The sequence below is a fragment of the Ictidomys tridecemlineatus genome, chromosome 14 (assembly GCF_052094955.1).
Source record: "Ictidomys tridecemlineatus isolate mIctTri1 chromosome 14, mIctTri1.hap1, whole genome shotgun sequence".
In the NCBI taxonomy this organism is placed as follows: domain Eukaryota; kingdom Metazoa; phylum Chordata; class Mammalia; order Rodentia; family Sciuridae; genus Ictidomys; species Ictidomys tridecemlineatus.
Genome location: NC_135490.1, coordinates 48,627,134 through 48,771,312, shown reverse-complemented (window position 1 = coordinate 48,771,312; position 144,179 = coordinate 48,627,134). Strand labels below are relative to the sequence as shown.

At 45.0% G+C, this 144,179-nt stretch overlaps 2 long non-coding RNA genes and 2 pseudogenes across 2 annotated transcripts in view; 2 read left to right on the top strand and 2 right to left on the bottom strand.

Moving 5' to 3' along the window:
- Window positions 1-34,402: 34,402 nt before the first annotated feature.
- LOC144370372 (uncharacterized) lies at window positions 34,403-38,384 on the bottom strand. Its single transcript, XR_013430356.1, has 2 exons — window positions 37,870-38,384; window positions 34,403-35,041 (listed from the first exon to the last, which is right to left on the bottom strand). It is a non-coding gene; the product is annotated as an uncharacterized LOC144370372 (long non-coding RNA).
- Window positions 38,385-51,469: 13,085 nt separating this feature from the next.
- On the bottom strand, window positions 51,470-86,426 carry LOC144370371 (chromodomain-helicase-DNA-binding protein 1-like; annotated as a pseudogene).
- An 8-nt stretch (window positions 86,427-86,434) lies between these two features.
- Window positions 86,435-124,060, top strand: LOC144370523 (endothelin-converting enzyme 1-like; annotated as a pseudogene).
- A 10,128-nt stretch (window positions 124,061-134,188) lies between these two features.
- Window positions 134,189-144,179, top strand: part of LOC144370370 (uncharacterized) — a 25,642-nt gene continuing 15,651 nt past the window's right edge. Inside the window, exon 1 of the long non-coding RNA XR_013430354.1 lies at window positions 134,189-134,366. This is a non-coding gene — a long non-coding RNA (uncharacterized LOC144370370). The remainder of the gene's footprint in view (window positions 134,367-144,179) is intronic.

Below are 144,179 nucleotides of genomic sequence, written 5' to 3'. Positions count from 1 at the left end.
GCATGGGAGAAATAGATAAACTCTAGACAGGAAAGAGGGGTTGGAGGGGGCAGAGAGTTAGCAAGATTGGTGGAATGTGATAGACATCATTACCCAAAGTACATGTATGAAGACACGAATTGAAGACACATATTTATATACAACCAGAGATATGAAAGACTGCTGTATATGTGTAATAAGAATTGTAATGTCTTCTAGTGTCATTTATTTTTTAAAAAAATCACTGTCCTTTCTTCTGTACACAGGTGTAGGATCTGTATACTCATTGAAAACCAAAGGTTAAAAAACTGCTATCAGTTCTTGGGCACTCTTGACTCTCATCTGCCTACACTGTAATGAGAAACAGGCAGTAGTGCTCCCAAAGACAGGTACCTGACCTTGCTGATACTTCTTAAGTGGGCATATATAAGTTGGCTGAGAATAAAATTTCACTAATAAAGTTTATGCTTTGAGATGGAGGAAGGGAAGAAGAAACAAAACACAAGACTAGAAAAAATAGTGAAGAAGGAAAAAATGATAACAACTCATATGAGTATATGTGTGTTTCCTAGGAGATGGTTAATTTCTAGAAGGGAAAAAAAAACTTGTAATTCTATATGAAGTGTGCTCTGAAGGCTCTTACCTTTCCTATTATACAAAAAGGACGAGGAGGGAGAGTAAGAAGAGATTCTGTTATTGATATCTGAACATGATATGGTTGCTGATGCTTTGCTGAATTGTAATGAAGAAATACTGACAACCTTTTCTAACTACACATGGATGACATGTCTGTTGTAGGAAGTCAAAAAATATTAGTTGAGTGGATAGCTTATGCTTATTTAGGACAGTAGTACAATTGTATTGAATTGGCTGGAAAATATATATATTGCTTAGGTGACAAAAAGAAATTCCATTAATTTTCTGTAATAGTTTTTTCAGCTTGTCTTCTGTATGCTCAGTACCTTGAGGTTAATGTGGAGTGAAGAAGACCTTTTTTAACCATTAACAATTTATTTGTGTCCTATTGTCTATTTTGGATATCTAGGTGTCTTTTATATATTTATTGCCTTTTATATTTGCTGCATCTTCTCCTGTTGCTTAGAATGAAGTCTGGCTATTAATTTAGAAGCAGGAAAGAGTTTATATATGCTCATAGATATGAAGTAGATGGAAATCTTGGAACCAGGCCTAAGTATAATGAATGGGGCTCTTTGCTGCCCTAGGTATCACATCTGTTGTGGTCTTTAGACTGATGATCACAGAACAATTCTAGTCCTGCATGGCTTTTGGGGATGATATGCTTGTAGAAAGTGAATACTGGACTTGAATCATTCCATCTGCCTGTTTATTTCACTTCTGGGTCTCTAGTAATTTACCTGCTTTCTCAGAACCTCCATTTTAGCTCAAGAGAAGTCACAAAAGTGTCTGGACCCCTCACATGCTACATACAAGAACATAGACATACAGAGCATAGCAGATCTGAGTCCAGATAATCTTTCTAGTCCATCTTTGTCAGAACAGCATTGTCTTCCAAGTAAACACTGCAGATTAGGAGGAGAAATTGTACTGGGGCTCCATTTCTCTGAAATTTTACTAACACATCAATGTCAGAAGCCTTTTTTTTTTTTTAACCTTGCCTACATCCTTTCACAGTCTGTCAGCTTAGAAAGACTATTTTCTTTTCCTCTCTAAAAGTACCTTCCACAAATGTTATATTCCCATTTCCAAGGAACAAGAAGTGCCATGACTCAGCTGTAGATGGGAAGCAAGAGGAGAAAGCTGCTTTCACGTGACAGCACACAACAAAGGGATATTTTCAAATTATTATATTTACAAAAATCATTACATTTATACCCTATCATGGATATGATATAAAATTTAATGCTGTTGTTATTATTGGAATCCTAAAGTCAAATGTGCTATTTGATGAAGAAATATATATCCATTTAATAAAAACTTTTGAAATAGCAAGCTAACAAAATTCTGATGGTTTTGAATAAGGCAAAATATTCTTTTACTAGATGAAAGTAGCACAAAAATCAAATACTGAAAACAGATTTAAAAACTAATGACAGTATATTTTTAGCTTCTGAATAGTAGTGTTGCATGTCATCCCAGAGGGTTTTTTGCAGCAGAGCATTATTTGACTGTAATTCAGGCACTTCACATGCACACCACACAACACACACACACACACACACACACACAGAGAGAGAGAGAGAGAGAGAGAGAGAGAGAGAGAGAGAGAGAGAGAGACGTAGTTCTAAGTAATCATTCTCTGTGACTTTAACACTTGACTTTTCTTAGAGCAGCCCCATTTTATTCAGCTGAATAGAGGCTGAAAGTTTTATCTGAGTTCTATGTGTGTGAATCATTAAAAAAAATTTTGTTAAGGATGTAGCTCTATAGTAGAATGCTTGTCTAGCATACATGGAGTCCTGGGTTCAATTGCCAGCACTGCAAGGGAGAAAGAAAAGGCTGATAAAATAACTTTTTGTACTTTTTATACATTTACTGAAGTAATTAACTACATACTGACCAATAAAATAATCCTAAGGATTTATCTACTGACTATCCCTTAAGTTTAAGACTTGACAATAATAGGGAAAAAAGAATTAATACCTCCCAAGTCTTACATAATAAATGCAGCGCTGCTGCATCAGTCAATAGACACTTAGGTTTTTTCCATTTTTATCTGTCATGAATAGTGCTCCAATGGAATATGGGCCTACAAATGTGTCTTGGATATACTGATTTTATTTGCTTTGTATTTGAATTCAGTACTAGAAATGCTGGATCATATATATAGGTTCATTTTTTAAAAATATATTTTTAAAATATTTATTTTTAGTTGTAGTTGAATATAATACCTTTATTTTATTTATTTTTATAAAGTGCTGAGGGTACATTCAGGGCCTTACACATGCTAGGTGAGCACTCTACCCTCTGAGCCACAACCCTAGCCCATGATTTTCAATTTTTTGAGGAATTCCCATACTGTTTTCCACAATGACCATATCAATTTACATTTCTGTCAGCAAAATGCAAGGGTCCCCTTTTCCCCACATCTTTCCCAGCATTTGTTATCTTTAAACATGTTGACAATAACCATTGAAGCTAGAATGAAGTGAGATCTCATTGTGGCTTTGATTTTCATTTACCTAATAATTAGTAATATTGATCATGTTTCCTGTACCTCTGAACCCTATGTATGTCTTTAGAAGAATTTCTACTTAGATCTATTGCACATTTTTAAATCAGGTTATTTGTTCTTTGCTATTGCACTGTTTGCATTCTTTATATATTCTGGATGTTAATCAATTATCAGATAATATAGTTTACAAATATGCCCTCCCATTCTGTAGGTTGTCTCTTCATTCTCCCAATTTTTATCAATCTTGTGTAGGAGGTTTTCAGTTTGTCTTCTTTTTTTTTCCCCTGTGTCGTTGGGTTTTTTCCATAATATCCTAGACCATTCTAAGGTTCTGGAGCATTTCCTATGTTTTGGGGGACTCAATTTTAACTATAATCTGAGTAAATATGTCTTCAAAATGTCTCTTTAAACTTTCTCTCCGTTTATTTAGGCAATACTGCCCTATGTCTGTATATACCAGTATTATTTAAATAGTATATTGTACTAGTTTGTTTTGTATATGTCATTAGAAATATACAATGAACACAAATAAACACATTTAACAGTATTTTGTATTTATGTTTTGATACTGGTAAGGAATTTGAAATTCTTCCTTCTTGAATGAAGCTTTTGATTGTTTTTTTAAAAAATCCCTTAATGGTTTTTATTGCAGATCTAACATTCTGTAAGTTCTTCTCTCAATTTTATATATTGTTTGCCTCATCCTTGTGCACTTTTAAATGAAAACAAAGAGCCAGTCAAAGAAAGAAATCCTTACAAAGTGAAATTCCAGTGCAGCTGCCTTCTACTATTCTTCAACCTAATGTTTTGTTATGAATTAATAATTTATAGAGATTAAAAATTCTCACAAGGCATCACCTCCCAAAGCATATTCTGCTGGCTTAGTAGGTTAAATATGATAATAAATGGGAGACAGAAGGAAGAAGTTGAAAAATGATAGCCATAGAAAACAAAAGGGAAATGAGGAAAATGTAGTATTGAATTCCTTCAATGTCTTAAGAATCCATGACTCAGGCAGAACCCTGAACAGAAATCTAATTCTCCAAGTGCTGGACAAAGTTAATTAATTTGCAAATATATTTTATCTTGTAGTGATAGCCATGTGTACTCTGGGAAATTAGGAAAAAGGAGGCTGAAAAAGGAGGCTCCAACATGAAGAAATGGCAGGCTCACATGACATGACTCTAACCCTAAAAAAATGAGGTGACACCAGCTCATTACATCTCCTCCAAATGAAATCCTAATAGTAGGAAGCTAAGGTAGTGAAGGGGGAACTTGGCAATGCACTCAATATACTGTTTCTAGTTTCTCTGCTGTGTACTTAAGTTTTTTTTTTTCCAAATGAATTGTGTCTGCAGGAAGAAAGGCCCTTCTGGCTTTTGTCATCAGCCCCAAAGTAGGATGGCAGATTGTTTGCTTTTCTTTCTTAAGTCCTCTGGTCACTGTGTTCCTTGCCTTCATCTCTAGTATTTTATGTTGAATTCACTCACAATGAGGATGACTCTTAATTCACTTCATTCAGTGACTTGCACTGCCAAGATTCTAGCACAAGGGTTCTTGCTTGGGCCATTTCTATATACAGATATCTAGCAATAAAGATACTTTCCTTTTATTCAAATTACTTCACATGACTATATACTTTTACATCACTGGCAGAATAATTATGAAGTCAAAACTGTAGTAACAGGGAGAAGAAGAATAAAAGCCTACATTCAAAGTGGAGTCAGACCATGCTTTATTGTCAACTTCTCCAATTATCTTCCTTTTGCAAGAGTAAATTTTTTGGTCTAATTTTTTGAGTTAGCAACTTCTCATCTTGTATAACACAAAAGAGAAAGTGGTTATTAGCATAGTGAGCAATAAGGAAATAACTAAAGATAACTTGGAGATAAAGTTGGATATTTATAACAAGAAAAGTGTATGAGTGCCTTTGTAGACCATATGATAAAGTCTGACATGTAGTCTATGTATAATGGGAAGGCATTGAAAGTGTTTACAGAAAAGAATTAAATGACTTATATTTTTAAAATAATATTATAGCTACCATGCACACATTGGATGGAGGAAAAGAAATGGTAGAATTATGGTTGGTGTTTTAGGTGTGAAAAAATAGGGTGTATTGAAAAGTTTGGCTGTTGGAAGATTTTTACTGTAGGTAGAAAGATTAGACCTTGATAAGAAACCAATAATATAGAAAATTACTTTAAAAATAGGAGCATATCAGAATATATTCCAGGCTTATTTTGAACAACTGAGTGGTCATAGGCACCAAATTATTCATCCATCTGTGAACTTGACTCATACGTGCTATTAATAGTTTATATTTAACATATGAGTGAGATTACCTCCACACAGTTTTCATTTGGTGGTATGAAAAAATAGGCAGCTTGGGAGGCTGAGACAGGGGGATCATGAGTTCAAAGTTGCCTCATCAACTGTGAGGTGCTAAGCAACTCAGTGAGACCCTGTCTCTACATAAAATACAAAATACTACTGGGGATGTTACTCAGTGGTTGAGTGTTTCTGAGTTCAATCCCAGCTATCAGTCCTCCTTGCCCAAAAAAGGAGACTATCAACAAAAACAATATTATCCAAAGAATGTCTTTAGTAAAATGGAGCCAGAAAGTCATTAAGGAAAAATGACTATTAATACACTTCTCACACTGATACCTGGAAATGTGCAAAATTTTGTGCACCTGTATTTTTTCACTACCGGCATCTGAAATAGCCAGAAAATTACATTGTGTATAGAGGAGGAGGCTGGGGATTGAACCCAGAGGTACTCAAACACGGAGCCACATCCCCACAGCCAGTTTTCAATTTTATTTAGAGACAGGGTCGCACTGTGTTTCTTAGGGACTATCTAAGTTGCTAAGTTTTGTCTTGACTTGAAGTCTTCCTGCCTCAGTTTCTTGAGTCACTGGGATTACAGGCTTGTGCCACCATACCCATATTTATTTGATTCTTTAAGAAAATACTCACAGCTATAAACAGGGTTGAGACTGGCTGATGTGCTGTAAAAATATTGAATGCACTAGAGTGGTGTTTTGTGTTCTTTTTTGCACCTCAGTGTGGGTAGAAACTAATTCTTGTACATTATTCCAGAGTCAACAGATGATACGCCCACCCCTGAAGACTACTTAAAAGTGGCCCCTGTTTAAAAATGTTCAACCCAGCCTCCCCAGACATGTAGCACCACTGAGACCTGCTTAAAGTGGCATGGATAAAGAGTTCTCAGACTGATAGGATGTCTGTCTGATCTCAGTTTTAGAAGAAGGCCACGGTGAATGATCAATGAAAGAATAATTAGGCAAAGAGTGAGGACTTATTGTTTTCTTTTTTGTACTGTTGCATATGTTTGATGACACTTTGGATACACCAAGACCCTTACCAGGTGTGTGTGTGTGTGTGTGTGTGTGTGTGTGTGTGTGTGTGTGTGTGTGTGTCCCATATCCCCTGAGTATATGGAGGAAAAATCATTTGTTCAGTTTTCACATGAAATGTAGAGCAGTGAGTCACTAGGCAGATGGCTACTGCTTCCATGTTGATATATCAATCTTTAATATCTCATCCTAAAAAAGAAAATAACCAATATCCTTCAATAAACATGTCTTGTGTAGTGGAAATATTCCTGGCACTCAGACTGCAAATTTATGAATGGACAGCTGCTTGCCTATAGAAGGGGAGCACCTCCTATGTCCATGACTTTTTGTATTCCTCCTGAAATTTCACCAGTATCTAGAAGGTGCAGATGGTTTTGTGTAAAAGTTGTATACCACCTCCAAGCCCTATGAAATGGTCATCTATTGGCTAGGTGAAGGGAATACTGAGCATCACTCTGAAACTTATAAATCACTGTGGAAGGTAAGGCTTTCAGAGTAGAACCCTGCCTGGATGGTTAGAAATCCAAATAGGATGAGCAGTAGGAGTCTACCATAGCTTTGGTCCTGTGGAGAAGTTTATGAGGGGCTATGGTCTTCCCTATGTTTCTGGCCCCATGGGCCTCTTTTCTTATAAAAACCCAAGAAAAAGTTTCAAAATTTGAATGGAGTATGTAGATTGCATCTGGTAAGGTTCCTGACCTTCATGTAGCAAGAACAGGGACACTTTGAGTGCAATAAGTTTGTTTTGTACCTGAGGGAGCTAGGATATAGGTTGTTGAGTTTATTTTTGAGTCAAATACACATAAAGAACTTACCATTGGCAGACACTTGGCCTATAATTTGGGAATTAGCACAGTCATAACTCTAAGTCCACCTTAGTTTCCATTGTTCTCAAGAAGTGAGTCAGGAGCACCATGTCTTTAAACAGGTGAGGGGAACAGGATGTTTCACTTGACACAATCCTGGATTTCTCTAAGTATGGAACCCTCCAACTAAATGTTGAAAAGAAGTACATACAAGGAAGAAAATGAGTGGACTTTATGCCATAAGGGAGGACTCCTGTTTTAAGTGTGGGTGTTTGTGTGATTGTTGTAATGGATGTCTGAATAAACCACAGGCTCCACCCTTGTGTGAATCTGATCAGTGGCCTGAGTTCGGGGCTTACTTCATAGAAGGATCACAGTGATTTGTGTTGAGATTTTGGGTATCCAAGCATCAGAAGTGTCTTTGGGAACTTAGACCTAGGCCCAGTGTGGATTTCTTCACAACATTAGAAATCTCAGACAGGATTTCACACAATTTTCTCTGTAGAGCCTTGTCAGCCAAAGTTAAGAGCCTGAAACACACATGTACCTCACATTTTAGAATCATTTTCCCTGCTGCTGCACTCTTTGGAAAGCCCACCTGCATGAGGTCTCAGATGAAATATGGCTATATCTCTATCCAGAAAATTTTTAAATTTGTAGGACAATGAACAACTGGAGCTCTTTAGGAACTCCTTGTTTCTATCCACGACTGAATCAGAGATAAACTTCAGTGGCCAGAACTAATTAAAATACTGGAGAATACAGATACCAGTGAGTCTGAGCCTTCTGATAGTGGGGCCTAGGGAAGATGACTGTAGGTGTGTGCAGAGAAATCATTGCCAATATCACCAGAATCTGTTTTTTTTTTATTCCAAATCACATGGTACTGACATCATGCACCCGGTGGACCCTGGTATGGGAACGCATCCTCTAATGGAGAGTGGGGTGGGAATATGCTCAGAGTCAGGTTTCAACTCAGAATTTTGGAGAGGCTAAATGAGTTTTCTCCTGAGGCCTTGAATCACCATCCAGGATAGAACTGCCTCCAGCACTACGTCCTAGTTTACCTCTTGTATTTCTTGCAGCATAATACCAAATTCCCTGTGATAGAGCAATAACAGCCATAAAACCTGGAGGATGGCTCAATGGCTTTACAACCCTCACAGGAAGACATTTGGCCACCAGTGGCCACATTTCACCTCCAAGAAGAGGATTCAGCATTGCTTCTGCAAGCATGTCCAAGGGTATTAAACAATGTCTTCCAGTTCACATAGATGGACATCCACTGCAATTGTCTCACTCCAAAGAGAGCCAACATTCTTGGAAGCCGCAAAAATTCCAGGCACCAAAAATTTAGAGGCATTGGTGAAGAAACTAATAGGTCAGCATGCTTCCATGACTACTAGAACATTTTTACCTTGGTTCTAATTTTATAGTCCTCTATGCCACCTGCAACATTGTGAGCTCCTGATCATTACCAATGCCAGATAGCCCATCAGATATTCTTCCTCTTCTCTCTATAATTGTCTTTTTTATTTTTTGTGATGGGAATTATATCATATTGGTCATGATGGTATTTGTAAGTATTTTGGGGCAACATATATTTGCAGGTACATTCTGTGAATTTTCATATTTCTTGATCTACATATTTAATCTAACTGTAAATCAAACCTTACTCAATATTTACTACTATCCCTAATATTAATGCTAAATCTAAATCTAATATAAAGTAAATGCAATTAGAATAGTCTGTGGTTTTATGTGTATTTTGACTTACATTTTCAATTATCAATGGTATATGCTATATGACTTGTCATATATATATTATCATACATATCCATGAATCCCCAACTTTTAGAAAGGTATAATTACATGAATCACATTGCAATCAACCCTGTTTCAGAACATGTATTTTTAAATGCATATATAATGCTGTATAGACTGTTACATGTATGTTCTTATGAATACTTGGATTTTAGAATATAAAAATTAATTCCCTAAACAGAACACTAACCCTAAATGATATCTGAACTGAAAATTCAACTTAAAGTGACCTCTTTAGATAAACAAAGTTTTACATAAAGTAGGTACATTTAAATGAATATTTGTGTGTATTGTGAATTATATGTTTTATTATCAATTTCATATTTGCACATATATTACTAAATATCATGTATGTGGTATATTCTTACATCCCCAAATTATAAAATATTTAATACATGAGTCACATTATACTTTTAACTAAGTCTGTACATTTACATTTATATGGATTTTCATACAATGTTCACAAGTACATTTTCAGGAATTCATATTTTCAGATGTATGTATTGATTGCCTCAACCTACATTAACTCCATACAATATAGAATACTAACCCTAAAATTAGCACTTAACTATACCTAATTTAAGATAAATGACTCTATATTCCTATGAGATGTCATGTGTATATTCATTTATATTTTCAATAATCAATGGTGTATTGAGGTATAACTTAGTTCATATTCATTACATGTCATATCCATTCATCCTCTAATTAAAAAACTTTTATTCATATGATCCACATTATATCATTTCCATTTCAGAACATATTTATTCATATCTGTTTTCAAACACATTTTCAAATGACCTTTCTAATAAACATACATACTTTTCAATGTACATATTCATTCCCTAAGCCTGACCCTAATCATCTCAATATATAATACTAACTCAAATGTTACTGCTATACCTATACCAAGTTTGACATAACTGTATGCATATGAATGTTAGTTTCCATGTGTATTTTAAAATATAATTTCAAACCTCAAAATAATACTTAGTATAAATATCCTTAAAAACATCAAAAAACAACACTGATGCATCCAAAGACTTTTTAAAAAAATTTCTGGCATAAATTGTGTTATTGTTCTTATATCCAGTCATTCATATTTCCACAAGAGACTTTACCTCTCCCCTCTGTACCGTGTTATAGCAAATGTAAGAGCACATGGCTGGTTCACTCTCCCAGCACTGAAATTAAAAGTTAGTGACTGCCCTCTTCGATTTCTCACCATTTTTGCTGTGTTTTCTGTGCTGATCTGTGCACTTGGAGTTTGCCTGGATGGAGGGAGAAAATCTTCAGTTTTCTAATGTGGTGACCACATTTGTGTCCTGGGGAGCCTTGCCTACCCGGAAGCTGTCTCATCTGCTGCTGAGGATTAGGAGGGGTTCTAGGTCTCGGTCAGTGTCCAGGTGTTCTCAGTTGTTGGCAGGTCACTTTTAATTTCCTCCTTTCCCCCCTGAGAATCCTGATGTCATCTTAAGTCTTTGTACCAATCACACTGGGCTTTAAAGTGGCATCTGGTGGACTGTAAATTTCATTGTGTGTCTGTTTTATTTCTGTTAAATGGGTGAAGAAAACCAAAACCAAAATAAGAAACACCTCAACCAACCAGACAACCCCCCTCCCCACAAACATTCTCAGAAGAGAAAAAAAAAAGACTTTTAGAAAATGAATTTTCTGTTGTGTTTTGTGGAGTGAGGGCTTGTTTAGGAGTTGGACATCTGAGTTGGAGTCCAGGGCAGAAGTCATGCTAATGTTGGCTGCCCTGCCTCACGGAATCTGCATGCACTGTCCATAGTAGATATTCCTGGCTTAGAGAGCAGTTACCTTCCGAAGCTGTTTACTTCAAGAGACTCTCTGACTTAAAGTGTCAGCTGTATTAGTCAGACCCATCTAGAACATGTCACTTGCTCTGAGTTCTCACTCCCTGTACAGAGTTATTGACACCGTTGGATGGATGTACCTAGAAGAATACAAGCCTTAACAGATTTTTGTTTAGGAAAAGATTATTAAAAGTTGAAATACTTTGTGACTTGATATTGCCAAGGAATATGTAATTATGTACATTTCTGAGTGGAGAAACCTTGACTGTGGATGTGTCAAGGACCTGTGCTTGAGCTAATGCAGAATCTTTAGATTTATTTTGCAATACAATAAATGCTGCACAGTTAAAGCTCTAAGTCTGACATTGGCATGAAACTCTATCAATTAATCAATAAATATCTGGGCATGGTGGTGCATGCCTGTAATCCCAGCAGCTCAAGAGGCTGAGGCTGGAGAATCACAAGTTCAAAGCCAGCCTCAGAAAAAGCATGGTGTTAAGCAACTCAATGAGATCCTATTGCTAAATAAAATACAAAATAGGGCTGGGTATGGGGCTCAGTGGTTGAGTTCCTTGAGTTTGATCCCCAGTTACCCCTGCCCCCAAAAGAATAAATAGCCAAGATATTAAGATAAACTCTAGGAACATTCACAGGTTCTTGACAGTGTGTAAGTAAGTCAGCAGCATATTACTCTCTATAAACAGGTCTCTAATATCAGGTGTAGTCTGAGAAAAGTTTCTAAAAGGAATTGGCAGTTCTTCTGTAAAGTTTCATTCAATGTACAATGTAAACAAATATTGTCATTAGTAAAAAGGAAACTGGAAATGAAATACAGTACTCTTATTTAGAGACAGCAGCACCTGGAGCAATGTTTGAAGCTCTGATTCATCACCATCATAGGAAATGGAATAAACAAAGAAAAAGAAAGACGATCAGGGAGAGAGAAATAGACAACTGAAACTATTCAAAAGACTAAGAAAGAGACATGACTAAAGCTACTGAATCATGAAGGGAATGTGCGGATAAGGCAATTATAAATTCATCTAAGATTGGTGGCCTGCAGAAGCCCTGTACAGAAGACAGACTAGGCATTATTTGTCACAATTTACAAATAAGGAAACTGCGGTATAAAGAAGTTAAATTAATGGGTCTTAAGAGCATCAAATAACAGAGCCACATCTTCTGCTCAACCTCTGGACTTAGTGTAGCCAACTGTACTCTTGTCACCCCCAACCAAGCAATATTTAAAGGAAGTGGAGGCGGACAGAATTAAATGGAGCAGACAGCTTGATGAAGAGTTCAACCATGAATGCTTTCTTGCAAAAACCAAGGTACACCAACTGAATAAGTATAAATGAAATAGAACAAAAAGAAAGTCCAGGATCATCAGGCTCCCGAGCCAGATGCTGAGAATAAAGGTCAGGTGCCGTCAAGATGAAGGGTCAAAGAAGGAAAATGGGGCACCAAAGGGCCCGTTTTGCAGTGTTACTTGGAGCCGACCATCCGTATTTGAAAGATGCAGAAGACACCTTAGGAAGTTACATATCAAGTGCAACAGTGATCAAAATAAGTCTGAATTTCTTCTTTTGGAGGTTTTTAGAGACTACAATGTTTTGCTGAAATATTGGGAAAATATGATTTTTATTCATGGATGGTTTTTGTAAATATCCCAAAGTTATCTGAAATAAGTTGGTTTTGTGACCCCTTTAGTGAAGCCCCTGGGCAATAAAGTTGGGTGAGGTCATGTGGCGTATTGGGTCTGAGACTTGGGCCATTCTGTAGCTAGACAGAGGCTTGGGGGGAGGAGGCCAAAGCTAGGCTTCTCCTTAGGATCTTCTGCTAGGAATGGTGGTCCCACTTCACACCAGCGTCTGCCCACAGCCACCCCGCTGCTGGGTGGGCTTCTGTAAGGGGTGGATATTTCATGATTCCCTTCGTTGGAGTGAATAATTGAAAGTGGAGAGGGATATGTGAGTGCTTCTTTGAAGGATGTAATTAGGTAATATCATGCAAGAAGGAAACTGTCATAAAGCTAATAAAATGCAAATGAGAAGGAACTGCAGCACTGCTCATCTGTGTCACCTCATTTGCAGACTTTATGATGAAACAATAGTGATGAGCCAAGGAGTCACTCACGTCCATCAGAGTCGTGGCAGAGTCCTGACCGATGGCCTCAGTCAAAGGGAAGCCTACCACCACTGGAAGTTGGTCTTTACTGAACTTGGATTTGAAGTCGAGAGAAGGGTGGAAACTGGTGTGCCGTATGGATCAGAGGCAATATTTTGATCACATGTATACTTCTGGAACTTTTCTGACTCATGAGCTATTTGCCAACACTTACATATGTTCATCCAAATCCAAATTCTTCTGCTCACAACATGTCAAAAAATATTTCTATTGCCCCTTCTGAAGCCATCTTAATTATAGGAGCTGAATAGATTTCAAAGTCATCAATGACGCTATCAGTCATAATTTGCCCAAATGCTTCAGAATGCATTTGGTCATTTCTTGTCACACTTACCTTTTCAGCTATTGAATTTATTTTATGAGTTTCAGAGTTGTCACCTCCCCCGTCCCAAGACTTGGGGATTGGTAAATAAGCAAATCTTGGTTAGTTATTCATGCTACTTTGACTCTGGAGATTTAATGACTGCTAGATTTTCTCATTTACACACTGAGTGCAAATCTAATTCTAAACTAAAAAAAAAAAACTCTATTTGAAAACTTCCAGAATCTACAATGATTTTTGGCTCATCTCTAGAACTTTTCAAGTTATGAAAAACTTGCTTTTGAGGCATAGCAGCAAGAACTACATAAATCCTTTCAAGCAGAGAAATCCGTTCCAAGCTTTGTCAGCAGTGTGGTGTCTAATGGTTTTCTCCATTTCTCAGGCCTCCTGGGATGGTGCTGATTATTTGGTAGATATTCTAGGATCAAATTGTAATGACTGTGTCTTTTTCTTTAGTAGAAACTGAGAATGGATAGTCCTTCATTTTAAAAGTATACTTTAGACCATTTATTCCTAAATCTTCAGTTCATTATCAGGCTCATGATCACATCTCTCAGGCTCCTCCCACTGATGTGGACACAGATTGACTGTCTTCTCCCGTCCTCTGTGGTGTGCTCCGCTCCCTGGAGAGGTCTGTGTCTCCTGGAGAAGAGACTTCACAGTGCAACCCTTTTCATCATCATTTAAAACCTGTCAACACACTGCCCTTGTGTTTGAGCAATCTTGAATGATTACACAAGTATCCACAGACATGGGTTTCAGGAGAGAAAAGTTGTGGGTGTGGGTAGCAACTCATGCTCTCTGAATCCTCATATGACCCAAACCTGTGTCTTGCGATCTGGAGGGAGTATCAGAAGGCTCTAGTGGACCTAGGGGACTGCCGACACTGTCTCTCCAGGTGGGAAACCCGAGGCGTTCATATCCACTGGTTTTGCCTTCCTCTATTGTTTATTTATCCATTCAAAGAATTCAGGAACAACGTTGCAGGGTAGAAATAAATCACTTTTGTTCAGTCTTGAAACACTTGACTTTTGCTCAACTTGCTCTGTGTGTGTGTGGGGGAGGACTCACCAAATTGTCCTTTATTTAGACCATTTGTAAGTAAGACTCGCATCTCTAATTCTTTGACCTCGGTCCAGAATTCCATTTTCATCTTTGGAGTTTAGTGGAATTTATAAATGCACAGATGGGATGTCATTTATTCTCAGAGAAGGATCTTAATCTGCTTTGCCAATTTGACTGTGGAAAAGATCAAGTTGTGGGGGGAGAGATTTTTTAATTGTTGAGGAATTCTAGAAGACTAAAAGGAATATTTTTTGTCTGTCTACTATCAGGATTCCTTGAGTCGTTTATTGAGTGCACAGGTTGCTGGGCACAGAAATGATCACATTATCTCCAGGAAATTCTGAACCTAGGGCCAAATACAGGTAAGAAAATGTGACAGCAGGATTAATGTCAATGGGAAGAGGAGTGCACAGGGCTGAAACAGTCAGCCGTGGGGCTGGAGCCCTGGACGGAGGGGACCGGCTCAGCTGAGTGGATGAGCCCCACAACCCACTGGCCCTCCATCACTCTCTGGGGACTTTCCAGCCTGAGGCTTTGGTCCTGCTGGGTTTTAGAGATTACTAGTAAATCCACACCCAACAACTTGCTCTCCTGAAACCTTAACATGTCTTTACCTCTTCATCACCTTCTTCTGCACTGTACCAGAAACTAGAACCTCTGAGTGAGTCTTAAACACCAGCCTGTTCCAGCTCTTTAGGAGTGAATTATTCCATGAGGTGGCTGCAGTCCTATTCTGGGTTGCCCCCAAGGGTCAAGATTTTTCCTCACATACATGGAAGCATGACTCTTCCAAGAACTGTTGAAAAGCAACAGTGCAAATCTTTCTGGATCCTGACCTCATGTTAAAACCCAACAAGCCCTGGCCATGCCTGGAGCCTGGGGAGCGCCACGTCACATCACCCAACATGAAACATGCTAAACACACACCACACCTTTTTCTTTTTAGTAGCACCATGACATCTGGGTAGCAATTCATCTGCAGAAGTGATTAATCTGGGCATTGGCTGATACTTACTGAGGACAAAGAAAACCATCATCACTAAGTAAGATCTGTAGGTATCAACTTAAGTAAGAAATAGAGATTCTCCAAAGATTACTAAGTGCATTCAGGAGTACAACAGGGCTATGCACGCCAGAGTGAACTATGTGTGTACCCAAGGGGAGTGCAAAATGAAGGTTACAGATGTTTTTTTGTACTAGGGATTGAACCCAGCAGTGCCTTGTCATGCTAAGTTGGCTGTGCTGTGTTCAAACTTGTGGTCCTACTGCCTTGGTCTTCCAGGGATTACAGGTGCACACCGCTGTGCCTGGCTACATAAGTTATTTTAAAACCATGAAATTTGGCTACAAGGATCGATAGACAAGGACAATGTCAGTCTGAGATTAATTGACAGTAGGTGGCAGACATCCTTGCAGGCCTATCTTCTGTGTCAGGTTGCTGTGGCCTTTGTGCTTGGTCGTGCTTCTTGCAAGGTTGTGTGATGATTTTGTTATCAGGCACAAGCAGGAGTTCTATTTCTTCATAGACCTTCAGCCTCATTTATTTAATTTGATGTTGTTGGTAGGACTTGGCCCAGTGACTTGATTTTGACTCTAAAAATTTTCACACAGGGAACATTGATTCATAGTAAGCAAGATCTTTGCACCGTGTACTATTATAAGTCCATATTACTGACATTAGAAACCACTACCCGTTCTTAAAAGAAAAATTCTGAAATGTCCTACAAGGGCCAGGGTCTAGGGGTGGAGTTCAGTGTTGGGGCACATGTCTACTCTGCATGGGGCCCTGGGGTCCCCAGCACTTAAAAGAGCAATATATATGTATATATTTCTCAAGCTCTATCCACTTTCCTGCAAATGACATGATTTCAATCTTGATGGCTGAATAAAACTTCATTATGTATAAATATACCACATTTTCTTTATCCCTTCATCCACTGATGGACACCTAGGCTGGTTCCATAGTTCGGCTATTGTGAATTGTGCTGCTATAAACGTGGGTGTGCCTACATTACAGTAGTGTGATGAATTTAATTCTTTAGGATGAATATTGAGGAGAAGTATAACTGAGTCATATGGTGGTTCCATTTCTAGTCTTTTGAGGACCTCCATCCGGATTTCCATAGTGTTTGTACTAATTTATAATCCTACCAACAGTGCTCCTTTTTCTCAACATCCTCTCTAGTATTTATTATTGTTTGTATTCTTTTTAAAATTTTTTGTTGTAGTTGACAGCATGCTTTTATTTTATTTTCTTATTTTTGTATACAGTGCTAAGCATCGAGCCCAGTGCCTCACCCACACTAGGCAAGCGCTCTGCTCCCAAGCCCTAGCCCCGGCCCTCATTGTTTGTATTCTTGATGGCCGATATTCCGACTGGAGGGAGGTGAAATCTCAGTGTAGTTTGGATTTGCATTTCCCTAATTGCTAAGGACATTAAATGTTTTTTAATGTATTAGTTGGCCATTTATATTTCTTCATTTGAGAAGTATCTGTGTAGTTTATTTTCCCATTTGTTAATTGGGTTATTTTATTTTATTTTTTGGTGTTAATTGTTTTTTGAGTTCTTTGTGTTTTCTGGATATTAATCCTCTGTCAGGAGGGTAGGTAGCAAAGATTTTCTCCCATTCTTTAGGTCCTCTCTTCATGCTCTTCATTGTTTTTTTGGCTGTGCAGACACTTTTTAATTCGATGCCATCCCAATTATTACCTCTTGGCATCATTACTTGAGATTTAATGGTCCTGTTGACAAAGTTGTTGCCTGTTCTCATACGTTGCAGTGTTGACTCTGTTTCCTTGTAGGAATGAATGATTTCTGGTCTAGTGCCTAGGTCTTTATTCCATTTTGAGTTGATTTTTGTGCAGGGTGAGTGATAGGGTCTAGTTTCATTCTTCTGCATATGATAACCAGTTGTCCCAGCACCTTTTGTATAAAGGCTGTGTTTCTGCAATGTATGCTTTTGGCATCTTTGTCAAAGATCAGCTTGCATATGGAGTGTGTGTCTGTGCCTTTGCTCTCTGTATCAGTTTTGATGCCAGGGTGTGAAGTCAGGGATGGTGGTGCCTTCAGCATTGAGTTTTTGGCTTAGAATTGTTGTGACCATTCTGGGTTCTTTATTCTTCTAAATGAATTTCAAAACTGTTCTTTCTAATTCTGTGAAGAATGTCATGGGTATTTTGATGGCGATGGCATTGAATCTGTGTACTGCTTTTGGTAGTATGGCCTTTTAACAATATCATTCTACCTCTCCATGACCATGGGGGACTTTCAACTTGTGCCTTCTTGATTTCTCTCTTCAGTGTCCCATAGTTTTTTTATGGTAGATGTCTTTTACCTCCTTGGTTAGACTGATTCCTAGGGGTTGATTTATTTATTTATTTATGTCGTGGCTATTATAAATGGGATTGTTTCCCCCAATTTCTTTCTCAGCAGATTCATTGTTGGTATAGGAAAGCTATTTAGTTTCGTATGTTGATTTTGTAACCTGCTACTGTTGAAAATATCGGGGGGTCCTGGGCACCCCAGGAGTCAAAATAAACACTTGAAGATGAATTAGTCAGCCAGCAGGCAAGAGCTTACTTCTGTGAAGAAGGGCACACAGCAATCAAAACCAAAAGCACGTGCTACAGCAGGCGGTCGGCTTGGCTGGTAACCCTGAGGCCAGGGTGCCGGTCCTGCCCATTGGTTGGGCTGACCACACAACAGCTATGAAGAACAGAGGGTGTCTGATGGCTCGTCTGGGTCCAGGCTAACTTTACTCCCTCCTGTTGGTTACTTAAAGAGACATGCCTCTGGTTGTCCTCCATGCCCTTCGTGTTCTTGTGGTGGGAAGGTCTCCCTGAGGTGAGTCCTGTCTGGCACACACACAATACTGAGCAAGGAAGGGAGGAGGTACAGATACAGGAAGATGGGCAGTCATTGTAAGGAGATAACTGTCAGGAAACGGGAGGGTTTAAAGCCCGTTTTCTCTGGTGTGACAGAAAAGACAGATGAACTTGTTTTCCTCAGTAGTTTCTTTTCAGATCTCCTAAGTGTAGAATCATCTAATCTGCAAACATTGATAATTTGATTTCTTCTTTTTCTAATTTTTCTCCTTTATTTCCATCTCTGTCTAATGCTCTGGCTATAATTTCTAGTACTATATTAAACAGGAGATGTTCTGATATAGATATTAGATGTTCCCCCCAAAACCTAATATGTAAGAGAATTCAAAGTTCAGGAGAGAAATGGTCTAGTTATGTCAACCTCAACCTAATCCCTGATATGGACCAATTGGGTGGTAACTACGGGAAGGCAGGGTATAGCTGGAGGCTGTGGGTGCCTTGGGGCGTGCCTTTGGGGTACATCTTGTCCTTTCTAAGCAGAGCATGCTCTCTCTCTGCTTCCTGATAACCATGCCCTGAGCTGCCTCCCTCCCATTCTCTTCCACCATGATGTTCTGCCGTAGGCCCCAAGGAATGAAACTGGCCACCTATGGGCTGAGATCTCTGAAACTGGGAGCCCCAAATAAACTTTTACTCCTTAAAATTGTTCTTCTGGGGTCTTTTGGTTACAGCAGTGAACATGACTGAAACAGGAGTGGTGAGAGTTGATGTTCCGTCTTGTCCTTCTTGGGTCGTGACTGAGGTGCTCTGAATACTCTCTAGACCCCCATGCTCCCTTCGATCTGGGAGGGCCTTCTTTTGCATGTTACTCCAGGGCTCTCCTAACTTGCTTTAATAAATCTGTTCCCATTTTTTCTTCTAGTCATGCTTATTGGCTTCCCACTCACCAAAAAGTGAATTCTTTGCACCCATCTGGGGACACTGCTTTATCTCTAATGTACATAGGCAAGAAAACTGAGGATCAAAATATTTACAGAACTTCCTAAGATCACAAGACCCAGAGTTGGCATCCTAACTCTGTATTGCCCATCTTTTAAGTCCAGGACCTTGCCCAGTTGCATCAGGTGAAGGAATAAAAAAAAAACCTGATTATGATTAGAAAAAGAAAAGAGCACGTTTGGATCAAAATGAATCAATTTATTCAGAATGTAAAAAGTTAATGACTTGTGAAGAAACAACCATCTCTCTTGTAGCTAGGGTACCACTAGATCTAAAGTTTTCCTGAGCTGCATCTTCTAAATAATGTTCTATATTTAAGTTTGTGACCAACATGGCTGTGGTGTAAGAAATGTATTTGGATTTTGTCCTCGGACACTGACTAAAAACACTTGGGACTTCCTGAGTGATATCTGGTATTCATAATGAGCCTGTTTTGATCACACCTGAATTTATACTAGTGAAATAATTTAGGATGGGATCCCTAGTTAGTCATAGGGTAGGAACAGTAACCGTAAAGAGTAATAGACTAGCAGGTCGGAACTTTTGGTGCCTTTGCCTGGATTCTGGAAAGGAGGAAGGTAAGGTTGGACATCGAGTTCTGTAAAAACTCTTCTGTGATGATATTGAATGAACCCGTGGATTGGTGAGCACATCAGGACATTGGGAGGGTCGCTCACCCGAAAGGACATGGTAACTCCACACTCCAAAGCCTTGTTCTATGCATTTCCATCTACTATTGCTGAGTCACATCCTAAGTGACAAACTGGTTGACATGAGCAGTGCTTCTTTGAGCTCTCTTAGAATTCCAGCAAATTATCAAAGTTGAGGAAGGGGCTGTGGGAATTCCAGAAGTATGAGAAGCCCAGGCTTGTGACTGCCATTTGAAGTGGTAGCTAACTCCAGGTGGATGGTGTCAGAGTTGGGTTGTAGGACACTCCGAATGTGGCAGAGAATCGATCTATGTGGGAAAGACCTACTGCATCTGCTGTTGGACATGTTTTGTGTGAGAGTGTAGAGAAATGGTGTGTCTTCCAGAATGGTGTACTTACAAAGCTGTACAATCAGAAAAGTTCTCAAAGCCTGGGTTGTTTCATTTATATTATCATGTGAACAAATAGGGCTGGCTGTTTTGACCCAGAGTTATTCTTTAGTGCCCTGATATCCTTGTACAGACTGCCTGAGAGATTTTCCCAGGTGAGATGAAGAACACTAAATGACATTCACCTATATATTCCTCTTCTTTCACTCTGCCATTCTTAACTGGGAGTCCCCGTGACACCTTCTCCCCGTTGGGAACTCATGATGGCAGAATATTCATTCCAAACACTTGGGTCACAGTAGTTAAACAGAAAGGACTGTTCTGATGAAAAGAGATGTGTGAAAAGAGACATTAAAAGTGATTAGCTGCTCTGTGTTAATTTGATGGTGAATCATCTGGAAGCAAGCCTCTAGAATTCACAGTCAGTGAGTTGGTTAGACTTCACGTTAACGCACCTTCTCAGTGGGAACCGCGAGTGAGGGAAAGCAGAATTCTATGCCTAACAGCTACATGGCGAGATCATTGCTCTGAGGCTCACTAGCAGGAGCATAAAATGGGGTTTGCTTTTGTTTGCTTGCTTTCTCCTGCTTTTTTCTGACCCAGGCTTCAAGCCAAGTGGGTGCGATGTCTTGCCCCTGGTTAGGTCACCCACACTGATGTAGCTCTGTGCTGACCTCATCCACAGTTCCTGCAGAAGAGCCTTGGCCACTCTCTGCCTCTCAGGAAGACAAGCGTGTGTCTGGGCCCCAGAGGGGATGGAACCTCTCTGTGAAGAGAACACTCAGCCTAGGGGTCGCGCCTGGGTTGGAACACCATCTTGTCTCCACTGTTGCTGTATCATTTATGTAAAAATTAGAGAACTCCCTGTTTCTAATCGGCCTCTGGCTGGAGGTTTGCTGCCTGGCATGTGGCAGCCCCTGCAGCTTCCTCTCTGTTAGGAGACACATCTGGGCCTGCTCCTGTGTCTGGAGGTTGCCGGGAACTGGAAATCGGTGGAAACTCCCACTGCACGCCACCGCTCCCCTCCTCTGAGAGCTGAGTCCCGTCCTCCCCACTTAGTACCAAGACACAGAGGCACAACAGCACCTGTGACGTGTGCGAGGCTGTCCCACAGCTGGCTGCTCCCACCACTCTGCCTGGGATAAAGGAGAGTAGAAATATTACATATTACTTCTCTGGGAATTAGTTACTTGACAATCTCACACTTTCATAACATAATTGAAAAACCAAAGTATTTTTTAAAAGATCATGAAAATACCCCACCACAACTCCTACCCCTGTCCCCCAACAAGGGAAAAGCTGGCGAGAAATGTAGAACTGCTCGTTTCAAATGCACTGACAGAAAAAAAAAATGGGTGGTTATCTTGCAAACAAAGAGCCACAAAAGTAAAAAAAAATAAGTAAACGAAATGGAAACACAGGACAACCATTTTAAAAAGTGGAGCAGAGCTGGGCACAGTAGCACACACCTGTAATCCCAGTGACTCGGGAGGCTGAGGCAGGAGGATCTCAAATTCAAGGCCAGCCTCAGCAGTTTAGTAAGGCCCTAGGCAACTCAGTGAGACCCTGTGTCAAAGTCAAAAACAAAAAGGGTTGGGGATGTGGCTCAGTGGTAGAGAGGCATCTCTGTCTTTGATAAGCTCCATCAAAGGATCTCACAACAGTTTTTAGACTTTAAAGTTCTATCATTTGTATTTTATTTTTGAATCACAGGTATTAATATGTATTAGTTGTAAAAATCAGTGTGACTCTCTATTATCTCCATGCATGCCTACATGATGTATTGCTCCTGTCCAACCACAGTCTACCTTCCCCTCTCCCACCTACCCTTCCTGTCCCTGCTAATCCATCTTGTACTGACAGGGCTCTGCTCTTGTTGTCCAGATTTTCTGAGTCTGGCTTATTCCACTCAACATGATGTTCTCCAATTCCATCCACTTCTGCAAATGACAAAATTGCACTATTCTTAATGGCTGGATAATATTCCATATTTTCTTTATCCCTTCATCTGTTAATGGGCACCTAAGCTGGTACCGTATCTTAGATATTGAAGATGGTGTGGCAGTAAACATGCATATATCTCCTCCTTTTTCAGTTCTATGAAACACAAGCACCATGCTGATGTCATTCCATTCCTTTAGATATATACCCAGGAGAGGTACAGCTAGATCACATGGTTCCTCTATTTTTACTCTAGTTTCTTTTCTTTTAGGAGCCTCCACACTGTTTTCTGTAGTGGCTGTACTAATTCACATTCGCACCAAAATGTGGAAGGGTCCCTTTTTTCCATATCTGTGCCAGCATTTTCATTTCTTTCTTCTTTGGCAATGACCATTCTAGTTGGGGTAAGATGGAGTTTCACTCTAGCTTTGTTTTGCATTTCCCTGATGGATAACAATATTGAGCATATTTCCACTTGTCTGTTGACCACTTGTATTTCTTCTTCAGATCTCTTGCCCATTTTAAAATTGGATCACTTGGTTCTTCCTATTAAGAGTGTTGTTTTCTAATGTGGTCTGAATATCAGTCCTCTGTCAGACGCTTGGCTGTCAGACCATCTGTCCCTGCTGTACACTGTCTTTTTGTTCTGTTGATTGTTTCTTCTGCTTGGCAGAAGATCTTTTCTGTTTAACGTAATCCCATTTGTCAATTTTGGCTTTCGTCTCCTGTGCTTTGGAGTTTGATCCAGAAAATTATTGCCTCTGTCAGTATCTTGGAGTGTTTCCCCACGTTTTCCTCTAACAGCGTCAGAGTTCCATCCTCCCTCAGGGTTTGGGTTCCTTTCAGGTTGACTTTTGTACAAGGTGAGAGGCAGAGGTCACCTTCAGTTTTCCTCAGGACCATTTTTCAAAAAGCTTGTCCTTTCCCAGTGTATGTTTTGGGGACTTTTGCCCAGAACCAGTTGCCTGTTGGCGTGTGGGTCATTCTGGGTTCTTTGTCTGTTCCATCAGCCCTTGTGTGTGTTTGTTACTGGTCTTAGCAATAAGTCAGGTTGGCTGCAGCTCTTTATTTTTTATCAAGTTGCTTTGGGTATTTGGAGTCTTGTGATCCCATATGAACTTTGGGATCTTTTTCTAGTCTGTGAAGACATCGTCATTATTTTGATGGGGATTGTATTGGGTCTGTGTATGACACTGGGTGATGTGAACACTTTAACAATGTTAACCCTTCCAATCAGTGAATATGGGAGGTCTTTTCACTTTCCAATGTCTTCTTCAATTTTTTCTGTGTTTTGTAATTTTCATCGTGCTAGGTCTTTCACTTTCTTGTTTAAGGTAATTTCTAGGTTTTTAACTGTTGGGTTTTATGTTGATTTTGTACATTGCTGCTTTGCTGAATTCATGTATCAGTTCTAAGAATCTTTTGATGGAGTCTTTAGATTTTTTCTATGTAGAGAATCATATAATCTGGAAATAGGGATAATTTTACTTCCTATTTGATTATTTGTATGATTTTTTTTCTTTCTCTTGCCTAGGTGCTTGGCTAAAATTTCTAATACTATATTGTATAATAACAGTGAGAATGGACACCCTTATCTGGTTCCTAATCTTAAAGAAAACGCTTTCAGTTTTTTCCTGTTCAGTCTGATGTTGGTTGTGGGTTTTCTATATACAAACTTTGTTGAGATATGAGACTTCTATATCTAATTTATTCAGAGCTTTTTATCATAGAAGGATGTTGAATTCTGTCAAGTGCTTTTCATGGATTTATTAAGATGACAATTTGGTTTTTTTCCTTCATTCTCTTTGTATAATATGTTACATTTACTGTTTTGCATATACTGGACTATCTTTGCGTTCTTGGGGTGAAACCAATTTGATCATGGTGTGTGATCTTTCTTTTTGATGTGATGTTGAATTCTATCTGCTAGAAATTTGTTGAGGTTTTTTTCCTGTATGTTCCTCAGTGACTTTGGTCTCTAATTTTCTTTCTTCCTCCTTTTCTTTCTTTCTCTCCTTCCTTCCTTCCTTCCTTCCTTCCTTCCTTCCTTCCTTCCTTCCTCCCTCCCTCCCTCCCTCTCTTCCTCCCTCCCTCCCTTCTTCCCTCCTTCCCTCCCTCCCTTCTGTCCTATGTCCTCAGCAGGTTTTGGTAACAGGGTAATGCTGGTCTCAAAGAATGAGGTACAAGTGTCTCCTCCTTTTTCAGTTCTATGAAACACAAGCACCAGTGTTAGTTCTTTAAAAACCGGATAACGTTCTGCACTAAAGCCAACAATCCTGGACCTGCTGTTGCTCCTCTTGTTCTTGGAGACTTTTTATTACTGATTCAATCTTGTTACTTGCTATTAGTCTTTTGGAGTTCAATATTGGGAGGTCACATATGTTCAGAAACTTGTCCATTTCTTTAGATTTTTCCATTTGAAAAGTATATAGTTTTTCAAAATAACCCCCATCTTTTGAGTTCACATAGTATCAGAATGTCTTTTTTTCCCACCTCTGTGATAGATTTTCACTGTTGGAGAGAAACCTGAGGAAAACAACTTGGAAGAGGAACTATGCATTTTGGCTCAGGGTTCAGACCTTTCAGTGCATGTCTAGCTGGCTCATTGCTTTGGGCCTGGGCAAGGCGGAACTCTGTGACAGAAGGGTGTGGTGGGACCCAAGTGTCCACCTCAGCAGCCAGGAAGGGGGGGGTATGAACAGGGAGAGAGAAAATGAGAACGAGGGTGAGGAGCTGAAAACAGAATCCTAAATTTGCCCTTTATACACTTACTCCCTCCCCAGGCTCCACTGCCTGCGGTTTCTACCACTGCCCAATCGTCCCTCAGCTGTGAACCCCTCAAAGACCAATTCATAGAAGAGGTCAGAGCTTCCTGATCCCCTCACTTCCCCCAGTTCTCACCGCTGGGTATTGTGCACTGGGGAATCAGCCTTTACGAGTCCTCGAGGGACCCTTCATACCTGTTATGGTTTGGCCATGAGGTGTGTTAATGCAGGGATACTCAGAGATAAAATCATTGATTCCGAGACCTGCCACCTAACCAGTCCATCCTGGGCTAACTGGAAGGAACCGACCGGGTGGTAACTGTAGGCAGATGGGCTGTTTACTTTTACTCTGGTCTTTATCGTTCTTTGCCTTCTACTGATTTGGGGTATGGTCCATTCTTGCTTTTCTAAGACATTGAGATGCATCATTAAGTTGTTTACTTTAAATCTGAGGGAAGAAAGAGACATTCTAACTGAATGTCTATCTGAATGAGAATAAAAAGAGATATTCTAACTGATACTATAAAACTCAAATAATTGGGAGTATTTTGAAATACTATATACTTTCAAATGGAAAAATCTAAAAGAAATGGACAAATTTCAATACTCATGTGACCTGCCAATATCGAACCCCAAATGACTAATAGCTACTCCACATTTTCTAAATGTAGGCAGTTATAAGTATAAATTTCCCTCATAGTACTGCTTTTAATCATGAGATTCATTTGGAGAAATAAGAGACCCAGAATAGCTAAAGCAATCCTTAGCAAGAAAAGATAAGCAGGAGGCATCACAATACTAGACCTTAAACTATGCTACAGAGCAATAGTAACAAAACAGCATGGCATTGGCACCAAAACACACAGGTAGACCAATGGTACAGATTAGAGGACACAGAGACTAACCCACATAAATACAGTTATCTCATCATAGACATAGGTACCAAAAAAATCCATTAGAGAAAAGAGCATCTTCAACAAATGGTGCTGGGAGAACTGGAAATCCATTTGCAGTAAAATGAAAATAAACCTCTACCTCTCACCCTGCACAAAACTCAAAGTGGATCAAGACCTAGGGATTAGTCCAGAGACCCTGTGCCTAATAGAGGAAAAAGTGGGCCCCAATCTCTATCATGTAGGATTAGGCTCTGACTTCCTTAACAAGACTCCTAAAGCACAAGAAATACAATCACATGGGTTTGGTATGTTGGGTTTCCATTTCTAGTTACCTCAAGGAATTTTTAACTTTTCCTTCTGACCTCTTTAATTATAACCCATTTATTCCAAAGTGTATTTGCTCAGTCTCTAATTTTTTTCAGTCTCCATTTATCTGAATAATTTCTAAAGTTTCTCTTGCTGTTGCTTTCTAGTTTCATTCCATTTTGATATGAAAAGAAATGTGATAGAATTCTATTGCCATTTTTTTTTTTGGAAATCCTAAAGACTAGTTTTGTGGACTGCTGTTGTTCTGTTCTGGAGGAAGTTCCATGTGCTGAGGGGACTGTGTATCCCGCAGCTATTGGATGAATGTCCTGTGAGTGACTCTTATGGCCATTTGATCTATGGTCCATTTAATGGTTACTGATTTTTTATTTGGGTGATCTATTCACTGAAGAGAATGGGGTACTGAGATCCCCAACTATGATTGTATTGGGGTCTGCCTTTACCTTTAGGTCGAACAGTGGTTTTTTGTTTATAAACAATTGGATGCTCCATTATTAGGTGCCTATGGTTTATAGCCATTATATCTTCCTGATGAATAGCCTTGATCCTTACATAGTGCCACTTCTGACTCCCTGTTTGTCTTACGGCTACTTTGTCAGGTGCAGGTACAGCAGAGTACTCCTTCTTGTTCTCAGAGTGTGTTTTCCTGGAATATCATTTATATTCTTCTCTTTTAGTCTCTATGTCTTCACTGGTAAGTTTTTGCAGGCAGCATATTATTGGGTCTTGTTTTTTGGTCCATTCAGCCGGTCTGTGTCTTTTAACTGGAGAATTAGGACTCCATACACTCAGAGTTGTTCTTAATGAAAGGTCTGGGATTGACCTGTGATTCTTGTTGGTTTCTTCTAGTGTCTTGGACATCTTTGTTCACGTCCTCTTCACTTCTCTGTCTTTGTGAATTGGTGTTTTGCTGTACTGATAATGTTTTATTATTCTTTTTCATTTTTGCACCTACTCTTCTAGTGGATTTCTATATTTACATGCTATCACAATGAGAGTTATCTCTCGTTCATCTCCTAATGTAAGCCTTACTTAAGCATCTTTTGTAAAGTTGGCTTGATAGTCATGAATTCTCTTAGTGTTTGTTTATCTGGAGGGCATTTGTTTCTTTTTTGTTCCTGAGGGACAGATGCGATGGGTGTGATCATCTTGATCTGCAGTCACTTTCAGGACTTAAAACGTATCATTTCATGTTCTTCTTCCTATTTGGTTTCTGCTGAGAAACCCGGTGTCAGTCCATGGGGCTGCCCTTAAATATGACTTGGTGCTTTTCTCTTAGAGATTTTAATTCTTTCATTTGTCCTGCACTTTAACAGCTTGATTAAAGTCTTTTCTGCTTGTGTCTAATTGGGGTTGAATGGGCCTCCTATACCTGGGTGGCCATGTCTTCCCCAAGATCAGGGAAGTATTTTGCTGTTATTTCATTGAATAGGTTTTCTGTGCCATTGACCTTTATTTTTTCTCCTTTGGAGATGCTGATTATGTGGACTTTTGATTTTTTAAATGGTGTCCCAATGATCTTGTATGCTTTCTTCATTCTTTTTTTTCTTTAATTTCTGTCTGCATGTGAAATTTCAAAGGACCTGTCTGTAAGCGCTGGGATTAATTTTTCTACTTGACCTAGTCCTTACTGAGAATTTCAACTGAATTTTTATCTGATTTATAGAGTTTGAAAATGAAGACATTTCCAAGATTTCTGATTAGTTATTTTCAAAATTTCTACATCTTTATTGAGCTTTTTACTCATGTACTGCATTGTTTTCCAAATTTCATTTAACTGTTTATCTCTTGGATCTCATTGAGTTTTTGAAAAAAAATAACTTTTGAATTTTCTTAAAGAATTAATTAATTTTATCTATTCTATTTAGGTCTCTATGACAGCGGACTGCACTTTTGACTCATTGTACAGCACAACTTTTGCAGCACCACTTTTCATTTCTCTGGTTGTACACCATGTAGCTTTGTACCATATGTGCAGTCACACATGTGATAATATGTGGAGTAATATTGTCCATCTCATTCCACCTCTTTTGAATTCTTTATCAGGTATTTAGTCACTTTTATATCTTTGAAATCTGTTACTAGAGAGCTCTGAACTTTAGAAGGTGTTGTGTTACCTTCTTTTTCATATTTTTTGTATTACTATATTAAGATTTGCACATCTTGTTAAATGCATGTCTTACCACTTTTTTTCTTTCTTTCTGTTTTCTTTTCTTTCTTTCTTTTTTTTTGGTACTGGGGCACTCAAGCACTGAGCCCCTCCCCCAGCCATTTTGTGTATTTTATTTAGAGGCAGGTCTCACTGAGTTGCTTAGGGCCTCAGTAAGTTACTGAGGCTGGCTTTAAACTCATGATCCTCCTGCCTCAGCCTCCCAAGCTCCTAGGATTACAGGTATGCACCACCAGGCCTGGCCTTTACCACTTTTATGTGGTGGCCTTCTCAGTGACTTTGCTCTAAAGATGTGTCCTGAGGCAGCTGTTACATAATGTAATTTCCCGCTGAGTACCATAGTATAGTGTAAGCTCCCTGTGGGTTCTTTGGCTGTGATTAGTAATGTAGGCACAGCCTGTCACATATCAGAGTTGGAGAGACCTGGTTTCTCCATGGATAGCATTTCAGGTGGGTGGGCTGCAGATCACAGAAGGGGTTGCACCCTGTGTGGTCACTCACACAGGGGAGTGATGGCCCCTACTTGGTGAAGGGGGTTTCCTTAGTCAGTGTTGATATTTCTATGATACTTCAGTCAATCTCTGGTCCTGGGTGCTCCAGTCATGGGGAGGGGCCCAGTGTTTGTCCTCTGATTAGACGTGGGGGTAGGTCCAGGTACTTACTGGAGACCCAAGGGCAGGAATCACAGCACCTCGGTGTGGCACTGAGACACGGTCATATCACAGTGTGTGATCAGGCCAGGTGAAGGGAAGACCAGAGCAGGAAAGGTGGTCATTCCTGTCTGCTCTTCCTGTGGGTGAACTTACCAAGATGTGAGACCTGGAGACCCCCCACCAAAGCCAGGCACACCTCAGGGAAATGACCAGTGGTCTTTTCTCCTCCAGATACCTTTAGCGATAGTGCCTGCCAGGGATAAAGTACTCTGGGTTGCCCTGGAGCAGAGAAAAATTTCTCTTGCTGAGATACTTTCAGGTCAGAGAGAGTGTGGCATCTGCCCAACAGAACGCAGAAGTTTCTGACACTTAAATTATGATCCCTTCTCAAGAGGGATCTCAGAAAGAGAACCCAAGGGGTGGGGTCCCTAGGAGATGAAGTGAATTCCTTTCCAGAGCCACACTGCTCCACAGATTTCAGTACTCTTATCTGTTTAAACTGTAAGCCTGCAAGGTCCACGAGACTTCCCAAAAGCTGGGGTGGTCAGAGTTTGCTGCAACTCTCTTTCTCCTTTACCTCTGCAGAGAGGAGACGCCTCCCCACCACGGAACCTGGGTGATCAGTGTGGGGTGTTTGGGCTTTCTGGCTGGGCTTTACCAGGTCTCTGGGGTTTACTGGATGACTCTTTCTGTACTGTTGAATTTCGGTATGCTCCCATGGACACTTACCTCAATACACAGTGACCTGTTGCTTTGGTTCTTCTTGGTGGAGGAAAAGGTAAGTATTGGGTACCTCCATTCAGCTGCCTCACTTTCAGAACATTTTTAATCTGTACACTTTTCCTCCTAAAAATGTGAATCCTAGTCACATTTGGGCTTATGATTCTGAATACTATTCAAATAAGAGCTGCACGTCTTCATGTCAGTTCCTGTTCTAACGCCTGAGTTTTCTCATGATCTCACCGTCCTCACCAGTTACCTGTGGCACAGGGAGCTGGGGAGGAGCTCACACAACTCCCAGGAATGACGCATGGGAGAGTTGATAAGAAGAGGAGTATCTTGGAGGTGGGAGTCAGAAGAGATGAGAGGTATCTAGTCTACTAATTTAACTTAGAGGTGGGGAAACTGAGGTCCAGTGGTTTTCTCAGTCTAGACGGCTGGTGGTTCCACAGCCCAGAATCAGAATGTAGTCCTCTGTCCACCAGGCTCTGTCAAACATGAGATAACCATCAGGCATGTGTGGCAACATGGAGATATCTTCAAAAGTGCCCCAGAACCCACGACTCCACTGAAAAACTCTATTTAGACTTTAATGAAAATAATAATATTATTAAAATAATAAAAATATAAAATTACCTTCATCAATGAACTACTCTGTAAATGCTTAAATACCTTGTACCAACAAACTGTTTTTACTGAAGAAAAAGTCAGTAAGAGAGATTTAAAAAAACATTGAATACATGCGAGTCATCAGTAGACTTTATCAGATCCTCCTCCCAGGCCCAAGTTGCAGGTACTAAGAAGGAAGTGGGGTGGGATACAGGCCTCCCATCCATGAAGCAGTTCTTCAGCTATCTACTATACTTCAGAATTCTGCCAAAATGTCTTCAGTAAATAATTCATTGCTAGAAATAACATGTAAAGAACCACTCTGCACCACATGAAAACAAAACAATATGTCCCCCTAAAACTAAAGACACATACATAAATAAATATTTTAAAAATGAGCCACTTTGTTTTAGCGGAAGAGCCAGGCCCAGTTCTCAGTTGGGACTTTGCCGCAGAGGGTGTTCCGGAGGATTCCCTTGCAGCTCTATGCCCAGGGAGTCTCTGAGAGATTTTCCTCCCTGTTGAAAATGGGGGCTTTGTTTCAGAGGGTTTATTAGAAGTTCCCTCCTGGGTAGCTGTGCAGGTTCCCTGTACAGTTGATTCTGAGATCTCTTAGTCTTCTGGTTTTGCACTCTTGATCGATGTCGAGCCGTGGATAGCACCTGCAGTACAGTCCTCACACGATGCCTTAGACCTCAGCCTGAAACGTGGTCAGCCTCTGTGAAGATCTTTATGGGATGTTGTTTACTGTGGTAAAACACGCACCACAAAAGGTACCATTTTAGTCACTTTAAGTGTTCAATTTAGGGTTGTGAAGCACACACATTCACAACGTAGTGCAGCCATCACCCTCATTTTTTTCTAGGACTTATAGGACTGTTCACCACCACCAACGTGAACCTGAATCATGAAATAGTACCTCCTCACCCCCTTCCTCTCAGCCCTACTTTGGTTTCTGTGAATTTGCCTCTTCTCTGTACTCATCTAAATGGAACAATACAATATTGTCCTTTGGGGTCGACGTGTTTCACTGAGCAAATCCTTTCGAGGCTGATCCTCATTGCAGTGGGTATTAGAGTTTTCCTCACCTGCACAGCTGAACAGTATTTATTTTCCAGGTTTTGCTAATCCTTTCAGTTGCTGATAGATAGTTGGATTGATTCTACGGTTCGGTTATTGTAAATAATATTATATGAATATGGGTGTACAAATATGTTTGAGTGTCTGCTTTCAATGTTTTGGGATATATATCCAGAATTTTTGGGAAATAGTAAAGGGAACTGCTGGATCATGTGTTATTGTTTGGATCTGAAATATCCCCCAATGTCCCGTGGGAAAGGCTCCATTGCTGTCTGGGGTGTTATTAGGAGTGGTACAGTCTTAGGAGGTGGGGCTCACTAGAGGAAGCAGGTCACTGGGGAGGACACGGGAGAGTCTATCTTACCTCCGCCCCTTCCCCACCCTCTGCCTGCCTGCCTCTGGCTACCCTAATATGAGCACCTTTGCTCCACCAGATGCTTCCCGCCATAGTGTTTTTCCTCACCCCAGGACCCAGAATCAATGGAGTCAAGTGACCATGGACTGAAGCTCCCCATAAGATGAGCCAAAGTAAATCTTCCACGCTTTAAGTTGGTCTTCTCAGGTATTTTTTCAAAGAGATGAAAAACTGGTAGAAAAAGTAGGGTCCCTGCTATGACTGTGCCTGACCATGTGGCTCAGGAGGCTTTACAACTAACTGGTTTGTGGGAGAGTTTTAAAAAGTTTTAAGTTTATTATACACAACACTTAAAATGCAATAAATGGAGCTTTGTAGATGATTCTGGTGGGAGCAGAAGACTAGGATGCAGACTGTAATGAGTGTGCTCCTGAGGTTTCAGCGGGGGAAATGAAGACCAAAGCCTTGATCCCCCTGACTAGCTTTCTCTACAGAAAGGAAACCTCAGTTTATACTCCCTGCAGCAAATTATGAGAATGCCTCTTTTCACTAAAGAAAGTTCCTCTGATTTCAATGAGAGGGACTTGCAATTTCAAAATACTGAAGTGAAAATCCATAGAGTTTCAATGATTGAAGATAAGGGAGAGGGGGAGAGAGAGGGGTTGGGAGAGAGAAGGAGGAGGAAGAGGAGGAGGAGGAAGAGGAGGAGGAGGAAGAGGAGGAGGAGGACGAGGAGGAGGAGGAGAGGGGAGAGGAGAGAGAGAAGGACTTCATGGAACACAGTTTTAAGACAGACAAGAAGTGATCGAATGAAGGGCATAAGAGGAGGAATCCGCCTGACACAGAAGGAAGGCTGGAGTAGTCAGGCAGGTCACAGGCAGGGCAGGAAGACAGGGAACGTCTCATTAATAACTCTAGTTTCTCTTTGAAGTAGGAAGTAAGAGTTAGAAAGATTAATTACCCTTGAATCATGTTGTTAATGAGGGATTGAGGCAAAATTTTAGATCATCTCCAACTCATTGATACAGTAGATCAGTCTCATTAGAATTATATGTAAAATTTCACTTAAGGCACTTTTGTCTCATATAAAGATGATCGCGATTAATACACATGTATTCAGGAGAGGGGCAGTGATCCTCCAACATTTTTCTCATGAGGTAACATATAATTTTGAAAAATAACATCAATTGTATTTTTAAATAATACTTAAATTTTTCATCAGAACTTTAAAAGGGTGGAAGGCTGTAATTTCCAGAGTTATCATACCTACAGTCATGTTTAATCAAAATGGGTACATCACTCCTTTAAATATTTTTGTAGAACTGAAATAACAATTTGATTGCTACCATTGCTCAGTTTAAAAACTACATGAGCTGGGCTCAGTGGTACAGGCCTGTGATCACAGTGACTTAGGAGGCTGATACAGGAGGATTACAACTTCCAGGCCAACCTCAGCAACTCATTGAGGACCTAAGAAATTTAGTGAGGTTCAATCACAAAATAAAACATTTAAAATAGGGCCAGGGATGTAGCTCAGTGGTAAAATGTCTTTGGGTTCAATCCCCAGTACCAAAAAAAAAAAAGGGAAAACAAAAACAAAAACCTATAGGAGGGCTGGGAATACAGCTTCCTGGTAAGGTACCTGCCTCGCAAGCCTGAGGCTCTAGGTCAATCACCAGTGCTGCAAAAAATGAAAACAAACAAGCATACCCAAAAAGCTATAGGAACCTGTTTTCTTTATAGTTGGGAACTACATTGTTTAGTTTTCATATTGAATTTACATTTTGTAAGAATTTTATCTAAATGTAACATGTTTTATGCTCTGATATATTGAAATTAAATATTTTAAGCTTTTCATTACCATAAAACTATAAGGATTAAATTTTCTCCTGGATTCAGTTTTTACACACACAATTACACAATTGATCAAAAACAATTCCGAACTTTTAAAAATGTTCCTTAACATAAATAAAATTTCACTGTAAATCAGCTTTAAAAAAATTTGGTTCATGTATTACATACTACTGATCGCTAGAAGAATATAGAGTTTAGCATTTATCCTACTTCAACTTTTTGTTTTCATGCCTTTCAGTGCTAAGTGGCCAAGCTCAGGTAAATAAACAGTTGGATATGAAAAGAGCTTGGCTATGCTGCTGTCACTCATGTTTTTAACTCTTTCTGAGCTATATGCAAAAATCACATAGATTTACATAATCAATAATATTAAAGTATATCACTAGCACCTACACTTTGTTGAAAGCAAAGAATTGGAAACAATCTGACATCCAAATTAGTTACCTAATCATTATAGTCCTTCATTTTCTCATTTTCTTGTAAGTATCCCTAAAAGACTTACCCAGACTCATCAAATCACTGTTAATAATGATAGTTACTGTACCTTCACTTAGAGGTACTTGCTTTACTCAGTAAACTCAGAAAGGTTCAAAAATCACTATTCATTTATATACATTTTGACAATGCAATCTTTTTATAAAATGCTTTTATTTTATTATATGCTTTCAACAGAATCTTGGATCTACAATTTGATACTCATCTTGATCAGTTTATAGTAAATATCAACTATGTAATCTAATTGACAAAGCCATATCTCACTGTCAGCCAAATCATAAAAATGTGACTTCATTTTTTATTTAAATAAACATATTACTGTGTATCCCCGTGACAGTCATCCAACTGCTGATTTTTATTCTAAGATAAGTAAATAGACAAATGCACAGTAGAGGATTTCTAACATCTAAGTAAGACTTGCCACCTCTGCTCTTTGTTTCTGGTGCCGTCCTGATTTTATTCTCACAGGATCATCCCTCAGGACAGATGTGTTTTTGGTCAAATAAATAGAAGACAGGAGATCATACTGAAGAAGAGTTGTCATTGTTTCTGTTACATCTACAGTATATCTGGATTTACAACCTTACATGGGTCAGAGTTACCCCATATAAAACATGAAACTTCTCCTGTAACAGAAACATGTGGAAGACTGGGGAACACAGTCACACAGAGGTGTGTTGATAATGAGGCTTTGGCTGAATCAATGCCACTCCTTTTGGTCCCCTGAAGAAATGAGTGAGGCATTTCACTTTGGGCGAGAGATGTGCCCCTCCCTGTAAAGTGGAAAAAGAGCAGATGTAAAAGTGGGGTAAAAAGGAAGAAACGATGGGAGGTTTCCAGCCCAGCACAGAGAAAGTCACTCCATGAAGTAGGACAGTTTGTTCTTTGGAAGAGCACATATGGTACATGATGGCTGGAGGCCGAGTTGCACTATTAATTGTCCTTTAGAACAAATTGACAGACCAAGATCTGAAACCCTGGAAAAGACCGTTCCAATAAGTACAAAAAATGGCTACCATTAACCAGATGGTTTCTGGGCTCAGTAAATACATAATCAGTGATTTCCCTAAACAAGCATTGAAATTAACTAATCAAGCAAATAAATGACAAATGAAAAAATGGCAGATGAATTTTTGATTAGTAGTTTCTGATTAGCATACTGGACTTCCCCCAAAATGTTTTAATTAAATCACTTCCAGCTCCTTAAAGGACAAATGAGAAAGAATGCAGAGAAACACTAATTATTTAGGAAAATATAATTTAAAACTCTATCACCATAAAAAGTCCAAAGAATTCCTCAAATAATGACTGTGGTGGTCATAGCTATCATCAGTTGAGCTCTTTAAATGAGTAAGAACTTAATTTTTCCCCACTTCCCCATATTCACAGGATCTGCCCATGTTCATTTATTCACTCCTGTACCTTTTTATTAGCGCATTCTGATTCTAGGTAGTGGGGGTTCCTTGTGACATACTCACATGCACAGAACATCATTTGCTCCACTTCATCCCTCAGCTCTTTCTTCCTCTCCTGATTCTCTTCCTCTACTGTTTGTCTTCCTTCTATTTATTTATTTTTTAATTGGAGCATTATAATTATACATAAAGTAGGATTCTGATACATTAACACATGCACATAAATTTTTTTTTAAAAGAAAGCAACTAAATGTTGCTAAGTTGTCAATGTGCCTTTTTATTTTATGTTTTTAACATCAGGTGCCGAGGATGAACCCAGTGCCTCACCCAGGCCAGGCAGGTGCTCTGCCTCTGAGCCCCAGCCCAGCCCCATTCAGTTGGTTCACTCTGAAGCTCTTCCTCCTCTTCCCTCCCACTTTATCCTCGTCCTCTATTCCCGTAGTCTCCCTTCAAGTTTCATGAGATCCCTCTTGTATTCCTTTTTTCCAACTTCTCCATATGGGCAAAAACAGAAGACCCCTGACCTCCTGAGCCTAGCTTACTTCACTTAGCATGACGTTCTCTGTTCCATCCATTTCCAGCACATGACACAACTTTTCTTTGTGGCTGAGCAGAACTTTGCTGTGTACACCTGCCCCATTTTCTTGGCCCATTCGCCTGTTGATGGACGCCTCATTTACTCTTGACATCTCATCTCTCTAACGTCTCCTCGATGCCGAGACATTGGAGGCTACCACTGGCTGGCTGAGGAAATGTCAGGCCCTGGGACTTTTCCCATTTATTTTCTTCTCCATTAAAATTTGCCTACAATTTCTCTAAGTCAGTTCTGACTATTAGTTTCATTTTCCACAAATATTTCAAGTGGAATGTGGATTACAGAACAATATTTTGATGTGGGGATGCAATGATTTTCATGCTCTGATGTTAGATGCTGAACCCATTAAATTTGGAAATTAGATCTCACCCTGAAATAAAAAGGTAAATTGGGGATAATGAGACTTAGAAAAGAAGAACAGGTTAAAGGATTTTTAAAATGTTTTTTAGCTGTAGTTGGACATAATACCTTACTTACTTACTTACTTACTTACTTATTTATTTATTTATTTATTTATTTATTTATTTATTTATTTGATGCTGAGATCAAACCCAGGGCCTCATACATGCGAGGCAAGCACTCTGCCACTGAGCCACAACCCCAGCCCTAGGTTAAAATTTTTAAACAATGAAGGATGTTGTCAGAATTTTGGAGGAAATTATGATATTCTTTGCTTTTCTGGTCCAGCTTTTGGATTTTTAACAGGTGTCTGAGATAAGATAAAAATAAGTCAAGCTCAATATCACAAATAGATATTGAGCCTTTAATGAAAAACGTGGGTAGGAGAAAGGTTGAGATGAAGAAATTCTGTTCTTCATATTATCTTCATCCAGTTCCATGCAGACACTTCTTTGCAAAGCCAGGCTGTGTCCCCTAACAACCTGCCTCAGGAAGCCTAAACGCTAATCAGTGGCAATTAAAAGTTTCATTGGGCACTATTAAACTTTCAAAGTCAATGAGTTGGAGTAGCAGTGGCAAATGAGTGGCAATGGGGATTGTTAAACAGTCACATTTGGAAGATACATCAGCCATAGGAGTCTGCAAATTAAAAGATTTCTCCTGAGACACCAAGTCACTGGGAAACTCATTTAATCACATCCCTAAATAATTAGAAGCTCTGTGCATTCATTAAGAACCAAAAATAAGTGCTTGCACCATGTGCAGGTAAATGACAGCAGGGACATGCAAAAGTTGTTTTCTAGTTCAGACTCAGAAAAATGTGTCATTTTTTTGGTTGAATAAAAAAATTCCCTATAATAATTTTGTGATTATGCTCTCGTTAGGAGCCACGAGAGAGCTAAAGAAGCCCAGAGCTCTCATAAAGTATCCTGTTATTTCCATCTCCTCCTCAATAACAGTTTTATGGTAAAACTAACATAATGAGACTCAGTACTCTTTAGCCCTTTGCCTGGGGAGTCTCAGTGACATTACAGATATTAAGGTGAAGATGAGGCTCATACCAAAAATATCAGGTGGCTGGAGATCTACACAGTTTACATTGGATAGAGTTGTTCAAAGAAATTATGTTCAAATATCTTTGGAGGTTCGTTTGGAAAGAAGGAGTGCAGAGAGAATAAAGGAAATATGTCACCTTTTAGCCATCCTTGAATGAGAAGGAGTATGTTCACACAGCTACTGTGGCTGTTGTCTGGCAGCTAGGGGTCAGCTCTGTTGACTGGAACCTCTGAAACAGACGCCAGTTTGATGCCCTTGGCCACGGCTTCCTTGAGTGGAAGCAGGAAGAGGTCACTCATCCTTTTCACAGTTATATATTGAAGTCCTATTAGGCTCCAGACCCATTTAGGCACCATGGGGAATACAGTGTTGAGCCACTTGCAAACCCCAATTTCGAGAGTCTATGCCTGGATAGAAAAGAAGCAAGTTCCTTAACAGAAATAATGTAAGGTACAGAGAGGAAGACACGGGAGGGGCTTCAGAGATTTCTGGAAGACATTGTTGAAGTTGTTTGGAAAGGCAGCAGGGAACCAGCCACAGGACAGAGATTGATTTTAAAAAATAATGGTGGTTTTCATAGTTCTTACAATGCAACAGAAATCATTCCAGTATTTCATTTCTTAGTACATCTAGCTACCATATATTAGAAAATCATTTCTTCTTCTCTTAAAAATGTTTTACCCATAAATATATATATATATATTTATGGGTAAAACATATATATATATATATATATATATATATATATATACACACATACAGAAGTGCACGGATTACAGATTAATAATCTACCATGAAGCAAACATTGTATGACCAAAATTTAGGTTAAAAATAGAACATTTCCAGACTTTCTGGGGCCCCCCTAGCTCACCACTCTCTCCTGTGGGTGCACAAGGCACTATCCAGCCTGAATTGCAGCAGCGGCTCAGCCTGTTCTCATGGCTCAGCCTGTGGGGGACGTGAACTCTGCAGTTTCCAAATATGATATACTTTCAAAAATCTGTGTCTTTGTTAATGTTCTTTCCCTCTCCCTTGAATGTCTTCTTAGCCTCTCCTTCCTACATCTTATACGTTTCTGACCTTCTAAACATCTTGAGAAGTCCAGTTCCAAAAACCATTTCTCATCTGAAGCCATTTTGCATGTACTCAATTAATAATTGCTTAATGAACAGACGTTTACAACTGATAAATATGTGTAGGACCCTTTGTTCAGTAATGACCTTATCCGGAGAAGTTAAAGAAATTTCTTCTGAGGTCACTGATGTATACTTTTGCTAGAGAGTAAGAAATAAAATGAATATTAAAAATATTTTACATGTATTTTTAATTTGGTTTTGAGTCCAAAAGATGACCTAATGAAACTCAAAAATCTATAACAACATTTCAGTTTCTAAAAGATGACACAGAACTTTCCCCTTCACATCCCAATGCGTTCCCTACTGGAACCTCGTAAGTTAGAGTAAGTAAAACTTACAGGATGCTGTTATAAATCTCCTTTAAATACGGTAACTCGAAATAGACCTGATTTTCCAACTTTACTGTTTCATATAAATTTCTCTATATGGCTACCGAGTCGTAGTGATTGACAGGAAGACACTTTCCAGTAAGTCAAGAATACCAGGGTGGACATTGGACACGAAAAACACTCCATGGGCCAAGGGCAGAGAGGAGTCGCCTGAGGCGGCGAGAGGAGAGGTCATGAAGAGAGAGAAGTAGTAGAGGAACGCGTGATGCAGAAGCTACCAGGGAATTCAGGGAGGCCTCACATGAGGAGGGGTCCATGGCCTACCTCGACGGCCTGGTGGGAGGCAGCCATGAAGAATCGCTCCACAACCCCCAGAAATGTCGGGACCTGCTCAGCTCCCACAGGAAGAAGGAAGAGATACGGGATGTGATTTGCAAAGGGCTTAGTGGTGAGGGCTGGTGCCAGAGCAGATGGTACCGAGAGGCCAGGAGTAAGCAGGGAGTGAAACAGGCCACGCTGGTCACTCAGCAAACAGACAATGACGGGGATGGACGGGGTCAAATGGGATCGAGGAAAGTGGTGGGGTCGTCGTGTTTCATTTTATTTGAAGATCTAAACAAAGGAACTATCCTGTGTGATCGACATGCACATGTGTGTGTGCACACTTCATTGTCACAGAATTCTGTAAGTAAAGGAGACTGGGCAGATGAGCTCCATGTTCAGGTGTGGTGGGGAGCAAAGCTGCAGAGGGTCTGTGGTGAGTCCTGTGGTCTCCCCACCTGACACCAGGTATTGTCATTAGACCTGTTAACGGGTGACAAGGGGCTATATTACTCCTGCTAAGTGCCACGTGAAGCCAAGTAGGTCCTGCCAGCTGTAGCTGGTGCTGGCACTACCTCCATGACTGTGCTGTCCTCAAGGTTCACTGTCAATATCGTACATTTTTTTTTCCTTTTGGTGAAATGAAATTGAAAGAAAATGAAAACGTGGGAGGAGGGGGGAGAGAAAGAAAGAGATTGATTCATTCTCCCTCTTTGTGCACAACCAAAAATACCAACCTGTTTGTTCCAATGAAGAACAACTGACTTACTTTTGAATGTCATTAAAAGAAACTAAAGATGATATGAATAACTGGAAATGCAACCTGTGTTCAGGCTTAGAAAAACTAATGTTGCTAAGATGGCAGTATTCCTCAAACAATTTTAAACTTCACACAATTGCTATCAAATTTCTCAGCTTTTTGTTGTTGTTGTTGTTGCAGAAATTGACAAGCTGATACAAAAATCATATCGAAATGCAAGGAACTAACTGGAAAGATAAGAATAAATTGGAAGAGTCACACTTCTGGATTTCAGAACTTATCACAGAACTACAGGAGGCAAGACATTTAGGTCAATGGGATAGAAATGAGAATCCAGAAATAAGCATATACATTTATTATCAATTGATTTCCAAAAAGGGTAATAAGACAAGCCAACGAAAGATGGAATCGTCTTTTCAACAAATGCTGCTGGAACAACTGGATGGCCATAGTGGCTGTATGGTTCTTCTGCACCAGAACGAAATTGGATATATACCTCATGCCACTTAGAGAAACTAACGTCAAATAGAACAAAGACCAAATGTAAGAGCCAACACTAAAGCCTTAGAAAAAATATAGATTTAAATATTCATGAGTTTGGATTATGCAGTGGATTCTCATATATAACAACAATAGTGAAGCATAAGCAAAGGAAGAAAATGTATAAATCAGACTTCCTCAAAAGCAAAGCTTTGGTGTTTCAAAGGAAATTATCAAGAAAGTGAAAAGACAGCCCACAGACCTAGAGAAAATATTCACAGATCACATGTCTGATATGAATATAGATAACTCACAAAGTTCGACAATAAAAAGGTAAACCACCTTAACAGTAAGCTCAGGTAAAAATACTCAATATCATTAGCCATCAGGAAAAAGTAAATCTTGTGGACAATAGTTTGTCACGTGTCCTAGGATGGCCATATTCAAAAAGATGATAATGAGTGTAGTTGAAGATGTGGAAAAATCAGAACCTTTATATGTTATTGGTTGGAATGTGTGCGCTACTTAGAAGACATGTTGGCAGTTTCTCAAAATGTTATAGTTTTAACCCAGAAATTCTGCTCCAAAGAAAACACCCAAAGGAAGTAAACCATAAGCTCATACAAAAACTTGTACTCTAATATCTGTAGCAGAAAACAGTGCCGATGTCTGTGATATGTGGATAAATCAGATGATGTTATTTCCTTCTGAGGAGTATTATTCAGCCATAAAAATGACTAAAGTCTGAATACATGCCAAAATATGAATGAACCTTAAAAACATATTAAGTGAAAGAAGTCAGGCACAAAAAGCTATATATTTCATTATTCCATTTATATAACATGTTCAGAATAAGCAAATTTGCAAAGTGGACATTAGAGTAAATGACAAGTTTTCATTTTTTTGTGTGTATAAATACTAGATTTTCTTTATTCATGCAACAGTTTTTGGATCTTTGGGTTGATTCCATATCCTGGCTACTGAACAGTGCTACAGTAAACATGAGAGTGAGCCGTCTCCTCAGCATGTTGATTTCATTCACTCTGGAAATGTATGTACCTATCTCCAGTAGTAAGATTGTCCAAATGTACCTGAGTCCGAACATCATGTGTGCCGCATGAATAAGATTTAGCTTGGATCTGAAATGTCCCTGAAAGGCCCATGTGTAAAGGCTTGGCCCCAATTTGGTGCTCTTGGGAGCTTGGTGGTGGACGACTGTGGGCAGTGTCCAGGGTGTGGGGTCTGCTTCCTGTCCTGATCCTGGCGTAGGTACCTTTCCTTACCTAGAGCTTTCTCCATCACGGTCTGCTCTGTCGCAGGCCCAAGGCAACAGGCCAATAGATTATGAACCAGAACCTTCAAAATTCTGAGTCAAGATAAACATCTTCTCTTTGTAAGTTAATTATCTCAAGTATTTTTTACAGTGACCAAAAGCTAACTAACCCAAGTATACACAAATACTGTGCCTCAATGAAGGAAGAGACGAGTGGTCACTTGGGCTGGGAGGAAGGACAAAGGGCTGTCAATGGGTATGGGTGTCTTTAAGGTGATGAAAATGTTCTGGGATTGTACAGTGTGATGTCAACACAATCTTGTGAGTGTGCTAAAAACCACTGAATTGCACACTTTCAAGGGATAGATAGATGTTATCTGGATATGTAATGATTTTAAAAGAGAACCGTTTAGCCTTGAATTTGAATTAGGTAGAGGTCAAAAAAGTGAACCAACTGTTGGTTACACTATGTGGTGACGTGACCAGATCATGTTGCACGAGCTGGACTTTTGGTCAGTCAACCCCACAGCCCCAGTAGCTTAGTCAGGGGTAGAGAAGGACGGTCCTGTCTTGACTGCCTGTCACACTGTGTGGCATAGTGCTGGGCCGCTCTCTTTATTGCACTTGTAAATATGCACTGAGGCTCTCAAATAATGGACAGAACCAATAAACGTGATGAATAGATGAATAATAAGATGGAATCATGAAAGGAGAAGAGTGGATGACTGGCGTGCACCATTGTCAGAACAAAGTCACTAAAGTGAGAAAGAGCCTGTTGGAGTCCACTGCTAAGGAACAGCCATTTATTCAGAAAGCAGCTGCCATTCCAGGATGGATCATCTTCTGATAAAAGTAATGAATGTGTATGTAAGAGAAGGGAGGGGAGGGTTAAAGATTCATCCAGGATAGTTCAATTGCCTCCTTTCAGAGCTGTGCACCTTGGCAGGGAATCAGCAGCATCAGCAGGGCATTGGCTTGTCTGTAGCAGATGGAGCCTGGGACTTACACTTCCACCTTCCCCCCACACCACACTAGCTACCCGCAGCCTGTGAAGTAAGAGGAAAGGCTCCTCTGGGCAAATTCAGGATTGAGGCCTTTCCTTATTGCTCCTGTCACTACTAGATCTCATGAACCTACAATAACAATCGTGCTCCCGTGAACTGCTTACTGGACAAAGGGCATTCAAGAGCAAGTTCTGTGAGATGGAGAACAGCCACAAGGTCCCTAGCACACACAAAGCCCCGAGTTTGATCTCCAGCACCGCAAAAAAGCAAAACAAAACAAAACAGATTTAAGAAAGAGTTTGTGGCCTGGTATGGTGGCCTGTAGTCCCAGCCTCCTGGGAGGCTGAGGCAGGAAGATCATAAATTCAAGGCCAACCTTAGCAACTTAGTGAGACCCTGTCTCAAAATAAAAATAAAGAGCTGGAGATGTGGCCCTGTGGTTAAGCCCCCTGGGGTAGATCCTATGTTCCAAAAAGAAGAAGAAAAAAGAAGTTTGAGTGTCATAGGCCAAAGGCCAGGTAAGTCATACGAGGTCGACCTGCGGGTATCTTCTGTGTGAATCAGCTCCCAGGGCAGATCCTGCAGCTGAGGCTGGGCCCCACCTTCCTCTCTGTTTCATGGCTTCAAGGGCCTGGAAACACAGTAGGCTCTAGGGACTCACCATCGAGGGCCTCCCACGGAACCCCCTCAGGCTAGCTTCTTCCCTTCCAGTGGGTAACAAGGTGCCTCCCGTGGAGTCTGCCTCTCTGTCTTGGGTCTTCTAAGTCCTGAGCTCTGGACTCTGCCATGCTGCGGGAGGAGAGAAAAACTTTGGTTGGAGCTGCCCTGGAAGGAGGTAAAGGAGGAAGACGTGGGAGGTACGCTGACAATTCAAACCTAGTCACCTCCATACGGAGCAGCTGCTGCTTGATCCCAGGTCACCCTGAGACAGGGCAAGAGTCAGGGAAAGGCTGGATGAGGGAGGGGTGAAAAAATGGACTTCCCCTCTCCAGAGGTCAAGGCCCACCCCTAGCCCACGAGGCTCTCTCCAAGGTGTGGGTCAGTTGGTGTGTTCATCACCCAGAGCTCTGAGGAGAGGTGTGTGTGCTTTCTACGGCTTAAGAACGAACATAGTTAGAATTTGAGAAAACCAATTTTTTTAAATGTTGAGACAAGAACTGATGGAACATGAACCACAGAGAAGGCATGTCTTACCTACTGGAAATCACAAACTCGTCTCATGTAACTGTGATCTCGGGATTCTTACTAGACAACAGACGTCGCACCTGCCACCCTACTTCATTCCCTCAGATCCTTCTCTTCAGCAGGGAGAGCTGTTCAGACCAGTGCTTCTGGGAGGAGTGCTCAGTCACCAGGGACGTTTCTGTCCACAGGTAGGTGAGCTATGCAGGTTTCCTGTCTGTTCTCTGCACTAGCAGGCCTTGGGTGATGCCTTCCGGCGGCTACCCGCCCAGGCTGCCGGGAGCCTTGGGGGAGTGACATAAAGCCTGGTCCTCAGGGTCTGTTCAATGCACATGCTCTCTAGATGGCTTCTCGCTGCTCTCAGTCACCTGCCTTTTGTGGAGGCACTGATTCTCTCTCAGCACCTCTTTCACTTGCTGGCATTCCTTAGGGCTCCCCAAACTACTGCTTGTTCAGGGCCACTTCGTTCTTAGCAGATGGTCATGCTACTAGAGCATTGCTCCCCCATCAACTCAACGGATCCTCCTCTGACTTCATCCCAGAGACCCAGTCATCATGGCAACCACACGGTTTTGTTCTCTTCAGAAACCCCCACTGGCAAAGATGGCTGAATCAGGAGCTTCTGCAGGGAGATCCGGGAGCTTTTGATACTGGGGTCTGGAATCTCCAACAAACTCTAGATTTAAACAATCAGAAAGCAGCTGCTGTAGGAGCACAGAGGAGATAAAAAGGGGTATCTAGGAGCAGCAAGGCTGTGCTGTGCTGTGCTGCCAGAGGCCTGGGAGTCTCACAGTTCTATGAAAAACAGCTATAGAGACCCTGACTTCAAAAGACATCATATCTCATTTCATTGCTTTAAATATACATTAAGTGTGTTAATTTAAAAAAAATATTGGTGAAAAGTGATTATACAGAACAGGGGGTTTCATTGTGGCATATTCATACATGCAATGATGCAATTTGATCGATTTTACTCCCAAATACCTAGTCTTTCCTTCTTCTCCTCCCTCCTCCCATCCCCTTCTATCTAACTTCTATCTCATTCCTTTTTCATGAGATTTGTTTTTTCCCTATATTTCTCCCTAGCTTCCACCTGTAAGAGAAAACATACAATTCTTTACTTTCTGTGACCGGTTTATTTCACTTAACATGATGCTCTGTTTTGTTCCTTTTCCTGCAAGTGAAACAATTGCTTCTTCTTTATGGCTAATAAAACCCCATTGTGTCAACCCCATCTGTTGACAGCCACCTACGCTGGTTCCGTGATGTGGCTACTGTGAATGGTGCTGTGGTAAACAGGGATGTGCATGCATTGCCACAGTGTGACGACTTTAATTCTTTTGGATAAACACCAAGGAGTGGTGTAACCGAGTCATAGGGGGTTTCCATTCTTGTCTTTTGAGGGGCCTCCATTCTGATTTCTATAGTGGATGTACTATTCTACATTCCCACCAACAGTGGATAAAAGTTCTCCTTTCATGGCATTCTTACTAGCATTTATTATTAATGGTATTTTTGCCATTCTTACTGGAGTGAGGCAAAACCTCAGTGTAGTTTTGATTTTTATTTCTCTTATGGCTAAAGGTATTAAGCATTTTTTCATATAGTTGTTGGCATTTGTACTACTTTTGAGAATTTTCTGTTTGGCTCATCTCCCCAATCATTGATTTGTTTTCCTTGAGTTCTTTATATATTCTGAATATGAGTCCTCTGACAGAGGGCAGCTGGCGAAGATTTCCTCCCACTCTGCAGGCTCTCTTCTTGCTCTTGTTTCCTGTGTTGTGCCATCTATTTGCTATTGTTTCCTTAGTCGTAGGAGTTTTATTGAGGAAGTAATTGTCTGTGTCTACACGTTGGGGTGTTTCCCGTGTTTCCTTGTAGCAGTTGTGAGGTTTCTGGTCTTATTCTTGATCCACTTTGTGCAGGTGGGAGATAGGGTTCTAGTTTCATGCTTCTACATATGTCTGATAATCCAGCACCATTTATTTAAAAGGCTGGCTTTTCTCCAATATTTTTGTGCCTTTGTCAAGGATCGGATGACTGTATCGTGTTGGTTTTTTTTTTTTTTTAAGGAATTTTTAGTTGTAGATGGACACAATTCTTTTACTTTTTTAGGTGGTGCTGAGGATGGAACCCAGGGCCTTGCACACTGCTAGGCAAGTGCTGTACCACTGAGCCCCAGCCCCAGCATCTGTCTTCTTTTTAATTCCGTTGGTCTACATGCCTGTTTTTAATGCCATATACCACACTATTGTAGTTACAATAGCTTTCTAGTGTAATTTGAAATTGGGTATTGGGATACCTCCAGAGTATCTTTTTGCTCAGAATTGCTTTGATTGTTCTTGGTCTGTTGTCTTTCTATATGAATTTAGAATTGTTTTCTAGTTCTGTGAAGAATTTCATTGGTATTTTAATAGTATTTTACATTGAACCTGTAAATTGTTTTTTGGTAATTTGGCCATTTCAACATTAATTCTTCCCATATATGAACATGGGAGGTCTTTTGATCTTTTACTGTCTTTTCTGTTTATTTTTTCTTTTTAAATTTTTTTAGTTGTAGTTGGACATAATATCTTTATTTTTATGTGGTGCTGAGGATCTCAAACCCAGTGCCTTGCATGCGATAGATGAGAGCCCTACAGCTGAGCCATAACCCCAGCCCTTATTTTTTCAGTTTTCTATAATATTCCTTGGTTAGATTTATTCCTAGTTTTTGTTTTGTTTTGTTTTACTTTGTTTGAGGCTGCTACCAATGGAATTGTTTTCTTGATTTCTTCCTAAGCAAGGTCATTCTGTATAGAAAAGTATTGATTTTTGTAAGTTTTGTGTCCTGTTATTTTGCCAAATTTGTTTATCTGCTCTAAAGGTCTTCTGGTGGAACCTTCTAAGTACAGGAACATATTTTCTGCAAATAGGACTAATTTGACTTCTTCCTTTCCAACTTGCAGCCCTTTTATTTCAAGTAGTATATTAAACATGAGTGGCGAGAGTGGATGTCTGTGTTAGAGAAATCGAGCTCAATTTTTCCCCATTAAGAATGTTGACTTTAGTTTTATTGTATAGTAGTCTTTATTATGCTAACCCTCATCTTTCAACTTGTTTGTATTTGCTAAGACTTACTTTGTGGCCTAAAATACATTTTTTGGAGAAGGTTCCCTGAACAGGTCTGCTAAGTCCTTTTGATCTAGAGTGAGTTTTAAATCTAATATTCATTTATTTCATGTCTGGATGAACTATCTGTTGGCAAGAGAAGTATATTGAAACACCGCACTTTTAAAAAATCGGAGCCAATCCGAGCCTTTAGTTGAATGGTGTTTCCTTTATAAAATTAGGTATGCCAATGTTCAAGGTATAAATATTGACAACTGTTATTTCTTGGATAATTTTCTTTAAGAATATGTATTGAGCTTCTTCATCTCCTATGAGTACCTTTGATTTGAAGTCTGCTTTGCTGATATAAGAGTAATTGCTACTATTTGTTTTCAGATGCACGAAATATCATTTTCCATGCTTTTATTTTCAGTCTGTGGATGTTTTTTACCAATGTTTCTCACAGGTAACATTTATTTAATAAATCCAACCTCTCATTTTATGTCTTTTAATTAGAATTGAGATCACTACATTTGGGGTTATTATAACTTGTAGTTATTTTATTTCTAATCATATTTCTAACAGTTTTTTTTTAAATCCTATTTTTCATTTGTTTGTCCACTTTTCTAATGAGATTTATTATTTTTCACACTGTTTTTTTTCCCTTCTTTTTTGTGTATAGAATTCCTTTAAGTGTCTTCTGCAATCCTGGCTTACTGGTCATGAATCCATTAGTTTATGCTTTTCTTGGAAGTCTTTTTTTTTAAAAAAAAAATCTTCAATTCTGAAGGATGGCTTTTCCTTTTCTTTTTAATATAGTATATAGGGGGCAGTTATCTTACTTTCTGGGCTTGAAATATATCATACCATGTTCCCTCCTGGCATTTAGAATTTCTGATGGTAAAATTGCTGTTATTATGATAAGTTTGCCTTTATAAGGGACTTAGTATTCTCTAAACTTAAAAATTCTTCCCTTATTTTGTGTTTTTGGCACTTTCACTGTAATGTATCATGGGAGATTCTTTTCTGGTCTTGTCTATTTGGAGTTCTGAATGATTCCAGTAGCTGAATGTCCATCTCCTTCCCTGAGTTTGGAAAATTTTCTGCTATTATTTCACTAAATAGGTTATCAGTGCTATTAGCCTGAATCTGTTCATCTTCAATATCTTCAGTATAAGTAAGGTCTTTACATATTACCCAAAGTTCAATATTCCTAATTTCTAAAAAAATTGTTGAGTGTTCAAGTTCATAGAGCTGTTCTTCAAGGTCTGAAATTCTGTGTTCAACTTGATCTTATATATTAGTGAGACTTTCAACTGAGCTTTTGATTAATTGAATTTTTCATTCTAGGATTTCTGTTTGGTTCTGTTTTTCTCTTCATTAAAATGCTCTTTCACATTCTGCATTTTCTTCCTTAGATGTCCTTTAAGTTCATCGATAATTTTAACTTTCTGAATTGTTTACCTGGCATTTCCTCCACGTCAATGTCTATGGGATCAGTTGTTGGAGTGTTATAACCTTGTTTACTCATGTTTCTTGTATTTCTATGTTAATATTTGCACATCTGCTGGGATGGATACCTCTTTCACTGTTACACAAGGGACTTTCACTGAACTTTTTTCTCCTATGTGCCCATGCCTGAGGGTATATCTAATTGTCATAACTCTCACTCAATCTCAGTGCTATTTTCAGTTTCTAGCACCACTTTAAGGTAATAATAACTATTAACTGTGACCACTTCAGAGCAAAACCATATACTAATAAACCTTTAAATTCTTATTGAAATGTTTTCTACAACTCCACTAATCAAAGAGTAGAAAAGATGGGCTGGGGTTGTGGTTCAGTGGTAGAGGCTCGCCTAGCACTTGCAGGCCCTGGGTTCGAGATCCTAAGCACCACTGTGCCAGGCTAGAAGGAACTCTTGAATTAAGAAGCTCAGTAAGGGTGAAAGATCTATATAATGAAAATTACAGAACCTTAAAGAAAGAAATCAAAAAAGACCTTAGAAGATAAAGATCTACTTTGCTCTTGGATAGGCAGAATTAATATTATCAAAATGACCATACTTCCAAAAGCGCTATACAGATTTAATGCAATTCCAATCAAAATCCCAATGACATTCCTCATAGAAATAGAAAAACAATCATGAAATTCATCTGGAAAAATAAGAGACCCAGAATAGCTAAAGCAATCCTTAGCAGGAAGAGTGAAGCAGGTGGCATCACTATACCAGACCTTAAATTATACTACAGAGCAACAGTAACAAAAACAGCATGGTATTGGCACCAAAACAGACTGGTAGACCAATGGTACCCAACAGAGGATACAGAGACTAACCCACAAAACTACAATTATCTTATATTAGACAAATGTACCAAAAACATGCACTAGAGAAAAGGTAGCATCTTCAACAAATGGTGCTGGGAGAACTGGAAATCCATATGCAACAAAATGAAATTAAATCCCTATCTCTCACCATGCACAAAACTCAACTCAAAATGGATCAAGGACCTAGAAATAAAACCAGAGACTCTGTGTTTAATAGAAGAAAAAGTAGACCCTAATCTCCATCATGTGGGATTAGGCTCCAACTTCCTTAATAAGACTCTTTTGGTGTCAGAATTTTAAAATCAAGAATCAATAAATGGGATGGACTCAAAGTAAAAAGTTTCTTTCTTCTCAGCAAAATAAACAAATCTGTGAGGTGAATAGAAAGCCTACATCTTGGGAGCAAATCTTTACCCCTCACACATCAGATATAGCACTAATCTCTAGGGTACATAAAGAACCTCAAAAGCTAAACACCAAAAAAAAAAAAAAACCCAAATAACCCAATCAATAAATGGGCCAAGGACCTGAACAGACACTTCTCAGAATATACAATCAGTCAACAAATACATGAAAAAATGTTCATCATTACTAGCAATTAGAGAAATGCAAATCAAAACCACTCTAAGATTTCAACTCACTCGTCAGAATGGCAGCTATTATGGATAAAAACCACAATAAGTGTTGGCAAGGATGTGGGAGAAAAAGGCACACTCATACACTGCTGATAGGACTGCAAATTGGTGCAGCCAATATGGAAAGCAGTATGGAGATTACTTGGAAAATTGTGAATGGAACCACCATCTGACCCAGCTGTCCCTCTCCTCAATCTATACCCAAAGGACTTAAAAACAGCATACTACAGGACACAGCTGCATCAATGTTTACAGCAACACCATTCACAATAGCTAAACTGTGGGACCAACCTAGATGCCCTTCTATAGATGAATGGATTAAAAACTGTGGTTTTGTGTGTGTGTGTGTGTGTGTGTGTGTGTGTGTGTGTACACACACACACATACACACATACAATGGAATATTACTCAGCAATAAAAGAAAATAAAATCATGGCATTTGCAGGTAAATGGATGAAGTTAGAAAAGATAATGCTACGTTAGCCAATCCCAAAAAACCAAATGCTGAATGTTTTCTGTGATATAAGGAGGCTGATTCATAGTGGGATAGAAAGTGGGAGATGGGAGGAACAACAAGCTCTAGATAGGGCAGAGGGGTTGGAGGGGAAGGGAGGAGGCATGAGGTTATTAATGATGGTGGAATGTGATAATTATTATCCAAAGTACAGGTATGAATACAGGAACTGGGTGTGAATATACTGTGTATATAATCAGAGATATGAAAAATTGTGCTCTATATGTATAATAAGAATTATAATGCATTCTGCTGTCATATATGAATAAAAAATTTTTAAAAAGGTCAGTAAAACCCTCTCACACCAGCCCATATTGACTCACTGTTGCTGATAAAGGAGAGCAGTCATTTTAAAAATAATCATGAGAAAAAGAAAAAACAAAAAAATAACTCTTTCAAGTCTGAAATTCAAATAGTTCAGAACAGAAAATATATAATATTATATAAAACATATAATATTATATAATATTAAATAAAATATATATAAAATATTATTTATATAAAATATAAATAAAATATATAAAATATATTAATATATATAATACATATATAATATATATTATATATATTTTATATAATATAATATATTATATATATATATATATATATATATATATATATATACACACACCACCCCAACCCCCCACCTCATGGGTCTTAAACGACCTAAAGCACATGACATAGTCAGTACTGTTGATGAACACAATAAATGTCCATAAATATCAGTTGCAATTTAAAAAACATTCTACTATTGAGAAGAGAAATAACTGTGCAAAGCACCATCATAAAGATAGCAGGTTTACCAAATAAACTCCAGAGAAGATGTCTGTGTCAAGGGAGAAAAGGTTCAAATTAAATCCTTGAGACTGACAGGACCATAAACATTAATATCATCACTTGGATTCAAAGTCCAGCTTCAAGGGAACAAGGATTACTCTGGCAGATCTTGGACCAGGAAGCCTTAAGAATGTCATCAGATGACTACAGGGCTGGGTAGGAAAGAGAGGTCCCAGAGCAGGACACAGGACTTCCCGTGGGGAAGCATCTCACTCACACCCTACCTTGAGGTGACACAGTCACTGGCTCACCTAACCCCAACTCACTTCCTTCCTACTGCTCTCTGATCCCTCCTCCAGCTGCAGGCAGGGCATCAGAGGCCCACTGGCTATTCTCTATCTCTCCCAGGATGGACTCCAGGTCTACCTCCTCCAGGGTGCTCCCCTCAGAGGACACCAGTTTATCCAAGCCAAATTTCAGTATGTCACTCAACTTGAATGAAGAAAACGAGAGATCCAGTGAGTTCTCATGAAAACACAGATGAGGATGTGTGACTTGCTAAGTGTCTAAATGACACCAGGTAATTCTTTCCCTGATGGGCTTTCTTCTCTTCCATCACAAATGACACCTGCCAGGCAGTTTTGGAGTTGGATGAGGAATAAGCAGAGAAGTGATAAATGATGATCATAGATGTTGACTTTGACAATTATTTACAATACCAAAAAAATTTTGTGGCCTCCAATTTTTTTGAGGATTGGGGGCAGATAAAATGATTCCAGCATCTTCTATAGCACTTCTCACCAGCATTTTTTACAGGCACTTCCAGCAGTCCCGAGAGAAGTCAGAAACCCTGTTGGCTACCTTCTTACCTCTCCCACTGCCAAACTCTTATAAAGAGAAGGTGCCACTGAATACCTCATCTCACCATGAGCTGCCACCTGTCCTTGCCAAGCCGCTTTGCTACTACAGTGCTTTATGGGACCCACTTTGGCAAAACCATAACCACCCTGATCACCAGACCCAAAAGCCCTTTCTCAATTTCAATCTCCCTGGATAGTCCCGCTCCCCATCCTGCCCTCTTGCTCCCCCTAGGGGATATACTCAGCCTACTTCCTACGGCTACAGGAACCAGAATCTTAGATAGTGTTACCTGGCTTTCATTTGCTACTTGCAACTCTCCACCTCCCTAAGTACTATCTCTTAGGAATTCTGAACCAATTGGGATCCACATCATGGGACTTCATTTTCATTTTGTCCTTTTAGATTTGGTTAGTTATCTCTAGATTGCCTATTCTGTAACTTGGAAACTTTAGCTTGAAAATACCCGAGATGAAAACTATGACTAAAACTAAGCAAAACCATACCTGTTATATTTATATTTACCCTTGGTGTGTGTATGTGTATATAAATATATAACCAAGCCAAATGGCTTTGGCATTTAGTACCCAAAACAGAAGAAAGCCAAGTATTTATGATGAGGCTCAGTCCATACTGGGACCCTTCCCTCTTCCACTCCTTGGACTATGTCTCCTGGCTTCCCTCGCTACTGCTCACTCATAACGTGTCTTTAAGGAACTACCCATTTTTTAAATGAAAACCACTTTATTATAGTAACTAAGAGCATGTAGTTGGAAGTTAAAGAGTGCTCAGATTAGAGTCATGAATCTGATGTTTGGAAAATTTCTTAAGATGGAGGTAAAGACAACGTTTATCTCATTTTTTTTGTTATTCTTCTTCTGAAACAACTGGAAAAAGTGCACGTCACACAATACTTAGCACACAGTAAGCATTCAATAAGTGTTCACCGCATCTTTATCTGTTCTCTGTTTCTGTTGTGTTCTCCTTCTAAGACAAGGAACCTGCTTTCCTTTTTCAGGACTTCACTGCTCTATACTGCTTAGATTTATCAAACCAGAACCACATCTTTTACTATTAGATACTTTTAATAACTTAAAAAATGTCCTGCTGTATTTTGAGACAAGGCAGTGAGTTATCACCCTTGTTCCTGGCAACCATAAATAACTGACAGTCTAGTGGGGAGGGAAAGAATCAAGACAGAACCAGAGTGTGATTTCTTGCCATGGCTTGGGCAGGAAGTCCCACCGAGGTCCTCTCCACCAGCCAATAGTTTGTACTGGCCCAAGGATCTGGTCCCATGGCAGAGTTTGTGCCTGTGCATCTCACAATGATGTGCTAGCAGCCAATGTCACAGGGACACCCCTGATTGAATGCCTGGAGCTCCCTCCACTGGGGAAGCGTCGAGCATCTGAGAATTCATCTCCTCTAACTCCTGATGCCCGAGCCTTCACAACAGCCCATGATGAGCTCCTCTCCCAAGGTCCTGTGGAGAAGTGTATTTAGACACCTACAGTACACACATACCTCTCTCTCAAGCTTTCACCTTCCATTTGAAATTGCCTCTTCAATAGTGTGAAAATAAAATGCACAGCCTGCCCAGCCACCATGACAGATGAGCATGCAGAAGACTCAAAACAGACAAGGCCAAAGACTCCACAGTTACTCTCTAAGATAAACAAAAATCAAGCCAACAAACAAAACCTAGGGTTCTTCTTTCAGGTTCTAGTACCCCCAAATCTGTGACCCTATCCTGCAGGTTAGTGACTCCCTAACAAAAACAGCACCTTCCCTTTCTGCAATGCTGATGTGTAAAGATACAGATGTGAGAAAACTGCCATTTTTAAACTCATGCTTGGGCTAGTTGTAAATTTGATAATTCTGCTTGTAATACTGTGTAATTTTTTCCATTTCATATACCTCTTGAATTTTTTGTTTGATAAGCTGATTCTTTTAAAGCCTGGTTTTTCTTGTAAACTTTTCTAATTCCTTTCTTTTCTGAGTCTCCCTCTAACAATAATGTATATTGATTTTTATTACAAACTCTGTTGTCTAAAGCTTACATTATCTTCATCTTTCTAATTTCTATCCCTATCTTCCTACTTTCTACTCTCATCTTTCAGGCTTAAAGGCTTAAAGCCATCTTTGAACTTGCTCTCTCTCACTGCCTGCCTCAAAACAAGAGCCAACTCCTGTCATTTCTCTGCAATTTCCTACAGCAGACCTTCCCACAGCTACAACCTTTTGTCAGACATTTATTACTCTCTTCATGCCTGAATCATGCTAGATACTAGGGGTTGATCTCTCTGCACCTAATCCCTCAAAAGGACCTGGGGTATATTATAATATAGGTTCAATTTTATCTCAAAGGCTGCTGCTAAGGAATAACTCTAAACCTCCTACCAAAAGAGAGCTCTCTAGGATATTCTAAGCCAGCATTTGACTCCCATCTAATTTTTCCTAACTCTAGCACTAACTCTAGTGCTTTCATCCCTATATCCTATGGCATAATTTTGAATTCCTAATCTTGTTCACTCATCTCTGAGTATGGAATGAGTACTGTAAGTCACTACTCAAAGGGTCAGGGATTAAGGAGGAGGTATGGAACTAATCATCACTGATTAAAAAAAAGGAACTTAAAAAAAAAAAAGAACTTAAACAAATTCTCTCTGAGGTAACTCATGGCACACTCATCTTTAGAAGCCATTAAGAGATTAGATCCATGATGTTCAGTTACATGCTCAAAGTCATACATCCAATAAGGGATAAGATGTGAATTTCAATCCAAGTTAGATGGTTCAAAGCTCATTCTCTTTATTCTATTTTCTCCACCTTTAAATGCCACCCTCATTTTTAGCTTGTATGGCACCTTGCATGTAGTTAGATACTGAGAGGGTAAGAATTAGGCCAATGAAAAAATGTGTAATTTGTAACAATGGGTGGTTAATGCTGGTCCTTTTTATTTGCATTCTCATCCACAGATAGTACGGGTCATAAATCATGAGACTCTAATAAGAACGCATTTTACCTGGAGGTCAGGATCAGCCAAAGGTTTCTGGGCTCCCAGAGTAAACTGGCCTCTTTCTATGATCGTGTTGGTGAGCTGCAGTTTGGTGGCTGCTTTCCTATAAACTATTTCTTCCACAGTGTCTCGGCCAATCAGCCGGATCACTTTCACAGCCCTGTACGGGAGTCAAATGAGAGCAGTGTTAGGAGTCTGCAAAGCTGGGGAAAAAAGCATGCCAGGAAAATACACCCAAAAGGAAGCAGAACCAAATGCCACACTCATTTGTGGAACAATGAGTGTTCAATGAAAAGGACACTGCTCATTGGAACTTGAGCATTTGTTAGATAAATCTGGCCTCAACTTCTTCCTGAACTTTTCCCCAAAAGAGGAAGAGGAAGGAAGACAAAGTGACCACTATTGGGCCTTCATCTGTAGCCAGGATAACCCCTGGCAGGCAGTTACCTCAAGTCAAAGGGCAGCTGAACACAACTTTGTTTCCTCTTTGTGGTACTGGGAACCCAGGAAGCTTTACCATGAAGTTATAATCCTAGCCTTAAAAAAAATTTTGAGACAGGGTTTAGGAAAGTTGCAAGGTTGGCTTTAAACTTGATCTTCCTGCTTGAGTCTCCCATGCTGATAATGATTACAGGCATGTGCACCCACTGGCTTTAATTTCATTTTTAAACTGAATTAGGATCTAACATGAGAAACATGAACTAAATAAATTCTAAGTTTCTTCTAATCATTTTGGAATTTAACTGTTCTTTTCAACAAAGTGAGTCTGAACTGATCATGTGACCACTGATCTCCCAACATGACTCTACAAGCCAGCAGCACAACGGGGTTCAAACCCAGGGGTCTCTAATTCCAATGTGGCACTGTTGTCAGGACTACACGGTCCACCTTCCTCCCCAATCCACAGCTGCAAGCCAACAGAGCAGAAAGGTGCCAATGTCTAACTCACTCACTTGTTCTGGCCAATTCGGTGAGCTCTGGCAGCTACCTGCAAGTCATTTTGAGGATTAAAATCACTGTCAAAAAAATAACAGTATCTGCTGCTGTTAAGTTCATGCCAACTCCACCTGAAAACCATACAAAAAAGGAGAATGATCAGCAACACACAAATAAGGAACTAGAAAACACACAAGGCAGGACTGGGTCCTACTGAAAATCTGAAATCAGTCCAACTGATTGGTTTCATCCTTCAAAAGGACATTTCTGCCCCAGACTTCAGGTTTGACCACCCTACAGTGGTCAAAAGTGCTACCTCACCTTCCATTGCATGAACTGGGAAAATTTAATTATCAAATATAACAGAATGAGAGGTAAGCAGAAGAAAAGGATGCTTAAGTTAATTGTGTGAAGACATGTAATATTTGTTTGAAAACCTTGATGGGATTTTGCTTCAAAGAGTCTGTGAATAAGGACACAAGTTCTTTCAGAAAACAGCTCCAAAAATAAGAGGTCTGGGGGCTGCAGTTGTAGCTCAGTGATAGAACACAAGTGATAGAACACGTGAGGCATTGGGTTCCTTCCTCATCACCACATAAAAATAAATAAAATAAAGGTATTGTCTGTTATGGTTTAGATGTGGTGTCCTCCAAAAGCTCACATGTGAGACCATGCAAGAAGGTTTGGAGGAGAAATGACTGGGATATGGCTTTAACCTAATCAGTTAATGGATCTCTAATGGGATTAACTGAGTGGTAACTGGGGCAGGTGGGTGTGGCTAGAGGAAGGGGTTCAGCAGGCACATGGCTAAGGGGTATATGTTTTGTATCTGGACAGTGGAGTCTCTCTCTCTTTGCTTTCTGATCATGATGTGAGCTGCTACCCTCAGTCACACACTCCTGCCAGGATGCTGCCTCCCCTGGAGCTCCAAGGAATGGAGTCGGCCTTCTATGGACTAAGACCTCTGAAACCATGAGCCCTCCAAGAAACATTCCTCCTCCACAGTTGGTTCTGGTCACAGAGGTGAAAAAGCTGACTAAAACAGTGCCCATCTACAATTAAAAATGTATCTTAAAACCACGAGAGGTCTGCAGTGGGCAGTAAGAAACACACATGACCACACTTCCAGCTTCAACAAGGTAGGAAGACCTGACGCTAGCTATGATTAGAGCAGATGATACCTGCCTCTGAGTGGAGAAAACCTGAGAGTGTCTTCCTGTACTGGTTTCCACACCTATCAAAGAAGATGGCATAAAATCAGTTCAAGACAAGAACACTCAATGCAACAACTCTCTGGTCTTTCTCCAATGGTGCAGGAAAAGGCCAAAAGAGCACTTTGGGTTCAGGAATTTAGAGTACTAAGAAGCAAACCACAGGCTTCTCTTTGATAAATGTGGAAACTGTACAGAACACACTCTAGCCAGGGTCATTGGAACGCATTGCTAAAACAGGCCTAAAAGGGCTTGTTCCAAGAACTGAATGAAGGGTTCCTTTCCACAGGACTACCAACTCCCGGCTGGATGTAAGACAAGCCAGGCAGGAACATTCTCATTGAAGTCTTCCTATAAAATCAAAGTTGGAATAAAGAAATACTAATGACTGAATACGGAGAAAGGCTAAGTTATATCCAATAATAAGAGCTACACTTCTATTTTACTACTGCCAACCACTGCTCATGGCACTTTACATGTGTTGACTCTTTTAACCCTCACAACAACCCTGTGTCCTTGCTAGCACTATTCTCATTTTGCAGATGCTGAAATGGAAACAGCTAGATTAAGGGATTTATTTGAAGTTGCACCACTAGAAGATAAAACAGTCAGGATTCCATCCCATATTCCAGAATCTGAGGTCATTACTCCTGGGACAGAGACAGGGTCTCACAATGTTGCCCAGGCTGGCCTTGAACTCCTGGGCTCAAGCCATCCTCCTGCCTCAGCCTCCTGAGTAGCTGGGACTGTAGGCATGCACTACTGTGCCAGGCTCCAGAACCTTTTTATCCACTGTATGCTAATTATCGAGGCAGTCATCTCATTTGAAAATGTGTTTGTGTTCCATAAGAATTATCTTTCTTGGGCTGGGGATGTAGCTCAAGCGGTAGCATGCTCGCCTGGCATGTGTGCAGCCCGGGTTCGATCCTCAGCACCACATACAAACAAAGATGTTGTGCTCGCCGAAAACTAAAGAAATAAATAATTCTCTCTCTCTCTCTCTAAAAAAAAATAATAATAAAGTTGCTTTGTCATCATTAAAAAAGTGAAAAAAGATTATCTTTCTCTTGAGTTAATAGTGGCTAGTGCAGCCCTTCTTCACCAAAGATGATATTTTAAGCTGCATTTAATTGTTTGGGACATATTCCTAAGCTATCGCTGCCATCTGCCGGCAATATGTGGTAACAACCTCGTGGAAAGCTGTAAGGAAACATTAAATGAAAATGTGGCACAGGTATAGCTACAACATGATGGCACGTATGACAGTTAGTGCGTGGAAAAGGCTAATGTCAAGGACTGCTTCAGCTCCTAGATAATCTACTCTGAGGCCTCCAAGGAGATTAACTAATTTTAGATGTTTCAAACATTATTTGCTCTCTAAATATAAAAAATAAAATCTTAAAACGCGGGGCTGGGGATGTGGCTCAAGCGGTAGCATGCTCGCCTGGCACGCGTGTGGCCCGAGTTCGATCCTCAGCACCACATACAAACAACGATGTTGTGTCTGCTGACAACTAAAAAATAAATATTAAAAAAATTCTCTCTCTCCCTCTAAAAAAAAAAATCTTAAACACATAAATGGAATTCCTCTCCCAACACTGACCATGCCTTTGACCAGATCCTTTGAGCTTCCCCAAAGACTAATCATGAGACAATGGGACTGAATGACAGGGTGTGGTATATGACCTGGGAAGAGACTGGACCAAAGGAATCTGATTGTATCTTATTATTGGCTTTAAGACAGAGGTAAGACACACACTGGAGAAATGATCTCCTGATACTCAACGGTCATATCTAACACTTCTTTTATAGACCCATATAGTACAAAGCACTTACTAAGTGCTTTCTACATAAGGATGACCTTTTGTTCCATAAGGACATTAATCTCTTTATCATCAAGGACACAATTCCTGTTTGTGTTCCTATATCTATTCCATCAGGATTACCATCAAAAAAATAAGATCATGAAACTCAGACTATGAATTCAAAATTAATATAGGGGTTTTTGATTCAGAATGTAAGAAAAATTCCATTTCCCCAAACCGATTTCAAATTATTTAATACTATGTGAAAGCAACTGGCAAAACCACAAGTGTCATTTATTTATGATTAAGTCATATGGACAATACCATAATAATTATAAATAGCTGTCAGTTTCACTCTAGTCACATTTTAAACAACAAATCTTTATTAAACTTTATAACACTCTTTCAGAGGTACTCTTGAAGGAAGGGAAACTAGAAAAGAGATTATCTTATTTTAAAAATTCATGGCTAGGAAGGAGAATGAATGAATGTGAATAAAACTTTCCCCGAAATTAAAAACAAAACAAAACAGGTCAGTGGTCTAAGTGGATTAGAATTACTTTCCAACAGGCCCAGGTTTCAGCCTCCCTTCTCACGATCACAGCTTCACAGGTTGAACAGAAAAGAGCTCCACACGAGAAGTCCAGTACTAGGCTACGTAAGTGCTTCGATTCTCTCCTTTTTCAATACTCCTCGGTAAGAACCTCTCCTTTCAGAGAATTAGGGGAAAACGTACCAGTGGTGGGATGACTGTCTGCTTCCTCAATACCCATAGGCTTACCTGCCCTGGTGCTCAGGAGAAAAACAAAGACGGGCTGCTGTCCAAAGTTCTTGATGGCCAGGTGTCTCTCTTCACCTCTAACAGAACTGTCCACACGCTCATAGCTGTAGCCTTTACGTAGAGAAGACAACAACCACACACAGTTCCTTACTCTTTGCATCGATTCATTCCTAAGCCAATGCCTATTTGTCCTTTCCACACCCAAGCCTGCCCTACTTTCAATAAAGCCCAAGGGAAAGATCTCAATTGTTTTATAACTTGATCTTGTTTCTTATTTTATGTGGTACTGAGAATTCAAACCAGTGTCTCTCACATGCCAGGAAAGGGCTCTACCACTGAGCCACAACCCCAGTCTGAAAGATCTAAATTTAGGGGAAAAATTCATCACTTCAGTCAAGAGCTTTGTAATGTTGTGAACAACCAAAAAAAATTAATCACTTCACCAAAAAAATCACCATAACACACTATCCTGGGTTTTAAAACCACAGGCAGCCAAAGTCTTTGGCATTTGCAGAGGTAATATTTGGTTTTGACTCTTCCCAGTCCACCCTAAATATCCACACGCTGGCAGTTGGTGACTGCTAAGACACAATCCTGACTTAGGCAAGCAGCAAGACAAGCACTTGGGAGCCTGCCTGATGACCCAGCACCTGCTTTTCAGCGAAGCTCTAGGGCTCTCCACTTGTCACCACGCATCAGGTCAGGAAGGGGAATTATAATCTCAATTCATGTTTTGGCATTCGAGAATCCTCAATGTGCCAGTAGCTGAAGTGTCCAGTTACTGCAGTACTTGGGGGGCATCAAGTGGATCTGAGAGACCACTCCCAACAAAACTTTAAAACAGTTATTTCTGCGGCTGATACTCTCCCACAGGCTCAAAAATCAACCCCTTTTCAAGCTTTGTCCTATTATCCCACATCAATTTTATTATATATTAAGCAGAGTTCTCAAGTAACTGCCTACATTCCCTATTGTCACAGAAATAACTGCTCTCACCCTCCCTCTGCTTCATTTGTGGGATCTCCATGCTATCTATCTTCCCTTTCTTACTAATCCTGCATAAGTACACAACTGCTGAGCTGTTGAGGGATGCTGCAAGGGTTTGTCGCTGAGACTCGACTCACACATTTTTGAAGCCACTCAACATTTTCACAACGTCTGCTCCATACCCATCACCTGCATCACCTGGTGAGAAAGTGGGTGTTACTTCTGCCCATGCGTCTCTACCCTGCTGTCGATCTTGCTTCACACACCACTGTCCACTCTCCTCAGCCTTTTCACCTTCTTTGTCTTTAACCTTTTCCTCGGTAACCTTCCCACACCCCTTATGACTCTCAGATGATGTAGTGGCCAAGGGGAGTCACCTTTGCAGTCCATATAGTCCTGGAGAATATCCAACATCTGGGTCATCTGAGAGAAGAGTAAGACGTGATGGCCCCTGGCAAGAAGAAAAGGAGAAACTGCCAACTCTAGTAGTGTTTACGGGGAGTGACCCTCAGGCAACATGACCAAAGAGGACAACTTTACACATAAGGGAAATGCTAAAGTAGAAATATAAATGTCCTGTAACTTTCTCAGAAACTCTGAATACTTTATACAAGAAGACAAAGTGCCTCCACATGTAGCTGCATCCCTCAGAGCAGTCCCAGGGCACCTGTCAATTCACCAGGGAGTGTGGAAGCCCTGGCATAACCAAGGATCCTCTTTCCGGAATATCACTTCACTCAATGAAGACAGAAGTTTCATTTCAATAGTAAAATAAATATACATGTGAAGAGTAAAGGCAAGGTACAAATGTGTGTGCACCCGCTCCCCAAGATCCTGAAGAGCTATGGAAGGCTATCTACTGCTATTCCCACTTGGCGGTACAAGTCATTACCATCTAGAAAAGTCAAAAAGCATCATGTTAGAGAAGCAATCCCCCATGGTACACAAGAAACTTACATATAGAGAGTGAAGAAAGGAAAGGATAATTCAAAATAATGTAGAAGAAACAAAATCAGGGTGACAGCCCTTATCATCAGACATTGTTTTAAATTTGCCTGAACAAACAAGGACAATGCTGTAAAAAAAAAATTTTTTTTAAGAAAACTAACTTACCTTAATGTTGCCAGGAGAGTAAGACCAAGAGTTAGGGAGAACATCGGCCAGACTCTAGCCCCAAATTGTTGGAAAAAGCACTGAGTTTAAAGGTAAGTACCTGGATTCTTATCTCTCTCTGCCACTTACTACCTATATGTCATTGGGCGTGACCTTTCGAGGTCATGAAAAACTTGGATGGAAGGTATCTATAGGTTCTTCTCCATCTCTAACACACACACTTATGGTAGATAGGTCAAAGGCCATAAAATACAGTAAGACGTGTAATTATGATTATTAACAATTTTTCATATTTACGTTTTAGCCATAGTTGAACACAATACCTTTATCTATTTTATTCTTTCAATTTCTTTAGTTGTAGATGGACACAATAACTTTGTTTTATTTATTTATATTTTTGTACGTGGTGCTGAAGATCGAATCTCCTGCCTCACGCATGTGAGGTGAGTGCTTAGTCACTGAGCTATTTATTTATTTTTGTGTGGTGCTGAGGATTGGACCCAGGGCCTCACATGTGCTATCTAGGCAAGCACTCGACCACTGAGCCACAACTCCAGCCCCAAGACATGCAATTATTTAATTTGCAAAAGACTGGGCAATTCTGACAAATCTGAAGTTTTAAGTTAGTTCAGGCCACACCTGGGGCAATCATCCTAAAGGCACAATTCTGAAATTCTTGAGTCTCTTGTCTTTTCCTAGACTCCCCCTTTCCTGTGGTGATGAAGATGTACATGCTGGATACCAGGCTGCTGAACACTAACCAAATGTCATCTTCTGATACCCAACTTGCATTTCTGGGAAAGAGTATTCCCCAACTATGCCTTGAGTTTAAATAAAATCCCAAAGATTAACAAGAACCAATGTTTACTCAACCTTTATTATGTGTCAGTTCAATTCAAGGAAGCAGCAGGCAATTTTAAAAGAAATGCTCAATGTTGACTCATCCTTGTGGATGCAACCAACATAGCTGGACTGATGAGGTGAACATACACTGATCAACAAGGTAGCAGAGTAAGGTAGGGCTTGCCAAGTCCTGGACTGGGATCCTAAATGCTGTAGGAATTCAGGAAACAAAGGATAAAGGTGGAGGAGTGGGGTTGGATGAGATGGAATGGGGTGGGTGTACAGTTGCAGAGAAAGTAGGCCCTGAATTCCAGGCTTCTAAAAAAGGGAACTTGAATCAGTCTCAAGAATCAGTAAGTTCTTCATTACTCAGGTTTGAACCAGTCACTCCCCGAGAGCAGTACATGTCAACCTATTCCTACCTGGAATGCAGGAATGCCAGCAGCTTATCCAGCAGGTGAAGTTTCCCACTAGCCTCAATCAGGTGGTCTCCAACTTCAAAAGGCTCTGGCTCCACACCTGGAAAGCAGAGAGCCCAATCCTAATTGTGTGCCCTGAGTCAGGGCAAAATTCTTGAGTAGAAAACCAAATAGGTAGGCAACAGAGAGAGCCCAAGCTCTTTCTAATGCAGTAGGCCCTTCAGTCTCACCTATTCGAGGCATTTTCTAATTATTTGCTTAATATCAACTGCAGAGCCTGGCACATCCAAAAAGTCTAATAAATATTTATCTAAGAAGCAAACTCACTCTTTAGGAAACTGAGGGAAAGGAAGATGCCAGAGATCAAGAAGATCCACAAAGGAAATTCTAAGGCTCTCACTCTAGATAAGAAATCAAGAAATAGGCTTAGGTGTGTATAAAAGTGATTCTCAAGGTACAGGCGGCAGTCAGAATATTCTGGAAGATGTCCTTCAAAATCTATGTTCCTAATGCCCCTTCTCCCTTAAAAAAAAGTTCTAATGTGCACTTGATTAAAGTTCTGTTAAACTTTTAAACAGCTCCTAATGGTACTTGGCAGACTCCTTAAAACAAGTACAGCAGACCTTTTGCAATCTTTCTACACTAGGGAATTCCAGGGCCAGCCATCAGAGTGCATCCAAAAACCCCAATGGGAATGAAAATAAAACACTACACATAAATTTGTGGCAACAAGAGCAGTGCTTAGAGGGACATGTACAGAAGTCACTAGGATGAAAGGAGAGAGAAAAGGGCACAGAGCAGGAGCATGCAGGGAGGAAGAAAGGCAGGAAAAACTGCTACCCCAGAAGCTGAGTGAAGAGCGTCCCATGGAGGAAGCCATCTGCTGTGTCAAGGGATCTGAGAGGTTAACAAAACGTGAACTGACAATGCCTGGGCATCACAGAGAACACAGGGAACTGGGCGTAGTGACCGAGAGGGCTCAAGACGAAAGGAAATCTAATCCTGAAGAAGGGTCAGATAAATCCTCATTATGACCCATTCTGTAAAGCTGCCAGTTTTCCTCTCCACAACTGTCACTATCATGAAAGAAAGAAAAGCTCCCTGCCCTCCAAAAAAGCTTAGAAACATTTCTAGATTGCAGAAAAGTAGAGTCAAGACAAATGCAATGGATCCTGCATTAAGAGAGAAAAAGGAAAGCAGCTTAAGGAATATTATGGGACATGTGAAGAAATCTTCAGTATGATTAACACGAGATATCATTAATATAGAGAAAATGAGAAGAAGCAGAGTAGACACATAAATGCAGCAGTTCTGTTGAAGAGTCCGGCTATGATTTTGGTTACAGAACTACTAATGAAAAATAATGGGGGGAAACAGGACACTGGCTCACCATCAAACAAATACGGGTGATCCACGCACTTTCGAAGCTGGGATAAGATATTCTGAAGTTTAACTTTCCTTGCCATCTCATTTTCAAATGCATCTGAAATTTTGAAGATAGAGAGGAAAAAGGACTAACAAATCAAAACACAAACAAAACACAAACATAACCTTATTCATTTCATAGTATTTCCCTCAAATTTATACTAACCTCTCAAATGGCAATCAATTGCACTGAGAATTAAAATCATATCCATATGGGATTTTCTTACTCCTCACTTTGTTTTGAGAAGGAAGTCTACAAGGTGAACTTAGCAGTGCTTTGTTAAAACAATTGTAAACTTCTAAAATTTCTTCTTTAACTGCTGTTGTGGTTTGAAGACAGCAGAAAAAAAAAGCAAATAGAGGATAAAAATCATGAGTAGACACTTAAAAGTGTTTGCTATATTGCAGGCATAAGAAAAACCATGCAAGGGGAAAAAGAGAAATTCCATCATGCAACAACCAAGTCTGAGCTACACTTAACACTGCTATTGTTCCACATCAGGTGATTGGCATATCATTCAGAATACAAAATTCTACCTTATATTCTTGCTACACAAAGTGAGTGTAATCATAAAATATTTCCCTGCACAAAAATCACATCCCCATTTAGTTTCTTAATGGACCAAGTGCCCTCTGAATACCTAGGTGTTTCATCAAAATAGCCTTGTAGTATTTTTTCTGCAATGCTGACATGCCATGGTATATCACTACTTCTGTCTTTTTGGGAAGTTCTTTAGCTACCACTGCTTTCACTCTCCTCAGCAGAAACGGCTGCAAGAGGTTGTGAAGTTCACTTGCTGTGGAAGGAAAAACACAAAAAAAGAGTGTGGTACAAAAATACAGCAGAGGCGCTGAACTACTAGAGAACGTGGACCAACTCACTTTCCTCATTTTCATGCTAATTCTGCGTTCTAGGTCTGTACAGTAAGTTTTCAGTTACAGATGCTCCTGGACTTACAAAGGGATTACATTCCTATAAACCCATCACAAACTGAAAATATCTTAGATGTAAAAAATGCCTTGAACGGACCTAACATACCAAACACCACAGCTCAGCCCACCCTACCTCAAAAGTGCTCAGCACTTACATTAGTCCACTCAGCAAAATAATCTAACCTGAAGCCTCTTCTATGAAAAACTGTGAATACTTCATGTAATGTGCTGAATGCCTGTGACTAAACAACTGACAACACAGAGCACTGTGTGGTATCAGTTACTTACCCTCAGGGTCGCTGAGTCATTGGGGAGTGGTGCCTTGCTGCTGCCACCCCGCCTCACAGGACAGATACAACCTATCCCAAGCCTGGGAAAAGACTGAAACTCATGCCTTCTTATGGCTGAAGAGCATCCCATCCTGTATCTACACCACATTTCCTTTTTATCTGCTAATGGACATCTAGGTGAGCTCCACACTCTGGGTACTGTTAAGAGTGCTGCAATGAACACAGGAGCACAGACATCTCTTGACATGTCGATCCCCTTCTTCGACTATATGCCCAGTATGGGATTGCTGAATTGTACAGCAGTTCTATTTAGTTTTCTGAGGAAACGCCATCCTGGTTTTCACGATGGCCATACCATTTCCATTCCCACCCGGGTGTCTCAGAGTTCCCCTTCCACCACAGCCTTGCCAGCGTGTGGTGTCTGTATTAACCATTCTAACGGGGGGGGGGGGTTCCCTTGTGTTCCTGATTTCCATTTCTCTGATGATTATATTGAACATTCTAATATAACTAACAATAATGCATTTTATATCTTAACCCAGTTAGAATCCATAATTTTGAATATATTCACCATAAAGAAATGATAAAGGTTTTGCTATATGATATGCTAATGACCTAAGTAATCACTATGCAAAACATCAACAGGTACAAATAGGTACACCAATAAAAATTTGAAATTCAAAGTACAGTTTCTACTGAATGTTGCTGCTTTTGTAAAGTGGTAAAGTCAAAAAATTATAAGCTGAACCACCATAATTAGAGGACCAATCATTTCTCCCTTTCCTGGTTTCTTCCTTTTCCTTCTGGACTTGTTACTGGCTTTTAATACCCAAACTATAACACTCAAAGAACTGGATTCTTCTTAGGAATAATCTCATTTTCAAAACACTGTTTTCCAGGGTATTCTTCATTTCATCTCACTGATCAGCATACAGCATAGAAATGCAGGGTGAGCAATACTGTCTCCATGTTTATGAAAGTTAAGTGAGTCAGAGAAATCAGACCACTTATCCATGGACACACAGGTGAATGTGAAAATGGCGAGCATTAAAAGTGGATTTTTAAAAACTTCTAATCCCTTGTTCTTTTACAGGCATCTTAGACTTCAAAAGGTACACTAAGTTGGAAGTATACATCATGTAGGAAAACCAGAAACAGAAAACAAAAATACAAGCAACTTGTTAAATGTGAAATTCAGATAAACAATTCATAGCTCTTCAGTACCAGTGTGTCCCTTGTCATTTGTAATTAGATATCCCATATCTGACAACTCTAACCATGGGAGTAATCAATCAGAGCAGGTTTGCAGATCATCTTTACCCTGTGGTTTAGGAATTTTTGCTCTAAGAACCCTCTGCAACTCATATTTAACCAGCACACACATAATCACTGGGTGGCCCCCTGCCATCTGTTTTGGACAATCATCCTAGGGTATTCAGATATTATGGGAATGTTCCACAAGGCAGAGTGGCAAAAGTATAAGAAAAAGCTACGGTTATACAAATGAAGGCTTCCCTTTTCCCTTCCACATCCCAATCATCTCAAACTTCTGGTTAAAAGAAAACAGCAGTGTTGCAGAATTCTTAACAGTAGTCTGGGTCTATAGCATGCACTTACTTTTCTGCACTGGCAAGTGGCATGGAAAGTTAACAAAATCTATAATTTTTTTAAATTACAAGTTGAAGCTGCATGGTAACATGAACTTGAGGCATGAGGATGGTAAGCTGAAGGCCAGCCTATGAAACTGAGCAAGACCCTGTCTCCATTTTTTTCCAGAACGACTGGGAATGTATGCCTGTGGTAGAACACCCCTGGGTTCAATCTCCATACCACAAAGAGAAAAAAATGAAAAAAATTAGAAGTTGGTTTTTAAAAAAGCACACATATCAGTGGGTACTTTCTACTTTTTCCAAAAGTGAACCAATAAGCCCCACTGCAGAATCATGTAACAAACAAGTAAGAGCCATGGATAGCAGACAAGTGGACACCACATGAGGGACCATCATCTGCCTTATAGCTGTGGTGGTTTTTCTCCCTGGAAGGCATTCTCCAGTTATTGATTCTCTTCCTTTTCAATCTACAACTCTTATGCATTAGGGAAGTTTCTGTGTCAAGATCTCTTGGGGATAATTTGCTGAATGGGAATTAACCTGATTTGGACTCTTTTTCAATATCCCAGTAATGTTCAACAAAATCCTCCATCTGTTCCTTGGAAAACAGGTCAGGTTCCACAAAACTGAGGAGACAGTAGAGCTCTTGGAGGCTGTTCTGGATAGGAGTTCCAGTCAACAGGAGACTGAAGACCACAGAGAACTAGAATATGTAAATAAACACAATTAAAAATCTCTACCACTGGGAAGCAAAACCAAGTGACCCATCACAACATTTATTTGAACACAGAGGGACATGATATAACACAATGAACCAAGGCAAATGAAATCAGAAGGCTCAGGTACAAGTTGTACACTCTATTTAATGTGAGAAATAATACCTCTCCAGTTTCAACCATAAGGAGGGGATAATAATCTGTAAGAAGACACTCTTGTAAGCATGTAAGTGACATCACGTTGTAAACTCTTGAGTATTACATGAGTATTCACTAGGGTTACTAAATGCAATCTATGTGAGGAGTCAAATTATGTTATGACCTACATGGGGGAATTAATGGGAGTATCTGAGTAAACACATTCATTCAAAGAGTTTGAGAAGCCAAAGTTATTTATAGCATCAGGCCTCTCTGCTACAAGCAAGCAGCAAGATTTACACTGACACAATGTCTGTTCATAAACTTTGCAATATATCAGAGTCAAGATATCAAGATTTCTAGATGTTTCTGGATAGTAAGCCATGGACAGTCCAATATAAAAAGGGATTTTGTAAATTTTTGAGAAACAGGGCTGGGAATGTGGGTCACCAGCAGAACGCTTGCCTAGCATGCATGAAGCCCTGGGTCAAACCCCAGCGTTTCCAAGAGAAAAAGGAAAAACACTGAGAAACAGATAGGAACACGGAGGATAAGAGACTAATGAAGGAAGAAAAACAGTAACAACAGATATCAGGCCAAGTAAGGTCAACCTCTGAGCTGACATTAACAAGAACTTACACCAGCAGAATTAAGTAATGTGGAAAAGTCACATCCTATGCATGTGTATTATTTTAAATATAGAGTACAAACTCTTGGGAAGGACATGTAATCAAGGGTCCCTAAAAAAAGGCAAAGAGGACAGCAGAGATAGAGGATGCCCTACCAGGCAGGGGATAACAATATTTGAAACTAATAAAAATGATGATATCTTCAGTAAAAACTCTAAACACTGCAACTTTTAGGCCAATAAATATTAAATACATAATCCAGGTCTAAGATTTTCTTCTAAATGACCTCTAAATTTAAGTGATTTATTATAGGATGAGGACCAAATTTTGATTATCTCAGAAATTAACAAGTGTGGTCTCATGAATGAGCAAATTTTCAAGTCAACAAGGTACTTCACATTTCATTGGCTTCTCAGAAACAAGGGCAGCTCCAGGCCACAATGATCTTTCTCATCTACTTTGCTGAATGATACAAGAGATCAAGAGAAGGGAATGCAATCAAGTGTATCATACTAAAAATACAACAGATGAGAGACTGAAGGCAATATGCTGTAAGAAATTGGTCTCTTCATGACTCCATGTGAAGGGTAAGTTTCTAAATAGGTAAATTAGGGGAGGCGTAAGGTATTTCCAATGCATCTACAACTGCAGACAGGAGTATAAGATCTTTATTTGTAAAAAAAAAAAAGAGAGAAAAATTAAAAGCACTCAAAAGAGAGTTGAAACATCTCCAAAAATACAATGCATTTTATTGGGGTAGGGTCTGACTCATTTGATAACTAGATTTTAGTAAATGTTATCTTCTATATAAAAGAGAAAGGAATAGTAATTAGCCATATTAAATACTACTTTTGTCACTGCCCTCCCAAATAGGTTTATTTAGCTCTGCAGAAGTCTGAATACAGAAGTTTTAATTTATGAGATGGACATCATTATCCGAAGTACATGCATGAAGACACGAATGGTGTGACTCTACTTGTGTACAACCAGAGATATAAACAATTGTGCTGTATATGGGTAATGTGAATTGTAATGCATTCTGCTGTCATATATTACAAATTAGAACAAATAATAATAATAATAATAATAATAATAATAATAATAATAATAATAAAGTTTCAATTTAGTTGGCTCTGTGTAGACTAAACTAAGTGGTTTTAAAGGGCAGTTAGAGGGCTGGGGATGTGGCTCAAGCAGTAGCACGCTCGCCTGGCATGCGTGCGGCCCGGGTTCGATCCTCAGCACCACATACAAACAAAGATGTTGTGTCTGCCGAAAACTAAAATAAATAAATAAATAAATATTTAAAAAAAAAAAAATAAAGGGCAGTTAGAGGGGAGAAGGAACGGTGAACAGATGGGTATAGGATTTCTGAGCCAGAAAACTGCTCTGCATGATACTATAGGGTGGAAACATGCCATCACCTGTTTGTTCAAACTCACAGGACATGCAACAGCGAGTGAATCCAGCATTACGGACTCTGGTGATACTGTGGTGCCAATGTAGTTTCATTAGTTTTAACATCTCTCTTCAGGGAGAGGCTGAGATGGGGGAAGCTAGGCTTGTAAAGGGGCAGGGGATATATGGAAACTCTCTGTACCTTCTATTCAATTTTGTTGTAAACCTAACTTGCTCTAAAAAATAAAGTCTATTAAAAAAGGAAGGAGGGTATGTAAAATCTAAGACTATCCTTTGAGTTTACCTCTGAGAGTGTCTTATGCAGCAGAGAGCTTTGGCTTTTCAATCTGTGGGCTTCATCCACAACAAGAACACTCCAGGAGAAGCTGTGAGAGAAAATCCAAACTTTCAGCTTCGTGTAGCTCAAATATATTTCACAACCATATCTTACTATACAATTATGACTTGTTAGAAAAACTAACAGCCCACTCTGATAGAAGCATACCTGGCATCATGACCTTCCTATCTGGAAAGGTTACCATGTGCTTTGTTTTCCCCTCATATGAGAGAGATCTATGCAGAAAGTAAGGAGCCAGAGACAGAAATGAAAGGATACATTTATCATATTGTACTATGTAACAGACATTGTGCTTGTGGCTTTGTGTGCAATTTAATCCAAGGAATAAGACAAGTGACCATAATCATGCCAACAAGGACACTAAAACTCTGAAAGGCTAGGTAACTAGGTCAAGATCATAAGAGCAGAGCAGAGATTCAAACCCATAAGAAAAATCAAGAGACAGTGATGTCACAGCAGCTAAAGGAGTAGGACTTTAAAATGGGAGAGTGGTGAACAGGATCACGAAGATGTCCAGGATGATGCAGCCACTGGACTTGTTAACGTGGAGGTCACTGGGGGCTGCTGCCACAGCAAGTTTATAGTATAGTATGTCACGAGGGCAATTTCTCAAGAAGTTTCAGTCCTAGAATCATATTTTTAACAGATGCTACTGGTGGAAAGCTGTTAAAAAATCCAAAATATGGAAAAATATTGGATGCTATTCTAGATGCATTAACTTAAAATAGCAAAAAAATGAAAATAAACTATCTAATAATAGGTGATAAAAGGATAAATGGTAGCTGTAAAATACAATAATGAAAAGGTATAAATATTGAATATCCTTTTAAAAATGTGAAAATCATGCAAAAGATAATAAAGTGGGCGTTATAAGACTTTAAGTTTTTAATTTTATTGGTAAACATTATGGAATCCCACTGCATTATTTTTGCACTTGTAAAACTAAGTGTGTCAAACAAAAAAGTGGGTAAGGAAGGACAATACCTGAAAAATTAAAACAAACGTCTGTGTAAAGGCTGGCCTATAAAAAGGAAGCCTTCCTTCCAATACCACGACAGATACTACAGACATACGGGAAGATAATCCGAAATGATGTTGAAAACTTGTACTCCAATAAAATAGAAAACCTCAAAGGCATTGACAAATTTCTAGAGTCATGATTTGCCTAAATTCAATCAGGATGAAATATACAATTTAAACAGATCAATTTCAAATGACGATGGACTGGGGATGTGGCTCAAGCGGTAGCGCGCTCGCCTGGCTTGCATGCGGCCTGGGTTCGATCCTCAGCACCACAAAGATGTTGTGACCATCGAGAACTAAAAAATAAATATTAAAATTCTCTTTCTTTCTTTCTCTCTTAAAAAAAATTCAAATGACAGAATAGAAGATACTATCAGAAGTCTACCAACCAAGAAAAGCCAAGGACTGGATGGATACATAGCCAAGTTCTACAAGACGTTTAAAGAAGAACTAATACCAATACTCTTAATTTATTTCAGGAAATAGAAAAAGAGGGAGCACTTCCAAACTCATTTTATGAGGCCAATATCACCCTGATTCCAAAACCAGGCAAAGACATATCAAAAAAAGAAAACTTCAGACCAGTATCTCTAATGAACAAGATACAAAAATTCTCATAAAGTTCTGGCAAATGGAATAGAAAAACATCAAAAAGATTGTGCACCATGATCAAGTGGGATTCATCCCAGGGATGCAAGGTTGGTTCAACAGAAATTAATAAATGTAAGTCATCACATCAATAGAATTAAAGATAAGAATCATGTAATCATCTCAATAGATGCAGAAAAAGCATATGACGAAATACAGCACTCCTTCATGTTCAAAACACTAGAAAAACTAAAGATAACAGGAACATATCTCAACATCATAAAGGCTCTCTATACTAAGCCCCAGGCCAACATCATTCTAAATGAAGAAAAATTGAAGGCATTCCCTCTAAAAACTGGAACAAGACAGGGATGCCCTCTTTTACCACTTCTATTTAACACAGTACATGAAACACTGGCCACAACAATTAGACGAAAGAAATCAAAGGGATACATATAGGAAAAGAACTCAAATTGGCATTATTTGATGATGATACGATTCTACACCTAGAAGAACCTAAAAGTTCCACCAGATAACTTCTAGAACTAGTAAATAAATGAATGTAGCAGGATATAAAATCAACATCATAAGTCAAAAGCATTTCTGTATATCAGTGTCAAAGCCTCTGGAAAGAAATGAGAAAAACTATCTCATGCACAATAACCTCAAAACAACAATAAAAATAAAACAAAAACAAAAACAAAACAAAAACCCCAGAACACACACAAAAAACTTGGGAATCCACTTAAGGAAAGAGGTAAAAGATCTGTATAAAGAAAATTATAGAACCCTAAAAAAGAAATCAAAGAAGATGGAAAGCTCTACCTCGCTCTAGGTTAGGCAGAATTAATATTTTATCAAAATGACCACACCACCAAAAGCAGTTTACAGATTTAATGAAATTCCAATCAAAATCCCAATGGCATGCCTCATAAAAACAGAAAAAGCAATCATGAAATTCATCTGCTAAGATAAGAGACCCAGAATAGCTAAAGCAATCCTTAGCAAGAAGAGTGAAGCAGGGGGCATCACTATACCAGACCTTAAACCATACTACAGAGCAATAGTAACAAAAACATCATGGTATTGGCACCAAAACAGACTGGTAGACCAATGGTACAGAATACAGGGCACAGAGACTAACCCACAAAATTGCAATTACCTTATATTAGACAAAGGTGCCAAAAACACACACTGGAGAAAAGATAAACTCTTCAACAAATGGTGCTGGTAAAACTGAAAATCCACATGCAAAATGAAATTAAACCCCTATCTCTCACCATGCACAAAACTCGAGTCAAAATGGATCAAGGACCTGGAAATAAAACCAGAGACCCTGCAACTAATAGAAGAAAAAGTAGGCCCTGATCTCCATCATGTGGGATTATCCCCCAACTTCCTTAATAAGACTCCTTTGGTGCCAGAATTAAAATCAAGAATCAATAAATGGGACAGATTCAAACTAAAAAGTTTCTTCTCAACAAAAGAAACAATTTGTGAGAGTGTACATCTTGGGAGCAAATCTTTACCCCTCACATATCAGACAGAGCACTCATCTTTAGGGTATATAAAGAACTCAAAAAGCTAAACACTAAAATAAATAAATAAATAAATAACCAACCAACCCAATCAATAAATGGGCCAAAACCTGAACAGACACTTCTCAGAAGATGATATACAATCAGTCAACAAATATATGAAAAAAAATGTTCATCAACACTAGCAATTAGAGACATAAAAATCAAAAGTACTCTAAGATTTCATCTCACTCCAATCAGAATGGCAGCTATTATGGATACAAACAACAATAAGTGTTGGCGAGGATGTGGGAGAAAATACACTGCTGGTGGGACTGCAATCAGTGTAGCCATTATGGAAAGCAGTATGGAGATTCCTTGGAAAGCTGGGAATGGAACTACCATCTGACCCAGCTACCCCACACCTCGGTCTATACTCAAAGGACTTAAAAACAGCATACTACAGGAACACAGCCACATCAATGTTTATAGCAACACAATTCACAATAGCTAAACTGTGGAGCCAACCTAGATGCCCTTCAGTAGATGAATGGATTAAAAACCATGGCAAACATACACAATGAAATATTACTCAGCAATAAAAGAGAATAAAATCATGGCATTTGCAGGTAAATGGATGGAGTTGGAGAATAATGCTAAGTGAAGTTAACCAATACCAAAAATCCAAATGCTGAATGTTTTCTTTGATATAAGGAGGCTGATTCTTAGTGGGGTAGGGAGGGAGAGCGTTGGAGGAACAGACAAACTCTAGATAGGGCAGAGGGGTGGGAGGGGAAGGGAGGGGGCATGGGTTTAGAAGTGATGATAGAATGTGATGGACACTATTATCCTAAGTACATGTATGAAGACATGAATGGTGTGAATATACTGTGTATAAAACCAGAGATATGAAAACAACGTGCTCTATATATGTGATATGTATTCATACATAAATAAAAAAACTAATACAAAGAAAGATAATTAACCCATAATGAATGTGTTGGTCAGCTTTCTGCTACTGTGACAAGTAGCTGAGATAATGAGTTTATAAAGTGAAAAGTTTTACTCTGGCTCACAATTCTGGAGGGTCAGTCCACCATCAACTGGACCCCTTGCTGTTAAGCACACCATAGCAGAAGGGCATGGCAGAGCAAGCCAGCTATCTCAAGGCTGGGACAGAGAGAGCAAAGAAGAGGCTGGATCCCTGCTACCCATTCCAAAGACACACCCTCAATGAATGACCAGAAGACATCCCATGAGGGCTCACCTTTCACAGGTTCCACACACTCTCACCAGTTTCATGCTGGGGACCAAGACTTTAACATATGAGCCTTTGGGAGATATATAGGATCCAAACTATAGCAGTAAATCTCAATAAGTACTAGCTGTTAATAATATCATATTCTTCCTCACTTTTACTCAACTCTTTTTTAAGCATCTCTCATTTTTCACTCTTATTTAAACCATTTAATAAATATGTTTACACAGTTCTTGTGTCCCACAAGCACTGTAAGAGGAATTTTGGAGGGAAGGAATTAAATGTGGGAAATCTGATCACAGAGGCTCACAGTATAGGCGGTGGGCAGGTTAATAAATACACTGGCACTCTACCTACTGGTGAGCACATGCCACCCTTTTGCCTTTGTTTATGTTTGTCTGCATCTTCTACAAGACTACACACCCCTGAAAGTCAAGGTCAATGTCTTAATCTTCTCTATCCCTATGGCCTCATCTGGACCATGATTCAATAAATATTTGCAGAAAAACAACAACAAAAAAAGGAAGCCTTCCTCCTCAGGCTACAGAGAAAATTGAGAGGAAGAGAGCCAGAGACAGACACTCATCTAATGAGAATGGAGTAGGAGAAGACTGAACTGAGGATCCAAAGAGAGGGCAGGAAGTCCAAGGAGAGCACTGGGCAGAATAAGCAGGGGATATATTTAGGATTATAAGGAGACAGGGTCCCCATGAGGTTGGACAGTGGTTATGACATAAGTGGTGAGCGTCCATAGTATAGTTCCACTCAAAACAGACTAGGTCTTATTCCTTTGGAAGGACTAGACACAGATATGTATATACACAAACATCTAAAAATGCTTATTTAACGCAAAAGGCTAAGTGAAGTGGATTTTGGTTCAATGAGTGAAAGTGGATTGAATCACTCATCAAAGGAAATTAAAGATTGTTTCCCAGAAACAAAAGTAGAGGGAATTCCAACACAAGAATGGAGAGTCCAACAAGGGAACTCCTGATCTTCTCGATCCAAGATTTTACAAGCCTACTGTCTGTTGTCCAAAAGATTTCAATATTTCATGGTGATAACATACAACTTTAAATGGCCTTCATAAACCTCTTGAGTGCAGATTTTATCACATTGCCTATTTTCAGAATGTAAAATATAGCAATGGAGAAATATAACATTAACAAACATACTAAAGGAAACAATTATGTTGTTGGGATTCTTGATATGAGTCAATATTATAAATGTCCCTTTATTACTAAGGCTCTTAAATCCACCCAGAAATGCATTCAGAACAGACTGAAATATAAAAATGTGTTTCTACTGAATAAGGTGACATTTCAATGCTTCTACCTACTTACAGACACTCTTAAAAACACGGTCCAGGGCCTGGGGCTGTGGCTCATCAGTAGAGCACTTGCCTAGTATGTGCGAGGCCCTGGATTTGATCCTCAGCACTACATAAAACTAAATAAATAAAATAAAGGTATTGTGTCCAACTACAACTAAAAAAATAAACATTAAAAAAAAGAGGCCCAAAGCACCAAGTGCTGGGTTTGAATGTCTGCTCTGCCTTACTTGGATTCTTAATCTCTTAATTTCCTCATTTGTAAAATGAATAATAATCCCTGCCTACTAGGATTTTCATGAAACCAAAATGGGACAATTTACATAAAGTACCCAAGGACATTTATGTCCCAATCTTATTACCTTCTGAGACCTGCCAGATAGTACCATGTTTCATGGATATCTTTGTACTCCTCATCCCTCTATTGTACAGACCATGGGGCAGCTCTATAATTTAATTTCCTGGTTATTACCAGTAACTCCCTTTCCATGGATAGACTTCAAAAAAAGACAAGTTGGATATTAAGTAGCCAAGAAGAGCTGGGGGAAGGACTGAGTGGAAGAGCAGTTGAGAGGCTTTAAGCTCAATGCCCAGAACCATAAAATGAAATGACATGAAATAACGTGACACGACATAAAATGAAATAAAGTAAAAAGAAAGAAAAAGAGGGAACACATCATATGCTCATTTAAATGTAAATTAAGTAAAACAAAATACTGGATGGAATCATAAAATCTTGGGCCCAGTCATCAAAGTAAGAGTAAAACAGAAACTCATTCACAACAATCTGGATGAGGAAAAAATATTTAAAATATTGATAAGGCCCTTTGAGAACAAAACCTTCTGAGTATGAAAGATGCACACAGGGTACAATGGGGCACACCTACAATGACAACTACTTGGGAAGCTGGAAGATTGCAAATTTGAGTCCCGTCCCAACGACTTAGTGAGACTATCTCAAAATAAACAATGAAAAGGGCTGGGCAATGCCCCTGAGTTCAATCCCCAGTACCAAGACATAGTTAAATGGACAAATTACAAGTATACTTCAAACTTCTTTTCCAAATAGTCAGTTCTACAGCACTGACTGCTGCTTGGTAATTGCCAGGAAAAGGCTCCTATACTACAGTGAAATCTCAAGCAGCAGACCTGAGAAGGTGTCTGTGCAAGTTACAGTGTAAAGAATCCTGTGTCCAGGCTGGATGCAGTGGCCCACCTGTAATCCTGGAGACTCTGGGAGCTGACGCATGAGGATTACAAATTCAAGGCCTTCCTTGGCAACTCAGAAAGACCCTGTCTCAAAATTTAAAAAATTAATAAATAAAAAGGACTGGAGATGTTGCTCAGTGGTAGAGTACTCCTGGGTTCAATCCCCAGTACCAAAATAAAACCAAAAAACAATAAAAATCTGCTAGTAATAAAAATCTCTAGTAATCTGCTAAACATCAACCATGTAGATTTAATCTCAGTTGTCACAACAGTCATCCAAAGTAAGAAAGGTAACTACCCCCAGTTTACAGATGAGGACACTGAAGTTGATGGAAATTAAGAAACCAACCCAATAACACATAGCTAATGAGTAGAGGTTAGATCACAGAATCCCCACCATGCCTGCCTATACATCAACAGGACCCAAAGAAGACAGACCAGACATATCAGGAAAGAGGCCAAGTGTCAAAAAACTGTAAGACAAGACAAGACTTCCACACATTCAGCACAGTTTCTGACAGGGTACAGCATACTCACGATTTTAGAAATGTTGCATCTTTCAAGCAAATCTGAAAAATTAAGGAAGACACATTAAAAAGACTGGTATTGCTGGGCATGGTGGCCCACACCTGAATCCCAGCAGCTTCTGTAGACCCAGGCAGGAAGGTGGCAGGCTCAAAACCAGCCTTAGCAACTTACTGAGACTCTGTCTTCAAAAATAAAAAGGGCTGAGGATTGGCTCAGTGGTAAGTACCCTTAGGTTCATTCCTTGGTACCAAAATAAAAAAAGTTAGAATTAAAAAAATAAAGACTGGTATTGATAAATTCTGATTATTAATAATCTAGTTTCTTATTTCTTGTTAACTCTCTTAAACCACAGGATCTAAGCCTTTAACTTGTTTACTAAGTTAAAAACTAAGCACAATTTCTAAGTAGCACTATCACACAAACAGATAGAAGTTATGGTTAAGTAGAGACTTCAAAACAAGACAAGTTGGATATTAAGTAGCCAAAAAGAGCTGGGGGAAGGACTTACTTAGATAAGGATTTAAAACAAGACTGAAACTAGGCATACTGCATTCCTATCCCCCGGTTATCAGACATGATGCCCCTGTACATGAAACCCTCTGCCCTGCTGCCTGCCTCATCCTGTTCATCAACAAAGAGGGTTAAAGTGCCACTTTCTGGGAAGCTTTCCCCTTAATCCACCAGTAGAGAGGGAAATATGTCTAGCTACCTTGAAGCACAGTGATCCTACACTTCGTTTGGTCACAGTCCCTCTTTGACAATGTGTTGAAGGTGGATGTCCTCCTAGAAAAATGTGTGCTCTCAAAAAAAAAAGTCAATATAATTCAGTGGGTTCTACAACTTCTAAGGACCCAGGTTAGGAGAAACGAATGAATACTTCATAGGTAGTCAGCAGCACATGAAAACGTGACTTCTGTTTTAGTCTTGCTGAAGATGGGCTCTTTCCTCCTTGTCCCCTGCATATGTTATACAAGAAAGACCTGGAGCAAATCTAAATCCAAGGAAAGAATCAGATGAACCCAAATGCCACAGCCATGAGATGGTGTGTGTATGTCATGGACTGACTGCAGTGTGCAGATGCCATTCATTAGGTGCTGGTCACAGAACTGTACCTAGAATAATGGTTAAACCCCAGGATAAGGTCTGTGTTAAGCAGGGAGAAGGATCAGGTCTAAGAGTGTCTCATGCTAACTAAAAATGCAATGATGTTTCTCACTTTAGTTACTTCCTATGTTACTATGAGAAGGGCAGTTTCTCCTTTACATCAGTAAAATTTACTGAGAATAAGTACTAGCCTTTAAATTGTAGAAGGGTAACAGTAAAACCCACTGGATCCTCCCCTATCAGATCTTGTGTCTTGCCTACACTGTTTCAGTTCAACCTTTCTGGAATAAAAATCATTGAATATGACAAGATTTTGCTTTATGATCTTTTATCCATCATCTAGAAAAATATCTTAACATAAACAATACAAGTTCAGCTACATCTACTCTGTACCTTTCCATTTCTTCTTTCCAGTTGTCCAAAACAGACAGAGGACTAAGAATCAGAAATGGTCCTTCATCATTTAACCTTCCCGTCAAGTAAATGAGGAGAGCAATCGTCTGAAACAAAGCAGGCAGTTTTGTTCACCTTTCCAGGAGACACAACCATAAAGTTCCCACAACCATAGGCAGAGAACACAAACTGTTATACATGACTTGCTTTATAAAGAAATTCCATACAATCTTCCACATATTAGGAAACTAGTACATTCTTAGAATGACATCAGGTAAGCTCAGTGACTTTGCTAAGGAAATTGATGGTGTTCAATTACTTCAAGAGTTAACGAGCAATGAGGCTCAATATTTATGTAACTGAACCAAAGGGAAAAACATCAGGAAAGAACAAAAATCAATGAAACCAATACACTTGTTGGAAAACAGCAGGAGTACTTTGAAACTATTAAGCCAGAAGTGCTAAGACCTGACAGCAAACAGTACCCGCATATCACAGCCTTGGCCCTTGGCTCAGCTGCTCTGATGAGAGTGCTTTCCTTCCTCCCCAATTTTCTCCCTCCTTCTATAACCATTTAGAGGGAGCCTTCTACTGGCTTAAGTTCTAAGCTCAAGTTATATGTGAACAAAACAGATACAACCTTTGGTCTTTCATAATGGGTGCATTATAATCATACTGTATAGCGAGATCCATATGTCATAGTTGTACATGCATATATCTATAACACACATTCAAATGCAGAAAACAGACAATAAATAATTCTCACAAGAAGTAGGAGTATGAAATGAAACTTTGCAAAGCCAAATGTGCATACTTCAGGACATGTTTGAGTACACTTATGTCTCTAAAGTTGATCTCAACAAAAAAAAACACGTGAAGAGCTTGCATCCCCAAATACTGTGCTATTTCTGAGGAAAAAATATGCCCTAAGGATCAAATTTAAAATACTGAGAAAACTATAGGCTCAAAGGTGTTCCATCAAAATTAATTTAAGTAACCCCAAAAAGGGGAAACTCATGATTCCTCATCAATAGGATGTTTAAGCAAATTATAAATTCTCAATGCCAGTTGAATGATTGTGAATATAATAAAATGCAAAACTACAGTTCCAATTTTACATTAATGAATAGAAACCATATAGGCTAGGCATGCACTGTAACTTCAATGATGTAAAACATACCTTGCTGCTTATGGCTGTGGTTAGAGTGCTGTGATGACAGAGTGGCAGTTCATTTTTTTGACACAATCATATTAATCTTATAAAGGAAATGATTTTCTCATTTAACTATCCTAGCCCAAATTGTGCCCAGAGCATCCCTCTAATAAGTGGCTTAACTGGATTAAAACCATTCTGTTGAGTGCTCCCTGAGGAAGCAATTTAGAGAAAGTTTGTCTTTTATTACCACAAATCAGAAGTGTCTACAAAATAAATTCACTAGTGAATTTTATCAAACATCTAAAATGGAAATGAGAACAATTTTACATAAACTCTTGCTGAAAATTAAAGAATTCACTTTTCAATATATTCTATGAGGCCAGCTTTACCCAAATACTAAAACCAGACAAAATTAGTATAAAAAAGGAATATCACAAAACAATATCCTTCATAATGTAGATGCAAAATTTCTAAACATTGTTTTACCAAAACAGACTTGGAGTTGGTATATTTTTAGAGAATTTAAAGTACAGGTGGAAAGGCAAAGGACAAGTGGAATTTGCTGGCTCTCTGTGAAGTCAGTAGGACAATTTCAATGACTGGGACAAAGGAGATTATAGGGAGGATACCTCCAGGAAACTGATTTTAGTTTCATATTTCTCGTTCAGGAATATACCAGGAACAGATTTGTTTGCCCAAGAGAGAGAAGTGATGAATTTCAGGGGACCTTATATAAGTGGTTGCATTGTTTCTGAATAATGCCAAGATTGATGAGGTACATCTGGCCTAAGTAAAGGAGGCTTCAACATATGATCAGACTAGCCTATGTGCACCGCTGCTCCAGCTTAAAGTTTATATATATAGTGAGCGCTGGAGGGGATAGTTGAACTTCTAAAAGGATGATGAGACCCTTGCTCATTCTCTCCAGTGACCACTGGTGAAACTTTCCTGGGATTGAAAAGTTTTTATCTTCCTGATTTCTGATCAAGCTGCCTCTGACATATATCATGATTATACCAGGATATCTTTTGTATCCTTCAGATAAGTAATCCTTATGTGATTAACCCAAGAGGTGTTGTGACTGAATTTTCCATTAATCCAAGGCCATGTGTCAACCCAGGGCAGTATTGCTTATTATTCTCGCAGAAGCATCAATTTCAACACTCCACCATTAATCACTAGATCAATGCCCGAGGGGGCCACATCTCATTCTCCCCTTTTAAGGTCAGAGAGTCTAAGTTTTATTTTGGAAAGCATAGGGTACTTCCTCCATATTTCTCTATCACTGTAGAAAAATGGACAGCAGCCCAACCCCAACCCACCCCCACTGAGAAAGAGAGAATAATATTAGAAGCAATACAGTTAACTTCATATAGTGTTACTAAGGAGGACAGTCAATTTGGTCCTTGGGCAAGTATACATGCTTCACACAGAGAAAAGCCCTAAATCTGAGCCCATTAACTTCACTTGTAACTCAAGTAACTTTTCTCACAGACACATGTCAATGCTCATATAAAGGTAATGACATAGTTAATAACTGCCCCTACAACTAGAAAAATCAATCCCAAGGTTGTGATCTCTTAAAAGTTAAGCATTTCGTATTCTAGTATATATATACATATACACACACACATACACCATCACACACACACATATATAACAGCACTTAAAGATGGTATTAAGCCAGGTGTGGTGGCACATGCCTATAATCCCATTGGCTCTGGAGGCTAAGGCAGGAGGATCAAGAGTTCAAAGCCAACCTTACCAATTTAGCGAGGCACTAAGCAACTAAGTGAGACACTGTCTTCAAATAAAATACAAAAAAGGGCTGGATGTATGATTAAGTTTTTAAGTGCACCTGAGTTCAATGTGGGGTACCAAAAAAATATATATATGGGAATGAGTTGTGAGGAGGTGTTTTGGTGTAGATAAACAGTGCTTCTTCACAGTAACATACCTGGCAGGTCTTACCAAGGCCCATCTCATCTCCCAGGATGCAGCCATTTTGACAGTGGAATCCCTGGGCTAGCCAGTTGACTCCCTTCAGTTGATAAGGGTGTAAATGAATTCCTAGAAATAAAAAATAGAGCAAAACCAGAGAGTAGACATTTCAGCACATATGTGGGCTAAGCTCTAAGGCTTTGAATGAAGAACATGGCTTACATTCCCTTAATGTCAAACTTTATTGGCTCTATCTTTTATTGGGATATTCTATGTATACAAACATTAGCTGATTTCCAAATTTCTTTTTGGGCAGACTTGGGTTACCATTCAAAGCCCTGAAACAGCCAGTCACTGTTATATAATCTTCTTGATCGATGAGAAACTCAGCCTGGAATTTGTTCTATAATACCCAGTCTCAAGCCACTGTCCTTTTCTGGAAATAAGTATTCCTGGAAGTGATGTGACAAACAACACATGGACTATTCATATGCTTGCTTAATGGCACTCATCTAAATCTGCCATTCCTGCTATATTGTCCCTTAAAGAAAAGGGGGACAGTAAAACATCATAATCCTGAATGTTCCCTTTCTGTTTACAAACATCTAGCAAATTTAAGGGACCAATGAGATCAAGCCTAGGCTGGAAAGTCCAGATACATATCATCTTGAAGGACATTGGCTTTCTCTATGCACACTGGGAACTAGGGCAAGTTAGTGTTATCTGTAAAAAAGCTACTTTCTTGCATGTATGCTGGTCATACACACAAACTAATGCTGATGTCACTGCTTCCTCAGTCTAACATGTAAGCCTCCTTCCTGAATGGGGCTGGGCAGAGAACTGAGGGCTCTGTGGAAAGGATACATATCACTTGTTTGGCCAGAGCCATCAGGCAAAACACCAGGAGCAAGAGAGGTACTGCTTGGAGAAGTACCTTCAGGGACCCAGATGCTATCTGTTCAGCCTGTTGCCACGGAACTCTTCGTGGAGCCGTCATTGATCTGTTAGAAGTTTTCCTGGATAAACCATATCTCCCATGCTGTCTCCAGCACCTTATTTGGCCTCCCCACAACCTAGTACAACTGGGCTGTGGACTGCCCCTGCTAAAGGACAAAATGAAAACAGGACTACACTGTGCGCCAACAGAGAAGCAGGGTTAAGAATGGAGACACTGCTACATAAAGGGTGTTTAAAACTGAACAAGGATGGCAAGACACTATAAATATTTATATTATATACATATATATTATATATATAATATATATTATATATAAATATATAATATATATAAATATATATATTATATATATATATATTTATAATTATATCTATAAAATAGTCAAAAGTAAAAGGTTGATGGGATGGGGATGTAGCTCAGTGGAAAGAGCACATGCGTCACACATATGAGGTCCTGGGTTCGATCCTCACAAAATAATAAGTAAAAATAAAGATATATATTTTTAAAAGTAAAAGGTTGAAGTGGTGGATAAAGAGTGACCCTCAAAGAGTTCATGCACAGACCTCAGAATCAGTGAATGTTACCTTATTTGGCAAAAAGGACTCTACAGCCCTGACTAAGGTTGAGGGCGTGGAGGTGGGAAGATACTGAGTTACCCTGGATTACCCAATCTAATCACTCACACCTTTAGAAAATGGACCCTTTACCAGATATGATTAGGAGGAGGTGACTATAATGAGGCAGTCCAGGTACCCTCGCCCAGAAGACCTTGCCATGATTAACCTTCCCCTCTTGTGAGATCAGGATGCCTTGCAGTTTGAAGTTTCCTCTTGTTCTAAATGATCTGTTGGCTCTCCAGAGTCAGATCTCTGTTCTAAAACTCCAGTCAATGTCTGGGCTATGATATTCTACAGAAGTTTTGCAAGATATTATCACTGGGGAAACTGAGGAAGGTTCCATGGGATCTTTTTTTTTAAACTGCATGTGAATCTATGATTAGTATATAATAACATGTTTAATTAAAATGATATGAAACTATACAAATATAACAATATTTAATACTTAGAAGATGACTGCAAAAGTAAAAAAAAAAATTATCCAAAAAGAAGTTAGACAGAAAAGGATTTAATATAGGGAATTAGGTCACTATAAAATTTTTTGTTGGAAGGGCTGGAAAAGCAGCCCCCGGTTTAGCTTCCTGGTACAACTGCTGGATAACCATCACAGAACTGGCTCATGACGGTGGTATCTACCTCCAGGACCAGGAATCCAGGAACCCACCAAAGGCATAGGCTATTTCCCCAAATGTTTTACAAAGAACACACACGACTGCTGGAATCAGGAAAAGAAAAATCTTAGCTCACAGTTTCCCAAAATATCCATTTACTTTAACAAACAGGATGACCAGTCGCTACCCTTGGGTCCAGTGTTCCCCCTCTTCCCTGCACTGCCTGGTAGTTTACACCCCGACTGCTCTTCCCAAAGCTTCCCTGGTGACCCGCCACCTCCGCAGTCCCCTGCAGTCTCTCCGGGTCACTGTGGCGGACCAGCCGCGCACAGAGGCCACTCTCCACCCGCCCACCACCCTCTGAGGGAAGCCGGCGGCGCCTAGTTTCCCGAGAGCCACTGAACCGCGGGTGGGACCCCACAGTCAGAGGCGGGCCGAGCGCTCTCCACCGAGATGGCCGCTCTCCAGGCGGGAACCTCCGGCGCGCCCCCCCCCCCCCCGTCCTGCCGTGGTCCGCGCCCCCCGCGCTCCATCAGCGCTTCCGCGAGACGACTGACGGCGACTCCGCCTCCCACGGGCGCCGCGACGGTCCCGGGCTCCCGTGAGGAACGGGGCGGGGGAGGCCGGTGAGGGTCGCAGTGGTGGCTCCCCAGGGCAGGACGGGACCCCGACTGACCGCGCAGGACGGCGCGGGCGTGAGTGACCCGAACGCCGTGGGGAGAACCACCCAGGGGCCAGCCACCTGCAGCCCGGCGCAGGCTCCGTCAGGAGAGTCAAAGGGGCGGTGCGTCTTCCAAGTCCTACCGCAGCGCCACCCGCACAGCCGGAGCCCAGGACCCGGGCTTCGCGCCCCATCGGGCACGTTTCCTCGCCCACCGCCCGGCTACCGGAAGTGCCTCGCGCCGAGCTCCACGCCCTACCGGCGGAGGGGAAGCACCGGCACCCGCGGGAAAACCTCCTTTCGCGAGACTCGGCTTGCGAAAACCTGGAGTGCACCATGTGGCGCGTCTGGGCGGCCCTTCTCCTGCAGCCCACTTACCTGTCAGGCCGCACTGCCGTAAGTCCTGCCCCTGCACCCGCGTCCTCACGGCCTCCAGTTGGCCCTTCGCCTGGAAGCCCGGCACTCGGCCCTCCATCTGTCTGCAAGAGGCTCCACCCCGCGCGCCGTGCATGCACAGCCTTTCCTGTGAGCAGCGGAGGACCCTGGGAGCGCCGCGCAGCCGCCAGGGGGCGCCCGCTGAGGACGTCTATGGCGAGCAGCTGGGAGTCCACCACAGGTCAGTCCTGGAGTTCTTGGCTGCAGCCCTGGGTGGCTACTCTGCTCTCAGGAGTCAGCTCAATTCTGTTGACTCTAGTTGTAAATTGGGGGAGACTCTGAAGCCCCCTGAGCTGTTCCCTGTTGACTATAGGCCAAGCGAAAGCCTCCAAATATTGCTGCCACCAAGGGCATTTCAAGGACGCTATGGGAGTAGGTAGATTGCCCACTGGGTTAGCTTCAGCCTTCGGTGGCAGATGCATACTGCCGAGCTGCGCCCCCAACCCAGGCTCGTACAGGAGGTCTCTGCACCAGATTTGAACCCAGATCTACCAGTCTCCAAAGCTACCCAGCCTCACTGCCTCCCTGTGTGATGAAAGAACCAACCCTGCCAATCAGGCCACTTCAGCCCCTGCTGTGGCCACCAAAGAGGAGACGGACAGCAGGAAAACACGGCCTTGGGGCTGCTGGGCCAGGACAGGCCAGCGTTGGCTCTCAGCTCTCCTGTGCGGCTGGATGACCTTGATCTGGTCGCTCTCTCAGAGCCTCAGTTTCCTCAGGGATATCTCATCCGCATCTGACGCTGGAGCAAGGGTTGAAAGACCGTGAACGTGGGTGGTGATCCTGGTGCCCAGCCTGTTCAGGAAGCAGTCCCCCCTGTGGCCTGGGTGGCTCCTGTGGGCAGGCCATGAGCCTCTGGGGACCTGCCAGATTGGTCCCTTGCAAGAGCTCATCAGACAGCCTTGACGCAGGGTCCAGCCCTTGCTCACGCCTTTGGCAAACCAGCCTCTCAGGTTGTTTCTGTTTATTTATTTATTATTTTGGTTTAGGGTTGTTCAGCCACCAACCCGCACCCCCCCCCCAATTGGGATAAACAGCTCTCCTGCCTGGTAAGGGAATGGCTTTTCCCAGTCTTTCCCTGTCCCTGAGTCCTAGTACCATATGTCCGCATCTCCCAGTTGGCTCCTAGTCAACGTTCAGTTTAGTTTTGTAAATAAGTGGCAGTTTCTCTTGGTGTGTTTTGACTTTGCTTATGTAACATGTGTGTCCCCAACAGAAAAGGGTCGGCTCCTGAAGGGAAAGACTGCCTCCTGTCTCCCCGCCTCACACACACTCTGTACTCGGCAAAGGGCCTCAGTATTGATTTTGTGGAGTAGCTGAGTACGTGAATGAGTGGATAAGTGTGTTGAGCATCAGGGAATAATAAGAAGTTAGAGAGTCTTTGTGGAGGAAGTGTTGATTAAGGGAAAAGCACCCCTGGGTGTGCTGGTGCCCTCCTGTAATCCCAGATTATGTCGGAGGCTGAGGTAAAAGGATAGGATATTTGAAGTCACCTTCAGTTTAGCAAAACTGTCTCAAAGTAAAAAGGCTGGGGATATAGCTCTGTGGTGAAGAGCCCCTGGATTCAATCCCTAGAAAGAGAAAAAAGCACCTGGGCTCTGGGTTCTTTTAAGCCACAGAAGGGACTTTAGGCAATGGGCAGAAGTCTTATTTCACAAACCAGGAGATCATGAAGCTGCTGAACCCTTTCTTGTTCTGGGTCTAGTGACTATCCAGTTCCTAGTCTGTTCGGTCAGGGAAAGGGTGGAACTTGTGTGCTGGGGGCCCTAGGCTACCTGCGCTGCCCTCCCCAACCCTCCTCCCTGCCCATCACTGACTTTTTTCCCTTACCCCTCCAGGAACACCCCCAGTGTGCCTGAGCGAGGCCTGCGTCTCAGTGACCAGCTCCATCTTGAACTCCATGGACCCCACAGTGGACCCCTGCCAGGACTTCTTCAGCTATGCCTGTGGGGGCTGCATCAAGGCCAACCCCGTGCCTGATGGCCACTCACACTGGGGGACCTTCAGCAACCTCTGGGAACACAATCAAGCCATCATAAAGTACCTGCTGGGTAAGCACCAATGGGGACACTAAGGAATGGGCTGCAGGGAACGCCACCTACTGCACCTGCCAGCCAGGCCTGGTCAGAGGAGGGGCTTTGCCCTGTCACTCACTGTGGGGCCCTGCTGTGTGAGTTATTCATCTCTAGTCTCAGTTTCTTTGTGTAACAGCATTAATAACATCCAAACTGTAGAGTTGTTTTGTTTGAGGTGCTGGGAATCAAACTCAGGGCCTTGCATATGTTAGGCAGGTGCTTTGTCAAAGTTTTGAAACAGGGTACTTGCAAAATTAGCCAGGGTGGCTTCAAATTTGCAATCCTCCTGCCTCAGCCTCCAAAGTAGCTGAGATTACAATCATGCAGGGCTTTGAGCACTACAGAACACACTGTGATGCATCAGCTTATCTGTGACATATACCAGGCACACAGGAGCTGATAGCTGTGGTCATTTTATTTTGTGGCTTCAGGATGCAGCATTGTCCTTGGCTAGCATTGACTGAGTTTTGAAAGCTGTGAGCAAATGGAGTTGAGGCTGGACATACCACATCAGACTTTAAGGCTACGGCCCAACGAAAGTTCTAACAGCTTATCAGAGAGTTAAGCTGTCCACGTAGGCAGGGCCTTCCGTGGCCTCACAGACTCTCCAAAGTACTTTTGACTTTGGTGTTGATGGTTTCATCCTCAGATTCCAATCCCCCGCCTGCCTTGTGTGCAGCTGGATTTCTGGTTCATGTTGTTGAATTCTCATCAGTCCCATGGAACCCAGAGGGAGTTGCAGCGCCAGGCTGCACCCCAATCCTGACTCAAACCCCTTGGCAGTAGGGATCTTTTCCTGCTGCCCCTTGCTGTCCCCTGTCCTGGGACCCTAAATGCTGGGAAGGGCCAGATTATGAAAAAAACAATCCATGCAGCCATGCTGGACAGACCTTGGCTCTGACAAATACTCATTAACTCTTTGAAAACCACTCAAGACACCCAAGGTAGGTAAAATGAAGAAGCTACCTGAGAGGGGACAAATCTTCTCAAAAGGACAGTCATCTCCTTACAAGACAGGAAATGATTCTAATTTGACAATTATGAAATCAAGGCAGCTGGGGCTCTTGGTGAAGGTGGGAACATGTACACAGGTGAAGGAGTCCTTGACTCACTCGTGCCTCGTGCTGCGGCACAGCTGCCACCAGGTAAAACCTGCCTGTCCTTTCTCCTTGACCCGGGCATTTCCTGGGTGGGATGCCCCTCCCAGTGCAGCGACAGCCTCCTGCTGGCCCCCCAGGGATGGAGCAGGGTGGTACTTGAACGTGGAGTGAAGGAATCTGCAGGCCAAGATGGCCAAGCCCCAGCCTGAGATGGCCCTGGGCCATCTGAGGCCACCAAAAGTGTCTTCCAAAGGGGGTGCCGCCTTTTGTTTCAGATCTGGAAGCTCAAGTGGCAAATATGTCTGTGGTTTCAAGGCTACAACTCAGGACAGTCCCTTCCCCAGAGCCCAGTGACACAGCCAGGGCCTTGGCAGGACCATAACGAAGCAGCGGGTGGTCCAGACATGTAGCGAGGTGGGCTGGGTTCAGTGCTGACTCTCACTGTGGGGTCTGGGCCAGTCCCGGAGCCTGATTTTTCATTGACACACTGGCAACCGCGCTCCTCCAGGTTATAAAATTTAATGAGAAAATATGAGTAAAGAGCTCTCCTCAGTCTGCACGTGGTGGTTGCTCTTTGCGGTGGTAGTACTCTCATTCCTCACATTAATCCCCGCACAGGACTGTACGGTTGTCAGAACGCTTTTGAACTGTCATCCCATTTTATCCTGTAGGGTGGAAGCTGGGGAGGTATCGTTCACCTCATTTGATAGATGAAAAAACTGAGGTTCAGAGAGGTCCTCAAGATAGGCTCATAGTTGGCCTGATTTCTGGTCCTGTGCCCTTTCCCCTGTCCCATGCCCTCTCCTCAGGTATAAGGGACAGACATAGCTCCCTTGTCACTGTGTTGAAGGGAGCACAGAACACTGAGGGCTGAAGAAGTGTGGGAAGGACACTGGCAGTTTTTGAGTGTCTGTTATGTTTTAGGCTGTTTATATCTACTGCCTCTTTAATTCTCGTTAACATCCTGGAACTAGGGATTATCGTTCCCATTTTACAGATGAGGAAACTGAGGCTCAGAAATGTGAAATGATTTTGCCAAGAACAGACCTTCATTCCAGAATAGAATGGGGCTTGTGCTCTGGGGGGCAGATAGCATCGAGGGGGGGAGGAAGAAAGATGGGCAATTAGGCCCAGAACCACTCCTTTTGCTTTGTGGTCAAGGGCGCTGGCCTCCCACTGGCCTGGAGCTGATTCTTACTGGGAGGACCTTAGACCTGTGCCAAGATTGGATCCATCCTGTCCTGTTCCCTGTACGTTGGCAGGGCTCATGAGGAGTGGCCTCCAGGCTTGGACCGTAGCCTTACCTCACCGTGTCCCTGAGAGTCCTGTTGTACATGGAAAGCTGCTCTGAGCCGGGCACAGAACAGCCGGCACTAGGCCATCAAACCCTTGACCCCAGGGCCAGGGGCTGATGGTATCAGGAGGCAGACCAGAGAGCTGCGAAGTCTGGTGGCCTTGGCCTGCGAGCTTGGTCGCTGCCAAGTGACCTGCTTCTCTCCACTGTAGCTCCAGTCTCTGTGAAATGGAGGAGCCAGTGCCACCGGGAGTGAGTCTGCTGTGACACTGACTGGGACGTGTGGTTCAGAGGGCCACGCACAGGGCCTGGCACCCACCGAGGGCTCAGCAGGGCATAGGCACCCTTCTTGGTGGGGTGGGTTCCAACCGGACTTCATCCTGACAAGCTGTGTGACTGCAGAGGGCCACCAGCCTCTCAGGCCTCAGCTCTCCACCTGTGAAGTGGCGTCTAGCTCACGTGGTTAATCAGGATGCTCTAAGGGAAAGAATCTCTGCTTATTTTATTTCTCAGGGAAGCACTGACGCGGACCTGGCTCCAGAGCAGGCAGTACAGGTACGTCCCCGCCACCAAGGCCTTGGGTTACTTCATTTTTTTCCCGTGGTACATTCAAGTAGGCACCAGTATATTCCCATTTAACAGATGAGACTCACAAAGACAAAAGAAGTGTATTTCCCAGGAAAAGGTAGAGCTGGGATCAGCTAGGGGGCCTCAAAACTTCTGTCCTTTGTCTCCTGGCTCTCCTGAAGTCAGATTCCCCACCGGCAGGCCCCGAGTGATGCTGCTCAAGAGATTGGCTGAGCAGAGCCTCCGGCCTCACGGCTCCCATCTGCAGTGGCTGCTTGGCTGAGCTTTGCAGGCCAGCCAAGCCCTGGCCTAGGCCTGACTCAGTACTGGGGTCACCTTCGCATCACACTGACCAGAGGCTTGGAAGGCACATCCTGGGGTCCCGTCTCCATCAGGGTTACTCCTGGGGATTAGTCTAGAACAGCCCCTCACCTGTGGGCCTCGATACCTGGGGCCTTGATACCTGGGTGGACACTGGAAAAAGAGAGAGTGCTCAGGCTCCTCTGAGGTCACCCAGAACAGACTTCTTTCTAGATGGACAGAGGAAAAGATATTTGCAATGCCAGCAAGGATGGCGTCCACTGGTCCAGAGGACAGCAACTACCATCCATGTACCAAGTGAGCTTGGGCAAGCCGTGTGTTTCTTTCATGGGTGAATTCACCCCAGGCCCCTCAGGAAATCCAGAGACCTGGAGCAGGTGGGCTGAACTAGGCCCGGGGCCACTGTAGTGTATCCTCCTCGCAGCCTGCTTGCTGGAGGGTGCGACCTCAGCTGTTCAGAACACAGGCGCCTCACTGCACTCTGCCTCTCCCCCAAGAGACATACAAGCACTACCTTGTGGACTTAGGGGAGACAAGAGTGTGGCCTCACCAGATACAGGGGCGCAGGCCTGTAATCCCAGCCACTTGGGAAGCCAAAGCAGGAGGATCACAAGTTCGAGGCCAGCCTCAGCACTTTAGCGAGGCCCTAAGTGACTTAGTGAGCCCCTGTCTCAAAATGAAAAGTAAAAAGGGCTGTGGATGAGGCTTAGTGGTTAAGCGACTCTGGGTTCAGTCCCAGGTACCAAAAAAAAAAAAAAAGTGTGGCCTCACATCATCGAGGAAGCCAACAGACAGGCCCCTCACTCTTTAGCCTGGCCCTTGCCTGAGGCTTTCCCACTGTGCTTGGATCCAGTCTCTAGAGTGCCCCCACCCGGCCCTTCAAGACCCCTTCAACCCACTGCCTCTGTTGAATCTTCCAAGGGCTTCTTAGGGCCTGAGCAACATCGTGGTACTGCCAGGTTTATTCTACAATATCTACAATATCATATATATTTTGCATAACAAAAAAACATAATGCAAACTTGTAACAATTCAAGCAATACCGGGATCATAAGGAAAAGTTTGCAGCCTCCTTCCTTCTATCCCAAACACCAATCTACACAAGCACGCTATTCCAGCAGCATGAGATGTGTCCACGTCACTGATCTGGCAACGAATCAGGTCACCCTGTGTCATAGCTCATGGTTTTGTTTTTATGTTTCCCGCATTTGCTGTTTCATCTTCCTGCCCTCTGTGGCAGGCTGTGTCTCTGAAATGCTGGCTCCGTGCGGGGCACATTCTGGGGACAGGGCCACTCTGGGGTCCCAAGGGCATAGAAATTGTTTGGCAGCCTGAGACCAGACCACAGAGTTTCCAACTGCCTGGATACTTCCTTCTTGGGGCCCTGAGTTCCAGAAACTTCCCCAGTCACTTCCGCAAAGTCCCGGAGAGGAAGGACAGCATCCCATTTAATCGGGCCACTTCTTCCTCTGGGAATTTTTATTGGAATGCCCTTTCCCACATCACTCCTCAGGAGCCTGAACGAGCCCAGGCAGGCAGAGCGGTGACCCAGTGGGGCAGAGCGGTGACCCAGGCAGGCTGCGGGATGGGGGCTAGGAATTTCATGGTCTCCCTGGCTGCAGCAGGACTGCCTGGCCAGGGACATGTGGGGCCCCCACTTGGCAATCAGTGCAGGACCTGTGTTTGTTTTAGATAAAAACCACGGACTCAGTTCCAACAGTCACAGGCCTCCGGAGCCCCATCCTGCTGAGGAAAGCGGGAGCTGATAAAGAAGGCGCCTTGTTCTGCAGGAGAAAATACATAAGGATACCAGGTGTCCTTGCCATTCCTGGTGCCTACTACAGGCCAGACCCTGCACCGAGATCTGGTGGACAGCCCATGGGGATTCAGCATCATCCTCACATTTCAGAGACAGGGAGAAGGTTAGGCCCAGGGAGGGGAGGGGAGGCACCTGCCTGGGAGAGCAGAGCCCACAGCGGCTTGGGCTTCCTGGAATTTGAACCCAGGCCACTTAAGCCTCTCTGGGGACCAGCCACCCTTGTGTGGGTGTGGCCGTGTGTGTACATCTCATCCTAACAGTTCCCACTTCGGCTCTTACTAGTACCACACCCAATTTATAGGTGAGAGGTTGGGTAACTTACTGGAGGTCTCACGAGTCAGTGGCTGAGGCCCAGGGCAGAGGTCCACTCTGGGGTCTGGTAGAGATCCCCAGGTGTCTGAACCTGAACTTCAGACCGACGCTCTTCACTTGCCACTGGTTCCCAGGCTCCACATCCTGGTAAAGGCAGCTGCTTGCCCAGGCTGAGGAAGCCTGGCACCATTTCTGATACTCTCACCCCTCCTCTGCTGGCCCATGCCCCCATCTTGGCCCACTTGATCTACTCCAGGGGCTTCCACCTGGCCATCTTGCTTCAGCACTTGTCCCTGGAGCCCTTGAGTGAGGAAGGAGAGGGGTGGGAGAATCCGGGGGCTCCAGGAAGCAGAGGTGGGAAGAGGAACTTGAACTTCCACCAGGGCTCCTGCCCCAGTCAGAGCTGAAGCGGGGTCCAGGCGCGGTGCCCCTGGAGGGGGCATAGCACAGCACATACCTGCATTTCCTCTCCATGCAAATCCTGGGTGACACCAGCCCCATCACCCTCCTCCCCTGAGGTGACATCCTGCCTTGTTAAACACGGACGCTGAGCTCCCTTCTTTGAGCACATGTTGCTGAAGGCCTACTTTGTGCCTGTTCAGGTTCTGGGGACACAGGGATGACTAAGACACAATGTGGGGCGAGGCAGCCCATGCAGCCCCACTCCCACTCCACATCAGCCTCCTCCTGCCCAAGCAGGGCTTCCTCTGGCCGCCTTCCCAGGCCTCTCCCATCATCCTCTCATGGCTTCCGGCACCTTCTCTTCATACTCCCCTGTGTGGAATCAAACACTCTTGTGACTTTAGTTGCCATCTGTTCACCACTGGGCTGCCAGCTTTCTCGGACAGATCCGTGCATCTCCACACCCAGCCTGGTGGCCACCAAACACCAAAACCCCACAGCTGTGGGAAAGCCAGTGAGCAGGACCCCAGGTTGCTGGAGGAACTTTGAGCTTGGTTGGGGAACCTCTCAACAAAGGAGGGAGGGAGGCCATGCTTGAAGGTGGTGTCCTTGACCTCCAGGTCTCCGGGTGGGTGGGTGGGGGTCTGGGAACCAAAGAGGATGAGGTGCTGCTGGCCTGAGTTGGGGAGGGATGGGGAAAACAGCCCTTGGAGTCGTCCGCAGGTCTGTTGACTGCGCCTGACCCCCCCGAGGAGGAAGCGGAAAGTCAATTCACAGTGAATGAGGCCTTTCAGGCTTCACTCAACCCCAGTGTTTCTCACAAGGAAGGTGAGCTGGGATCTGAAGTCGAGACATGGCTCTGTCCCAGCACCAGGCAGGGAAGTTCCTGCCACGTGTTGGCTGGCAGGGATGCCGACTGTCCTGCTGGGTGGGCCCGGGCTGCCATGCCAGGGACAGGTTCTCAGGCCTGATCAGCAGATGGGCAGAGACAGGGCATGCCCTCCTGATCTGCACCCAACTAGGATGGGGGCACTCATACCCGCTGGTGCTGGCTGCTCCCTGACAGCAGCTGCCCTTACAGCTTCACAGTGGGGAGCACCGAGGCTCCAAAACAAACTTGCCTGGGGATCCCCAGCAGGTAAAGGGGGGCTTATTCAATATCTGCTATCTCTTATCCTTCTAGAAAATTCCACAGCCAGCTCGAGTGAGGCAGAAAGGAAGGCCCAAGTATACTACCGCGCATGTATGAATGAAACCAGGATCGAGGAGCTCAGGGCCAAGCCCCTGATGGAGCTGATTGAGAAGGTGAGTCCCTGGGACACACTCTGGCCTCCCTCCTGCCGTGCCTCCTGCCAGCCCCTCTGGCTGCACCTCTCAGGCCCACTGGTGCTCATCCACCCCACACCTCCAGCCTCCGCACCCAGCTGGAACACGCAGCCTGTCTGTCTGCCACTGCGTGTGCATGCACGTCTGTGCGTGGGGGGACTGTCTGTTGTAATGTGTGGGGTTGTGTGTCAGCATCTGTTGAGGACATCTAAGTGTATAAGTGCATCTGCGTGGGCCTTGGGGACGATATTCACTGGGAATCTCTTCCTCTGGATTGCCACTTCCCTTTCCTCAGGAGGTGGGTGTGAGTGTGCGAGAGGTGTGTGTTGTTCCAGAGAAACCAACAGGGAGTCTTAGGCCAGCAACAGAGCCAGAACTGCTGGATGGAGGCCTCGCCTTGCTCCTGAGCCCAGGAGAAATCTTCCCTCTGGGCCAGGCTGCCTGGCACAGACAGAGATGGCTGCGGCTTTTCTGGCCACCCTTTGCTTGCTCAAGGGCTCGCCATCCTATCTCAGTTCGGGGAAGTTATTGCTGCAGGCATGGGGACTCTCCCAGTCCCTCCTCTCTGGCACAGGCCCCATGTGCCAGTGTGTGCCAATCCTGGAGGACCAAAGAGACTTTTTTTAAAGTCCCAACTTGGAGAGAGACCAAGGTAGACCATAGCTTATCAGCCTTTTTCAAAATACAGAGCCTTATTTCCCGTAGTCACAATTGGATTTATGTCTTAATAGTAATCACGTTCGTGTGATTAATTGTCCAACAAATGAACAACACAGGGGGCAAAGTCTCTGGGATTCACAGCTCAGTTGTTAAGGATGAGTCTTTGCTCCATCCGTGGGTCTCCAGGTCACAGGTCAGAAGCCCTTTCATTTGCTCTGGACGCTCCCAGAGGTCAGATGACTTCTCCAGGGTCACAGAGCAAGTCAGCTGCAGAACCAGAATTTGCATATAGGCTCCTTCCCCTCCCTATCTGCTCTGCCTTCTTCCAGCTCAGAGGCTGGAATATCACAAGTCCCTGGGCCAAGGACAACTTCCAGGACACCCTGCAGGTGGTCACTGCCCACTACTGAACCTCACCCTTCTTCTCTGTCTATGTCAGTGCAGACTCTAAGAACTCCAATAGCAATGTGATCCAGGTGAGCAGGCCTGGGCCAGAGAAGCAAAGGGTGTGGCCTCCTGGGGTGGAGGGAGACCTGCCCTGGGCCGTGGCAGTAGGCTCTGGTTTCTAAGCTGGGGTTATTTCTGGCAGCCCCAAGCAGTGAGATTTTTACAGGCAAGAGACTATGAGAGGGCAGACTACCCATCTCATTGGGCAGCTCATCATGGGCCACAGAAATGACAAGTGATATCAACTCCTGGGCACAGCTGTAGCCACCTCTTTGTCCCCTCCCTTAGCCTCTGGCTCTGTGGTGCTGCTTGGAATGCTTTTGGTCCATCTCTCCCACCAGAGCCTGCCCAAGGCTGAGGATCAGCACACCCAGGAGAGTCCCCAGATTAGGGGTCATAAAGGCTTAGTTCTCAGCCCAACTGTGCCACTCACTGTGTGACCTTAACAAGCATCAACCTCACTGAGCTACACTTTCCTTTTCATCCTAATGAACTATAACAGCAGCTACCCAAGTTGAGGCAAGGTGTAGCCAGAAGGTTCTAATGGTAGCCATCAGGAATTGACCCTCCTTTGCCTGCCCCACTCTCAGGAAACCCTGTACTGACACTGTCCTCTTGAATCCTCATTCCAGCTCTGAAGGTTAGGTGTTATCTCCCTAACTTTCTGGGCGAGGAACCTGGGGATCAGAAAGGTTAAGTAACTTGGGTTAAGATTAAGTCACTGTGTTGGCTCCTCGCCACTTGGGAAGGGTTTAGAGAAGTAGAGTGCATTGCTGAGACCAAGGGGTGTTTGAAGAGGAAGGAGGCTCTGTCCAGCCCTCAGAAGGGCCCAGGTCCCTGCAGCTGACCCCACAGGTGGGCAGGAACGTGTCTGTCTTATCACTGAGTGATCCCATCTGTGACTTCGGCTGCCGGCTTGTGCTCCTGCTGGGACGTGAGCTGGTCCTCAGTGCCTGGTGTGAGAAGTCCTGGGGCAGGCAGAGGCCACAGGGGACACACAAGCCTGCAGCAGGGCCTTCCTCTCACTCTGCCTCCCTCTTTAGGTGGACCAGTCTGGCCTGGGCTTGCCCTCCAGAGATTACTACCTGAACAATACTGAAAACGAGAAGGTGAGTGGAACTTTGCAGTGGTTCTCCCACTGTGTCCTCCACAGCATACCTGGGCAGGTCTTAGAAGCTGGGGGAACACAGGGGTATCACTTTCCTGATGGGCAACAGGCAGCCCAGTCAGAGGAGGGATGCCCCCAGGCTCGCTAGTTCATATGCAGGCACTGTGGGCACAAAGGGCAGGGGTTAGGTGTCATTTGTCCCCATTGTAGAGAGGTGCAGTAGCAGCCTCCACCATTTGAGGGTCTCAGACCTTTTATATACCTCACCTCTAACCCTTCCAGTCACCACAAAGTCACTCAGCTTCTCTGAACATCATTTGCTTTATCTGTCAAATGGATATTCGTTTTACCTTGCCCTATACAGAGGAAGAAATAAGTCTCAGAGACAGAAGTGACCTGTTCAAGGTCACACAGCCAGTAAGTGGGGAGATCCAGAGCCACAACCAGATCACCTCCAACCCCTCACAGCTCTCCCTTCCCCTGCCCGGCCCACCTGAGGTTCACTCTCCTGTCCACGGGGCTCGAGGTCCAGTAGGAGAGGGAGACATTACTTAACTGACCACCCAACTAGATGCCAACTGTATACATTGTGATCAGGGCAGAGGGACTTGATTCAGGACTTGATTCAGCTCTAGGGACGTGGTGGCAGAGGGTGGTTCAGAAAAGGTGCATTTCCAGAACAGGAAGATGGCTGAGGATGAGCCCTGAAGGCAGGGCCAGAGCAGCAGGGGCCAGCCTCGGGGACCTGTGTGTGCCCAGAGGCGGTGGGCTTTACCAGGAGCCCCACGGACACCAGTGAATACACACAGTGCCAGAATCCTCCCCAGAGCTGTTTTCCAGCATGTTTCCTGGGCCCTATGCACAGGGCCGCAGCTGGGCCGGCCTCACCTGGCCCACTGGGTGGCAGGTGGCAGCCATTGACAGACAGTTTTGGGGTGCTGGGTCCCACAGGTGCTGACCGAATACCTGAACTACATGGTCCAGCTGGGGAAGCTGCTGGGCCGGGGGGATGAGGACGCCATCTGGCCCTAGATGCAGCAGATCCTGGACTTTGAGACAGCGCTGGCCAATATCACCATCCCCCAGGAGAAGCGTTGGGACGAGGAGCTCATTTACCACAAAGTGACGGCCGCCAAGCTGCAGGTACCCTGTGCGCCAGCTACTGCAGGGGCAGGGCCACTGGAGTACACAGAGTCGAAAGGGCTCTTGGGGGGAGGGGTCATACCCACTTCATCATGACCTTAAAGCCACCCTTGGAAGGAGGTGTTTATGCCCAGGTTACAGATAGACTGGGGCTCAGACAAGTAAGATTACCTGCTGGTGGACACAGAGTGCGAAGGGACTCCAGAGCCAGGCTTCTTCCCTCGCTGGGCTGCTTCATGTGACAGCATTTCCCTAGCAGCTCCCAGTCATCCAGCACCGAGCACTGAGTAAAGGTGGGGTGTGGATTCCGATGTTGCTTCTCCCTTTGCGGAACAGGAGATGAAGAGACATGATCAGGGCCTGGAGGCTCCTGAGGGCAGGGGTGCTGTCCCTGGGACTCAGGCTTGGCTCAGCTTTTGACCATGTCCCTAGGCAATATCCAGAGGTGTAACTGGGAGTCAGACCTGTACTTTCTGTGAAACTGGTGTGACTCACCGGAGACCTGCTGTCCCCTCCGTAGGTCAGCCTTGCCGAGGCTGCCCCCTGGTGGCTGCTCAGGCCTCCAGGGCCTGGGGTGGACTTCCTACTGCTTCCTTCTTTCTGGCCCGTGTGCTGTTGCTGACCCGCTTGTCCTGGGCCCTGGTGGTCTCCGAGGATCCCATGGATCTCCCTGTTCCTTGCCCTCAGGCAGGAGCGCCTGGTGGCCCTTGCTGTTCTGCTGGGGCGGACCCTGCGCCTGCAGTGGGTTCCACTGCTTGTCGGTCTTCTCCCGGCTTCTCTCCCATCCTTTCCCTCTTCCTTCGAGGAGGAAGTTCCTTCTCTTTTTTCCTCCTCCATCTGACAGATGTATCAGGGGCCACTTGGGCCCCACTTTCCTGTACTTCTGGTCTGGTGGGGACACTAAGAAACAATCCCAGTCTCCCTGCTTAGTGCTGTGGGCAAGAGAAGCAGGGTGCTGAGGCCCGGTGGGGAAGGGCTGGGGAAGCTGAGTGTACACCTGCCCCACAGGGACCTTGGTGTGTGCAGGGCCTCGTGGGCTTCATTCTGGAAGTTGTGCTTCCATTGGTTTCCTGGGTGAAGTGTGTGTCCCTCTGGCTCCAGGCACAGGGCTACAGCCAGCCCTGCTCCACCCTGGCCTAATGGGCAGCAGTTTGGGAGTGTTGAGTCCCTGGCTGACTGGATACCTGCACTACATGGTCCAGCTGGGAGGCTGCTGGGCCTGGGGGTTAGGGCACCACCTGTCCCCCGATGCAGCAGATCCTGGACTTTGAGATGCACTTTATCCTGAGGGCTGTGGGGGGTGCGGTCTCCCAGGCACAGGTGCAGCCCATGCAAAGACCTGGGCTGAGGCAAGAAAGCCCAGCCTTCTGGTGGCACAGCTGTCCCTCGGGTCCCCAGGGAGGTTGGTGGTAGGGTGAGTGGTTCGCGCGGGTTGTTATGGAGATCGGCAGCCTGTGTCGGGCACCATCTGGCACTGTTTTTCAGCTCTGAGGCTGGGAGGTGGAGGGAGATGCAGTTCGCCCCCCAGCTGCAGGGGGCCTGGCCTGAGCACTCACCTCACAGCTCTGACGTGGTGCTCAGAGAATGGACATCAATCTGGCGTGGCCAGCAGGTTCTGCCCCGGAGCAGCCTCTCCCCATTGCTTTTGCTCTCTTGTTTCATGGAAGAAAGGAAAGGTCATAACTTCAGCAGGGGCTGAAGACCACACAGTGCCTGCCGGGGGCCTGGAGTCAGAGGGTCACACCTTGAGCCGTGTGGCCTTAGCAGGTGAGGAGCCCACCCTGAGCCTTGGTTTTCTTCCAGGTAAAAAGCCCTTGCTCATCTGCTCACACTTGTTCTGTGCCGGAACAGAGACAAATGAGACACCACCCCTGCCTTCACCAGGGACAGTGGCTCTTAACTCTTAAGTCATGGAGTCTTTTGAGAACAGCTCAAAAACTACGGACTGTCACCCAGGAAAAATGGGCATGTGTGCATGAAAAAAACACACAGGCTAACATTTAGAGAAGTCCTGGACGCCCCCGAAACCTGCCTGGCCTGCCCACGGGTTATGAGGACATAACGTGACGCAGAAGATGAGATTTTGTTTTGTAAACTGGCATGCGCCATGGAAAAGTAGCATCCCAGAAGTCAATATCAGTAGTGCTGTGCTTTTGTGATCGGTGATATTTCTCAGGTCCCTATCACTAAATTAACTTGAATCATTCCACCCTGGGACAGAGTGTCTTCTTCTCTGGTAGCTGGAGATTTGTTTTCTTCTCCTACTCAAGATGAATCCAGGAGAGGGACTCCAGGCTTACGTGTGGTTCAAGGCTAAACCTGCTGGAACAGAATGGTGTTCCAGGCTAGCCCCAAGTGGAGTTCGGATTCAGAGCCATGAGTCAGACCACCTTTTGCTGCTCTAGGGGTGGAGGGGGGCCTTCTCATTCTTTTCTAGGACCTCCCGTCCCGCAGGCTGTTTGGGCCTCGGCCCTATCCTCTGCCATTTCTCCTGTAAAAATGAAGCCCAAAAGCACCCTCATCTTTCCCACTCCTCAGGCCTGAGTTGGTTGGTGCCCAGCGGTCCTCCTGGGCTGTGGGCATGGGAAGCAGCTCTCAGGCCTGCCTCTAGGGGATTTGAGTCAGGGCAGAGTGTCCTAGTCCATTAAAACTGCTGCATTAGCCAGGCACACCTGTAATCCCAGTGGCTCGGGAGGCTGAGGCAGGAGGATAGTGAGTTCAAAGCCAGCCTCAGCAAAAAGCAAGGTGCTAAGCAACTCAGTGAGACCCTGTCTCTAAAGAAAATACAAAATAGGGCTGGGGGTGTGGCTCAGTGGTCGAGCACCCTGAGTTTAATTCGCCAGCACCAACCAACCAAACAAACAAACAAAACTGCCACATCCATGGAGATGGATCTTGGCACCTGAGTCTCAGGAGTTCACTAAAACAAGACACTGAAATGTGGACATCCTGCTGTCAGCACAAGCCTCTTTATCTCCGAGTTGTGAGAATTGCCCTGTCAGGACTCTGCTCTCCCGGAACAAGCAGGTTTGTGATGAGTAGTAGGGTTTTCCCCACCTGATGCCTCACCCTGCACCAGGGATCTGCCACCTCAGTTCATAAAGCTCTCGTGAGCCCTGTAACTGGTGACATTCGGTAAACTAACCCACTTTCCCAGGGTCTTTGCCACCAGGCCATGCATTCAGGTGACCCTGATTGTGGGACCCAGTTTGAAGGTCTCATCACACACCTCTGAATTCTGTGGCCACAGAAATGTAGAGATTGGCCTGAGGGTCTCCTGCCAGGGAGAGGGGAGGCTCCGGGCCAGGCTGAGAGGCCTGCGGCAGTCAGCTCTGGGGGCAGGGTCACTGACCCCATCTTAGGGAAAGGATAGACAGTGCCCAGAGCTGGTTCCTGCTGGGGACTCTGATATAGGCCTCCTCACGCCCAGCTCAATGTCACCAGCTCATGTCACCCAGCTCATGTCAAGGGGCTGTGCTGTCACCTGCCGGCTCGGGGCCCACTGTGCGCTTCTCTTCCCAGCCTCATGGGGGTTTGCCATCGGTGTTGGTGGGAACATTCACCCAGGGATGACGCCAGTCAGCCCCCTAATGAGAACTGGTTGATGACTTGTACCAGCACCATACCGCCTTTGGGAGCTGCCCCCGCCCTGTCCCCAGCCTCATCTGTCCTTTGAGATGTTTGTTCCCCAATGGATTAGATGTCCACTTAAACCCAGGAGCAGGGGCTGGGGTTGTGGCTCAGTGGTAGAGCGCTTGCCTTGCATGTGTGAGGCACTGGGTTCAAGTCTCAGCACCACATATAAATAGAGGAAGGTATTATGTCCATCTACAACCCCCCAAAAAAATAAAAAATAAAAAAATAAATCCAGGAACAATGGCCTTGTGGTGGAGCCCAGTGGTAAAGCCTGTGCTTAGCCTGCTCAAGGCCCTGAGTTCAATCCCCAGCACCCCGCCAAATACACCCAGAGACGAGTGCCTTGAGTTTTATTTAACCCCCACAGTAAACCATATAACCTCAGGAAAGTCACCTTCCCTGATCAGCAAACTTAGCCTCTGTGAATTGGGGGTCTTGTGACTGACTGCCTCTCCCAGCAGGCGGGGATGGATCTTAGGTGGCTTTGTGGGTACGGTTTTTCTGTATGAAGGGAATGCATTTCTCACTTCCCGTATTTGTCTTACATTTTGCCCTTTCAAGAGAATAGAGAATGGAGTTTGAAATCTGACAGGCCCAGGGCCACTTTTAGAAGGTCTTAAGCGATGATCGTAATTTCTGGATTTGCTGGCTAATTCAGGTGCCCATCCAAGTGATTGACATGTAGAGGTATCTTTGCTAAAAGACTAGATATGCAGCCCAAAGCCTCGTGTTCTGTAAAACTACACACTAAAAATAACTGAACGTGTGGGGAATACAGGGCCAGAGCAGACACATTGCGCAGCTCTGCTTGAGGAAGTGACACCAAGGGACACACGCCAGCATTGAAGCCCGAATCTCTATGTGTTTGCACTTAAGCTGGGCCACTCGGGCCAGCGTCGGACTCAGAGACAGGTAGGGGTCGAAAGTGGAAAGCACAGTCTTGCAAAAGTCATCTGCAGCTGGGTGAGCCAAATCCCCAGCCCTTTTTATTTTTCATTTTGAGACAGGATCCTGCTAGGTTGCTGAGGCTGGCCTTGATTTGAGATCCTCCTGCCTCAGCCTCCTGGGTTTCTGGGATTACAAATGTGCAGCATATTTTACCACAATTTATTTTTAAAATGTTGTAGGACTTCATAACAAAAATCTGCAACCTCAAGAGGGATAGCTCGCATGGCTGGAGGCTGCTGCTGCAGGAGATGCTGGCCGTGATGTGGAGGTGTTGGGGGAGACACCTCTGAGCAGGGCACCTTGGGGTGCCAAAGGGAAAGTGAGATCTGTTGGGAGCTGATAGTTATGAAAAGCCAAGTGTCTCTTTGGAAAGCCCTGGGTACAGGTTCTCATTTTAGGTCCTTAAAACAGAGCTGCTGGGGCTGAGGTTGTGGTTCAGTGGTGGAGTGCTCTCCTAATGCGGGTTAGGCACTGGATTCAATCCTCAGCACCACATAAAGATAAATAAATAAAAATAAAGGCATCATGTCCACCTAAAAAAATACTTAAAAAACAGAGCTGCCGCTGGGCATGATGGTGCATGCCTACTATAATCCCAGAGGCTTGGGAGGCTGAGGCAGGAGGAACAAGAGTTCAAGGCCAGCCTCAGCAACTTAGTGAGGCCCCAAGCAACTTAGCTGCCTCAAAATAAAAAGAGCTGGGGGTGTGGCTCGGTGGTAAAGTGGCCCTGAGTTCAGACCCCAATAACTCCCCAAAACAAACAAGCACAAAGAGCCGTGGGCCTGGTGTGTGCAGGGCTGAGCTGCAGGCTTCTCCCTTCTTGCTGCAGTCATCACCGACTTTGCTGTCCCAGCTCCCCCCTCGGCAGCCTAACCTGTGGACTACAGTTTACCCCACAACACTGGCCCTCCTGAATGTTGGATCCTCTGCAGCAGACTGCTGCTGCTGACACCCTTGTTGAGTGGGACAGTGCTGGCTTCTGTGTGTGACCCTCCCAGTTACCAGATATACGGGACTCATTGTCATGATGATCCCTGTTTTTCACATGAGGTGCTGAGGCACAGATGGGCACATTAACTTATCAAAGGTTGCACAGCTCATAAGCAAGAAAGCTACACCAGGAAAGCTACCTAGCCTATCTCCTGATTCTTAATTGTTAGGGGTCTGAGGCTCCATGTCTTCCTCTATAAATGGGGATAATTGTGGCCACTGCTTGGTCAGTTAGGCAGTGGCACATGCCGCATGGGAAGGGCATAGTGATGGTGGTGGCTGATGTGCCTGCTGCTGCTGCAGCCTCTCATCCCACCCTGGTTCCGCTTCAGATGAGGTTTGCCTCTGGCTCCTGGGGACGCTATCCACAGCAGCGCTCACTAGCCAGCCAGCCTCTGCCTGGAGCTCCATCTGCACCATGGTCCCAGGGCAGAGGCACAATGACACCTTCCGAGGGACACCCGAAGACGGGGCTGAGGAGAAGCCACCCTCCAGCCTCATGCTGTCCCCTTCCCTTGCAGACCTTGGCACCGGCCATCAACTGGATGCCCTTCCTCAACGCCATCTTCCACCCCGTGGAGATCAACGCATCGGAGCCCATCGTGGTCTATGACAAGGACTACCTGGAGCAGGTCTCTGCCCTCATCAATGCCACAGTCAGATGGTGAGGCCAGCAGCCCTGCTGGGCAGGAGGGGCAGAAGGGGCAGGAGGGGCAGGGCAGCCGGACGCAGGGCGCCGCACCCTGGTGGGCTTCCCCGAGAGGCAGCAGAGGGTGCTGGTCCCCTGGGCAGCTTCAAATCCTGCTGCCCTCAGCCAGCTGTGTAGCTGTGGGCATGTCCCTTGTCCTTTGTTGGGGTCATACTGTCACCCATAAAGTGGAGATGCAGATAGCACCTGCCAAGCAGGTGATTCGTGAGAATCACACAAATTGATTCATGTTTTAACACATTCCTGGCATGGAATAGGACGCTGCCAATACCACCCATAATTTTTTGGTTAATACTTACGGGTTTTTTATTTTATTTTATTTTTTTATTTCAAACGCTTATAGAAATGTTGAAAAATACAGAAAATAGGAAAAATGTAAAATTATTCAAAATACTACTCTTGATCATTTTGGGGGGTGTTTGTGTGTGTGCATATCAGGGAGAGAAGGTGTGAGGGAAGAGAAGATTCCAATCCATAGTTCTTCTTTCTCCTTAATGTGACTAGATGGATAATCTACTTTTCCCTTGACTTTTCATTTTTATTTTAGTAGTAGGAGTACTGAGGATTAAACCCAGGGGCACTTAACCACCGAGCCATATCCCCAAACTTTTTGTATTTTATTTAGAGACAGGGTCTCACTGAGTTGCTTAGGGCCTTGCTGTTGCTGAGGCTGGCTTTGAACTCACTGTCCTCCTGCCTTAGCCTCCCGAGCCACTGGGATTACTGACATGCACCACCGCTCCAAGCCTTGCCTTGACTTTCATTATGAATATTTCCCAGTGCCATCCCAAACCCTCTGTGAGGATCATTTTTATAGTTGCATAGTATTCCATCAACTGTACATGCAATCTTTGCCATACCCTCCCCCGTAGTCAGACTTTCAGGGTGATTCCGGTTGAGGCTAGATGTTGAATATAACGAACATCTTTGTACTAAGGTAACATCTTTGCAAACTTGACTCAGCATGGTCAGTTGGTCAGTCACAGATAGGTTCCCTGTGCCCTGTGGGTGGAACATGGGAATTGTCTTCATGAAACCTGGCTGGCCAGAGTTTCCTTTCCTGCCCCTGCTGCTCTAAGGCCTCTACTTCCTGTCTGGCCTTCAGCAGGGAATGGCAGCCTCCTCCCCACTGTTGCATACACCACCAGGCAAGTCTCTAGGCAGTGGCTTCACAGCTTCAGACACAAAGCAGCTAAGCAGCAGCATGTATTGAGCACTGCTGGTATGCAAGTGATTGCACCAGACACTGGGAGCGCCAGGCGTTCCTCGGAGAGTTACATTCCATGTGCTTGGAAGGCAGCTGCCAACCGAGCCCCAGGTAGGCTAGGAAGGAGGCCGGGGTGAGGCTGTTCAGGAGCCCCAGGCATTTCTGAGCCAGCATCCTCTTCCCCAGCCTGGTGAACAACTACATGACCTGGAACCTGGTGCGGAAAATGAGCTCCTTCCTCGACCAGCGCTTTCAGGACGCTGACGAGAAGTTATGGAAGTCATGTATGGGACCAAGAAGGTGAGCGGCGACAGTGATTCCTGGGTTCATGCTGAGCACCTACTGTGTGCTCTGCCCTGAGGCTGGTAAGACCACTGTACCCTCAGGGCTGTGGCACTTATGAGGGTTGAGTCTAGGAGGAGAATGAAGAGGCCACTGAGGGTCCATCTGGGGTCATGGGAACACTGATGGGGACTTAGGCCCCCAGGGTGGGCAGAGGCTCTGGAAGGAGGTGGTTATGCCAAGCCAAAGCACAAAGAGGAGTCTTAGCAACTCAGCTGGTTTGCAGAGAAGGTAGTTTCTATTCTGTGCCTCCAGCTGCTTCCCCGTGGAAGATGAGATGTCAGCGCTCTCCTTATGTAACTGTGACTCTAAAGGTGGGGACTTCTTCCCCAGAAGCATCAAACACATCAAACACCTGCTCACGAGGGTTCCCTGATTCTTATCCTCCCTGTTTGTGGTCAGGGGAACCCAGTCCAGATCCAGGTTCTCTCAGGGAGCAGGAGTCCCAGGCCCCAGATCCAGTAGGCTCCACCCATCTTAAGTGCCCCCAAACCTCTGCGGCTCCTTTTGTAAGAGGCTTCCAGGCCTCCCTCCCTCCCTCTCGCATGGGAAGCTGATGCCAAGAATTCTGATGCCAAGAATGAGGCCTCCCATCTCATTTACGCATCCAACAAACAGTTACTCCTGCACTGTCACTGTGGGCCAGGCCCCAAGCCCAGTGTGGGAATACCAAGATGGGTGGGATGGATCTGTGCCCAGGAGCCCTGCCTGCCTGGGAGGTGCCAGGGCTGACCTGCCCTCATGTACCTAAGGCTCAGAGAATGGCTGGGAGTGCCCCGGCTGCAGAGCAGGGGACGCTGGGCAGAGATTTGAATGGGAGGTTCTGCTTCTTACCACACAGCCTTGGGCGGGTCACTTAAATGGGGCAGGGACTTGGTCTTCCCGTCTGTGAAAAGGTGATCCCTGGGCTCCGTTTCTTCAGGCCGTAAAGTCGGTTCCAAAGGCGGAAGCTTCTGCTGCACACCTGGCCGGCTGTCCTCGTGCTACCTGCCTACAATCCGCAGATCTTGGTGGGAAGGAGGGACCCCTCTCCACTCCCTGCTGGTGCTCCTCGGGTTATGGTGAAGAGGCTACACGTCGCACAGCCTCCTCAGGGGCCTATTGTCCCTCCTTTTCTGCCCGGAGGTGGCCCCCACGTCAGATGAACCTGCCTGACCCTTTCTTGTTTCAAAGAGTTTTCTCCTCATTCCAAAACCTTTGTCGTAGGCAGTCAGAGTGGCCTTTTTGCGGGAAATCACTGGAGCCAGACTCTCTGGGCTCAAGCCCACCGCAGCACTTACTCCCTGGGTGCTCCCTTTGGGCCAGTGACTTAACCTCTCTGTGCCTCGTTTCTCTCCCTTAGTCTCCCTGGAGCATTCTAGGTGTGCAGCCTGCACACCCTGGGCTCTCAGGCGCTCGGTGCTGTCACGGCTGTTGACATCATTACTGCACCTCTGTCTCCTGCTGGATATTCTGGGCATTTCCAGAGTCCTCAAGGGCAGGCCCGCCGTTGATTCAGCTCTAAATTCCTGAGACCTGGCACAGTCCCCGAGCAGGGGAGTCACTCAGGACACAAATGCGTGTGTGTAAAGTGAATGGGCTTCTCCAGAGACACCGGGCAGAAGACAATAAGAATCTGCCCGTGATCCAGCCGTCAGAGCCTCTGCCCAGCCTCAAAGTTGGAGACTCCCTAGCTGTGACCCAGTATGTGCTTGGCCTCAGCATATCCAGGCCAAGTCTGTGTCCAGCTGTGGGCTGCCCAGTGGCTGGCAGGGCGGCGGGCAGGAGGGAGAGGGGAGCAGAAAGCAGCCATTGAAACGGACACAGGTTGGGACAGCTAAGCAGAATCCAGGGGCTACACTTAGACTCGAATGGCCTTTCCTTCCTTCTTGACTAGAAAAAAAATGTTTTAAGTCATAATTTACATACAATAGAGTATTCAGTATACCTGGCCATGGTGGCACACTCTGGTAATTCCAGGGAGACCCTGTCTCAAAATAAAAATTTGAGACATAGACTAGTTTAGTGTGGTGTTAGGGTGGCCCTGGGTTCCATCCATAGCACCCCACTAAGAAAAAAAGAAAGCAAGCCCGCCTAGCATGTGTGATGCCCTGGGTTCAACCCCCAGCACTTAAAAACAATATGCACACACATGTGCATAGAGTGTGGGTGAAGGATACAGTTGGTTGATTTGTGACAATGAAGTCGTGTGTGTGACCACCAGCCTGGTCAGGACAAACAAGGTTTCCGTGGACCCAGTTACCCAGCATGCCCTCGGGCCCCTTCCTGCGTCTCCTCGAGGTGCTGCAGATGGGCAGCCGAGTCCTACGGTGTCTGCCTGGCCGCCTGGCTCAGTGAGTCTGTGGAATTCGTCATGTTGTGGCATCTCTGAGTAGCTGGTGCTCCGTGCTGCCAAGTGGTATGTCACTGTAGAAAAACACCACATTTTGTTTATCCATCTGTCTGCCGATGGGCATTTGGGTTGTTCGAAGTAGGGCTGGTGTGAAGCAGGCTGCCCCGAGCTGGTTGTCACGCCTGTTCCTGAGGGTTAAGAGGACCCTGCAGCCGGACCGGTTTCCATAAGCAGGGTCATCACACCTGGTCATACACACTGTCCATGGAGGGATGGCCGGGCAGGGGGACAGCGAGGCTGAAACCCTCCCAGTGCTCTTTATCAGCCCATGCTATGGGGAGCTGCAGCTCAAGGACCATTTCTGGTTCATACTGAGGTGTCCTGTGGGCTAGCACTGCTTGTGGGTGAGACTGAGGAAGAACCAACTTAAGCCCGGCACAGTGACACACCTGTGATCCAAGCTGCTGGGGAGGCTGAGGCAGGAGGATTGCAAGTTCAAGGCCATTCTGGGCAATGAGCATTGAGAGACCCTATCTCAAAATAAAATATAAGGAAAGAGCTGGGGTTTGGGTGGGCATGCGGCTTAGTGGTGAGGCGCTTGCCTGGCATCCTTAGCACATTAACAAAAAAAGCCGACATTGAAGTTTTGTGATGTCACTGTGGCCTTCTCTCTCTAGGAGGCTGTAAATGGGGCTGGGCCCCTGGCCTTCTGGGAAGGTTGCCGTTGCTCAGGTGGACGGGCAGCTTCCCGAGGTTCTGCGCCTCCAAGATTCCTTGTGTCCTCCAGGAGGCAGGACCAGGTGGAGTTGGCGGGAGCCCCAGATGAAGGACCAGGCATGTCAGAGTTCCCATCCCTGTGGCACCCCTACCCACTGTCACCTACTGGACCAGTGACTGCCCTTACTGAATTTCTGCTTCCTGTCTGTCCAGTGGCCCATCCCTGCCTGCTAGGGGTGCTCAGTGGCAGACCTTCGTGAAATGCCAAGCACAGAGGCTGGTACTCAGGAGATAGTAGATGGTGGCCATGAGGGGTGTCTGTGGCCTAAAGTAACTTCTGTGGCCAGAAGAGGTTTGTCTCCCTGGAGTTCTGGGGGGAAGCACAGGCCTCTGATGGCGCCACCTCCCAGCCAGGCCTTGGGAGAAGGAGGACTGGCCCTAGTGACCCTCTGTGCTCGTGTTTTTCAGACCTGCCTTCCTCGCTGGAAGTTTTGCATGAGTGACACGGAAAACAACCTGGGCTTTGCCCCGGGCCCCATGTTTGTCAAAGTGACCTTCGCCGAGGACAGCAAGAACATAGTAAGTACCTCCCCTGTGGACAGAGTGGGCATCGCATCTGCTGGACCACCCCCCACCCTGCCGCCAGCCTGACAGCCCACACTCTGCTCTGCCCTGGGCCTTTCCTACTCCAGGCCACAGGATCCTGGGGCCTTCTTTAACTCAGAGGCCGTCTTCTCAGGCTGCAGGGTATGACTTACTAAATGACTTCCATGGTTGAGGGCCAGGCCAGTTTGTGTTATTTAATTTAATCTTCCCAGTGACCCCACAGGCTACCACAGCCATCTCCACCTCCTGGGGCTGTGAAGGACCTCACCAGGTAATGTTGACCTGGAAGTGACATTTTTCTTACTCTGAGGGTGACAGAATTATTCGGGCAGGTAGAGGATCATCATGGCTGAGTGCTGGGGAGACAGCCAGCCCCTAGCTCAGATTCTGGCTCTGTCACTTGGCTGGGTGACTTGAGCGGTATTCTCCCCTCACCTGGGACATGAAAGTAGGGCTGTCCCGTCTGCGTCTGCAGAGGGGTGTTAAATTGTTAAGGTGAGATTGCAATAAATCACCAAGTCGATCTTAAAGCAAGAGACAGGCCAAGGGCCAGGCTGCTAGTCCACACCCTTCCACCCCCTCCCAGGGTTCGAGCACACCTTTTGTAGTCCAAAACCATATTAACGCATAAGTGGCTGTTGCTATGACTCAAACCATAAACGAACATCATAAGATCTAAAATCATAAGCAATAAAGAGGGTGGGCCAAAACGTCCCTAGTCGAGGACAAGTTAAAGAATGGCTACTAATTTCTAGACAGTCCACCTCTGAAGGGTAGATTGTCCAAGAAAAATGAGAACTGAAGAGGGGACACTTTTACGTTATATAAGAATTGCCATCTGTGTTGCCTAACGTGCTATGCTAGGCAACCGCTCGCTGATGGGTGCAGAGGCGGAGCTTTTCCACGGGAGAAGCATTTCTTACATAATGTGGAGTCTCAGGGCAAAATGGAGTCTGTGTGGTCATTGCCCACACAGCCTGGCCATATCAAAATGAGATGCTACACGTAAAGAACACCTGGCCCAAAATAAGCTATAGTCAATGGCAGCAATTGTTTATCACATCTGCTGAGGCAGAATCTGAATCCAGGTCTGTCTGGCCCCAGCCCCACGGCTCTTGCCTTCCCCTTCCCCAGAATCCTTCCATCTTCTATCTTTGGCCCCTGGGTCTGCCCGTGCATCGTCACCCTCAACAGCTGCCATTTGCACCTGAGTGTGGCCTTTCTGAGTGCTCCTCAGATCAAGTTCTCTGGGTGTTAAAGCTCTATTCCATCAAATAGGATCCCATCAGCCTGGGAGAGGCCATGTCTTCTGGATGGCTCCAAAAGAGCACTCCACCATGCTAAAGGCTCCGAAAAGTCCTGCTGCGGACCTTTCTGCTTCCCCAAGGCACATCCAAGCTCATTCGACCACAGAGACCAGTGCGCGGAAAGCCCATCTCGTCTCAAGGGATATCCATGTTAGGAACATTGTCTGGAAGCACAGCCGTGGCCACCCTCTCAGCCTGCTCTGCAGAACCCGAGGCCTTGAGCCCACCTCAGTTTGACCTTGGGTCCAGTGTCATCCTGCCTGGGGCACTGGTTGCATCTAGGGGGCCAGTGCCCAGAGCTGAGGGTGCAACATCTGTCTCCTCAGGCCAGCGAGATAATCCTGGAGATCAAGAAGGCCTTTGAGGAGAGCCTGAGCATGCTGAAGTGGATGGATGAGGACACCCAGAAGTCAGCCAAGGAGAAGGTAAGGCCGCCCAGGAGCTTGGGCACCCAGGCTTCCTGCACCGGGTAAGAGCAGCAGAGAGAGAGCAGGGCTAGGAGAGGCCAGCCTGTCCCCTGGGCACGCATGGATGCTGTCCTGCCTTGTGACCAGTCTAGCAGGCCTGGGGGACAGCCTGAAGCCCAGTGTCACACATCTCTTGGCTGAAGGTGGACAGGCAGAAGAGCACGCGCAAGAGAGGTGGACCAAGCCACTGTGGTGCCCGCTCCCTCCACAGCTCCCAGTTCCCCAGCGGTGGGGGATGGAGCCTCAGAACCTCATCACCTGCCAAAGGTTCCAACCCTTGAATTTTGGGGACACATTTGGACCATAGCAGCTTCCCTTGGGGAAGCAACATTTAATCAGAAACCCAAAAGATTAACTGGGGGCTGGGGTGGTGGCTCAGCGGTAGAGCACTCGCCTCACCTTTGTGAGGCACTGGGTTTGATCCTCAGCACCACATAAAAGTAAAAAAAAAAAGATATTGTGTCCACCTAAAAAAAAATAAATATTTTTTGTTAAAAGATAAGTTAGGCAAGGAGAGAATGTTTCCAAAAAGAGATGTGAAAGTCCTAAGTGGGGAGGTGCCTGATCCCCCGCCCCTTGACCTGACCCTGAGCCCAGAGCCCACAGAGCTGGGGCCAGCAGGCCAGCATCGCAGGTGCTCAGTTCTGTGTCCCTCCCATCTAGGCGGACGCCATCTACAACATGATAGGCTACCCCAACTTCATTATGGACCCCAAGGAACTGGACAAAGTGTTCAGCGACGTGAGTGGCTTACGCCCTGCCATCCCAAGTGCCCACTTGGGGAGGGGCCAAGGTGGGCGGGACGCCCAGGGCTTCTGGAGGCAGGGAGGCTGACCTGGCATCATGACAGCCATCAGGGGATTAGCTCAGTGGGAGAACGCTGGCCTCGCATCATGACTCCAACTGGTTCAACCCAAGCACTACATAAAACGGGGGGGCAGGGGGGCTGGGGTTGGCTCAGTGGCAGAGTGCTTGCCTGGGTTCGAGCCTCAGAACCACATTAAATAAATAAATAACTAACTAACTAACTAAATAAATAAATAAAGATATTATGTCCATCTACAACTAAAAAAAATTTTTTTAAAAAAAAGGTCTTGGGGAAGCAGATCCTAAAAGGTGCAGCACCACCTGACCCTGACTGAGCCCAGAGCCCATAGGGCTGGGGTCAGCTGGCCAGCATCATGGCCCTAAAACACCACGAGGTGGGTAGAAATGTGAAGCCCCTCATACCCCCATTCCTGCTCCAGAGCGGCCACCTGTCTTCAGGGTTGTACCCCAACCTCCTCAGAGAAAACTTGGACCTCAAATTTTGACCTTGAGATGGGGATGGGAACGAGGAGGCAGCCATCCCAAATGCACGGTGACACTCCACTGAAGCAGAGGGGGATTGCTGCCTCCCTGCTGCCAGAACCTTCGGCACATCACCCCTTTAAGTGGGTTGTGATTTTGCCCCAAATGATAGTTTCCTATCTTCTCATGAGTGAAATTTCTGAAATTCAGGCATTTTTGAAATTATAATAACCTCTCATCATAGTTCTATTTAAAACCTAAGACTATTAAAATTACTTCTGAGAATAGGAGACTCATTCCACAGCCATGTTTCTTGAGAATAATTTCAGACACCCCACGGTCATCATGGTGCGAGACCCAGAGTCTCCTGGAGATAGCTCAGGCAGGGCCCACAGCACAGGGGCCTACCTCTGAGGGCCCAGTGTTTTATCGAAGCCCTTGGGTACACCGTAAATATCTGAAGTGGACCTGGGGGAGGGCTTTGTACCTGTCAGGAGCTGAGAGGCCTTTCCCAGGGATAGGGGTGTGATAACACCTGTCCCCTGACATTTCAGAGCTAGATTCCAGCGTGGTTCATTAAATCTGTGCTGTCCAATTTGTTAGCTACCAGCCATGGGGTCTATTTAATTCATCAAAACTTAAGTTAATTAAAATTTAATTACACTAGCACATTTGAGATGCTCGGTAGCCACCTGTCACCAGAGTCTACCATATTGGCCAGGGTGGGTATAGAACACACAGAGAACACACCCATCGTCACAGTCCTGTAGGACAGTGATGGAGATACTTCTTGCCCAAGGGAACCACTGCTGGGGCATGCTGCAGCACTGTGACACTGTCAGGCGCCTGAAGGAGACAGTTGTTGCTGGGCCCAGCAGGTTAGAGGCCTCCAGAGGGGCGGAGCCTGCAGCTCCGAGCCCACACTCTGGCCCTGGGCCTGCCGACCCATCCCTTCACCTCTGAGGGGTCTGAGTTTCTGAGTTTCCTCTGGGCATGCTCCCAACCTGTGTCTCTGCTTCTTTCTTCAGTACACGGCAGTTCCAGACCTCTACTTCGAGAACGCCATGCGATTTTTCAACTTCTCATGGAGGGTCACCGCTGACCAGCTCAGGAAAGCCCCCAACAGAGACCAGTGAGTCCCCCAGGCCCAGCCAGGAAGGCCTTGGTTCCCCACCATAGGGATGCACCCTGCTGAGCTTGCCTTCTCCACCCACTGTCAGGTGCCAGGTGTGACTGTCACAGAGGCCCTCTTTTCAAATTAAGAAACCAAAAGCCGCTGGGTGTGGTGGCACATGTCTGTAATCCTAGCAGCTCTAGAGGCTGAGGCAAGGGGATCGCAAGTTCAAAGCCAGCCTCAGCAACGGAGAGGCGCTAAGCAACTCAGTGAGACCCTGTTTCTAAATAAAATACAAAAGAGGACTGGGGATGTGGCCCAGTGGTCGAGTGCCTCTGAGTTCAATCCCCAGAACCCTCTGCAAAAAAAGCCAGAGTAGAGCCCATCCTGGCCCCAGTCTGTGCCGCAGTGCCCAGCCTGTTGGCAGAGTGAAGGCCTGGCACCACATCCCAGCTTCATGGCCTCCGCATTCAGAGCCTTCATTTCATTATCTTCGAAGTAGAAGGGAAGGGAACTGATTCTGGGGTCATTGAAGCAATCCAGTGTGGGAACTGGGGAGAGCCAGGCCCTGAGAGGAGGCCCTCCGCATGGGTGAATGTCCCATAACTCCTCACAAACAGGAGCGGTGGTTTCTCCCACTGTCTCCCTGAGAGCTGGGGAAGGTTCTAGATGGGCGCTGATAACCAAGCACATGAACACACTGCAAATCCCACTGTGCATCAGTGTCCCTTAGGGAGCAGTTTCAAAAATATTCTCCTAGGATGAGGGTGTAGCTCAGTGGTAGAGTACAGCCTAGTACTTGAGACCCTGGGTTCCCTCCCCAGCACTGCCAAAAATGTGGGTGTGGGTGTGGGGGTTGCCTCCTGATGTTTTTTTTTGTTGTTGTTGTTATGGTGGTGTTTGGTTGTGGGGGCTTTTGCAGCGGGGGTAGGGAGTTCCTGGGGATTGAACCCAGGAGGGCTTCATCACTGGGCTAAATTCCCAGCCCTGTTTTATTTTTTATCTTGAGACAGGGTTTGACTAAGTTGCTGAGAGCCTCACTAGGTTGCTGAAGTTGGCCTTGAACATGTGATCCTCCTGCCTCTACCTCCCAAATTGCTGGATTACACTTAGGCACCACTGCACCTGGCCATAGCCTAACTTCTACCCCAGATCTTAAGTCAGAATAATCTGGAGAAAGACGCTTCTTTTTAAAATGGTCTCCCCAGGAAAGTTAGATGTAGTCAGCCGGGTACTAGTCCCTCCACTCCTGAAACAGGATAAATCTTACCAAAAGTCAGAACGAGTCCTCTTTGCCTCTGGCGCCCTCTTGTGGGCAATGGAGGTTCAAACATCCTTTTCCTCCAAGTTTTCCATTGTCAACCAGGGTCCCCCTAACAAACAAGAAGGTAGGTGGGCCTTCGCCTTCAGAATATGGCACAGACACTACTGCCAATTTACCTGGCTTTTTAAATTTTAGATTAAAATTTTTCACTTAAACTTGTCTTCTAGCCAGACACAGCAGTATTCATCTACAACCCAAGCTACGCAGGTGGCTGAGGCAGAAGGCCTGAATTGCCAGCCTAGGCAATTTAGCAAAGTAAAAAATAAGGGCAAGGGATGAAGCCCAGTGATAGAGCACCCCTGGGTTCAGTCCCCAAGGAAGGAAAGATTAATGCAGTGTGGAAAATCTGAACCAGTCGTGGTGGTGCACACCTGTAATCCCAGTGGCTCAGGAGGCATGGGCAAAAGTTCAAAGCCAGCCTCAGCAAAAGTGAGGTACTAAGCAACTCAGTGAGACCCTGTCTCTAAATACAATACAATATAGAGCTGGGCTGAGGCTCAGTGGTCATGTGCCCTGAGTTCAATCCCCATTAGCCTCCTTGCCCCCCCACAAAAAAATACAATATAAAAATCTGAAAACTTATCCATGAACTTTTCATACCCTGTACACTAAAATCATTGATCTGTCTTGCACTTTTTGGATTTTTTACATAATTATGGCCTCATGCATTGGTCCTTTGGAAAATAGCGTTTTGCCAGGCATGGTAGCACACGCCTGCAATCATAGCAGCTAAGGAGGCTGAGTCAGAGGGATCATGAGTTCAAAGCCAGCCTCAGCAACTTAGCAAGGCCCTAAGCAACTCAGCAAGATCCTGTCTCTAAATACTATATTAAAAATGGCTGAGGATGTGGCTCAGTGGTTACACACCCTGGGTTCAGTCCCCAGTATGAAAAAAAACAGAAAAGAAAAAAAAATTGTGGTTCCACTAAGATTTACAGATTTTTCACTCTCATATGCTGCAGCCAAAATTTTTTTTTCACATTAGTTAACATCATAGTTGACCTCCTGAGAAAAGTCTTAAAGTACTATCAAATTCATGATGGTCAATACAAGTTTTCCAAAATTATAATTTTTCTTTAAAACTTTAGTTTTTTTGAAACCTCAGATTTTTATCATTGGTAATAAATGACAAAATGTGAATTTTTCCCCTGAGGTGCTAAGCTTCCCTTTTCATTTTCAAGAACATGTCTGCCTAGTTGCCCAAGTCCAAAATTCCATGGCTGGTCAGTCATCCAAAGAGGATGAGAGAGGCCTGAAGCACCACGTGGGTATTTCCCCATTGGTCACAAGGGATATTAAAGACTGGTACTTGGGGGCCGAGATTTAATGGAATTAATAGTTAGGCTACTTTTTCCTGGGTGTTGTCAATGAAAATGACTGGCTGGTTTGTTTTGGTTGGAGCACCTTCTGGGGAAGGAGAGGTGGCCGCTAGGACTTGCCTGGCTCCCTGCCTAGGTGGCAGCAGTGTCATCCACAGTTGCTTTTGTACCATGATACACATCTCAACACGTGGCAGAGGCAAAGTGTCTCAATGTTATAATGAAGATAGTTTTGACATCATAAACCAGAGGATCTTGGGGACTGTCCACAGACCACACCTTAGAACAGTTTCTAGACACATTTCAAGCCTCAAAAATAACCTCAGTTCAATATCTGATGGTCCCTCTTGCTGTCTGTGAGCGCCTTGGTGTGGCACCCTCTGAGGTGACATCTCTGATTATAGACATTCAGGTGTTTTCTAGTTTCCCCCTCAGAAACAGTGCTGCCCGATGTCCTTGTGCTGACTTGGGCCCGGGGTCAAGGAGAACCCACTGGAGTTCCACTCCGCCCACCTCCTGGGCTCTCTCGCACCTGTTGCTTGCAGGTGGAGCATGACCCCGCCCATGGTGAATGCTTACTACTTGCCTACCAAGAATGAGATCGTGTTTCCGGTTGGGATCCTGCAGGCGCCCTTCTACACCCGCTCCTCGCCCAAGTAGGCCATCTCTGGTACTGGTGCCCCGATGGGTTCCCCGCCCCTTAGCCAGCCCTGTGTCTGCAGCTGACCCTGACAGCCATCTTACTGAGCCATCTGCGCCCCGGTGGCAAGGTGGCCTAGAATTGCAGCGTCGTGGGTGCAGAGCGCAGCATCCCCCGTCCCCTGCTTTCCCTCCAGGGGTCTCTGGGGCCGAAAGCTCCTGCAACCAGGGAACATGGCACAGTTGTGCAGTCAAGAGCCCCATGTGGGAAATACTGCTGTGACGGTGGCTTAGAGCAGTCACAGCCAAGGAGTTGGCGGGTGAGGGCACTGTCTTAGAAGCTGGACTCCTGGGATGACCGTGTGGAGCTTGGGAAGAGATGCTGGCCCATTCCCAGGCTCCGTTTGCTTTAAAGCTTAACTGCTAGTCTGTGGGAGGGGACAGTGATCCTCTAGAGTGTCCAGCACGTGCATGTCACCCACAGGGCACAGCTGGCTCCCTTAGACTGCCCAGCCTCTCACTGTCTCCAGGGCTGTGTCCCACAGAGCCCCGAGAGACTCTGCTACATCTCAGGCCCAAGAAGTGAGGGCCACATGACAGGGCAGGAGCCAGAGGCCTTGTTCTCACTTTGCGTTTCTCCCTCCAGGGCCTTAAACTTTGGTGGCATTGGTGTCGTTGTGGGCCATGAGCTGACTCACGATTTTGATAATCAACATACAGGTTCCTTGGGGTCCTTCCAGACAGAGCCCATCAGCTTCTTAGCCCCACTGCCTCTGCTCCCTGGGACTTAGCTTTGGAGAGAAGGACCAGAGTCTAAACCCTGGCTCAGCCGCTTGCCAAATGCTCTCAACTCGGCAAGTTACGTCATTCTCCAAGCCTCCTTATCTGCAAAATGGGTGCAACAGATCCAGGTGGGGGTGGAGAGGATCGTGTGAAGACTATAGCAAGCACCTTCTGCAGGGTGCTGGGTGCTCGGTGGAAAGTGGGAATCAGAGATGTGGAAGTCACACCCTCCTCAGCAGCTAATGTCCAGGGTCTTCCTCAACTGCCCCCTCTTGGGGACAAGAAGGAAGTGGCAGAGACCCTGGAGACCAGGCCTGTCATGTGCTTCTGATTCTGTCAACTCCACTGGCCCCTTGCTGGCCTCCATTCCTTGGGATCCGAGGCCCTTGGCCAGTGGAGATCCACCCCGCGCCTCAAGCCTTTGCACAGCCACTCGGCCGCCTGCCTGGCCACTTTCCCCCACCCTCTCCCACTCGGTCTGGCCCGTCCTCTGGCCAGCTGATGGGCATCCTGTCCCTGTGCAGGCTGGAGGGTGGGGGTCAGACAGAGGAACCCACTTGTCACTGGGAGGGAAGAAGAGCGATAGCAGGGACAGGTCCCACGGTGCCACTCCTGCACTCTGACCACAGGGCGGGAGTATGACAAGGACGGGAACCTCCGGCCCTGGTGGAAGAACTCCTCGGTGGAGGCCTTCAAGCAGTAGACGGAGTGCATGGTGGAGCAGTATAGCAGCTACAGCGTGAATGGGGAGCCCATGAACGGCCGCCACACCCTTGGGGAGAACATCGCAGACAACGGGGGCCTGAAGGGGGCCTATCGGGTGGGTCTGCTCCCCCTGTGCATCTGTCCAGGTCCACATCTGTCCAGATGCCTCATCAGTAGGTCAGCGTAGAGATGCCTGGCAAACTGCAGGAGTGATGTGCCTCAGTTTCCTCATCTGTCGGTGGGGGTGGGGAGGACGAGAGCAATGACTGTGGATGCAGAGCCTGAGGCGGGTGCCCAAGGCCTTCTGCTCGGAGACCACCTGCCTGAGAGACCCGGGAGAGAGCCAGGGTGGGGTCCACCTGCAGAAATGGCCCCTTCTTACCTTTGAGGGGGAACCCACTGCCAGGTAGGGCAGCAGAGTCCAGTTGGGCACTGAGCACAGAGCCAGTTCTGGGTTCTGATCCTAGTCTAGAGTAAGTGGCTACCATCTGAGCTCATTGGCTTGGCTCTGAGCCCCTGACCTGCACCCTCAGGTAGCCAGAGGTGAAAGCAAGTGACTCTCATACAGGTCCCAGCCCAAGAGGCAGCCTGGCAACTCACCAAGGAAAAAGGGCCAGGGGCAGGGGGTGGTGGAAGGAGTAGAAAGCAAGGGCCTCTGTCACTGAGAAAGAAGCTTGGTTCTATTCTGGTGACAGTGGGAGCCACTACAGGGTCAAACAGGAGACATGATATAAATCCTTCTTTAAGGCAGGTCTGCAAGCCCGCAGCCCATGGGCAAATCCAGCCCCAGCCTGTCCCTGTAGGTTTGGGGGACCTGGCCACACTGTGTCCACAGGTTGCCTGTGGCTACTTTTGCACTCTGAACGCAGAGGAGGATAGTTCAACAGGGACTGGTAGCCCCAAAGCTGAAACATCTACTCCGGCCCTCACAGAGGAGGTCTGCCAACACTCACCCTAGATGGTTTGCCACATGAGGAGGGGACCAGGCTTGTGTCCTTGGTTCCTCTGAGTCAGGGCGACCCTTTGGAAGCTGTTGTGTAGTTAACCAGGCAAGAGGCCCTGTGGAACAGGGGGAAGGGTGAGGAGGGTCAGATTTGGGGTGTTTGACTTGGCTGGAAGAGTTGGGGGGCACTCTGGGTTTTGAGCCTGAGTAACTAGGAGGGTGGTGGTGCCATCGTATGGTGGCAGGTCTGGTGAGGGTACGTGTGTGTGTGACTTATTCCTTCTTTGCCATGCTGAGTTGGATGTGACCTTGGGTGTCCTGCTAAGGCAGTTGAATATCCAGATCAGGGAAGAGGCTGGTGCCAAAGTGCACATTGGAGAGCCATCAGCATTGTATGGCGTTTTAGGCCTTGGGGTCAATTGTACTCCCCCTTAGGGAGGGAGCAGAGAAAGAGGAGGGATCCTCCAGGCTGAGCCGAGGCCCAGACCCCAGAAACCAGCCCCGGCCTGCACACTAGCCCCTCGCCCCTGTGTCTTGGCTGCCCTCAACCTTTGGCCTTCTCTCCTCCCAGGCTTACCAGAATTGGGTAAAGAAGAATGGGGAGGAGCAGACCTTGCCCATGCTGGGTCTTACCAATGACCAGCTCTTCTTCCTGGGGTTTGCACAGGTGAGTTCATTAGGGGAACAGGTATAGGTCCCCTCCGATCACCAGCTCCCTGACTCATCAGACCATCTTCAGGTCATTACCCTGTGAGGAGGTGAGCTTCCTGTCATTAGAGAGATTCAAGGAAGGGCAAAGAAAAAATACTAGTATCCTGTATGTGGTGGAGTAGGCCCCTCCTGGTTCTGGGGTTCTAGAAACTTCTTAACATAGCCAGACACGGTAATGCATGCCTATAATCCCAGCTCCTTGGGAAGCTGAGACAGGAGGATCACAAGTTCGAGGTCAGCCTCAGCAACTTGGCAAGACCCTATCTCAAAATAGAAAATGAAAAGGGTTGGGATGTAGCTCAGTGAGAGAGCAATCCTGGGTTCGGTCCCCAGAACCGGGGGAGAAAGAAATCAAGACCCATCAGGTCGGCACTTGAGTTGGCCTTCAGTTGATTCCCAGAGCTGCTTCTCGAGAGAGTGTCCTGCCCAGGAAAGAGGAGATCTGGACTAAATCCAAGATTTGTAAAGTAGAGTTTGGGCAGAATCCCAGCCTGGTACGTTGGCATCAGACAGAGACCCGGCTCTGGCTGAAGAGACACAGCTCGGTGACACCTGCGTCAGAGAGGGGCACGGGCGCACACCAGCCTCCCCTCCAACCCACCCACGGGCCTTCCTGACTTCTTGGGGTGTGAGCACCAGGCGAGGGCTCATTCCACCCCTGTACAGTGACCCCAGCTTCTCCCCCTTGTTCCCTCAAAGGTCTGGTGCTCTGTCCGTATGCCCGAGAGCTCCCACGAAGGCCTCATCTCCGACCCCCACAGCCCCTCCCGCTTCAGGGTCATCAGCTCCCTCTCCAATTCCAAAGAGTTCTCAGAACACTTCCACTGCCCCCTTGGGTCACCCATGAACCCTCGTCACAAATGTGAAGTCTGGTAAAGGGCAGAGCACAGAGAGCCAAGACAGAGGAGAGAAAGGGGCTGAGGACGAGCCCCGAGGGGAGGCTGCCGAGTCCGCCCCTCCTTCCAGCCCCTTGGCCGCCCAGGGACCCTTCCCCGAACTGGAGGGTTTGCAGCCGGCACTGGGCCAGGTGGGGGTCCTTCACATACCCGAGTTGCTCCCCTGTGCAGACCGGCATCCCAGCGTGCACCAGCTCCAGCGGGCATTTGGGTATCGGGCTGGTGGCTCACCAGGCCTGGTCCCCACAGTGACAAGGGCCAGGGGACACAGCCCCCTCGCCCACATCCAGCACCACATAGACCACAATTACCACTGTGTCAAATGCTTTAAGATATATTTTTTGGGGGAACTATTTTTTAAACATTGTGGAATACACTGGAAATCTTCAGGGAAAAATGCATTTAAAACACTTTTTTTTGCATGAAGGATTGTTATATTTATTATGTTTTCTTTTTTTTTTCCTAAATAACTTGTGGACAAGAAAGCCCCACTGATTTACCCCCTCACTGCAAGGCTGGGCTGAGGCAGGGACACATACACACCTGCCCCAGGCCACTAAACAAATCCTCTGACTGTGGTGACTACTGCATGGCCACCCACAGACAGGAAATGTGGGAGCCAGGCAGAGGCCCAGTTCAGGGCCAGCTGCTCTCAGCTTGCTGCCCCTGCCCCCAGAGTTCAACCATGGAAACCCCAACAAGGAAGATCTCAGCCCCACATTCACAGCAGGGACTCATGGCTATGGCAGATGAAGCCAGGTCAGGGTCCCCAGCATAGTCTGAGGGCACCCAAGCGCCCTGAATCTGGAGCACAGGGCCCTCCAGCACCAGATGCACGCAGCTGCCCATAGACCTTCTCTTTTGGCCCTTCCTCTTCGGGTCACCCCGTGGGACGTGTTGCTTCTCTGTAGCAACCCCCCAACCCAGCCATTCTGGGCTCTGCCTTGCAGGATCCCTCTCCCCCAAGGGAAGGAGGAAAGAGACTGCCGTTCTTGTCTCCAGAAGGGTCCAGATCCTCCCCTGAGCTCCGTCCTCAGCCCCCAGCCTGGTCAGCTTCCAGACCAGTTCTCTAGTGCCTTATCTGAGGCTGCGGCCTGGGCCGTGCTGAGGAGATGACCCCTGCCCCAGCGGCTCCTGGCCTCCTCAGTGGAGCCCCCAAGTGTCCTGATTAGAACCCAAGGCCATACTCCCACTCCTGATGCTCACAGGGCCACCCCTCAGCCCCCAGGAGCTCTGGCCTGCAGGACTGTGGCCCTGGGTAGTAGAAGGTAGATGCTGCTGCCCTCACCCTGCGCTCCAGCCATCAAGGCCCCCTGGTTTAGATCAGGACGGCCCCTGCAGCTGGACAGGCTCCCCTCCTTAGACAGGAGGCTAAGGGAAGGGTTCCTCAGCGCAGTCTGGCCCATGAAGTCAAGAGACCAAGAAGGTCACCCCTTCCTAGAGGCCACAGCTCCTTCCAACAGCGGATGCTCAGGCTTCACCAGGTAGGTGGACCCAACTGCAGCCGCACAGCAGCTCCTGTGGAGAGACCAGGCCCTGCCCCATGGCGCGCCCCTTACCGAGGAAGCCTTGTCCAAGAGGCACAGACAGCTCGGGTCAGCAGGAGGCTTGTGAGTGGGCTCCAGGTGAGGCCCCTGTTCCTCACAAACAAGTTCAAGGCCTGGGAGCTCTTTGGAAGAAAGAAAAGAAGGAACCAGGGAAGGAGCTAGAGCCAGCCACCTGGGAGGTGAGCCTTTTCCGTCCCTGCGCCTCCCTTTGCCTCCGCCGCCCCACCCTCCTGCCTTCCCCAAGGAAGGGTGGTCCAGGAAACTGTCACTACTACCAGCCAGACACAAGTGTCTTGGGCTGGAGTCTAGCCAGAGGGAATGGAGATGGCACTCCCCGTCAAAATGTGCGGGGCAGGGGGAGAAGTCCAGGCCCACGCAGAGGCAGCGTCCCCACTCCCATTGCCCCTCCACAGTGTCAAGGCCAAGGGGAGATGGGCAGCTGCACTCCCAAGACCAGGGGAGCCTCGGGCTTGCTTCTCTGTGGGCACATGGGTGTGGGGTTTGGAGGTGGGAATCTATTTTTTGTATTATGTTTCGTGCTACTGTAGTTTTGTGTGGCACTATTGTAATTAAAATAAAGTACTTGTATCGAGAGCCACTTGTGTCTGAGTGTCCTTCCAGGATGCTGTGCATCCTTTGGAACCACAAGAAAGCCCCAGCCAGCCCAGAGCGGCCCACCCTAGCCTCACTAGGAAGAGGCTTTGGACCCTGAGGAACAGCTGGAGCTTCCTCCTGCCTGCACCCACCTAGCCGGCACCCCCACAGCCAGCCGGGCTTCATGGGCAGGCTTGTATGCACCCCCTACCCGTGAGAATGATGCATCTCATGGCCTGGGCCCAAGGGGCTCCCTGGTCAACGTCATCTTTTCATTATCTCAGAGCAAAAGAGTTTCTGGATCTCAGATGCTTGGGCAAGGCAGGCAGGAAATTCAAAGAGGTCCAAAAAACAGCCTCCGCTGGCTTTTACATGTGTTCTTCCTGCTGCCTGGAATGTTCTGACTTCCCCACCTGGTGAACTCCTACCATCCTTCAGTGCCCCATTCACCATCACCTCCTCTAGGAAGCTTCAGGTCTGCATGGAGGGGGGCTCACACAGGCTTTCCTCTCCTTCCAGAGGGTATTAGTTTACTAGGACTGTTGTAACTAGGTACCACAAACACGGTGGCCTACACGACAATTGAGGTGTTGGCCCCCCAAGTCTCTGGGGTTACGGGTGTGGGTCACCAAGCCCAGCCTGACTCTACCTGTCTTTAAAAGGAGTAGGTCATTTCTCTGTTTCTCTGGCTATAAGACCTACAATGTACTCTCTTCTTCTGTCTTTGTAACCGTCAGGTATGGGCGACAGTGAGGATGCCAGAGAGAGTGATATGCTTTGAGCTCAGATTGTCCCCATGAGGTGCGAAGGGGCCTGCGAGGCCCATAGGCCCCAGTGTCTCTCTCCGGGGCAGCTGGGAGAGCCCCCTCCCCTCCTCCTCTTGTCCTAAGGAGAGCAGCCTGTTAAAAGAGCAGGTCCCTCTCTGTCACTGGCTCCTACCTCTTGTGTTTGACCCTGTTGTGTCCTGTTTGTTTTGTCTGGGGCAGTGCCGGATTAACCAGGCCTCAGGCTGCAAGCGCCCCACTGAGCCACACCCCAGGCCTCCAGCTTCTTTCTGGAGCCCAAACAGGCCAAGCCCTTTCCCACTGAGGCTCTGGGTCCCTTTTATCCTTCAGGCTGGAATGTTCTCTGCACAGAGGGCACACCCCTCCCCAGCAGGATGGATGCATGAATTCTGTTTAGACCTGCCATGAGTCACGTGCCTATTGGAGTGCAGCCATGTGCAAGAGTTCTCACCCACCTCCCCTGGAGCTCACAGTCTGTGGGACAGAGAATTTCTCAGCCCTGATGCTCAGAGGAGGTGTCATTTGGGGACACTGGGTTGCAGGGCAGGAAGTGGCTGAGTTGGGTTCTGAGCCCAGGCCACTCTCTTGGAAAACATGAGAAGCCGCTAGAAACAGAATGCCCCAGGGATGCCACGTGTGCAGAACACGCATGCGCGTACACACACACACACACACACACACACACACACACACACACACACACACACACATGAAGGCACAGGATGGAGGAGCTGGCTGCTGCCCACCCTTTTCCCAAGAAGGGAGCTTTTAGCCACCCTTCCCCCAGCCCTGGGCCTTCAGATGCCCTCCCTCCAGACAGGCCACCTCCCAGGGACTAAGGACAGGCTCCTTCCTCCCCCGGCTGGGGTCCCAGCGCCCCTTGCCGTTCCCATCTTCCTAGATCCTCGCCCAACCTTGTTCTCCCCCCCAAGCAGGACTTGAAACCCCAGCCTGGCCCTTCAGACTTCACCCGACACATGTGGAAACATACAGGATGTAACTTGGGAACAGCTGGAAAAAGTAAGCAATCTGTAACAATTGTGTAAGCAGAAGGGCCTGCAGAGGCCTCTGAAAGGGTGTGGGAGCAGGGGGTTAGGACAGACTTTAAACTTGTAAAGAGTTTGGTCCACTGAAGAGCCCAACCAGAACTTGGAAAACCTCAGAAGAGAAAACTGACAAACTTTACCAAAGACCGTCAGAGAATACCCTTGAGCACCCTGCCGGTGGGCAGAAAATTCCAATGTAATATTCAATGCCAGCTCTCCCAAAATTAATGTGTGATTTCAGCGTACTCTCAGCCAAAACCCCAAGATCATTTTGCATAGAATTTGACGAGCTGCTTCACATGAAAGGGAAAAAGCACAATCAGGACAATTCTGAAAAAAAAAAATTTGAAACAACAAAGGAGCTATATTCCATATGTAAATATTTATAAAGCAATGGTAAATGAGAGCTGCTGTAGGTTAGGAACAGGTACCAAACTGGAATAGACCAGAAGCCAGAGACAACCCTGCACATATATAGGAATTAGTGTAAGATAGAGGAAGCTCTTCGTGAGTGGAGAAATGAACCATTTAATAAATGGTGTTGGGGGATTCATTTGAGAAAAAATGAATTTAGATGGAATTCCTTCCTACTGTGTACATCAGTAAGTTCTCTATGCATTAGAAACCTAAACAGACTAAAATTATAAATGTATTAGATAAAATATAACAATCTGTTTATAACTTTGGATTAGCAAAGCCACCTTTATTTAGCATTTATTGTTACTGTAATTGGACACACAATACCTGTATTTCTTTTTCTTTTTTTAAATAAAATACCTTTATTTTTAATTTTTTTATTTTTATATGGTGCTGAGAATTGAACCCGGGCCTTGCACATGCTAGGCGAGTGCTCCACCCCTGAGCCACAACCCCAGTTCCTCTTTATTTCTTTCATGTGGTGCTGAGGATGGAACCCAGAGCCTCACATGAGCTAGGCAAGCGCTGTACCACTGAGCCACAACCTCATACCAGCAAAGCCACCTTTTAAAAACCACAAAAAGAAAAACATAAAGAAGATAAACACATTTGGCAATACCGAAATTTCGTTCTTTTATAAACCAAGGTACCACAGGGCACGGGATGCAGCTCAGCGGTAGAGCGCCTGCCTAGCATACTGAAGGTGCTGGATTCAACCCCCAGAATCACCAAAAAAAGAAAGAAAAAGAGATATCCAGAAATAAATGAGAAATAAAAAAAAATTCCCCTATCCTCTGACCACCATTCACAAAGGAGGGAAGCTTAAAATGGGAATTCTCCTCAAGAAATGGGCTGGGAGAGGGCCAATCACAGTCCCCAAAACACAGGTACAGACAGGGAGGTGGACCCGGGGTGTGGCTCAGTTCTAGAATGCTTGCCTAGCATTCTGGAAGAACGCAAGTTCAAAGCCAGCCTCAGCAATTTAGCACTAAACAACTCAGTAAGACCCTGTCTCTAATAAAATACAAAACAGGACTGGGGATGTGGCTCAGTGGTCGAGTGCCCCTGAGCTCAATCCTTAGTATCCAAAAGAAAAAAAAAATTAAACTTAATAATAATTTAATTATTTACATGCTCATTTAAATGTGTTCCATATACATATGTTCAATTTTTTATGATTCTAAACAGACTGATTTTTCAGAAATTCTTTTAAATTTTAAATTATTTTTACATCTAGAATCAAGTGAAACATATTTTAAATACTGGACTTAGTTTTCTTCCATCCTATGGAGGTTCATGAAGCAAGAAGTTAATCTAGTTAAAATAAGTAAATAGTAAAAAATAGTAAAAAGAGTAGTTTGCTGGTCTGGCACAGTGGCACAAGCCTATAATCCCAGCAATTTGGGAGGCTGAGGCAGGAGGATAGCAGGTTCAAGGCCAGCCTGGGAAAATTAGTGAGACCCTGTCTCAAAATAAAAAATAAAAAGAGGGCTGGGGATGTGGCTCAAGCGGTAGCACGCTCCCCTGGCATGGGTGCGGCCCGGGTTCGATCCTCAGCACCACATACAAACAAAGATGTTGTGTCCGCTGAAAAACTAAAAAATAAATATTAAAAAAAAGACTCAGGTGGCACAAAGCCTGTGTCATTTATTTTAATAAATAAATAAATAAATTATAAATAAAAAGAGCTGGGTATGTGGCTCAGTGGTAAAGCACTGCTGGGATCCATCTACAGTACACATTTTTAAAAAATAGTATTTTTTTAGTAATTTTTCTTTTTTAAGCAGGGATTGAACCCACGGTTTCATGCATGCCAGGCAAGCACTGTTCCACAAAGCAACATCCACATCCCTCTCATTAAATTTTTGATTGCACAAAAAAGATAAGGATTAAAACTTGTCATGTGGGGCTAGAATTGTGTCTCAGAGGTAGAGCGCCCGCTTTGCACCCAGCAGGACCCGGGTTCGATTCTCAGCACCACATAAAATAAATAAATAAATAAATAAAGGCATTGTGTTGTGTCCATCTTTAAAAAAAAAAAAAAAAAACTTGTCATGCCATTGAAATGGACTCTTTGGGAATTCAAGTTTTGTCTTCTTTCTATCCTGATTCCTACAAAGATCCTATATCAGCTTAATTTTTGTTTGAGTATAGTATGGGTTACTACATTTTGATTTTCAGTCTAGTGTGTTAGGGCCTAGAGCATAAATTAGTCCAAAAGAGCCACCACTGAAAACTGTTATCTGACCCACTTTTATTTGTATGAAGGATTTAACCCAGAGGCCCTTTACCACTGAGCTTTATCCCCAGTCATTTTTATTTTTTATTTTTAAACAAGGTCTTAACACATTGCTGTGGTCTTGCTCAATTCAAGTGTTGAGGCCGGCCTCCAACCTGCAATCCTCCTGCTTCACCCTCCCCAGTTTCTAGGATTACAGGCATGTACCACCATGCCTGACTGTTATCTAACATTCTTTAAAATGTCACTGTTCCTTAGACGATGCTTTTTTAGGATAAAGGGCCCTGGTGCTGTCTGGGGCTCAGCGTTGCCTGGGAAATGCCCCTGTAGGAAGAACCCTGACACTGAAAGACTCTAGGTGATGGCAGCCATGATGATAGGGATCCATGCTTTTACCCCCATTTCTTGCTCCCAAATCTCCTTTCACCCTCTGCGGCTTCAGACATGAAAAATCGGCCTTCCGAGGGCTGGTGGTCAAAGCTGCTCTCTGGCTTCAGGCCCCAGCTTATATTTGTTAATAATCTTCTTAAGCCAGTTTGCTGAGCGGATGCCCTGGAAATACCCTTTACCTTGTCTCCCCTCCACCCACACCAGCCCCTGCCTCTCAGGAGCACACTGAGAGTCCCTATCAGCGCAGCTGCATTCTCTCAGTGAGCATCTGCTGAGGCCCAGGCACCTGGATTTCGGCACCTGCTGTGTTCCCAGAGCTGGGGCCAGAGGTGGTCATAACCGGCTCAGGAACTAGGACAGAAAAAAGAAAAGCCCAGGGTCAGGCAGGAGGTTCTAGTGGACCTAGGAAGTCATCTCAACCTGGTAATTGACCCACCCTCTCCAGGCAAGGCTGGCGGGAAGGAGAAGAGCCCCGGGCAAGAAAGGCCTGGCATATTCTGGAGCTACTTTTGTCCCTGGGCGGTGCATTGAGAGGTGACAGGTCTCTCTGCAAGGCCTCAGAGGCCATGGGAAAGGGCTCGGATTTGTTCCAAGAGTAACGGAAACACCTAGAGGGATTGGAGGCTTCTCAGCAGGAAGTGTGGGATCCAGTTGTTAAGATCCACCTGGCGCCTGGTTTTGTTTTATGGATTTTTGTAGAACTGGGACCAAAGCCCAGGGCCTCGCAGGGCTGGGTGAGCACTCTGCATCTGTACCTCCTAGACACCGCCCCAGCCCCACCAGTTCTTTGAGGCCAAGATGGGACTTTGGCTTAGATTACGACTTGGGATGTTCCAGCTGTCCAGGGCCGTAGGACACACCTGAGCTGGGCCATGTAGATCTGGAACCGTTGCTCAGTGTTCCTGGCTCGGGAATTTGAGAGGCACATCAGGAACAACGTCTCTGCTCCCATGAGTAGGACCTCCCCTCAGGAGGTCTCTTTTTGGTATGAGGTGAACCCAGGGGTGCTTTATGGCTGAGCTGCTTCCCCAGTCCTTGTTTATTTATTTATTTTTTGAGACAGGGTTTTGCTAAGTTGCTAAGGCTGACCTCCAACCTGTGTTCCTCCTGCCTCAGCCTCCTGAGTGGCTGGTATGTACCTCAGCGCCCTCTGGTCCTCTTCTGTGTGTGGCCTGATGCCCTTCAGGGCCTCCTTCTCAGCCTGGTGGTCTCAGGAGGGCTGAGCTTCCTACATGACAGTGGCTCCCAAGGGGCAGGAAGCCCAGCCTGCCAGGTGTGTTAGGCTCCTCCCCAGGGCCCAGGGTGACATCCTCCTGCGTATTCTATTCCTCGGAGCAGGGCTGTAGCTCAGTGGTAAAGTGCCCGGCTCAGTCCCTTATACCAGGCTCAACCTCTTATATCAGGCTCAAAATTAAAAGATAAAGGGAGGGCTGAGTGTGGTGGCACACGCCTGTAATCCCAGTGACCCAGGAGGCCGACACAGGAGTATCTCAAGTTCAAGGACAGCCTCAGCAATTAGGCAGACCCAGTCTCCCAATAAAAGCAAAAGGGCTAGGGGTGTGGCTCTGTGGTAGAGACTCCCTGGGTTCAATCCCCAGTACCAAAAAAGAAAAAAAAAATTAATATCCTGTGGATACCAGGGGACCGCTGAAAATCTTCCTGCCCATCCCACCCAGAGCTCTTAGTCTGGGTCTCACTGGGCACATGGCTTCTCTTGTGAACACCAGTGTCTCTGAGCCAAGAATGACCAGTCGGTCCAGTCTGGCATGGAGATTTGAAAACTGTATGGAAAGTACTTGGCACGTGCTAGGAGCTCACTGGGTCACCGGGTCATCAGGAGCCTGACTCTCCATCCTCTCCAAGGCTGGGAACACCCCAGAACACATCTGTAGTCAATTTCTCTGAAGAAGCCCAGGGTTCAAAGCAATCTGGGTGACCCGAGTGCAGAGTCCAGGACTCTGCCCCCAGTCCAGGTGGACTTCTAACTCTGGGCCCAGGGACCCTGATGCCTTGCCACCCAAGGCTAAGGGTGCTCTTACAGAACGCAAGCTCATTGCTGATCATTGGAGGCCAGTCCCTCCCTCCCCCACTCACTTCCAATGGTTAGAAATACTCAGACCCTGCACCACCTTGTGGGCCAGCAGGGGGAGGTGCTGGAGATGGATCCCGCCCTCCTGCATGCTAGGCAGGTCTGGACCTGAGCTAAACCTGCAGCCCAGAGCCCTCCTCTGCTATTTGCTGGTTCTATTCTAATTTGTCTGTGCCAATGTTGGTTTCCTTTTGAAGGGCTGGGGCTCAAATCCAAGGCCTCACACCTGCTGGGTGGGAACTCTGCCCCTAGGCCACACCCCTGGTCCTAGTTTCCATTTCCAGGCTGAACAATGCAAGCTCCTTGGCATTTGCTCTCTTCTGCTTTTATTTATTTTTAAACTGGGGGGGCTGGAATAACCCCAGGGTCTTGCGAGTGGAGCTACATCTGTCTGCTGTTTTCGTGTTTCCCAGTAGTGAACATCTGCCCGTTCGTTCTGTTGGGACCTGCTTGGGAACGGACACACTGGGCAGTGCCTGGGGCCGGGCTGGGCCTGGTCTTGGCTGCTGGTTCTGTGAAAAATGAAGGATCGCAGGGATGGCATGAGGCAGCAGGAGCCTGGACGGCAGCGCCAATCTGTCTTTGGTTATACATAGCTGTCCAGCAGAAGGTTATGTCATTGACTAATCAGGAGTGAGATGGGACACAGATGGGCCTCTCCACGGCAGGAAGCACATCTTCTCACTATTAGAAGTGCTCTAGTCTGATGTGGCACACGCCTGTAATCCCAGCCACTCAGGAGGCTGAGGCAGGAGGATCGCAAGTTCCAGGCTAGCCTCAGCAACTTGGTGAGCCCCTGTCTCAAAAATATAAAAGTAAAAAGGATTGGGGATGTGGCTTAATGGTAAAGCACCCCAGGATTTAGTCCTCAGTACGTCTCCAAAAGGAAAAAAGAATTGAAATGTTCTAGGGAATCAGCACATGGGCTCTAGAGACGGAAGTCCTCGGTTCAGAAGTCCTGGGTTCAGGTCTTGCCTCTGCCCTCATTTACTGCATAACTGCTGATGGCTGTTTTGACTGGAATGGATTTGTTGGAGAGAGAAGCTTCAGAAAAAATGCAGTTGAAGTGGTAAATCACAGTCCCTGTAACCTTCAAAATAAATTTTCGCCATTACGGGAGAGGTTTTCCCCTTTGGGTGAATAGGGTACACAGAATGGAGTAAACCTGAACTTAACACTCACATTAAGTGGTAATGGGAATGCACAAACTTGCAGATTTTTTTCCAACAAATGTAAATTGTGAACCAAGTGATCGGCATCCTCAAGATGGTCCCAAATTGTAGTTTATATTAAGGTCAAATTCAGGATCCAGGGAGTGACCACATTTTAATTCTAAAACACAAGGAGACAAACTGATTTTTATGAGTGTAGGCAAATGACTATTTGAGGCAGTCTGCATGGTTGAGAGTGGATCAATGAGTGGTGGCTGGATGCAGGAGTCTAGCGGTCGGTCAAAACCAAAGCTTGCAGAGAGAGACTTGAAAGGGTTGAGCAAAGAGGAAGACCCTTGGGTTTCCTGGATCTCTGCAAAGCCTCTTGTGGAGGTCATGGGTTTCCTCTTTGGGGTGCTCCTCTGCTCAAAGCACCTGGTGAGTGCAGAGCCCCCTGGCCGCTCTCCAGTCTGCATTAGGCAACATCAATCAAGACCAGCAAGACGCAGGGCTCTAGTGTCAGATGTCATATCAGCTGTGGTCCGCTTCTAAACAGAAGGAAAAGAAGCCACCAACAGCACACACCTGTCACCCAGGGCAGCTGATGGCCAGGGTGGCCCAGGCATGGTCACATCCCAGATGTGACATCCGCCCCAGGATGAGGCGTGGCTTTCTGCAAGAGTCACAGAAGCAGTCCTGCAGGAGGGCTTACCTCTGGGGCTTGCTGGACTCAGAGAAGGTGCCTCCAAAACACTGTGGGGTTTGGGGTGTGTCGGGCTCATGACCTAGGAGAAAGCTGGTGGCTTCTGCCCACCCAAGCACTGGGATTTCCCTGATCTATGCGAAGAGGAGGCTGCAAAAGGGATTGGGGCCTCCTCCACCCCCACCTTAAAATCCCCTTATCTATCTCAGGAAAGAAGGCTGGAGGTCGCTGCCCCTGGACAGATGTCCCTTACAAGATAGTGTTTGTCCCTGGGGCTCATTCAGATTCTAAAGAGGATGTAGCCCAGTGGTCAGACCTACTGGGTTCCATCCCCAGCACATGTACATACACACACACACACACACACACACACACACACACACACATTCTGTAACTATTCATTACCCAAATAATCACTTATATGCCCTCAAAATTGCCAACATTCTACATTCTCTTCCTGCTATATAGAAAAAGTGAGATATAAGTTTGGCCAGGCACAGGGGTACACGCCAATAATCCCAGTATCATGGGAGGCTGAGGCAGGAGGATTGAGTTCAAAGCCAACCTCAGCAAAAGCAAGGCACTAAGCCACTCAGTGAGACCCTGTCTCTAAATAAAATATAAAATACGGCTGGGGATGGGGCCCGGCGGTTGAGTGCCCCTGAGTTTAATCCTCAGTACTAAAAAAAAAAAAAAAAAAAAAAAAAAGCTAGCAGTTTTTCAACAAGGCCTGATGGTACACACCTGAAGAGGCTGAGGCAGAAGCATCACAAGTTCATGGCCAGCTTTAATAATTTAGCAAGAGTCTGTCTACACAGGCATGCAGAATCCATCCCTTCCCCCCCTTCTCTCTCTCTCTCTCTCTCTCTCTCTCTCTCTCTCTCTCTCACACACACACACACACACACACACACACACACACACACACACACACACACGCAGCTGCAGAGCCCTGGGTCATACTCCAGTGCAGGCGCCAGGCAGGAGACAAAGGTCGCCAAGACTCCTGCGCCCGGCACCGGACACCACACAGCCTCTCCCCGACTCCTCCTGCCCTCAAAGCCAGTCTCGGCGGGTCTGGACTCTGCACCCCGAAGCCCAAGGCTGGAGCCCGCGCCGGCCCCTCCTAGGTCCCCAGGCAGCCCTGGCCTCGAGCTCCCGGCGTGCCAAGGTTTAAGGGGCTCGCGGGGGGCGGGAGGGGCAGTCCGGCCTCCGCGTGTGATTGGCTGCGCCGCCCGGGCCGGGCTCCCGCGCCCCGCCATTGGCCCGCGGCGGGCCCCGCCTTCCTGGGAGTGGGTGCCAGAGCCGCGCACTCGCCCTCAAGGAGCTAGGCGCGTGGCTGGGACCAACTAGCCGTGCCGTCCGAGCTGCGCAGCGCGCTGGGAGCCAGAGCCGGAGTCGGAGCCGGAGCCACCAGCCGGAGCCGCCAGCTGGAAGCCGCGAGCCGCGAGCCCAAGCCGGGCCGGAGCCGAGCCCGCGGGCTATGGTGAGTGCGGTTCCAGCCTGCGCACTGTTCTGGTCCAGCCTCGAGGGTCTCCGCCGTCCGCCGCGGATGGCACCTGGGCCCGCCCTACTCGCGGGGGCTGGGCGCCCGCTGCAGTGCAACCCCCGCTCGGCCCTTGGGAGCGTGGAGCAGAGGGGCTCCTGGGCAGGGCTCGGCTTGCCCCGGTCCCCACGCCCCCGCGCTGGATTCATGGCCTGAGGCCTGTCGCGCGGAGCTTGGTTCTGGGCAGCTGGCCCGGGCTGGGTGGGGAGGAGCGGTGGCCGGTTCGGCTTGGGGACCGTTGGTGCGGTCTGATTTGGGGCATCCGGAAGTCCTTTCACCCTGCTTGGCGTGCAGACCCTTGGCAGCGGGCTGGGTCAGGTTTGAGGGTGGTGGTGATTCCGAGGCTCTGAATCCACCTGGACCTGAGTGTCCGGAAAGCTGGGGGCGTTCTGGGGCTCCATTGGGAAGTGGTGTGTGGCTGCACCGTGAGCATTCGCAGGGCTAGACTGGGACACTCCGAGACTGCTGATCCCGCTGTGGCATAAGGGTTGGTGATTGGGGCCAGGCCAGGTTGGAGGCTGTCAGAGACCAGGGGCACTTGGAGGCTCCACGACCAGAGGTCTGGTCTCCCCAGCGTCTCCCAGCAAGTCTTCAGAGGAGGGGCCAGGTGCTGGCAGGGATGGGCAGAGGCACCAGAGAAAAGTGGGACCAAGGGGAGGAAGTTTCATGGGGGTCTCTGAAGCCCTCAGGGAAATCCTTTTGGTCCAGGCTGATCCAACATGGTCCTTGTCTGGAGGGAGTTGGCTCCGCCCAGAGCCAAGGCCTCTGGTCACCTCTCCAGGGCCTGGAGATTTCCTCTCCATCACCAGGAAGAGGCCACCTGCTTCTCTTTGGCCCTTTTCCAAGGGACAAGTACCTCTGATTCTGTCACCTACCAGTCAGGTTCTGTGCCCTCTGCAGTAGGCACAAGGCATCAGGTCAGGCCCCAGGAGAGCACGTGCCAGTGATGGTGGATGCCAGTCCCTGGGATGCAGCTCTTCTATTTCTCTTGTGATGCTGCTGCCAAGACTGAGGGGCACATTGGGAACAGCTGAAGAGCCCCCAGTGACTACCCAGGACCACTCCCTGCTCTGCTCAGCTCCAAGAGACTCCTTGCAAACTCCCTTTCCCTGTCAGTCACTTCTAGAATTTTCTTCCTTATGCACCAACTAGAGTCTTCCTCCTGTGTACCACCACCTACCTCTTTAGAGAACTGTGGCTTTATTCTACCTGCCAGAGCACCCACACACGGTCTTGGACTCCACGTACCTCTGATTTAAGAATCCCACAGGAATGCTCTGCTTGGTCAGTTTCACTGTTAGGGTGCATTACCCGGGGACCATCACTTGATTCAAAGTCTTAAAATATGAGTCATAAAAGAGGGTAAGTCTGTGAGATCATGTCACCCATTGTGCCTTCAAGCCCACTCTGACCTAAGTTACATGGAAGGAAGTCTTTTTTCCTCCTTAAAAACCATCATAAAGAGGAAGAGGGAGAGGTCCCCACCTTGCCTTGGTGACACTTTCCAGAACCTCACATCTGAGAAGCCTCCCAGCCCATCAGGAAGATTCCAGATTCTGGCATCAAACAGTTCTGGGTTCGAGTTCCAGCTCCTCTACTTCCCCACAGGGACTTTGGTCAAGTTGCACCATTTTCCCTGGGTTACAACTTGGCTCATCAATGACAGGAGATGATAAGTCTTATCTTCTAGGGATGACTTGGAAATTGGTTGAGATAACCCAAGTGAGAATGTTTTGCTTGGATATAGCTTAGTTTCCTTACTTTTACAACCTTGAGCTCAGGTTGGGAAGTTCTACCTAATGTCTGACTTGTTTGAAAGTCTGGAAGAAGGATTAATGTTTATCATGATATGAGGAGAAGAGGACAATGATATGTAGATAATATTTTGTGTGTCATTCAACAGATATTTATTGAACACTTATTATATACCAAACCTTGTGCAGGGGAAGAAAAAACTGAAATACCATGTTAGGAGAGCAGTCCTTCAATGTCTACCTGGTCCTCAGGCTATGTGGCATGTCCTTAGGAGAGGTGGCAGTATCACACCAGGAGAGGGCTGACTTCTGGCTGGAGAGATGAGAGAAGGCATCACTGAGCAGGTGGCATGTGAATTGGAAAATTCATCCCAGTTCGGGGACCTGGGTGACATAGGAGCTGAGTGACATGGAACTCTGAAAGCCCAGGATGGAGCTGGCCTGGCAAGTGTGTGAGGGAGCTGGGAAGAGAGGGGGAAACAGGTAGAGGGGGCAGGGGCAGAGAGCAGGCTGCAGCAGGCTGAGTGGAGGCCCCAGGGTGGGTCTTGACACACCACCTGTGACAGGCTTCCTTGGCCCCTGTCATTTAGCTCTCCCCCAAACAGGGGTCCCTGGGCCGTCATTCCTGAGGTGGGGGTGATTCAGGACTGCCACAGCGTTTGCCCCTGATCTCCTGCTCTGTGGACACTGAAGTCTAGTGCCCTTCCCCTCCAGCGTGGCCAAGGTTCCCCTGGGTCCTGATGGGGCTCCTTGGCAGACCGTGTGGGCTGCTTCCTGCTCTGCTGCCCGACTCCCCCAAGCTCCGCTCCCCACCAGGTCTCTCCCCCGTGGCAGGGAGTCAGCACTGATCTTAAAAATCAGTGGAGGGGCTGGGCTGGGGCTCCTGGGGGAGCGCTCCCCAGGTTCCAGCCTCAGCACCACCTAAAAATAAATAAAATAAAGGCATAAAAATATAATAACATTATTAAAAAGGAAAAAAAACCTCAGTGGACCCACCCCACCTCCGTGCAGGCTGGGGATGAGGTGGCTTTTTGTACCCCCTGCCTCTGGCTGTGCTCAGACCACCCAACATCAGGCACAGAGAGGTGTGTGAGGTTGCCAGGGCACAGTGCCAGGACAGGCACCCATCGCCTGGATGTTTGAGACGTGAGCCAGACAGGCAGGCTCTGGGGAAGGAGACCAGCCTAGCTTCCCCTCTGCCCATTCCCAGTGGGGGCCTGAGAGCTGCGGGTCATCTTTACTCCCAGTGGTGGAGCTGAGGACAGGTCCTGGGCCCAAGTTTGAATCCTGTTGAACTACCAACTTGCTGTGTGACCTTGGGTCAGCCACCCTCCCTGTTTGTGCACCTTCCCTACCAAGGGGGGCAGATTGCTCCGCTTCTTGGGGTACCATTGTGAGGACACAATGGGTGCGGACACCATTAAAAACACGAGGGGCAAGGTTATCATTTGCAGGTAGGAGGATGGCCGCATGCCAGGCCACTGTCGTGCCTCAGCCACTTGGACGGCCAGCACCTGTCTGGTAACCGGGTTACTCATGTTTCCTTGCATTGCTAGGTTTGGGGTAAGTAAGGATGTTGTTGCTTTGTGTTGAGGGGTGAGCCCTCGTTTCCTGCCAGCAGCTGCCCCTGGCAGACGAGGAGCACCAATCACCTCTACAGACAGCAGAAGGCAGCAAAGACTTGAGGTGGGCTGTGTAGCTCTAGCTGGGGCCCTTCCAGAACGCTCGATGCTTGGCTGGTCTACCTGTCAATGAGGGCTATTTCTCTGGGTACAGATCTTTAAGTTATGACAAATGCAGAAAAGTGAAAAGTCACAACCCTGGCTCTCAGGAGCCCAGAGTCCAGGAAAGCCATGAATGTCAGGAAGAAACTTTATAAAGCTTTACAAAGCTCCAGGAATTAAAGGAAATGGGCCAAAAGTCCAGGGAGAACCTAAAGGAGCCTTTTCAAAATTAGGGGCATGATGGATAGAAGGGAGAACGAAGAGGGGGCTGGCCTGAGGGCAAAGCTGATACCTGAGTATATTTGCAAGGGCCTGGTAGGTCTGTTAAGTGACCTGGAGGAATCTAGTACAGAGGGAAGTGATGGTTGGAAGGGCTGTCACATGTGGGCTCTGGGCCTGAATTCGAGTCCTGACAGTTAGTGATGGCTGCCCAGCCATGGATACAGCTCAGCCTCTGTCTCCTGTCCTTGGCAGTGAGATACCTACCATGAGGGCCGTAGTGAGAAAGGGAGTCTGCTTCAGGACAACACCTGCCATTGCTGAAGCTGGGGATCTGATCGGGTTTGTTTTTTCTCTCCCGTGGCCTGACCCCGTTCTATGAAGAAGTATGTAGATTTCTTCTGGAGAAAAAAAAAACACAATAAGCTAACTTTATATTCCTTTCCTTTATTGAAAAAATCTAAACAATCCTTTTCAAGTGGGCACCTCACATTTCTCATGGTAAACTGAGGCTCAGAGAAGCCCATCAGCTTGCTCCCATCCCATGTCCACTAGAAGTTGAGCCTCTGGAGGCTGCAATGCAGCAGTAGACCTGGGGTTTGCCCCTGAATATGCCTGAGAAGCACCTGCACTCCATGAGGGCAGCGTCTCTGGACCCGCCCAGAGGAAGTCAGGTGGAACAGGGCCTAGATGGGGGCTAGCACTTCAAGGTGCTGGAATTCTCCAGGTCTTCTGACACAAGTGGCCCGAGTCCATGCTGAGATCCTTGGCCCTAAACCCCACAGGTTCCTTTCCCTCTCATGACACAGAGCATCCTTCACAATGCTGTCTTTATCTGCCCTGTTTAAGCCTCTGACCCAGATGCATCCTAGGGACACTCTGCTCTGGCCACTAGACTGTGCTAGACTGTCCACTAGACAGTCACTGCCGTGGGCAGCCCATAGAGGAGGCCTGAGCACATGAACATCCTGCAGAGCGAGAGATGACCACTTGGAGGGCTGGAAACGATCCAGGTGTCCTGGGCCTTGCCCTCATCTTCTCTCCCTCCCCTGGGGCGGGGTGCATGAGGCCATGCTGAGCCTGTGTCCCCTGCTGCCCTGGAACTTCTCTGCTGAGTCTGACTTTCTCTGTGCTTTCAGCTCTGGGGCCCTAATCTCCCTTCCTCTCCTTTGGGTCTCCCAGTCTCTTCCCCCCGGAGCTCTCTCACTCTTTCTCCCAACATCCTGTCTGATCTCACCCCACTAAGCTCCCCAGCATCCCGCCTGCCAGAATGGAGCTGGGAGGCAGTGACTAATGAGCTTGGAGGTGAGTCATCCGCTAAATATAAAATCCCACTCACGTCCCTGGATGCAAAAGATTCCAAGCTCTGCATCCTTCCCCCAACTCCATCCTTCCTCAGGGGGCTGAGAATTTACTCGCGAACAGAAAATAGATAAATACCACGGAGCAGCGACAGCAGCAGCATCCTTGCCCTTCAGCTCTCCCCCTTGCGGGTCTCCCGAGGCAGCAAATTCCCCAGTCCCTCGTTTCTCCAGCTGTCCTGGGAGAAAGCAGCTAATGGAGGAAGACAGTGACCCCTAAGCCCTGCAGAGTAAGTAAGGAGGCGAGATTCATCTTCAGGATCTCCCCTTCTCCCCTTCTTGATCAGGTGACCCCCAAACTGCCCATTCTCCTGTGGAGGGAACCAACCCTTTAAACACGCTTATATAAGCAGGCACCAGGCAGCACTTGAACACGGATGGTGGAATGATGGGTTTCAGGTGTGTACCCTACTCGTGGACAGGTGTCTCTTTTAGTATCACTGATTCCTCCCACATAGCTGGCGTCTTTATGGGGGCCGACTGCTGGGGTCTTTTATTTCCCTTGGATTTTGGATCCTTTATATGCATGTGTAGATACATTCCCTACACCTACCCCTATGTTCACACCTACCTGGACATCCCATGTCTATGCCCACATGCACATCTACACCAGCCTGTGTGTATTTAATAGTTGGCATTTACAGTGTCACAATGTCATGGTGTCCTGAACTGGATTCACACCTTACATGGATTGTGTCTGTCCACTTCCTGCATCTTGTTAGATAGACTCTATCACTATCCTCAATTTATAGAAAGCCAAATTTCAGAAAGGTAAAATCAATTGTCCAAAAGTTTACTGAGAACCAGGACTATATACTTTACCTCCAGGCTAAACTAGTAGCCTTCAAATGTTTTGTGATGCAGATCCATTGACGCAGAGGGCACACACCTGTGTACATGTGAGTGAATATACATGTGTGTCCATGTGCCCACATGGGCATACATGTGAAACACATGCTTTGGGAAATAACACTTATCCTGCCTTCTAATTTCATCTACCTCATTCTATTCTATTCTATTCTATTCTACTCTGTCTTTTCCATTCTGTTTTCATTTTATTTTAAAGATTTTGGTGCCCACCAGTGGAAAACACGGGAAAAATCATACCTAAACTGTACTAATCACTCCATTGGACAGTACATGGAGAGCAGATTTCTATCCTAGGATTTGGAACTAACTTCCTCTGATGGCTTTAGGCAAGTGTCTTCACTTCTCTGGGCTTTGTCTTCCTAAAATCTGTTTATAATGGAGTTTTATTATGTGACCCTGGAGGCTGGGCTTATACCTTCCTGCAACAGTTATAAGTCCTTTGCTTCCATGAGTGATACTCTGAAGGTCTCTCTCTGGGGAAGACATAGGTCAATTGACTTCCCCCAGCCTCGTGCTTCATGAGTATATATCTGCACACACATGTGATGCAGGAGACAAACAGTGGCGGAGGGTCTGGAACGTCTTCACTCTTCCTTCCACAGCGCCCTCAATCATTTCATGCAGAACACAAAGGCAATACATTTTCCATCTTTTAGGGATTTGCTCTGATGTGGAATGGCACATTTTATCATATAAAATGTTAATTTGATTCCTCTCCCCATCTTTTTATTTGTCTGCTTCTTTATGTCCTTCCGTTCTCATGCTTTTTGGAAGGAAGAGGAAAGACCACTTCAGTGGAGGTCAGGAGGTAGAGGTGGCAGTAAAGGGAGACAGAAAAGGAAAGATGGGAATTGACAGGTCAGAAGAGTGTGTCTGGGGAGAGCAGGATTATGCTCCCGTCTCTTCTCCGCCTCTGAGTCCTGTGTGAACTTGAGCGTGGCCCCTGCCCTGTCTGGGTGTGCATGGGATATGAGGGAATTAAACAAGGCCTCCTCCCACCTGAACATTCTAGGGTGAGGAGGGTTATGCACCTGAGGCAGGGAGGAGAGAGAACAAGACGTTGGGTGAGCTCACACAATGGCCACTCTAAGAAATCCCTGAGGATGAGACTCACTTAAGTTTTCATGACTCAAGGAACCTGCCATTCTCTCCTTGGATACATTCAAAGTGTGCTTGTCAAGTGTTGATGAGTTTCAGACTTCCAAAGTAGCCTATCATAGTTGGGGTCATTTTGTGGACAACTTACATACCAGTGCTAAATGTCATAGAATCACTTGAGCAGGTCACCCATGGGCATTTCCTATTGCTATAGATGAGGCTCCTTAGGAGAAATGGTTTGCTTAGGTCTGGAGATTGGTTGGACCTCTTTCTCTCTGACTTTGGGGTGAAGAAGTGTAGAGCTTGTATGCTTCATCAAAACTCCATGCATCCCAGGTACACTCTGGGCCAGGCAAATAAGTTTCACCTCTAGAATTTGGTTGTATTGGTCAGCTTTTCATTGCCAGAATAAAATACCTGAGGAAGGATAATTTTATAAAGAAGAGAGGTTTACTAAGTCCACAGTTTTAGAGTTGAAAGTCCAAGCAGCACAAAGCAGACTCTGGTGAAGTCCCCTTGGCAGGCCATGGGAGCATATGTGGGGTGGGAGCAGGGGAGGATCACATCTCAAAACGAGCCAGACAGAGGTAGGATGGGGGTCATGCTCAGATTTTATAACAATCCTCTCACAAGTTCTAATCAGACAGTGAGTACATCCATAAGAAATTAATTAAAAACAAACTATGGGTAAATGGCAGAAAGATCAATATAGGGAAGGGAGCCAGGGGTGGAGAGAGGGAAGGAAAAGAAGAGGTACTGGGTTTGGAATTAGAACAAGATATATCCCATGCTTTTATAATCATGTCAAAGTGGATTCTATTGTCATGTATAATTAAAAAGAATCAATGGGGGAAAAACAAAGTAATCAGAATTCCATGGGAGATCCCTTAATCACTTTTGACCCTGGACCTCCCACCAGACCCCTCTCAATACTGTCACCTGGGGTCTGAGTTTTCAACACAGGAGCCCTTGGAGGAACAACATCCACCTCTCAGCCCTGGCTCTCCACAGCACAGCCCCAGGGCCGCCTGCTGAGGCAGCTGATGCCCAGCACCAGGGGCACCATCCACAGAGCCCCTGGGAAGATGCCCAGGTTCTGCTGTGAGCTCCCTTCCCCTGTCTGGAACCCCTCTCATGGTATCAGGCCTGGTGCTCTTGCCCTCCATGACCTCTGGGGTAGACAGAGTTCTGGTGGTAGTGGTCTGGAGCTTCGGGTCACAAAGTGTTTTAGTCAGTTTTTTTTTTCCTGCTGTGACTAAAAGATCCTGACCAGAACAATTGTAGAGGAGGAAAAGTTTACTTGGAGGCTCACCGTTATAGAGGTCTCAGTCCATAGACACCAGGTTCCATTCCATTCGGGGCTCCAGGCGAGGTTGACCACCAAGGCACAAGAGTAGGGCAGAGGAAGGCAGCTCCCATGATGACCAGGAAGCAGAGAGAGCAAGGTCTCCACTCTCCAGATACAAATATATACCAAAGCCACGCCCTCCAATTTCCACCTCCTCTAGACACCCCCGCCTGCCTCTAGTTCCCACTCGGTGAATCCCACCAGGGGATTAACACACTGACTGGGTTAAGGCTCTCACAACCCCGTAATTTCCCTCTGAACCCTCTCACACTGCCTCGCCTGGGAGCCTTTGGGGGACCCCTCACACCCAAGCCATAACACACAGGAAGCAGAGTACCTATCATCTGTGTCCAGCCCCATCAGAAGCCACCTGAAGCTTAGTTTTCTAATTGGCTACTGATTTCATATGCTGAAGGGCCTTCAAGGGGTCACCCTGATGGCTCTACCCTGTTCCCATCTGCATTCTTTTCCCCTCTTCCCCACATCAGGGGCTGGCGCTGCCTCTGTCAGGGTCAGAGAATCCTCTGGCAAGAGAAGGAGGATCACAGATCATCACACTTGGGAGCAACAACAGCCTGCACCTGTGGAGGTTCCTGAGCGCTGCTGTGTCGGGGGCACCCACTACGTGTCAGCAACTTTTGGGAGACACCTCCCATCCGAGCCATTACACAAAGGAAAATTTTGTGTTAAAGTTTAAAATGAAAACCCATCCTTAAAATGCAGTAACCTCTGTCTCAGGAGCAAGACCCGGATCCGAGAAGTGGGATACCTGTGTGCTCCTGACCATCTGATCCGTAATGACCTGATCTTCCCTTTTCCAGTTAATTAGGGAGAATAGGGCTGGGGGCTGCTGACCTCTGTGATCAGGAGGACTCTTGGAGACCTCTGAGAGCCTTAGAGAAGGAGAATCAGCTGAAGAAAGCTTTCTTGCAGGTGCAGTAGGAGAAGCAATGGTGCTGGCTTGAGCAGGCAGGGGTCCGAGCATGTGCTTCAGATAAAGAAATCCATGTTTTCTTATCCAGGAGAGATGCTTGTCAGTTAATGGGGCAGGAGGACACGGTCCCTTGCCACCTGTCCCTTCCCCATGTGAGCCCACAGGAAGGGAACTGGCACAGGGAGATGGAGCCCCATCGCCATCTCATCACCTGGAAACATAAACCTGGCCCTAAGAAAGTGAGGACTCTGTGGCTCCAGGTGCCCTGTCACTTTCTCCGACCAGGAGCCCATGGTGGACATGGGAGACTTTTCCTTAGACAGCCTCGTCCCAATATTGAGGTCACTCATAGCTACCAAGTGGAAAGAACGTGTCCCAGCATGACCCTCACTCTCACCTAACCTGTGTGCTGCTGCTCTTCCCATCCAGGGGCCCAGCTTCCCCA